The following is a 109,685-nucleotide window of genomic DNA, read 5'->3' on the forward strand; positions in this document are numbered from 1 at the left end:
AAAGATAGGCATAATATACTAAAAAAAGTTAATTAAGAGACCCCACTTGCTAAAAGATAAAAATAAAAATCGTGTGATGTTACATGCGATTTGCAGACAATAAATATATTCTCTAGTTGAAAATATAAGATTGAATTTGGTATTTTCTAAGCAATTTTCTTATTTATTAATTACAGGGTAAATTATATTATCACACCTTCATGTTTGCTAAAATACAAAAACACTCTTACTTATTATAAAATTACAGCTACATTCTTGAGACGTGTTAGTGTAATATTTTTGAAGGGATTGTTTGTGTAAGCTTTTATACGTAAAGTAGAGAGTGTGGCTATAACCTCAAAATGGGTGTGTGTTTTGGCATATTTTTGTTATGCAATAATTGGTATGTATTAGTTGAATTATGTTCATAGAGTAGCAAAGTGTGAATGTGAATATAATTTTAGCAAGCAGGAATTGAGTTGGTGTAAGAAGTTGAAGAGAAATTATTTAATAAATAAGAGGATTTTTTAAGAGTTTCTCCCTCTGCAGCAAGAAATCAATTTTCCATATATTCATGTCAATTTTTGTAAGAATGAATATTTCTTATTCATGTCAAATTAATTCACATTAATTTTGTCTATGAGCAACTTTTTTTTTAATAATATTTTATGTGATTTTAAAATAAAATATTTTGAATTTTATAAATTGGTTAAAAACTCCAATTGGCCATCACTCACTTAAAAGTTGATAAAATTAATTAAAAATACAAATAAAGACATTACCATGCATAATCCACTTTAATTAATAAAAAATAAAAAAAAATGGCAAGAAAGGCAGAAGAATATTGGGTGAATCACCCATTGGTTAGATTAGCATCTCTTTTGTCCTTTTCTTCTCCACCTTCACCAGCTTCATTTTTCGAGCGGAGCCGCAGCCCACAGATACAACCAGCCCCCCTCACCCCCACCCCACCAATCATCGTTTGTCCATTGCTGCCCCTCCGATCAACCCCACGAACTCATCTCCTTCGTCAGACCACCCAATTACCTTTCCAACTCGCCATCTCTCCGCTTTTTCCTCTGTAACGCGCGATTTGGGGAAGATTTTTTTTATCAGAAATGGATGAAATGGAGTCGAAGAAGGTCAACTGTAGTGTTGGTAACAGCAGCAGTAATGGTAGTGGAAGCACTGTGGCTAGCGCTAGCAGTAGTGGAATATACGACACCATATGGGAGTGCGTGATTCCCTATGTGCAGGATCCGCGTGACCGGGGCTCGGTGTCGCTGGTGTGTAAGCGGTGGTACGAGATCGACGCCCTCACGCGCAAGCACGTGACTATTGCGCTGTGCTACACCGCCACGCCGCAGCGGCTGTCGCGGCGTTTCCCCCAACTTGAGTCGCTGAAGCTTAAGGGTAAGCCACGCGCCGCCATGTTTAATCTAATTGACGAAGACTGGGGTGGCTATGTTACGCCGTGGGTGGAGGAAGTCATTGGGGCTTTCGGAAGAATGAAGGCGCTGCATTTCAGGAGGATGATTGTGTCGGATGCGGATCTCGAGTTGCTCGCCACGTCTAGGGCGGGGGATGTATTGGAAGTTTTGAAGTTGGATAAGTGTTCGGGTTTCACTACCCATGGGCTTTTGCATATTGGGCGATGCTGCAGGTAGTATAAGCGGAACTTATATGTATTTTTCATTTAGGACTGATTTTATGTGGTTATTTTCTGTTTGCTTTCTCTGCCCGTAATTTTTGGGGTCGTTTCTTGGTTCTGTTATTGGATTTATTGGTGGATGTGGTCGTCTTTACTTTAATTCTTGAAATGCTTTCTTCTATTTTCTTTCTTTATCTGATCACATGGATTTCAGATGAATGATTGTAGGTTCAAAACATTTATACATACCCTGGTTTTCTTTTTGCAAATTTGTGTATTATCTTGGAAGATTTTGAGAGTGCGTATATGTGTTTTTTCTTGGGTGGACGCCATGTCATTATTTTTCAGTTGCTCTGGATTTTTTGGCGGTCATCTACTATTCTTGTAGCCATGTTCTTTTGTGTTAATTGTTGTATTTCAAGATTTAAGCTTGTCTACATGTGACTTCATGCAACATATTTGATTTTTCATTTTTGTTTCCACTGGAAGTGAGTTTGGAATTCTTTAATTTTTTCTTCTTGTTTTAACAAATCTTGATTTCTTTTACTTAACAATACTTGATTATGTGATGTTGGACGCTCTTGGTTGAACTCGTAATGCTGCATGCATGTTGGTGTTTTGATAGGAGAAACTTGCCAAAGATTGCTGCTGGGTAGACGTAGGGTACAATTTTTTGTTGTACTTCTGTATCGTTGAGGGTTTAATAGAACAAGCAATTGAAGCTTCTTGTTGAGATTGGGTTTTTTGGGCACAATTGGTATTTATGAAGTATCAAACATTTTACTAAATACCCTAGATTTCACCTGAATACAACCCTCCTTTCCAAAATGTTGCAATGTTTATTCGGGCTTCAGCAATCCTATTTATAATTCTACAGTTTCATGGTTTTACTCAGACAAGACGCCATTTTACTCACATGTTGCAATTCTTCTGAAAGTGGCTGCTGACATTCTGCAGAACAGCTTTGTTCTTAGTATAAGAAAAAAGGTCCAGGTAGAGGTTGCTATTTGCTTGTGCTCCTGGGAGGTAAATTTATAAAATCATAAGTTCTTCTGATGGTGGGAACATGTTAATAGGTATCTGTAGCCAAACAACTCTTTATCTAGTGAACTTTTGTAGGATAGAATTGCATTGTGGATTTTGCAGATATGTTACTGCAATTTGAGCGTATAAAGTTAATATTATTTTAGAATAAAACTTTTGCGTTTTCTGAACTCAATAATCCGTATTCTCTATAGGAATTTGAGAACGTTGTTTATGGAAGAGAGCACTATAACTGAGAACGACGGGGAGTGGCTCCACCAGCTTGCTTTGAACAATACAGTTCTTGAACATTTGAACTTTTACATGACTGAACTTACGAGAGTCAGAGCTGGAGACATTGAGCTGATAGCAAGAAGATGCCCATCTTTGGCCTCAATAAAAATTAGTGAGTGTGATATTTCAGACCTCACTGGATTTTTCCGAGCAGCAGCATCATTGGAAGAATTTGTTGGTGGCTCTTTCAGTGTGCCCCCTGGACGGGCTGCTGAAATTGTTCCCAATGAGCAACTAGAACGGTATGCTTCTGTTACATTCCCACCAAGATTGTCTCGGTTGGGTCTTACTTATTTGGGAAATGCAGAAATGCCCATTGTATATCCTGTTGCTTCGAAGCTTAAAAAATTGGATCTCCTTCAAGCACTTCTTGACACTGAAGGCCACTGTCAGTTATTACAAAGATGCCCAAACTTGGAATTCCTTGAGGTAAATTTTTTAAGGCTTTTGTTTAACCTTTTTCTCGTAACAGATAGGCCTTTTGCCATACAAATGAATAATTTTATGTGCTTGACATCTTGTTGGAATTGTTTTCACAAATGGCTCCGGTGTAAAAACTTTATGTACATTTACAAAAGTTAATAATTTGGTCTGCTTAAAATTGGTGTATAAATATTTTTTTGGCATTTATGAAAATTCCATTGAGTTAGTTTCTTATTTGCAGTATGTTTTTACTAGTAATTAGATCAATTTGCCTAAGTAATTTTCTGAGTCAGAACTATCTCCTGATCTTACAGATGGGTTATTTACATGGTTGAGGATGTCACTCAAATTGACATTCACATTAAGCTTAAGAGCTACCTTAAGAGTCAAGTATTACCATCCATGTCTAAATGTTTACAACAGAATGCACTTTCAGATTATTCCTCCTGAATCCATGATGAACAATAAGATACTGCAAAATTGCTGAGTAATTCATCTTATAAGTGAAGCAGTGATGATGGGTTTTCTGTTTTTTCATCTGCAGCATATGGTTCCCACATCATCTTTTGCTTAATCCAATCGTTTGTACTATTTGCTTTTTGTTAGTTTGGGAGAATTGGGACATATGTGATTCTTTTGAATGGGACAACGTACTACCCATTGTCTCGAAGATTGGAATATTCGCAGATGCTCTAGCATGGAAGTTCTTATCTTAGTTACCTTTTCATATTTACCAAACCACAGTAGTTAACATTTGGATATCGTGCACCAAGTATTACTTATGATTACTGCCTAATCCCTAAGTGTAGCCCTTTTGGTTTTGGTATAGTTTTGTGGCTAAATAAAATGGATTGACTGTATTGAACAGCGGATTAGAGCTAATATTTCCTTACTTTATTCTTTTGGCCAACTCAGTATTAGTAGGCAGTATCAAACCTTTTAGAATGTAGGTACTATTAACTTTTTGTTCTCAATAAATACAGTAAAATTGTCATTCTGAGTTGTGTAATATGCTTCCATCTTGATGCTACAGACCAGAAATGTTATTGGAGATAGAGGATTGGAAGTTCTTGCGCAGCATTGCAAGAGAATGAAAAGACTCAGGATAGAGCGGGGAGCTGACGAGCAAGACATGGAAGACGTGGAAGGTGTGGTCTCACAGAGAGGACTAATTGCTTTGGCGAAAGGATGTCTGGAACTGGAATACTTGGCTGTATATGTGTCTGATATTACAAATGCATCCTTGGAATGTCTTGGCACATACTCAAAAAACCTATGCGACTTTAGGTTGGTCTTGCTTGACAGAGAGGAAAGAATTACAGATTTGCCTCTTGATAATGGAGTTCGGTCTCTTTTAACGGGTTGTCAGAAACTTAGGAGGTTTGCTTTGTATCTCCGCCCAGGGGGGCTGACCGATGTGGGTCTTGGTTACATAGGACAGTATAGCCCAAAAGTCAGATGGATGCTTCTGGGTTTTGTTGGGGAATCGGATAATGGACTTCTGGAATTCTCCAAAGGCTGCCCTAGCCTCCAAAAGTTGGAAATGAGGGGCTGTTGTTTCAGCGAACGTGCCCTGGCTGCAGCTGCTCTTCAGTTGGCTTCTCTAAGGTACTTGTGGGTGCAAGGATACCGTTCATCTGGAGATGCTCGAGATCTCTTATCTATGGTGAGGCCAAACTGGAACATTGAGTTGATACCAGCTAAACAACATCTTGTTGAGGATGCAGATAGACAACGAGTGGTAATTTTCGAGGACCCTGCACATATACTGGCATATTATTCCCTTGCTGGGGCAAGAACTGACTTTCCAGATAGTGTCAAGCCTCTGGATCCTCACACTCTTTTTAATCCATAGGCGATCCCTTTTGGTCCTTGTTGCATACTGTTCCTGTTCCATAGGTGCCTAGGTCAGAAATTGTTGTATTTCTTTGTTGTTTTCCTTTCATCCTTCCTTTCTTCTACTTGGTTCCCCGAACTCTACCGTGAGGTTTCCATGTAATAAAGTTTAGTTTCTTTGGTTGTCTGGAAGCTGATGCCTGTACAATACCCTACTGGGGCTAATAATCTTCATAACTGAGTAAGATTCAAAGTTTTAGCTTAGTTGTCTAAATGTAAATAATTAATTGAGTGTTATCTGTCTACTTCCAGAGTGCTGATGGAATTTCCTGTGTCTTATATTGTGGGTTTAGTTTTAAGTTGTAAAGTTTAGTTATGTTCTCCTTTTCTTTCTCATTCGGTTTCCTCAACCTTACAAAGGAAAACTACAGCCACTGCTTATCTCTAATCATTTATTAAACTGCTGTTGCACTCTTGATGCTCCTCACTAGATTCGTGAATGAGGTAGCCATATACTACATTATCCAAACAAGCTGTCGAGCTTAACAGATAAGCACCTTCATCAACTTTTTCCCATCTTTCTTTTCTTTGAAGGTAATGAAAAAGCAAGCAGGAAAAGGACCGTGGCCAGTTCAATTCAGCCCATGCATTTGGCCTTTATCTTTCTTGAGAATGGAGAAAAGGGAAATAAGTGAAAAGGAATGAAATGAAAATTCAACTTTAGGTCCATCTGATTTCACAAAAAGGCAGCAATCAGAATCGGAAAATAAAAGAACAAGAAAGAGGGAAAAGTGATTTCTTATACAAGTTGATGAAAAGTTATCTCCTATCAGAAACCCTTAAAGTTGAGAGTTTTGTCATCATCAATGGAATAAAAAGTTGATAGTATATGGTTCAAGTTGCATTGGACACTTGAATTCCAGAGTGGCATTGAGGATTTACACATGGAAGGTGACAGGGGAAGCCACTAGAACAAGCAGCAGCAACCGTTATAGTGAGAAGCATGATTTTTCTTTACTTGCTAGCTTTTTCACTTTTTGATCCAAGTCCAGGTCGATACTTGAGCTCCCCAATTGTTTAAGTAGTTTGTACTTCAATCCACACTATTTTGGGTATTTGAGAACACAATTAAGAAATTAATACCTCTCCATACTTCAATCAATTTGAGTATTTGAGAAAGAGTAAATCTCAATAAAATGTCTATAATAAATGCTTTTAGAGGGCTCATCGTTGGTATTTATCGAATGCCCTATGTATCAAGACTAAATCCAGCGTTTAGTTGGCTACACGATCAAGGGTTGATAATTTGGGTCGGTTAGAACGGGTCATAGCATGTCTTTTATCCACTTAAATGCATGTTTAATTCAAGTATTTAAAGTAAATTTATTATATTGATAATTGAATTATACATCTTTTAAGTGAATGATTGATATTAATTTTATTATTTGATATCAAGAAAAGAGAGTCAAAAATGCCAAAATGAAGCCAAAAACTGATTAAAGAAAAATAAGAGGAAAACTGACTTGAGCATTCAATAGGGCGTGATCAATTGACAAAGCTGTCTGCGAGAGAGATCAATTTGGAAAGATTTTGTACTACGATTTATTTCCTTTTCGAGACGGCAAGTTGAAAGGCAAGAGAGAGGATGATTTTTGTGCTATAAAAAAGGGGTGTGAAGGCTAAAAATCTAATATCGAGTTTCATTTATTATTACTCTCTTAGTTTAGATCGTCTTTTCTCTTTTCCTTTCTTTCTAGTTTATGTTTTTCTATAGGATTTTAGAAAGAATTTCTACACACATCTTGTGTAGCTAATTCTCTTTTTTGATTCAATGAAAATATTAAACCCAATTGTTATGTTTTGGGATCGTGGTTTTACTCTGATTTCATCAAGTATTTCTTGTCTTGATTTACATCTTATGGAATGATTAATATTGATAGATCTGACAATTAGATTCGATATTAATTATTCTATTGCTATCCATGTTCAGTGATATGCAATTATCATGAATAAGTGGTACAAGTACCAAACAAATTAATTGTATGCTCCGCATAATTTATTTGTAGGGACAAGAAAATTAGGTTAAATGATTGCAACTATCTCAATTATTTGATCTAGGTTCAACTATTTTAACTGATGCACATACTATTATTGAATCGATATGGAACGCTATTGTACCTAGTCGTGAGATAATAAGTTTTGACTTAGATGCTTGAGTCAAACTAATTGCAAGAGGAAAACATGAATTTATTATAGTTATCCTAATAGATTTCAAGGTTGAATGCTTGGTTGTGAAATTAATGTTGTGTGATGAATGATTAATATAACGAGTGGGTGATATACTCCGTTGGGTCGGAATTCTTCTCTACTGATTTCTTTCTCATAATTTATCTCTATTTTCTGTTTAGTTTCTATTAGTTAGTACTAAATTTTAATTCAAACCCCACCCATTTGATTTCCGTAACTTGACTGAGAGATCATTCGTAGTTTTCTAGGGATTCGACCTCGTTCCACTATTGCTATAATTGTAGAATTATTATTTAATTTTGATGAATTCGACAACCGATCAACGAGTCAATTGGGTCGAGGCCAAGACAAGTTCAAAAAACATGATTCTTATTGTGTTTGGTCATATCTTAAATTTTTCGAGGGCAACTTCATCCTTTAAGTGATTATCTCTGATTTTCCCCCATGGGAGGGTTGGGGAATGATTTTCAGCAAATATCTTGCCTTATTTGTGTTGACTCTTGTATATGTGAAGTGTAAACTTGTGAGAAACAGCAGATAAGTGAGACATAAAGACTAAAGAATTATGTGTTGTAAGAACTCAAAATCACAACAGGTAAAAACTCCTCTCAACACCTTCTTGGTATCTATGCTACATCTGCAATTAGAATTATGGTGAAAAAAAGGACAGCAAAATGCAAAGGTTCAAAGAAACAAGCATAAAGAAGCTATCGTGTAACGGTCCTAACCGACATATCGAGTTGCGTATATAAGCAGTTTTAGGTTTCATGATATACTCTGTATCAGTTAAAATATCTGTCTCCCTGGACATAGGTCATCAGATTGCTCGAACCACATAACTCTTGTACTTTTAAATTTCTTTGTTCAATTTGTTTTTTCCGCAACAAGAAACGTGCATATACTGTGGCATAAGCTAACAGATACGTGCAGAATGGTTAATGTCTGCATTGTACTTGTGAAATTTAATAATGAATGAAGAGGGATATCATTATTTGATTCTTGTTCAGACCATTTGATGATGAACTTGACTAGTACAAATAAATACAAGACTGATTCAGTCTCTTTTCATCATAGACATGATTTCAACAAGCATATATATCACATATTGGCTCATCAACAAAGTGCATGCACAGTCACTTTTGACTATAACAACATTTCAATCCGACATCCTCAACAGACATTATTCCCTTCCTCAACCTCGAAATCTTGGCACTTGGATGTGAAGACACGAGCTAGGATGACTTTGTGTCGAAACATTGAAGGGATACGCAGCATAAGAATCACCACAAGACGAGTCAAAAACCGTTAAGGCTTCATTGAGCTTCTGCTGAAAGGAAAGTTCATTAGTCTTCTCAAGAGGACGAGGTCTATTGTTGTCTGATGGAGAAACGAGGTCGACTGTTGTTATGTCATGGATGCTCGGTCTTTTCTTGTCTTTGCCTCCAGAAAGCTGCCTCAGATAGTATTTCTGAGCATGGCTTGCTACTTGAGTCGGCGTTTTGGATACAACAAAGTGCCGTGAGATACTTCTCCAATCCCCTTTGCCGTACTTTTGCAGTCCCAAAAGAAAACGCCTGCGGTTTGTAACCATTGGTAATGTTAATGAGATGAATAATTTCATTGAGAATTTGGATCATCAGAAACCTTATAGGTGTGCAAAAGATAAGAAGCAGTAAAGTTAAGAAGAGAAATTCACCTATGCTCATCTTCTGTCCAAGGCACGCCCTTTTTCCGTTCTTGATCACAAGTCCTGCCCTTCTTCCTACACACATCAAAACTGCGATAATCTGACAACTCCAATGTAAATGGAGAAGCCATGTATCCGGGAACAGGAACCAAACCTGCCTCGATATCACTAACATCTGCCACTAATTCCTTATACTGATTTATTACATCATAAACGGACTTTCCTGGGATCATGGCTGCTACCTTAAACCATCTGTTTGGAGTTTTCTCATCGAAAATCGCAAGAGCACTCTCAAACTTCTTGTTCTCTTCTTTTGTCCATTTTGTGCTCTTGCCCTGGCCTATGAACCAGCTTGAATCTTGTACAAGTGAAGTTGGACATAAAGCTTCCATTCCTAAAATCTTACAACTGACCTATACTTGGGATCGAGTTTGTTACTCTCTAGTCTGAGAATTCCGTTTCATGAGATGTTTAACACTATATATGCAATATGCAGAACAAAAGCTGGGATTTTCTACTGTGATTCAAAAAGAACTGAAATCAGAACCATTTACTGAGAATCAAGAATACTTCTTTTCTCCAAGTAGCATAAAATTTGAAGAATCTGGCAAAGAACTTACCTTTTCAGAACCTTTGAAAGTTATGATTGCATAATCAAGAAATACAAGCAAAATTACATCAAGATTTTCACTCTCACACAAGATATTATTCTACTTACTCAACCTCCCACACACACACGCACCAAAAGAAAGAAGAAATAATAATATTACTATGATTCTTGAAAATTTTTGAGTTACTAGTAAATAATGGGTGTGGATGGATCCAGCCCAGATGAGCGTAGAACTAGAAAGAGATGAAAGGATTGGTGTTCTTGCGGTATATATAAAGGGTCGGATTTTGGTTTTGTAAGAATAAAGATAATTACACTCTCCTCCTCTCTAAAATTTAGTGAGGTGATTGGAGTTTGGTGTGGCTGCTGTTCGAGTGTTGGGGTTGAGCAATGAGAGCCACTTTTTGTGTCAGCAAACTATCAGCACTCACAAGTGAAAAAAAAAATATTTGCTACTATTTTGTGCTGCTTTCCATTCCCTTCCAAAATTGAAACTAAAGTGATAGGAATATCTTTGTGTGGATTTTTTGGTTTCTTTATGAACAACATGTAGTGTACTTTGTCTACAGGAACTAGGAACTACGCTTCTCCTCCTAAAATTTAAAGTAATTATATATAAATTTTTTATAATATTATAAATTATATTTAGTATTCATCGCGTTTATTTTTATCTAATAATAAATCTCTCTGTTAGTTGAAATTTATTGACTTTGTTGATATTATTTATCCCTAATTGGCTTAAAATTGATTTATTGTAGGTCAAACAAATATTTTCTGACCAAACTATTTTTATAAGGGTGAAAATATACCTACTCACATGTATTAGTATTAGAAGATGTATAAAAGTAGTTTGGTCATAAACAAATTTGCTTGACCAACAATAAGCCAATCGGGAGTAAATATAAATTTTTGTTTAACTTTTTTTGTTGATATAAGTAAATTCGATAAATTTTAACTAGTGGAGGGATTTAAATATCAAGAGTATCAGAAATAATTTTTCAAATCACAAAAAATTTACGTATAACTACATCAAATCTTAGGGTAGTGTAATGTAATCATCCCATCTTTATATCATGTTAATCAAACTAAAAAGAATAATTTGGTCTTGTTGGGTTCTGATTTCTGAAAATGTTATCGATATAGGAAAATAATTAAGTCGAAGAGAATATTCTGAATTTTATTTATTTGTGATGTCAAATCGTAAAATTATTAGTTATTGAATTTTATATTGGTGCATCATTAAAATGATAAGATACTTTATATATGAAAGGAAAATAAATAAATAAAAATAAAGTGTGGTACGTATGTGATGGTTGCAATGTATGAAGTTATCAAATAATTGTTAGCCGCAATCTTCTTTTTGGTTGGGGCTTTATTTATTATTGTTAGTGAAAAAAAATATTATTGCTTAAAAGGAATTGATTTGAATGGCAATCCCAAAAGAAGCTTTCATTATTATTTTGATATTCTTTTGACATATTTGTAAGGGGAAAATAATGTATTTTATTTAAAAAATAATTAGCTTAAGCTTGGAAAAAGAGAGAAAAAGATGTTTTAATTATAATTTTTATTTTCTCAAAGAGAAAGTCGAAAAATTGACAGGAGAAAGTAGGTTTTAGGCTTAGGTATATCTTTGACATGAATATTTTGTGCATTTTGGACCTAATAACTTTAATAGAAAGGAGTGAAATCAGAAAGACAAACAAATGAAAGGCCAAAAGGGAAAAAGAAGCAAGAAAAAGCAAACCCAATTGATGTCTCCTCACCTCATTTCATGTAAAGCTATAAAGGTGCAATTTTGATCACTAATATTACATCATTCTTCACTTGCCTTTCTATTTTATTCCCATTCATCTCTTGAGATTATGACTCTTCAATTCTGTCTAAGAATTTGATGTGTTTCACATTTATCATACTTTAAATGTTTATTATTTGATGTCTAGTGTGGCTCTAAGTACTGCAATCAGAATAATTATGCCCCATAATTTATCATACTTTAAATGTTTATTGTTGGACTTACAAAATATGTCGATGCTCAAATCGCAAAAATGATCAACAAATAAAATAAATTGAGGTTTGGGATGAAGTTCAGATGCCCGTAAGATAGCAACCAAATAAGAAATTTGTAAGAGGCAATTCATCTTTGTCATATGATGGTTTGATTCTCTTTAATGTTCTAAGCTCAATATGCGTAATGGATCGGGTTGGGCTGGTTAGGTCCAGGACTTGTTTGAACCAATAAAAAAATGAGCTGGATTGGCCCTGACTAGTTTGGGATCGGGTCTGTTCTAGGCCGGTCCCAAGTGTTGAAACGTAGGACCAACTCAGCTCAGTAGCCCAGGATCACTTGGTCTTGAGCCAGGCCTGGTGTCACGGGCTGCCCATTCACTAGGCCCCGTGACGCGCACTTCGGCCACTCAACCGTTCTACATGGCCGACCACTCAGCCTTCATCGACAGACGCTGGACAACCAACTAGTCTTAGAGTCCTAGGTGTAGGCCTTTTATTGCTTTGTTACTGCTTTGTTATTTGCTTTATGTTGTTTAGATTCCTCAAGGGGACGTTACGCCTCTTGAGTTGCAAATTTCAGCTTTTCTAGTGTCTAGTATAGACAATAGGATTTATTTTTTTAAGCCTATTATAGGGGGGAATGAGTTCAAGAAGCTTGGTTTAGTGACGTGTTGGAGTCCCCCTCAAGGCGAACCCCTTGCTCTAGCATCGTTGATCATTGTATACGCATTTTCAGTTCAATGCAATTTGGTTTTCTGATTCCGCGTGCGCAATTTACGGTTTTGTGATTTGTTCCTCCCGACTCTGATATATTCGGCGCGCTGCATTAGTGCCGAGCGGAGGTATTGGCGGACGTAGTCAGCGGACTACTAGCCACACGACGCGCTGTGTGATAGGCGCCTCGTGAGAGGTGGTATCAGAGCCTCGTGCCACGATGGGGCCGAGGCGGACCGCTACTGCTGCGAGGGCATCGGGGCAAGATCCGGAAAGCCCGCGACATGCCGCAGCTTCATCCAGCGAGAGAGCTGAGAACCCGGAGGACGGACACTCCCGGTTGGTGGAATTGGAGACGAAGGTCTCTTCTCTAGAATCTGAGATCACGGTGCTGAATTCGGAGTTGGACGAATGTCGGCAGGTGATTCAGGAGATGGCTGGCGTATTCGGAAACGACAGCATTGCCAATATGCGGCGTGACATGGAGCAGATGTCCATTCAGATTGGACTGCTCCAGCGTGCAGTGGGTAGCACGCCTATGGTTGCTCACGACCCCGGTGCTAGGTTTCGAATACCAGAATCGAAGGCCTATAGCGGTGAGCGTGATGCGAAGGAGGTCGAGAACTTCCTCTTCGACATGGACCAGTACTTCCTTGCGGCAGACGTGCGTGACGAGGCAAGGAAGGTTGCGACTGCGACCATGTACCTGACTGGTGACGCAAAGCTATGGTGGCGGACCAAGTTTGCGGAGATCCAGGCACATCAAATACAGCTCGACACGTGGGCTCTTCTACGGGAGGCGATCAGAGAGCAGTTCTTCCCCGAGAATGTGGAGTACAATGCCAGGAGGGCATTGCGAAAGCTTGAACATACAGGTTCCGTGCGGGAATATGTCAAAGCTTTCTCAGCGCTGATGCTGAACATCCGAGACATGTCGGAGGCAGACAAGCTGTTCACTTTCATGGAAGGCTTGAAACAGTGGGCGAGAAACGAGTTGCAGAGGCAACGAGTGACAGATTTGAGTTCGGCTATTATAGCGGCCGAACGCCTGGCCGATTTCAACCTAGAGACTCAAAAGGATAGGCAGGCGACGCCTAGTCCTGAGCGGGAGAAGTCGAATGGGACGAGATGGTTTAGGAATAACTTCAACAGAGGTGGGGGAGACCAGAGGCCCCACTCTCAGAATAGCTCACAGGGCAGTTCGGACAGGAACAGGCCCCAGGAGAACAAGCAGGGAGCACCCGAGAGGAGGAGAGGGTGTTTGATCTGCGATGGTCCGCATATGTATCGGGATTGCCCGAAGAGACAGGTGTTGAATGCATTGGCAACGACCTTTACCGACAAGGTGTCGTCCTCAAAGAGTGTGGAGCCACAAGCAGAGACAGGTGGTGAGAATGACACGGAGGAGGATGAGGACAACTTGGGGGCCGTAAACCAATGGTGCAACACATTCTCTACGGTGGCGGCGAAGAGAGTTGTGCCACCCCTTGCGAAAAAGACCATCCCGGCTCTTACTGTGGAGCAGCCGGAAAAGAAAGAAGAAGAAGTTCAGCCCCGGATTCCTAGGAAGAAAGGGTTGATGTTCGTGGATGTGAAGATTCATGGCAAGCCGATTCGAGCCATGATCGACACTGGAGCCTCTCACAACTACCTTGCGAGCGCCGAAGTGGCGAGACTCGGGCTCGTGCTGGAGAAGGGAGTTGGGCGTGTGAAGGCGATCAACTCGGCTGCACAACCCATTGCCGGTGTAGCCAAGTCTGTGCTGATTAAGGTTGGTGCTTATGAGGGCAAGACCAATCTTTCTGTTGTGGCAATGGACGACTTCAAGCTTATCCTTGGGCTTGAATTTCTACGGGATACACGCACTGCTGTCTTACCTCATGCCGATTCGCTGATGATGTTGGGGGCGAAGCCGTGTGTCATTCCTACCTTGGCCGGACGTACAGGAGAGAAGAACTTGTCGGCCATGCAGTTTGAGAAGGGGCGCGAGCAGGATGAGATCTCCTACTTGGGTACCCTTTGTTTTGAAGAGATGGAAGAGGTGTCAGGGCCCACCCCGGGCGGTAGTAAGGAACTATTGGGGGAGTCTAAAGACGTGATGCCAGACGAGCTGCCTCGGAAGCTACCACCGAAGAGGGCAGTGGATCACGAGATCGAGTTGGTGCCTGGCACGAGACCGCCCGCTAGGGCACCGTACAAAATACCGCAACCTAAGCTTGTGGAGCTTAGGACGCAGTCAGCAGATGCCTTGAGCCGCAGGGCGGACTTGGCGAACTTGGAGTCGATAGCAGCGCTCTCTTCTAGCGCGGCTGCTATCTCTACGAAGGATCAGGTGCGGGAGTTACTACCGAGAGATCCCGCGGCGCGACGCCTGATTCGGCTTGTCGAGCAGGGCAAGGCTCGACACTTTTGGATCGAGGATGGATTGCTGATGACCAAGGGAAACCGCGTATACGTTCCGAGAGGCGGGGACCTACGGAAATCACTTCTTTCCGAATGCCACGACACACTTTGGGCGGGACACCAAGGACAGGACCGCACGTTTGCTTCGGTGCGGAGGGCCTATCATTGGCCACAGATGCGGGACGATGTCGAGACGCATGTCCGCACTTGTTTGATTTGTCAGCAGGACAAGGCAGACCATCAGAAGAAGGCCGGTCTGCTGCAACCACCTCCCATCCCAAAGCGTCCATGGGAGAGCGTCTCCATGGATTACATCTCTGGATTGCCTAAGGTCGGGAACTTAGGCTCTATCATCGTCGTGGTAGATCGTTTATCAAAATATGCTACATTTATCGCAGCACCCAAACACGTTACAGCAGAAGGGACAGCTCATCTCTTTTTCAAGCACATCGTCAAGCATTGGGGACTGCCAAAAGATATTGTCAGTGATCGTGACTCCCGATTCACTGGCGTCTTCCGGACCGAGTTGTTCAAACTTCTCGGGTCCACATCTTCCATGAGCTCGAGCTATCATCCACAGTCCGATGGTCAGACAGAACGTTTTAATTCTACGTTGCAGGACTACCTTCGGCACTTTGTGCGAGGTACGCAGAAGGATTGGGTGAAGCTCTTGGATGTCGCTCAGCTATATTTCAATGTTCAAAAGAGCTCTTCCACCACCAACAAGAGCGCTTTTGAAATCATTACTGGGCAGCAGCCGCTCCTTCCTCACACTCTTGATATTCCCCAAAGTGTGAGATCCCCTCTTACTCGAAGTTTCTCCCAGGAGTGGAAGAAGAATGTTGATATCGTTAGAAGTTGCTTGGAGACAGCTCAGAAGCGGATGAAGAAGTATGCAGATCAGAATCGCCGCTTCATTGAGTTCAATGCGGGAGACCTGGTGCTGGTGAAGGTCCCGAATCCGAAATTGTCAAAGACATCAAGGTGGAGAGATCCTCGGTTGATGCAGAAATATGTTGGTCCTTTGCCTGTCCTTAGGCGTATTGGGACGGTGGCGTACAAGGTGGAGTTGCCGCCGTGGTGGAAGATCCACAACGTTTTCCATGTCAGCCAATTGAAGAAGTATTCAGCAGACAAGGAAGACGATACCCGCAATCAACCCAGCCGCCCACAACTCAAATTGAAGAAGACGAAGGAGAAGGTGGCTGAAGTAATCCTAGATCACCGAGTGACGAGTACCGCGAAGAAAGACCACACAGAGTACTTGGTGAAATGGAGGGGATGCAGCAGCGAGGAGAACACTTGGGAGCGAGTGACAAACCTAAAGGCGTTTCTACCTCTTGTCGAAGCGTACCATGCTTCCGTAGCGCCGGGGACGTCGCTATCTCAGGTGGGGGAGAATGTCACGGGTTGCCCATTCACTAGGCCCCGTGACGCGCACTTCGGCCACTCAACCGTTCTACATGGCCGACCACTCAGCCTTCATCGACAGACGCTGGACAACCAACTAGTCTTAGAGTCCTAGGTGTAGGCCTTTTATTGCTTTGTTACTGCTTTGTTATTTGCTTTATGTTGTTTAGATTCCTCAAGGGGACGTTACGCCTCTTGAGTTGCAAATTTCAGCTTTTCTAGTGTCTAGTGTAGACAATAGGATTTAGTTTTTTAAGCCTATTATAGGGGGGAATGAGTTCAAGAAGCTTGGTTTAGTGACGTGTTGGAGTCCCCCTCAAGGCGAACCCCTTGCTCTAGCATCGTTGATCATTGTATACGCATTTTCAGTTCAATGCAATTTGGTTTTCTGATTCCGCGTGCGCAATTTACGGTTTTGTGATTTATTCCTCCCGACTCTGATATATTCGGCGCGCTGCATTAGTGCCGAGCGGAGGTATTGGCGGACGTAGTCAGCGGACTACTAGCCACACGACGCGCTGTGTGATAGGCGCCTCGTGAGACCTGGGCTGGACAATTTTTTTTATAATAATAATGCATGACATATAAATTTTATTTTATTCTCCTAAACTAACTATTTTAGTAGCTTTTTGACATTTATGGAAAACTAAAAATTATTAACATTATTGTTCTACTTCTAATTTTTTTACTTTTTTCAAAATTTAGTATTATCTAAGTTGATTATATAATATCAACTATTATTTTTCTAGTTATGATTTTTTATGTGATTTAATTTATTATTTATTGTATTTCATAATTCTATAAAAAATTTAAGTAATTGTTCAAAAGAAAACTTCTATTTATAAAAAAATAAAATAGACACTTTCGGGCCTGATAAGCACCTGCTCTGGTCCTGGTTCGGGCCTCCACCGGGCCGGTTCACGGGCTGGGTCTAAGTTCATAAATAAATCCAATTCGAACCTATTTAAAGGCCCAGAACCGCCCCAGGATCAGTCATGAACGTGGACTAGTCCTGGACTGGTCTTTTTTTAGCTGATCTGTGTCGATCCTAAACTGATCCAACCTAATGTGCACCTTGATTCTAAACAAAAAATTGCTTGTATCATAACTGGTTCGTGGATAGCAAAAGATCAAAAAGGGCAATTGTTATATTGCAACAGAAAGGTGTTCCATTCTCATATTGGACCCTCAAAATCACACGTGCAAAGTGCTCTGTTAGAAGAAAAAAAAACTACTCAATATTCAATGTGAGGCTGACTGATAGAAGTGTTTGAGCCCGATTTGTTAATTTAACAAATAAAATTTAAGCTTAATTTTTTATTTGATAATTTTCAAACTTGAATTCAGCTCAATTTGATTATAAAAGATAATAAGGAAATACATTTGAAAACATAAAATTAGTAAGATCTATGTAAATATCATTTGACAATTCACAACAAAGCGCCTGTAGCTCAGTGGATAGAGCGTCTGTTTCCTAAGCAGAAAGTCGTAGGTTCGACCCCTACCTGGCGCGTTGTTTTTGGCCTTTTATGTCTCCGAAATGAGGCATTTCTGTTCAACTTTTTACCAATTAAAATTATAGTTTAGGATAATTACACTCCTCTCACCTGAAATTTAGTGTTTAAACATAGATCTCTATGATTTAAAAAATTATATTTAATACCATTAAAGTTTATTTCTGTCAAACAAATAAATTTATTTGTTAGTCAAAATTCATCAAATTTGATAATAACAGAAAAATCAATAAAAATTAATATTTACCACCGATAGACTTATTATATCTTTACACGTTAATGCATGTGAAGAGATATATTTTACCTTACCCATATACATCTTTACATGTTAATGAAGAGGTATATTCTACCATTATAAGAGTAATTTGATTATAAAAAGATTTCTTTAACTAGCAATAAAACATTAATAAGTATTATAAATATTTATTTTTATCATTTTTTTAAATATCAGGAAATTTTGATTAATAGAGAACCTATTTATTAGACGAAAATAAACGTCATGTAATTTTTTGAACCACCAACCTCTGGGGAGGATAGTGCAATAATCCCATGTACTTTTTAAAACATTACATCATAATGAATAATAACACGAACTAATTAAGAAAAGTAACGTTTGTTTAAATGAAAAGCAGCAGTGAGGCTAATTTATTGATCCTGAGAGCTGTGTACAATGTTGCAAGAATCCAAGTCTCCCAAATACATAAATTATATCCAAAATCATAAGAGCAATGCAATAAACAGAGACACTCATTTCCTAAGAAAAAAGAATAATTATTACATTTCTTGGCATGCATGTGAGTGTGTGTGTGTGTGTTGTTGGAGTGCAGGTTGAGCAGCTTCATCTTCTCCTTCACTCCCAACTCCTCAGTTTTGGTGCAGAGTTCTGCAGTAGTGTGTGTTTTTTGTGTTGAACTTTGTGGTGTTGTTCAGCATTTTGGAAGATCATTCGGAGGAGGTAATATTGATTGATTTGGGCCTTTCCCATTTTCCACCAAAAATGCCATCTTAAGCCCCCATGTTGTGTGCACTTCCAAATGGCAATGCATAAACCATACCCCTGCATCATAAATTCAAATTTTATTGGAATTTATGCCCTAGAATTTTGTATCTTTTTCGGACAATATTTGTAATAAAGTCTGATCAAGAAAAGTTGGTCAAAGGGAAAAACTTCTCCTATTTGATTGCTCAGAACACCAAACTTCATCATAATGTGGATGACATTGCATGAAAACTACTTTTCACCCCTCCACCACCAAACAAGAAATTGAAGTAGGAAAGGGCAAAGCTAATGAACAAGTTGAATGTACCTGGATTGTCAGCTCTGAATCTTATTGCCGTCCATCCAGCAGTCGGCACGCTTATTGTGTTCCTCTCAACAGGATCAACAAGATTGAAGTTTTTTGGATCATTCTTGGGATCATAGTTTCCCAATCCTTTCCCCACCACGTAGAAATTGAAGCCATGCAAATGAGTCGGATGACTCTCCGGTGCTATAATTGATGTGCCCTGCAACACAAGCTGAACTGTGGAGTTATAAGCCAATCTGTATACCTTTGTGCCATTGTTTGTCTGTATACTTGTTGGTGGCGTGCCGGTGTAATTGTAAGGGTTTGGGGGGTTTGCAGGGAAATCGTCGGTGTAAACTCCGCTTATGTTGTAGTAATGTGCTTGAAGGATAGCTGTAGTAGGCATCACAAAGCTGACATTGTTGATATCAGCCATAACTCGGCTCCCATTCACACATGTTGCACACGGATTCACTGCGACGCCTATTGCAAACATAAGTGAATGATCGACAGTTTGTGGCACGTTGGCAGGGTACTCCTTTGAGTTAAGGCTTCTTAGAGAGTCCATGAATTTGGTTGTTATCGGGGTTGCATTTTGTGGGGGCATGGCTGTTAGGGTGGTGGAGGAGACGGCTAACATCCCATTGTAACGTAAGGTGCCCATTGCAGTTTGGTTGTCTATGGCTACTATTGTGTCCATAAAAGGGGAAATGGCAATTAGATAGTTGCCGATTTTCTGGTCTGCTGTTAAGAGGGCGTTTGTTGTTTGGCCTGGACCGATGAATATGGTGTCCGTTTTGAAAGGTTTCGTGTAGGAAGCATCGACTTCAACGATCGTCAGTTGGTGCCCTGCTATTTTGAAGAAGAGCTCCTCATTAACAGCTGCGTTGACTATTCGGAGGAGGTATGTCTTGCCGGTTTCCACTTGGAGAGTGTAGCCTACATGTAGTACAATCGAACAAGCTAATGAATTTTCAGCTGATACTTTGAACTTTTTTCAGGAAATTGTTGTCATCTATTTCATGAATCAACAGATGACAACAAAAAGGACACGGAAAAGAAGAGCAGACACAACTCAGTTATGTTCCATGCGTAAGTATACTCATGTTAGTACCCTGAGATGAGCAATTTGGAGCAGGTCCAGGTAGTCCATTTATTGTGTGTGCATCAGATACGTTAGGCGGCTGGCCTAATTTCATCGCCTGGTTGATCACTGCTTCCACATCTGATTTCCACCACTCTCCTGCATGTAGCGGAAGCAACAACGAGTCGTAAACCACATGCAAAGGAAAGATGTGAGCAAGAACTAGAATAAGCCTAACCGAAAATGATTATTTCTTCCTTATCCGGTTTGGGAAACGGATAAGGAACACCGCGCTTGGGTAAAATGACGATGGCGCCATGTACTGTTGCTCGTTGCCAGTTTATATGTGCATGCCAAAGAAGTGTGCCTCTCTGCCCCGTGAGGGTAAAGTTGTAAATATAGCTCTGCCCTGTCTGAATCGGGCATTGTGTGATATATGCTGGTCCATCAGACCAACCGGTCCTGAGTTGTCTGACTCCATGCCTGAAATGTATCCACATTGCAGTATTAGCATCATAGGTCTAGCGAACAAACAACTTGATTTCAGAGAAAAATGTGAAGGTTGTAGCGTATTTTCTAAACCAGACCAGTGGATTGTAACGTTGTCTTTGACATGGTTAACGACCCTCACAATCACGATATCGTCTTCCCTTGCATAGAGAGTAGGACCTGGAAACTTCCCATTTACCACGATTATTGGCTTACTTGCACATAGCGCGGTCGTGTTTTTCCTTACCACCTGAATAGAAACAGGGTAGCAAGATCGTCGAACAACATTTGGAAGCATTCCATGGAACTATGGCTTGGATTTAAGGAAACAAATTGAAGGGCTAATCCATTCTCTTACATACTTCAACAAAAAAAGAAGAAAATGCACTTACACTGAATTTGTAGTTACGAACCCTTGACTCAACGCATGTTGGATACAAGAAAGCCACTACTAGCATCAAAACAAGAACACGAAGTTCCATCATTTTAGACTGTTCCACTCTTCCTAGATTGCCTATATTTCAGACAATACCGGTGTCTCTTTGTTGAAACATTTATAAAAGGAACAAACTACTCTGATGCTATGTCATTGTACTAGGTTAGGTGAATGCACTAGCCAGCCATGCAATTTTCCCAAGTCTTCTTGCATATTACGCAAAGTAGTTATTTGTCCATGTGTAGTTACAGAAGGGTATTCTTATGCTTTCACTGCCATTTTCAAGTGAATGCAACTGATACGAGAAGAAGGGCACCCTGAAAGGTATGTCTCCTCTATATATCTATATCTCGGACAAGGATTCCATGTACTTATTTTCGTAGTTAAGTTCATTACAATAATTCTAGTTTTTGATAATGTTTGAAGTGTTTTCCAATCAACCTCAGCAAACTTGAACAGAGAAACAGTTCACCATTCATATGCCAAAGCAACAGATTCTTACTCACCTGTGTGTATGTGCGTGTCTTTTCATTTCAATGAGTTTTTACTGAATTGGCTGATTTCAGAACAATAAATTATGTTTTTGACTATTGTTTGATTTCCGGACTATATTTGTAATTAATCACTGAACTAAACTTCTCTTGGCATCAATTACTTATGTAAGTCATTCTTTCATAGTTGAATGTCCATTTATGTTTGTGAAAAATACTTATTTATAGTACTCAAATTATGAACTTCATTTTTGTATTTACTGAGGTTGCCTGATACTTGGATACGTATCGTCTTGATCTATACTATTATCTCTTACATATACTTCCAGAAGAGTAACTATACAGGAGTTGGTAATTGTTGGTGTATATCATTAGTTGAGAAATAGTTGTCATTAATGAGAAAATCATGCTAATTGTTATCATCCCACCTTCAAAATAAATTAATTCCGAGATTAGATGAAGTAATAAGCAACATCTCATCCTACAACTAAAGAGACTACATCTGGAACGCATTCTTGATTTCTAACAAAAACATTTGCATAGTTGCATATCAGTTAACAATGTTGTTGTCTGCATTGTCTGAACCAGAAGCAACTTCTTGCTTCAAGAATGCGACAGAGCATTTATTACATGAAGCCTCTACAGCACCCTCAATCCTGTTAATACACGACTTGTAAAGATATCCCAAGTAGTCCACTGTGTACTCTTCGGACACACCTTCGACAGGATCTATGTCGAATTTCCAGTGGACAAGAGTCGAGCCATCACCGTAATCTATGAGCTTTAACGAATTTAAGGATCCATCGAGCCCTACGTTGCTTGATTCCATTCGATAAATGTAACTGTGGGATAAAGGGTCCATGTGAACCAGCTTTTCCTTGATCCATGATCTGTCACCGTCTTCCTGTGGGAACATGAAACCTGAGACTAACCTGGTATAGCCTGGGACGCCTTCTTCTCCCGACAAATCAATGCATTTTTCGACCATCGGCATCCACTCGTGTAATCTGCTGCTTTTAGACACCATGGTCCACACTTTGTCTATTGGTGCATCGACAACGCCCCCAATTGATCCACACCATTTCCTGGTTCCAACCACGTCTATCTGTAATAAAATAGGAGGAAAATAAGACAATAGTTTCCTCAAAATTATCAGAAGGAGAAATTAACATAATGTTACAAGTAATACCATGGCCAGCTCTTCCTTCTTTTCCATGATGTTGATTCTGAAGAGAAGGGGTTAATTACTAATAAAGCAGACAAGAAATTTGAAGTAATAATAGCTCTGAAAGACTTAGCTCGTGAACTTCTTGCAAGAATGCGTCGCTGTTTCCTTGTGAAAGGTATCCTAAGAAACAATAGACAGGCTGGATTGTGATGTAAAAACAAGGGGTCTGAGATTACAAGGATTTTTCCTGTAGACAAACTTATATGGAAAACTGGCATCTGAACTTAGTAAAACTTCCTAAATTTCAAAAGTATAGACAAGGGAGCTCGTGTTTCTTACAATCTCAGCTGCAATGAACTGAATCTCCTAATCAAGATTTTTTACAGACACAGAACAAAGCTGGAGTTCCATTAATAATTGATCTCATCATCATAATTTACCAGCATCTTCAGTTTTCAACAAATTATCATTTATTGGTCCGTGTACAAAGCATGTACTCTAGATGAAGGAAAAAGAAATAGAAACATCAGTTTATCGTCCAGACGTTCTCAAGCAGCAGCTCCAACAGGTTCAGCAGCCTTGAGTCTTGAGGATCCATAGAGCATTTCTTCAAACCGGATTATCTCATTCTTGGACCCATAAGCCACCTGCGTCCGCTCGTCTAGATTATTTATCACCTTATCTAGCACAGATTGCTTGCCATCGCTGCTGTAACCGCCTGCTTTTTCGATCAAGAATCCCAAAGGAGCAACTTCAAACAGAAGCCTCAGCTTGGCTTTGGCAGATGGAGATGCCACATTTGTGAAGATCCCTTTCTCTTTCACAATGATCTACAATTCCACCAACAAATAGACAACATTAATCAGCCAACATGGATCTAATGACATGTTTCCTTCAAAGGATGTGATAATGAATGCTACAAAACCTGATTAACATCGGGCACCATTCCTCCTGTGTATCGCAGCGTGTATTTCTCCCGGACGTAGTAATCAATCAACTGTGAGTGAGAATGCTTTGTCATTATATTTTCATTGTATGGACATGTATTAGAGAAAGGGAAAGCAGAAGAAACCTTGGCATACTCAGTGTTGTCTGAAGTAGCCCTCAAGTTACCAGGGGAAAACATTTTTCCTTCTCCAATCGTTGTGGTATCCTTAACATGTTGCCATTTTCCTGCAAGAAAACAAAAATTAATCTAAAGGAACGAGAATTGAGACGAATGTTAGCTGCATGAAGTTATTCAAACCTTCATCGAGTAGGAGGAATTCGTGTGTTCCAGGGATGTCCTTGAGAGCAAGAACGTAAGTCGTTCGGGGCCCAAAAATCCCCATTGCAGCAGCAACTTGATCACCTCCGGTCACTCCAGTGAGCTTATCTCCGGGCCATACTCCAAAGATTGTCCCAACAGTGAAGTTTGTGTCAACTATGCTAGAACCATCTAGTGGATCAAATGCAACACTGAAACCTCCTGTTCCAACCAATGAAATTATGCATGTATGATGTTATTTTTCGTTTCTTGTCAATAATAAAAGACTAAAATTAATGATGTTAATAGCTGACCTTCAACTGGTCCTCCCATGTCTTGAAGCTCTGGAACTTCCTCAGAGCAAGCGTACTTGCAGAAGTGTGAATATTGCAATGCCTATGCATCAAGAAGTCAGGAATGTAAAATTTTTGGTGAATCTTAATGCTTCAGAAATTTTCTAGAGTGTCCAAATATGAACAATATAGTGATATATGGGACATTCCAATGATTGAACTCAGAAGCACAATTTTTATAATATTTTACATATGTTCTAGTCATATATAACTAATAGGTGACCACGTATATTTTACTTGCATAATATTCCGTTATAAACAAATAAAAAGGCTTGAGCAATCATGGTTATAGGAACATTCTTCTCAGAACCACATAAGAATCTGTGAGTTCTTGTACTTCTACATGTTTCAATACTATCGTGAAATTTCTCTTAATTCATGTTTAGCCTTCACAAGCGTTACTGATACATCTTACTTGATTGATGTCATATTACCAGATAACTCTGTAAATTCATAGACTCCCACCTCAAATAGAAGCTTGTTAGCAAGCAAATCAACTGCAAGCTGCTCGTCTCCGAAAGAGTTCACACAAGCTGTTCCTCCACAAGAAGCTGTCCTCACTTTGAATGCAATAGTTCTTAGCGCTTCGCCCATGCACATCATAAGCCTGATCAGCCCCTTATCCGATGTCGACTTTGTAAGAAATTCTTCCTGCAAAATCAATCAAGAAACCAAATCCAAAAAGAACTTCATCATGTCCGTTTCTTACAAGAGAATCCTTCAACTGATCAGCAAATTGCAACAGTTAAACACTCACCAAACTGTCTCCAATCTCACACTTAGTCACAAGGGCAGAACTCTTGGCCTTTGAGACCTTCAATGATGATCTTGGCACGATGCGCAAAGAGTCTCCATATATCGAGCTCCCTCGCAAACTCTGCAATGCAATTCAACCAATATCTTCATGCACAAGTCTTAAAGAGAATCATGCACAACAACTTACTAAATTAAGGTGTTGAAAGGCAGTACCTTGGAGCTAAATGATGGAGAAACAGAACGTGGCGAGGCGAGTGTGGAGTACTGTTGTGAAGAAGCAGTAGGCAAGATTGCTCCACGGGCACAGCATGTAAGACTAGTCTCCATGTTTGATTACAGCAAGAGCTAAAAAGGATTAAAAAATAAAATAAAATAAAATTCTATATGCTACTAAGACTAGGAGCGAGAGCTTGTTCTTGGTTTCAAGACACTTAACTGAGGGCTGGTGGGAGGGGGAGGAGATAAGCAGTTAATGAGGGGCTTCCACGTGGCATCTCGTCAGTAGATAGGCTGGATGATATGCAGGGAGGAATGGGTTTCTGGTAAAATTTCTATCTCCCATAAATTTGTGGCTCTAACGTTAATGGTAGAGATATGGTAATTGGTAGGCTATGGCCCTCATCATTTGTTTGTATTAGCAGATTGGCAGTCAACTTCCTATGCCATTCTAGCTGCGCTGTGTGTGAATTGTGGTGTGAGATAAGGTTTGTGAAACTTGTTTTCCTAATTTCCAGGGAATAATGGAAGCATTAATAGATTGAACATTTTGAGGCAGATCTCCGAACCAAGAATTCGATTTACATGTTGAACACTGTACAACCATTTTAGTATCATTGACAGAGCCCTTGCAATGCAGTTTGAACAACTGCTATAAAATGGGCTTTTTAACAGTCGAAATGCATATTAGTAAGGGTTGATGAGTTAAAATATGCGCTCTCATTGTTTACCTTCGGCTGGCTTGATAAATTCTTTAACTCTCAACTTAAAGAAAACCCATTTTCAAATCGGGGTCTGCAATAATAGAGTTTGACCTGTGACCATTGTCTCAGATTTCTCGGGTGCTTAAGGATCAATGACATAATTAATGCTGAAATTAGCTTTGTTAACAATCCACAGCAAAAATGTCACAGTCTATGTCATTTTGGACAACTAGGATACGAGTGTCTAGCTATTGTACCCCTCCTGGAGGCGAAACAACTATGCAACTAAGAAACCAGCATGAAGATTCTTAATGTAGTCAAAGACCAACTTTCTTGGAGCTTGTTATCGGTGCCTTTCCTGTTCTTTCCCAGCTGCAGGTAGACAAATCTGCAGAATGATTTAACCCATGAAAATGGATCTCTTACTTCACTATTTAGGATCCCGGGCCCTCGTCCAAACGAGCGTATAACTTCCGCCAGAAGTATATACATACCGGGAAAGATGGCAGGGATTTACTGAAGAACAGGGAAGACGAAATTTCATAGGGAGCTTTATCTACTCTTCCCATCTCCGGTTGTAGCTTGTTATATAATTGCTTTCAGCACTTCAATCTGCATTCGTGCTTGCTAAATCTTCATGCTCCCATTTGGACTGGAATCTCATGATTTTCTTGTCTTCTACATTGATTATCAGCATTCTGTCTGCCTGGAGATCAATCAACTTACCTTTATTTGAAATCCTACATATAAAGATGAGTAACCAACAAATATATTAGCAGTGACTGGCCACTGCCTATCCATTTAAAAGGTATTAGAAATTACCATTATCTTCTACTTCCGTGCGTGGTAAAGCTACTCAATCATCCTGAGTTTGACTGATAGGATTCCGTAAGGAAGTAGAAGGTTGATTTTCTTCAGTGTTTCCTCTCAATACATTACCTGAAGTAGAAGTCTGATGTATATCAACTTTCTCTTTTGATTGGCTGCCTAATGGTGCTGACTGATTTTCAGACATTTGATCCGCCTGAACAGAGTCATATACATTAGCTAGACCAGCATTTTGGTCTCTTTGGACAAGCTCTTTCATCTCACTTGATGAGGTAGAAACCACAGCAACTTCTGCAGTTTTAGTAACTCCAATGGATGGAGTAGATGATGCATTCAGGACTCGGGCACTACCCACTGGGTTGGACTGTACTGCCGGCTCTGCAGGTCTTATAGATATACCTTGTGCTTGCTGAGCTTCAGACGGTCGTGAGCTTGGAGTAGCACAATAAGTGGAAATTGGTGACTTTGTGAGGCCATTGCGAATAAAATGCACATTGCTTGGCAGTTGATTTGATGTGCTTGTAGTTGAGGATTTCATCACTGAACTGCCTCCAGTTATAATGTGGACAACATTCTGTGAACGAGCAGCTTCAATTATTGAGGAAGCATCAGTAGCGGTAGCTATGCGGGCCCCTGCAGCAACTGCAGCAGCTTTGATCATTGAATCCAGACCAGTAGTAGGGTTCATTGACGGTCTTTTGTTCGGCACCTGAGATTTTGAAGGCCCTGCCATTCCCAACTGCTGATCTGGTGGTGATGCAGAAGCTTTTTGAGATTGAGGCTGAGACTTTGTGCCAACTGATAATATTCCAAAGACACAAACACGAGAAGTGAGGAATAGTGAGGTACACTATTTTACATAATAATAGTATTTTACATAAGTGATCCACATTCTCCAGTAAACAAGAGGTCGACCATTGGACACCTGAAGTCTTTCCAAAGAACCTAACTAACTGAACAATGAAGAAAGAGGAAACAAAGGAAGGCTAAGAAAGAACAGAAAGAAAAAGAAAGACACACACACAATCACGGAAATATAAATGTGCTCTAGGAAACAGTTTTGCATCAAGTAAACAGTCATAAAACAAATCCCATTTGCTTTTCAATTGATTGCATCTGCTAAGTTCTGAACCATTGAACATGCACACGGACCAAAATGGGGTTTGAACATAGCGACTCTTTTAATGGGGCGACCAAATGCTTTTCAATTGATTGCATCTTCCAAGTTGCCTTTTAATAGGGAGACCAAATGGGACTATATTAACTTTAAGATATTGGTCATAGGAAGGTTTAAATAAAGGCAATTTTTTCCAACACCGCAAGACATAAATAGTAGCTGCAGAATGCTTATTCAGGAGAACTTCAGTAGTGTAATAAAAATCACCAAAGTGTTTCATGCCGCCAACTTTTCACCACATCTCGATGAAGACGGTTATGTATAACTGTATGGTCTTTCAGGATCAACATAGCCACAGAACAGTGGTGCAACATCAGCCATCATAACAATTCCAGAAAAAACGAGAGCTAACTTTCCTACACAGCAACCACCTGAATTCCATGTTGAAAAAGTGATGGACGAATTACCAGAATTCATCTGACGAGCTGCCTTCAAATTGTCGCCCATTGGCATATCTAGGGCTAGGGACATGGCCCGATGAGCAGCAGCGAGTTGAGCTTCAGAAAGTTGTGAACCAGTTACTACATTTAAATTGCCCTGTTTTTTCCTGAGATTCGCCCATCTCTGCACATGTTTGTTGCATATCACTAAATTCAGCATAAAAACACTGTGAATCATACAATGGAGTATGAATACAAAATCACAGAATTGAACCAAGGAAATATAACCCATTTTGATTAATACTGAACCTTATGCCTATCTACCATGTTATTCAGGGCATTAACAGAGCAGCAAACTATCACATATAGCAATGCACACCAAAATCTAGTAGAAACAATAGGAAATATTTCTGATTATAGTCATTTACCAGCTATTGACAGCACAAGAAAGAGAGATAATCACAAAGGTACAAGATACTGATATATGCATCTTCCACGATAGACCCTTTCATTATACATCATCATTCATCCCAAAACAGAAATATAAAATATGGTACATACCAAAACTTATCATGCCTAAAGGCCAACCCCTCCAACTTCTAAACCCAAAAAGTATCTAAGTAACAGTTATCCAATGACTAGTCCTCTGTTCATTAAGATAATAAAAGCCATGTTAACGTGACTAGAACGAAGGTGAGTGTAGTACCTGCGATAGCTCTGATGCTTTTCTATCATTCTCAAAATCTCCCCTTGCGATATCAGCCCAATTTCGTTCTCCATATTTTTGCACCGCAGCAGTGAGTTTCACATCATCTTCTGTAGACCAACCCCTTCTTTTTCTTCGAGGAGGCAAATTAACTCCTGATGTACCATTATTAGGCCTTTTTTCACCAGATGACCCAGAAGATAGTGGTTGCTTTTGTACAGAAACAGGAATGCTAATATTCGTCCCCTGAATAACATTAGCAAGTGTACAATCCGAAGCTGCAGTTAATGTCTTGAACCTTGGTACATTAATAGTCAATGGTGCTTCAATAGTCAAGTTGTTTGGAAGATGGGAATCTATTGGATAATCAGAAGCAATTAATACCTGCAAAAGAGTTCTCCTAATCAGAAATACTAGTGAATATTAGTATTGACAAGCCTATCAAAGAAAAGGAAACCATATTTTATTTCATAGACTCAGAATACCATCATAAGATTAAAGAGTAACAATACTTTAGAAGTGAAGGAAGAAGAACAAAATGAGGATCATATTAATTTTTGAATGCAGAAACATTCATTTCTCTTCTGAGTGGAAATTGGAATTGCACAAAGTTGAGACTCAGATGACATACAACTCATCTTGGAAGATATTCTACTAAATTACTTGCTTGTCTTTTGCCCTTCTTATGAAAATTTCAAAACAAGTTCAATCTCTTATTTTATTACTACATGCAGAGGCAGAAACATTCTCTTTTAACATGCTTTCAGCTTCCGTAAGTTAGTTTTTAAATGTATCATACACGGGGAAGATTTTAACTGAATAGTGATTTAACCATCACAAAAGGAATAAAGAATAATTTTATGTGCCGGATATCTCAAAATCAACATTCACCTGATAGGCAATATCCATTTATTCTGTATCTGTAAGAAAAAATTGGTGAGTTACATCCAAACAAAATGAAAGTTCAGGGATTTTCCAATAAGAGAAGAAAAAGGGAATCTAGAATTTTGAGGCCAAAGTAATTCTGCTACAACAGACTAGAAGGTTTGATAAACAATACAACCAACAAAGACAACTGCGTAAGACATCTTTTAATTTTCTAATTTACTAGATAAGACCTACAAACCAAAATAAACAAGTGAGATGTACCCCTATAATTGTTCATTGCCACACTCCTTGCATATTAGTCTGATTTTACAAAGTATAAAAATTTCCACTAGTTTATGTCTAAGACAAGTGTTCTGCCTAATGCACATGATGATGAACCTTCCAAACTCAATAAACACCCTGGTGGAGAGTAAAGTACCTTGTTTTCCCTAGTTGCTCTTAGAAAAGTATTCAACTACACATCTCTCTGCGCTGGCCACCAACTGACACTTTATTACATTTATTTACAAGTTCAACCATTATCACTTATCTAAAGACACAAAAGAAAGACATAGCCAAATGTCTCCAGTTCAACACCTTATTGAAACTTAGTAAGAATACAATCAGGTTACCTCCACCAGCAACTCATATATTTACAGGGCACAAAACCCAACAGGATCATATACATTTCATCCAACACAGGAAGGGTTCAATAAAAATATGCGAGGTTACCAGGTATTTTGATCTTGGCACCATAACAAACATGTCATGGCTTCAGCTGAGTAGCAGATTATAAAAATTCAGATGCATTTCTGGTCAAAGAAGACAAGATAGAGTACAAGTATTCTCAAGTGATAGCCCTTGGAAAATAATAGATAGAGAATCTATCTGGATGGTTTTTTACACATTCAGTGTGGGCTGAAGCAAAAGTGATCCATTAAATATTAGAGGTAAACATAGGCAGAGAACTTGACTTAAAATCACATGGAATGAAGTAAACAGAAACACTGGATAATTAACTTTGCTGATGTCCAGTAATGGGTGGAATAGGAGAAACGCGTATCTGGACCGAATGGCTCTGATATATACAAAGACATGATACACGTGTACATGTGTATGCATATGGATAAATTTTTTCTTATCTGGGGGTAGATATTCATAAAGGACAGTCCTTAGTACAGTTATACTGCTTTCCGTGAGTATAAAAGACATCAATTAAACACACTTTTCAGCTTCCAGCTTTTAGCATACAAAGAAATTGGAAAAGAAAAACCAAACCAGAATAAGCAACAGCGAGATAGCCACAAACTTCAGGACAATGTTTATGATATTATCAAATAAATCATACTTACTTTAACACATGCTGCAGCCTCCACTGAAGTTTCCCGGGTGATAGCAGGAAAAGCTTCAAGCTCATATTCTAAATCGCTATCATCATCCTACAAAGAAGTGGAGAATTTGACATCAAAAATTTTGATGAGGTCTTTGAGTAAGATATAATAGCAGCAAGACTGAATTCATAGAAAGTGTACTAATGGACAGCTTGTTTAGTATAAATTGCCAGATAAAGCTTCACTTGAATGCTGCCCTGGAGGACATAATCGAGTTAAACCAAATTCTTTTGGTATAAATCACCACCACATACAGTTTCACCAAATTCATTCCATAAGGAAGCAGAAGTGAACAATGCCATGACGTATATTAGAAACAATAGTGCCAATAACAGCTCCAAGCTCATAGCTAGTACCCCTGTACACGCAACCCAAACTTTATCCACTACTAAAGCAACAACAGTACTCCCAATAGCATATTAATCGCATTCAGACTATCAAATCGCCAGTAAGTCTTGTAAGCAAACAATTCGTAGCTAACATGTGTAAGATACACACTGACAGCCTGAACATAAAGCAACAAGAAAAACGCGTTTACCATAGGGTCTGGAGCATTGTCAAATTGATCGATTAGGGTCTGGCCATATGCAAGATGTCGCCACAGCATCTGACACTCCCTCGCACTGGAAATTTCAGTTGCGGTGTTCTTCACAACCGCACCCCAGTCAATTTTCTCTCCAGCGACGTTCGCCACCTCTTGCAGTAATGTCAGCACTGTCTTCACCGAGTACCTAACAGACAAAGGAGGGAAAAACAAGAAACAATCCAATAAAGAACTTGCTTTGAATTTTTATGACTAATGCTCCTCAACACTTAAGGAATAAAAATTTTACCTTTGCAAGAGAGCAGAGATGTCTTCTTCACCAATGGAACCCTTCTTCCGAATCTTGGATTTCTCGACCATTATTGTAAAATTATTCTTATTACTATTTCTTCAATTGGGCAAATTCTGATCCGAGAGTGGGGTGCAAAACCTTGGAGAATGAGCACATAGAGAGAGGGATGAGAGCGGAGTGATTAATTGACTCGTTTAGAATATGTTGGACAGAAAACTAAGAACGAATGGGAAAATTGCAATTTTTAGTCCCCGAAAGCATGGTATTTAACCCCAAACATGGTTTTTGTGTTTTAGCTTAAATGTAAGGACTTTTTTGTATGTGTTCGAGTTCGACTGGTGATTTGCATTTAATTCTCTAAATTAAGAGGGTGTTTGGCTAAATATATTAAAACATAAAATGTTAAATTTTATTTTAAAAAAGTAAATTTACAACAAAAAAAATAATATTGTAGAGCTCCTAAAATATTAGTTATGATAAATTTATAATTAATTTAAAGGAATTTATTAAGATATTCTAAATAAATTAACAGTTGCTTACTTTTTTAAAATAAAATTTATAAATTTCTAACATCTTTTTTTAAAAGTTCCCCAACATTTATAAGGTGATTTAAGAATTTTATAAGTTAAACCAAATAACTTTTTAAGTCAAAATTCGAAAAGGCGTGATTTTAGGTATTCGTAGATTTTTATCATTAACAAATAATGAAAAGTTTTTCTACGTAACATGCAACTTTCAACTAGTCACTTTGCAACACATTTTTATAAAGCATCCTCCAACTTCTCTAAAACTCATCGCCTTTCTTTGGTTTCATTTTCTCTTATGATTTAAAAGAAATTTAACTTCGTGTCTTGTATTAATATAAGATAAATGAAAAATAAATTGAAATACACTGAATTTTGTGTTTGTCAGAATAGCTGTATAAGCAAACATTTAACATACTTTTTACTATTTTCCAAATAATGAAAGGAAGCAAAGGCATCACTTTTTCAAGAGCACACAGTTTCCTACGGATATCGTGTTCAGTAAAATCATAGTGCCATTATTCCTGTGGTGCAACTTGCAGATTATAGTCACAGAATTTATGATTTGAATGCAGAAACGAAAAGAACTAAATATATCAAATGCAATGTGGAACTGTACTAGAACAAAGACATACTATATCCTCAATGCAGCACAATCAAGCATTTAATATATGCATACCGAGATTTTCCTTGGTGAATCATAAACAAACATCTTAACATGAATTCAAGCCCAACTCTTCCAAGAATGGTAGTTTAGCAGCATTGCAAGGTATGATGGCACCAGCAAATATGCACTTGCTTCTAAATTCTTTTCTTTTTTGGAAAGATGGGCCGATGTATCCCAGTTGATAGAGTGGAATATGTACAATTCAACTTCCCAGTTAATTATACCAATCAAGAAACAGAACTGAAAAGGTAAGAACAAACAGAAAAAGCAAAAGAAAAGTCCTGCTACTGCTATTCCGTTGAATCGCTTGTGATAACTCTTTGTTACCCAGCTCCACATTCTTGGTTGCTTCCACTGCCTGTTTAATCCAAAAGTAACGGAAAATTCAATTTCAACTCTATCTATAAGACTGCCTGAATAACAAGAGCCCTTTTATTTTCAACTTAAAATATGTCATTACTCCACAAGAATGAATATGGATGAGAGACATCATATTGAAGAAACAATGCAGCTCTACAAAGAGCTCCTTCACATATTCAACACGAAAAAATAGTAAAATGGAGACATGGAACAATAAGTGACTTGTGAATGTGAATCCCAGTGCATTTATCACAACCATTTGGAAAGATCAAGTCTAGTCAACTGATATATAGCTGACCTGCTCATACAAGTACTCTATCTGTTGGGCCTGTTGCAAAACATGAGTTGACATCAGGTGGTTAAGTGCAGACATTTCCACCATCTTTGTTTCCGTTTCTTGAACAGCATCCAACATGCTGGCCAACTCTACCTGCATCAACACGGGACAGATACAAGAAGTGAGCTTTACAGTGAACTATGACAATACTTGCTAATGTACGTATAAAGAAACTTTTTCTAAACACTGTTATCATTGATTACCTGGAGGGCACGTGTCTCATCATCTAACAGTTGTTGCTGGAATCTAACTGGTTCAGCTTGAATATCATCTGTCTGCCTGACTTCCAAATCCTTTACTTCTCTAGGCTCTACATTTCCAGAAGTCGAGCTGTCTACAACATCAGTAGTGACGTCCCGCTTCAGTTTTCTTCTTGGTGTCACCCGGTTGATAGCATCTTGGAAGCGTAGAGCTCTAAGCTGATCAAATTGTGATGTTACGGAATGAAGCTTTTCACTTAGAATCAATACCTGCATACAAGCAAAAAGTGATTTGCTTATTGAAAAGACGGATAAGGCAAACGATAATAACTTAAGCCTGATGAGGTTAAGAAATATATTTCACATGGATATACTCTTCCTAAGATTGCAGAAAATAATCACAGAATCAGCAGGTGTCACACCACTACCCAACAAGGGCATGGATACACCAAGCTCATTTGACATTAGAACATGCTCAAGGCTGCCACAAGCATATATAATTGAAGGTCCTTACTCTTTTCATTTCTAAGTACCAAATAGTCAACGACCATGTTTTCCAAAATTCTATCACTGCCAGTATAAAATTGGAACAACTGGAGTAAAGACTAAAGACCCAGAGCAAACAAATAGTAATAAGTCAACTACGACAAAACAAACAAAGCAACATGTTTATTGATGTCAAACAACTGAGATACACAAGGCATACCACTCCATGTTTGTGTGCTATAGTATCAGCATTCATTTTGTCACTCCTTATACCAAGCCATCCCTTTGAATTTGCTTCCTCGTCGTTTATGCTATTTTTCAGAACATCTATTTGTTCTTTGCATGATTTAATGAAGACTGTAACCTGCATAATAACAAGTTAATTAAGGTAATATGCAGGCGAATTGATGCCAGAATCCATGAACCTATTTGTCAATATTTGGCAGCATGCTACTCAGTTGAAATAAACCATTTCAAAACATTGTAAGTACCATAAACTACATTTCATTGTAAATCATTGAGTATTTTGAAACATAAACTTTTCCAGTTCCAAAAGAGTAAGTGGGCTTCATGAGCTCTCATTCTACTCATTGAATGTACAAAGATCTACTCCATTAATCCATGTTCATGGCAAATAGCTGCACAGAGCAAAGGGAAAGAGGCTGGATATTTTGAGAAAGTAAGAGTGGCAAATGGACAAGAATTGACCGTGGCATAGTAAATACATAAAAAATCAAAGTCAAGTAATATCCAAAACAGTTGACATGTTCTACCAATCAGCAGCAAGACTTTAACATTGATGCAATCACTCCTCAATAATGTACCTGACTTATCATACAAGAGTGCTAAGAGGTACAAGAGTACTTGACCTATCAGCTTGCAGCTAAAGTAAATAAGAACCACATTTAACTATATTTTGGTTTTATTATGATAATTAGTTAAATTTCTAATGAACAAAATTACTGTTATTAGTATTCAATTGTTCTCTTATTATCACTAATTAAACCTTCTAATTACTGACCAATTCTTTATTGAACTTTCAATTTACTAACGAAAAAGTTTTGATTTATTAACCTTGCAGAATGTTAACACAGGTACCATCTTGCAATGAGGTTACTTTTCTACCATGCTACCCAAGTAATATTTGCATCCAAAAGAAAATCTTTACATAAATTTCAAAAGAGTTACCTGGTAAGACATATTTGAAATCAAAATGTTATTTCACATGATGTCTAATATTAAATTGGTAAAAGTTTTAAGGCCTGGTCTTTTAGGTTCTTTTTGGATGTTAAATAGATAAACAACCCATGTGTTGAAGAAACTTAAAGAATCAGACTGGAAGACAAATTATTGATTTTATGACTGCCACCTCACTACAAGCTACATATACACATTGAAGGAAACCAAAATTATAGATGCATTCTGTAATAAGTACTAAGTAGAGATCAATTCAAGCATTTTTTAAAAGGGCTCGATGACGTTGTGAATGTAATCAGGCGGGTCTGCAGCAATACACTAAAAGCATTATGTTGCATGAAAAGAAGATGAAGCTATTAGCTCTCAAAAACAACATATATGCTCCTTAAAAGATTTTATTGACAAAAATAGAATGACAGAGAACACATATCATTAACCATCTTCATTAAAGGAAATTAAACGCGTCACTCATAGCATGGGCAGAAAAAAGAATCTATAGAGATCTATACTAAAAATTAGTTAACTTTATGTAAATCAGGACAGATGCCTTAGTTTTGATAAAGCAATGGAAATAGTGAAGATGAGATCTTACCTCATGCTCAATGCTATCTCTCTCTTGTTCAGTAGTACGGTGGTGATCTACATAATCCTTCTTATGCTTCTGGAGGAACTGCTCTAGAGCTCCAATGCTTTCAAGCTGGCAGATAAAGTGCAACATATATCAACTCAAAAGTTTAGCAAATTATGTGGTTACATGTCAGTAAAACCAATTAAACATCCTTGAGGGCTATAAAAAATATACCGTCGTGAATGCTGCCTTGGTAAAAGCTGATCTTTCCCAACTTTTATGCATGATAAAAGATGCCATTATGGCTGCGGTTTTGGACTGCCAACAATTGCAGGTCAGAGTATGAATAAGCCATTATGCCCAGAACTTAGTTCCATAAAAAATAAAAAAGACGACCCAGATAAAATATTCACAATCAATACATAAGGATTTCCATGATTTTGCCAAAAGCCTCGTGACTTAGATAATCAAGAACTACCTAGCATTCAAACATGGACTGAAAGTACGGCAAAAGTAAGACACAAAACGAACCTCGTTATATCCCAAATTCAATGCCGCTCGCCTCGCAGCATCTTTAAAATCCTCAGTTCTATCTCTGACTTTCGTCATTTCTTAAATCAGATTCAAGGGGTCAGATACTCTTCTGTAAAGAAAGAAATAAAAACCCGTGAGTGCCAAAAGGAAACACGAAAAAAAAAAAGAAAAAATAAATTGTGCAGACCTCGTAGACGATAACAAATGCAGTTAAACAGAATCAAGAAACTTGGTGTAACTAGATTCACTAAAATGTCCAACTAACAGAAAACCAAAACAGAACCATAAATTCTCGAACTTCATAATTAGTAATCAAAACCCAATGCTGGACGAATACCACGATGCTATCAAACCAATCGTGAAAAATCGGCCGGAGGATTTCATCTCCAACTTCTTTCAACCAATTAAATTACAAAAGAATCCAAAAAACCCCAAATAAATCAAAAGAAGAATAAACAGTACCTCAATCGAATCACAAGCAGCAGAGATTAGAGAGGAGAAGCAGAGGCTTTCTTTGGTTTCGATTTTCACTTCACCGAGAGATGGCCGAAGATTGTGCAAATATTTGGAACTTAGCTTTCGATTGATACAGTATACTGCGTGCGGAGGGAGCGACGTGTATGGTGGTAAGGTCTGGTCATCGGATGCCCTCCTCCGTGATCAGGCCATCCCCATTGGCGATCGAAAGAGGAATGAAGTGAGAATGAATTGGAAGGACGGAAAAGAAATGCTAGCTGCTTTGCGTGATTTGCAATTTGGTCCCCAATTTAATCAGTAATTGTTCTGAAGAGAATAAAAGGCACTTAAGGGAAGATATCGATATTCATATTTTCATTGATAGGAAATAAATGGTTTACTTTTCATTTTTCCCGATCGAAAACTATAACTTGAAAAACAAAAATGAATATAAAAAATAATATTAACAATTTATAATTTGGCATGACATCATAAAAAAAAAGATAATTACATTAATCTCCCATGAAATTTTGTATAATTATACGTAAATCTCATTTGATATGAAAAATTTATATTTAGCACTCTTATTTACTTAAGTCTAACAAATAAGTTTCTTCATTAGTCAAAATTCACCGAATTTACTTATATTAACACAAAAAAAATCTAATTTACCTCCAATTTACTTAATACTGACTTATTACAGGTCGAATAAATATTTATGGTCAAATTACACTCATACGTCTTTGTTAACATCAGTAAATTCAGTGAATTTTGACTAACGAAAGAATTTATTTGTTAGATAAAAATAAATCTCTGAGGTGCTAGATGTGATTTTTTAAATTATAAAGAATTTACGTGCAATCGCACCAAACCTTACAGGGAGGAGAGTGTAATTATCCCAAAGAATGATTATACGAGCTTCTCCTAAAATTTGATATAATTACACATATATTTTTTATAATCTAAAAAGTTACATTCAATACAATTTATACTTATTTTTGTCAATAAAATAGATCAACTCGTCAGTAAAATTCAAGTATTTTGCTATCATCAGCAAAAAAATTGAATGAAAATTCATATTTGCCTTCAATTCACTTATTACCTATTTAATATATGTCAAATAAATATTTTCAACCAAATTACCCTATTTGCATTTACACATTGGTATTTACCTTGTCACATATATTAGTGTGTGTAGATGTATAAGATAATTTTTTTATAAAATATTTGTTTGTCCTATAATAAATTTATCATAAGTCATTGAATGTAAATGTGGATTGTTGTTGGTAAATTTCGTAAAGTTTGTTAATAAGTGATCGATTTATTGGACAGTTGGAGTAATACATGTTATTTTTAAAATTATAGAAGATTAATATGTAATTGTACAAAATCTCATACGAAAACAATGGAATTATCCCTAATAAAAAATATTCATTGATAGTTAATTTATTTTTTAAAATACTAATTCATAAATTATTTTTTTTATATATTGAGAAACACCCACCTGGAGCCTTCAATAGTATGATTTTCTTGTCATCTTTTTTATTTTTATAATTAATTTTTCATTTTTTTTTTCTCTATCTTCTCTACTTTCCATTTCCCTCTCATTCAACTGTCACATTTTTTTTTTCTAATTTCTCACAATTTCTTCAAAAATTTTCATTCTTCTTAAACTCAATTAACATATATATATATATATATCATAATTAGTTTCTAAAATTTAAAATTAAATATTCACACCTGTGATACATTTGAATATACCTGATATAATAATTCATATATAATTAAAAATTTATATTTATATTTAGGATAAATTACAATAAACTTTTGAGGTTTAACTTGTTTACGAATACCTTTTTGTTGTTTAAAAAATTATAGATACGCTCCTGATATTTGATGAAATTATGTAATCATTTGATGGAGGTATGAAATTGTAAACTCTTCCCTTACTCTATTTTTAAAAAAAAAAATCAAACGAGATTGATGAAAAAATTTAAAAAATTATTAAAAGATTATCATCTAGTCGATAAAAAAACAAACAAAATTATAAAAATATAGTTCTTAATTCGTAAAGACATTTTAGTTAGTTCACCATCAAAAAATGGATGAAAATCTAATGTAAATTAATAGATTGAACTAATTGTTAGACGAATATTTATTTATAATTATACCAAATTTTAAAGAAAGTTATTGTAACTTACCCTTACATTTAAAAACACTTTTATACTTATAATAAAACGTGAGGAATAGTAGGAACTATAACCCATCAGCCCATTTAGAGAGTTAGTGTATGGTCAATCAAAGTCCAAAACCCATCAGGCCATTTAGAGATTTGGTGTATGGTCAATCCAAGTCCAAATCCCATCAGCCCATTGAGCCATAAAGTCGGAAACAGGTCTTCTCCACGCTAATCGTTGGAAGATTTTCCTCAAGAGTCGAGTGATTCCCGATCTTTCTTGATTTTGCATAAGCCTTCAAATTTCCTGCAACGAATCCGTCAATTTTCTTCCGTTATTCTTGGTAAGATGCTTTCTTTCCACTCCCGTAACTAGAAAAATTGTTCATTGAAACAACGACAAAGACTTTATTGTACGTTATAGAGTCTTTCTGTTGATGAAATGCAGCATCGATTCGCCTTAATCCGTTAATGTTTGAGTCCTTTTCTTTTCGTGCTCTTTTTATCTGCCTTTGGATGTCTTCTGATTTCAGAGCAGTTTTGATTTCAGCTTAAAACTCTGTGGATTTGAACATCTTTGTTTTCTGGGATTTACCTTTGGTGTTTCGAGTAATTTCAGCATTTATATGGAGAAAAAGGGAAGAGGTAAAAGTTGATATGTGAATTGTCTAAAAAAAGATTGCATTTGCCAAAAGAATTTTATTTTTGTTTCTGTTCAGGTCGTGGAATTCAGCTTGGTTCATATAATTTGGAGCCTAAAACCGGAAATCTTGAATTATGATTTAATCCGGTGAACTGTTTGCTTACGACTGCTTTTATTACAGTAAATGTTTGCTTATCATACCATTGCATGACACGTGAACATTGAATAGATTGGATCCTAACTGAGGGTCGAAGAGTACTAAATGAATTATTATTCTTCTGGTTATTATTAATGTAGTATTTAGATGCTCGTTATACATGTTAGTGTTCTGTAATGTATAGCTCTCTGGATAATCCATCCATCAAAACTTTATAATAAGTAGAAGAAAGTGTATTAATGGTAGAAAGAATCTGGAAAAAGAGAGAGTATTGAATAGGTTTATAATGCAGGAAATGGGGTTGTGGACACTGCTAGAGGGCTGCCTGCTTCTTGCAAATTCACTGGCCATACTGAATGAAGACCGGTTCCTTGCTCCCAGAGGATGGAGCTTCCAAGAGTTTTCTGGAGTTAAAAGAAACTCGTTCAAGGGGCAGATTCTTGGTCTCATATATGCAACCCAGTACTTAAGAGTTCCTCTTATACTTCTCAATTTGCTCTGCATTGTTGTGAAACTGGTATCTGGATGATGTTGCTTTGGTAACTCTTGCTTAAAGGGCTCATTCTTAGTAAGTAGGTTGTGTTTCAAACATTTATGTGCATTAAGCTAATTTCAACGTACAAGGTCTTCTGTGGGGTCCTAGATATTTGATTGATGCGACAGACATCAATGGAGGAATTGGGATCCATGTTTGATGAGTTTTAGTTGTGTAACTTTATCTTTCTCCTGGGTTGTTCAGGACATTCTTGCTACAAGTCTCAAAAGCTTATAAGTTCATATTATCATTGTCTTGCTCATGCGTCATCCCACTCTTCAATGTAAAGTTGATGACAATTCCCTTTATGTATGTTCATTTCTCTCCCATGACACTTGCCAATGACGGCTTAGGGGGTGGAAATTACATATTTGTCCTGCAGAAACTTTGGAAATCTGAGGCTGCTGGTTTAGTTTTACAAAAAAGTGAAGACTGAGAAATGACCATTTGAGCACAAAATAGAAAGAGTCTGTTTTATTTGTGGCGGAGGGAGTAATAATTGAACTATTTGTTAAGATTATGAAATACTTATTTGACATTGATCCCCAAATAGTATGGTTCCGTTTGCTCTTCCCAAATAAAGGGTAATTATGTTGCTTGATGGTGATAATAATTTAGTTTATGTTTGATATCGTGTTTGGGCTAACATGTTTATGCATATAACATTACATGTATATATGTAATGCCATTGATCGAGTCCTTATTCTCTATTTGTACGAGATACAATGAAGTGGGATGTAGGATTCTGAGAAGTTGTTTCAAGTAGATATTGCTCTGGAGATGGAAACAAGATGTTGATCCTATAATGTTTCCCTTGAGAATTCGTTCTAGATTGTTAAGTTTTATCTCATGTTCCTAGGAATTCCTCGAGTTGAATCTTCTGCAGTGGATTGACTACTTTAGTATTGTCCGAACCATGAGTATGTTTTCCTTGACCGATCGTTCACTTACTTGAATACAAATTGTTGCAACCTTTATTGAGAAATCATTTCAGTTTAGCACAATATGCATTTACCCATGAGATCATCTTACTTTAGTACAAGATGCAATTTGTTCTTGTACATAAGATTTTATTTTCGTAGTTTGACTGAAGAAGCATGTGCTCTAATGGGAACTTCCTCTTACGAAACCGGTTGACAGGTGGTTAAATTAGTGCCGAAAATGAGGAAAGAAATCAAACACAAGACAAAAAAATATGGTTCCCTACGTTCTTGCAATAAAAGTTACAGTTATCTCTGGTTTTTTTCTTTTTATGCTATGTAACTTGCACAATCGGGAAAGAATGAATCAATTTGTTTGATTTTCTCAATATAAATTAGTTCAATCGATAAGAATGAATCATTTCTAATTAAATGATTGTGATTAACCATAGATTGATAATAGTTATAAGCTTATCGGGCAAGAATGTATCAATTTGTTCGATTTTCTTAGTCAATTTGAGAGTTGTGTACAATTCGGAAGCATTATTTGATCTAAAATAGTAATCAGAATTGAAATTACTCAAATTTAATTTATGAAAAAAGAAATAAAATACAAAGTAAACTGAAGAATTCAACTCTTGGATTAGCAGACCTATAAATTGTTATTAAATGTTTATAGTAGAACTTAGAGTAGTCTATTTATGTGTTTATGGAACTATAATTCTCATGTGAGTTGGGAGGAGCAATGACAACTACTAGTCCAAGATCAGGGGGTGTTCTAGATCCACCATTCCATGTTACCCACGTGTGTATACCACCCTTCACTCAAAATACATGACAATTACATTAAGGGGAAAAAAAATAAAAGAAGAAGAAAAATTGTTTGGGAGTATATGAAAGTTTTATATTTGATATGTTTGTTGGTGGTTTTCATAAAATAATTAGGGGTATGTAATAATTCTTTTTTGCATAAAATATATCAATAATGTATGATGTTGCTATGATTAGGCATGCTAATTATAAAAGCAAAATGAAATTAATGGCAATGATTATGAAAAGAAAAGATTAGGAACAATAAATATAGGGATAATTACATCGTCTTTTTTTAAAATTTAATGTAATTATACGTGTAATTACACAAAATCATGAGAGGACCCTATAATCATTCCTTAAATATATAACTTCGATATCCAATTGTTATCTATCGAGTGTGCAAGGTCTCGTTTAGTTCGTGTGATTAGGCATGATAAAATTATTTACCATGTCTAATCATACGTATATATGATTAATTTACATATATTTATCTTAATATATTTTTAAAATACATAAAATTTGAACCGCTTATTTTTAAAATTGATTAGATCTTATGGTTCTGATAAGATATAGAAGATTCAATTGTCATTATAATAGCAATAATTTATAATATATAAGGATATAACGAAAAATCACAAAAAATTAATGTCGTTAAGTCGAATAATCGACGAGGAGAGAGTGTGCAAAATTTTAAAAAACACAGGGGATTTTTTGCTTATTTTTTTAATACAAGGAGTTTTTAATTTTATACAACTTTTCCTTTTTATTATTTGTGAAGCTTGTGCATGATTAAAAAAATATATTTTAAATTATAATAATTTAATAATAAAAAATAGTACTTCTTTCTTTTTTGGCATTTGAAAAATATTTGAGTTTTTATCATTAATTACTTAATTGAATACGTATTTCCAATTTCGATTTTATATAAATATAGACAAAAAAAATATATATATATTTCAAGCAATTGCATTTCAGTAAGTAATTTAGTGGGTTTTTTTTTTAAACAATTCACAAACTACTATATAAAAATATATATACCTTAAAAATGGAAACCCTTTATAGACTTTTTCCATTTAATTATACATTATAATCATTTCAATCAAAAATCACACTATATTATCATATAAAATATCCAATATGCAATACTTCAGAACAAACATTATATAATATAAGGTATTAATTATCATTTAGTTTTTCATGATATTTAATTCTATCAAGCCTAAACCTATCTTAATTGGAAACTTGGAGTGGGCAAAGTGGTCAAATTCACAAGTCTACTTCCACAAAATGCCTCTTCTGCGCTTCACTTTCCCCGGGCCGCTACCATCATGGAATCAAGAATCCAATCTGTAGAAGCAACAAATAAGAATGGAAAATTATCTATATCTATCTCAGTTATTAGGAATCTTCAAGAAGACGTCGTTCTCAAGTAGTATTACGTCTTCATCACCCTGCATCAGCATGAACTTTTCAATTTTTGTATCTAATTCATGATTGGTCTGATATTTATCTCATATGGCGTTAATTCAAAGCTTACTCTGTTTAACGCATTTTAGGATCTGTTGATAGTCGTGGCTGTCAATGTAACTGGGTCTTGCCCGTGCCGATTCAATCAAGGACGTCATCCACCTTTTGATATATCATTTTTCTGTCAATTATTTCTCTAAACAGGATTGCTATTATTCTTTCCGTTTTTCCATTTTTGTGAAATGTAAGAGAGAAACCCACTTGAATTCTGTGCTTCTACAACTGATTTCATCACGTGTTCTCTGTTTCTTGGTGGGATGAGCAGTTGTAACTCATAGTTTTGTTGGTTGGCAGCTTGGAGCTGGATGCTATCCTGAGACAAGGGATCAAGCATCAATCATAGGAGGGATTGATTTTGAGGTACTTGTGTTTTAAAGTATATGATATAGTATTATACTTCTGAACAATTTGCACAACTGGTTGGGTGTGGTAAACTTTTGAATCTTTGACATATTGCAGGAAAAGAAATTGAAATGTGTAATTTCTGCTGGTCGGGATGTGATGAAAATTCTGGTAAGTTTTTAATTTGTTTCAAGGGTTGCTAAATGGTAACTATGAGGAGGTTGTGGTATGAATCAGTTGATTTTACTGCTGATGCAGGGAAATTGATTAATATCAAGAGGGGTATTAAGGCTCTCCGGCAAATGATACTTTGATCTACATATAGTACTCAAACAGTATGTCTACCTATGGACATGAAATGGAGCGTGAATACTCTGCTCAAAGTCTTTTACGTGGAGGGAGTTCAGGCATGAATCATTAATTCTTAAGTCATCCTCTTTGGTAGTTTTTCTGCCTCAGAAAGAAGTACACTTTAATAAGCTATGAGAAGTACTAAACTTAATCATAATATCAGATTTTTTATGAGCATGGGGGTTATCTAGTTGGTTTAAATTTGTGTCACCTAGCATAAGGTGGCATATATTATGAAGGATCTAATTAATGGAAGGTTATTTATGAAACGAAATGGTTTGAAGTTTTTCGATCAAAAGCTTTTTTTCTGTAATTCTAAAATACAACTTGCTGTGCTTCTATTGTTGTCAGTTGTGCTGATCACATAATCCTTTATGCATTAACTTTTCATATCTCTGCATGAATGAGGTGTTAAATATTTTCCTTGGCCTGTTGCAGAAATGGGAAGCCGTCATATCACAGAGACTGGAATTTTCATGTCGTCTTTTGCTGCTATGGTCTTTGTTTCTGGACTCATTACAGTTGGAGTCTCGTTGTTGTCCCTGCTGGTTGCACTGGCTGTAATGTTACATTCATGTGAAAGTCGGAATTCTGGAATTCTTGAAATGCACAGATATAAAGATAACTATGACTATTGCAGATATTTTGCTCTGCATGCAGAGCTGAACAGTTTAGATGCAGATTCATTACCTGCAATATGCCGAGACGTTGAGAGATTATATGTAAAAGAAGGTCAATTCGGAAGAGATTTAAATATTACAGTTGGGATCGCTGAAGAATTCTTTGGCAGTGTAAGACCACAAGTTGACAGCAGAGACATTGTGCTCATCGATGCTGATGACTTGGCATCAGAAACTTTGTTTTCTTATTATTTGATGCATCGGTAATTTCCTCCTAATTTCAGCATGTTTCTGGAGCCTATGTTGCATGCATCGTGAGTCTATATCCCCTCCTGCTTTCTAGAAGAGTCTGAATGGTCACATGCTGGAGTTCAATTCTGAAATGCACGTGATTATCAAAATCAGTTGGCAATAAAAACTCTCGCATGAACTTAATCCATTCATACTATTTGCCATATTTTCTTGCATGCTAATATGCTTTTGTTATGCTATGTGATTTTTCCAATGTTGCTTTGAATTGCGTCCCTTTTGCTGATTGATATCCTGTTATGCATCAATAGATATGGAATGTTCGGTACCGGGTCGTATTTTATTGGTAGTATTACTCTGGCTTACATTGACATTCTGACAGATTATTGGGATTTAGAGGAACATAACAGATTGAGCTCTAACAAGTAAATATAGATAAAGTGAAAGAATGGCCTTTTGCATGTACTTGGGCCTATATCCCAAATACATAATATGGTGAGGCAAGAAAGTAATAAAGGGGCCTGTCTCTTTTGTTGTACAGGATCAACGAAGATCTGTTGCATGGGAGCAGTGGAGATCCAGATTACTTGAGGCACACTTTTGCCAGAAAGTTGTACCTGAAACTTCAATCTGATGGGTGGCCCTTGATATTGTTTTCAAGGAAACCTGAGAAACTACGGAGTGCTATGGCAGAATACCTTATATCGATGGGATGTCCTGGTTGGTCTTCCCTTATAATGAGGTAAGTGTTCCTTTCTGATCATTTGATAGGTTGCCACTAGAAAGTTATCAAGAAATAAATAGGAACATGTTTTGGATTAGGGATATGTAACATGATAATTATTTCTATAAATCTTTAGCAAATTAGTGTGAAGACAAATTTATGTAATATAATTGATGCTATCTTGTTTTCTTTGTCTACTTAGGTTGACATATTCTCCTTAATTACATAGTCTATATGTATTGCTGCTGCAGAAAAGAGAACGAAATGCAAATGAGTTTTCAAGAATATATATCGGGACAAAGGATTATATTGCAACGAGAGGGCTTGCGGATTATAGCTGTTATTAGCAGCCGAATGGATGCTCTAAGGGGCCCGTATTTAGGCAATCGCATGTTCAAGTTTCCAAGCCCTATGTTCAGACACAGCATGGAAAATCATGTTGAGAGTCACGTCCAGAAGAGTAAATAATTACAGTGAAAATACGATGTACTTGTTCTTTCTCTTCTGATGCATATTGCATGCATCTCGATGTATAAGCGGCCATTCCAGGTTAAAATTATGTACTTCGTCATTAGTATTGTTGTTATGAGGCAACTGCTTGTTGCTTGTCGAAAGTCTGCGGTAGAAAAACTCCCCTTGCAGACTAAATTCTGTGAAAAACAATCCACTTTCTGTACAAAATGTAATTCCCACTTGTGCAAATGTTGTCAGCCAATTCTTTATGGGAGATCAAAATGTCGCTGAGCTGACTTGGGCAAAACTTGTACTTCCAAAAGAGTGCGGATTATAGACAAATTTAGACTGGTAGTGAAAGTGTAGAAGGAAAGGCGTCGGGAGAATATGTTGAAGTGACAATAAGTTGATCACTAAATGGGCAGCTAGAACAAACAAACAAACATGACAAGACACGTCGTCTTGTCATGTGGATTTTTTTGCAACTAAATAATTTTAAAATATAAAAGTTAAATCATAAACACCTACACAATATTTATAAAATTACTAGTTGAAAAATTCAAAGTTAGACAAATTTTCAGTTTTCACACCTATAAATTTATGATTGAAAATATACAATCCAAATATATTTTTAAGTATCAGACAAAAATCTATAAAACATTCTCATCCCACTAGAAACGCTTGAAACTAGAAATAAAAATGAAAACAAACCGAACGTCCCCATGTTTGATATAAAATCCAAGAGCGCATCTAATTATGCTTCTTGCTCTTTTTCTGTATTTTGGTTTCGTTTAGGAGAATGAAAATAGAATCACTGCTACAGAACATATGAGAAAAAACTCAAATTTAGCTATAAGTTGAAAAGTCACTTTCTTTTTCTTTTTTCCCCAGTTTCTCAAACAGGTTATATTTGGCCTTAGAAGTCAGGTGAACAAGCTGTTCCATGCACCAAGAATGGCCTCTGATGCTTCAATCTCAGCATCATTTACCACCTTCCTTTGATATTATGGACGCAAGAACTCAGCAACTGGTATTTGGTAGAAAGGTAGAGAACATGGTGCTCAGCACATATCCCATGTCAATGTGGTGCAGAAAGGTTTCCAAGCATGAAAATTTTCCAAAAAAAGTTATCCTACAATGTACCGACGGGTCACAAACTATGAAGGAAACAATTTACTTTCATTATGAGAGAACTCCTACGCTATTCTCAGTGAGCAGAAAAGAAAAATTAGCTCCCTTGTCAGGAATCGCTACCATTCTGTACAAAGAAGAGTCATATCCTATTCCCAACTGGGGACTTACCTACAATGATGGACCAATGGACTGGAGTCTTTCCAACCATGCAATCCTTGTGCTGGGCTTCTTCAAGTTAAGGAAAATTTCCCTGTATTCCTTCTTCAGAAATATATCCAAAGCAAACAAGTATAGTTCACTTCCTTGTTCTAGTTCTTCAATTGAATCGAGACACTTGATGCATTCCTCAATACTATAGCAGAATTTCAGTGGGGGAGATTGAACCATAATAGCACTCATTGATTCAACAGCATCATAACAACGCTCAATATTACCATCAGGCCTTGCACCAATTGGCTCTGCTACGGGTAACAAAGTGTTGGTCTGTTTTCCAGTTCGTACGGGAGGTTCTTTTTCAGCTGCATAGTTGTGTTTCCTATGACGAGTAGCAGGCTCTGCACCAGTAAAACAATTGATCCTTTTCCCATGTGGAGGTCTTTCTCTGACAACAGAATCTGAGGTTCCACCAAAGACAATGTCCAACTTGTCAGCAAATAGGAGCTCCTTATGTCGAAATTGTGCAGCCTCTGGATTTGCCTGTAATTGAGACCATCACTTAATAGACAACATTAGACATCAAATTTTCAAAAGTAATGTAGCATGCACTTGCTCATCGTGAGCACATGTCCTTGCATGAGGTGTTGTCCGTTGTGAATGGAGTTCCATGTTTTTCTTTTAAAAGCATCTTGCTAGGGAGAGGAGAGGCTTAAGGCTTATATGCCGTTCAAGTCCCTCGTCTCCATCAATTGTGGGACGGTAGCAACACACTCAACATCATATGTTCTCCAAATGAAGGGTTTGGGAAAGGGACGTTGCTTTATTCCCAAAGATAGCAGTAGGTGATGTGGTGTGTTCTTAACCATCAAGATCAAACGCCCTTATGAGTCCACTTTGGACAAAACCCCACAGTTTTAACCTGAAAAGATACATCACTAGGAAGAGGTGAGCCTTGGGTCTTACTGCCGCTTAAATCCCTCTTCCATCCGATGTGAAATAGTAGTAACACATGGAGCATAAAACATTTTCTTATCCCACTACACATCATCAACAATATGCAAACTACTTCTAATTGATATATCAGTAAAAAACATTAACAGCAAAGTAAGGAGACATTCCCGTAGATATTCCCCCCATCCTTCTTCACTGGCACCAAGCTTTGGGTGGCTGGATCCCATCTCAAACTATCACTAGAAATAAGCTTATGCCAGATATTCCAATTTTTCTTGGTGATATCCCAGTGATTCTTCAGCTGAATCCTATCATATTTCAGGCCTGTTATGGGGTAAAATGCATCCATAAGATTTTTCCAACCTTTTGTAGTAAAATGTGTACGAGGTCTAGTTCCTAAGGACATCCGTTCAAGGCACAAGTCTGATGAACAATTCATGATTTTCAGGTGTCCAATGGGCTTTCACTTGACTAAGCTTCCCCTCGTTGCTTCCCATTTGTACACTGTTTTACACGGGATCAAGTTAGAATATTCAGTGCCTTCAAAAGATTAGCTTCATAATCCGAATAGAATTACACAAAACAAACGTAACATAATCTAAATTAAGTAGAACTATTTTACGTTTCACCATTTACTTCCAGTAACCTTCAGTACCAGCAATATGCTACAGAAAGAAAGAGCAGTAACCGATATATTGACATTCCAAATTTCACAGTATTCGAGAAGATACAATTGATGGAAATTCTTTACCGTAGTCGCCATCATGCCCCAAAAAAGAAGGAAAAAAAGAGAGAAGTCGAAGAAGAAACAACAACAATAATAACCATCAGTTTTTGCAATGTAAATCATCTTATGAAAAATCGAGAAAAAGAAAAAAGGTTCAAACGCAGCAGCAGAATCACCATCCAAGAGGAACTCCTCACTTGTCAGTGATTCAAAACTAAAAATTCTGGCGGAATGGATGACTACGGAGGCTATAATTCAACTGGGTGAGGATAGTGGGCTTTTGATAAAAAAACAAAAACAATGAAGAAAATGAGTTTAAATTTTATTACATTCTTAATCTAACACACAAATGTGGGAAGTTTTGGGTTCATATGAAACAACTTCAACTGTTAGGAATATAAAATAAGTAATCTCAATCCAATTCTGCATTAATTAATCATACCACCTGTCTTCCTTCCTTCTTCCTTCTTATTGCAATCCAACCAATGTTGAAAGTTTCAAACACAAGTACAAGTTCAAGCCTATAAATTTAAATATTTTTCTAACATTAATTAAAAAATTTATAATTAATTCTTACAAATATTAATATTATTTATGATTTGCGATCCTACATTGATGTAAGTGAATTATCATTGTTATATTTATATATTATATATTATAACTATTTAATTATAAATTTACATATTTTTGTAATTATAATCAATGTTAAAAATTATAATTAATTATTACAGATATTGTAATAAATATAAATATTGTAATGTAGTTAAATATTTATGGGTCGCTATATAAGTAATTGTAATTGAATTATTGTTGTTATATTGATGTAAATTGCTGAATAAGTATTATTTTATAAATCAAAATAAATTATTATATACATAATATAAAAAAAAAAACCCTCAAAGACTGACAGCCAGCCTTTAAACTTTTTGTTACTATTTGTTTTAAAGAAAAATGTGTGTTGGTGGTGAGTGGCGGACAACGCCGGTGACTCGACATTTTTTTATTTTTTATTTTTTTTCAAATCGTTGATATTTCTTTAAAAAAAATTAAGATAAAATAATTAAACCGTGATGAAATACGGCAGTTTCTGCATGATCCCTCACCAGAGATTCCCTGCACCGGGACACAGCTTATTGTCTCTCCCTTTCTTCTTCCAGCGAAAATAACTGAATTTGCGGCTCCACTCGAGCTAGAATACGCATGACTGCGCAATGCGCATCCACACGCACATCACACACTAAACCCCGCCATAAACCCCTTTTCTGAAAACCAAAAATACCCATTTGCAAAGATGTTTTTTCTGGCAAAATTGCTTCTCTGCATCACCACCCTCATCCTCCTTTCCGCCGCCGTCTCCACCCCTTCCGCCACCACCCTCGGAGTCACTTGCAACCTCTCCACCCCCAACCTTCCTCCACCGGAACACGTGGTATCCACCCTCCAATCCCGCCGCGTTTCCGCCGTCCGACTCCTCGACCCCACTCCCGCTGCTGTCCGCGCCTTCGCCTACACCAACATCAGCCTCATCCTTTCCGTTCCCAATCATCTCATTCAGTCCTTCGCCGCCAACCGCTCCGCCTCCACCCTCTGGCTGCACTCCCACGTCCTCCCCTTCCACCCCCGCACCCACATTTCCCTAATCTCCGCTGGCTCGGACGTCCTAACTACTGCCGCCACCTACGATCTTACCCTCGACCCATCCACCGCCCTCCTCCCCGCCATGCGCAACCTCCACCTCTCCCTACTTGACCTGGGCATTCGAACAATTTCTGTCTCCACCACATTCTCTTTCATCGACATCTTGACGACGTCGTTCCCCCCCTCCTCCGCCGAGTTCCAAGAACCCATCGGGTCTTTGATCATTCGTCCATTGCTTCAGTTCTTGGACGAAACAAACTCTTCTTTCTTGGTCAATCTCTACCCTTACAACGTCTACAGAATCAACTCCGAAATCCCAATTGGGTATGTGCTGTTCCAACAACATCCGTTTAATTTCCGGGACGACGTAATCACCGGAGTCAGGTACTGGAATTTGTTCGACATGATGGTTGACGCTGTTGTAGCCGCCATGGCGGTTTCTGGGCATGAGAATATCCCGGTGATTGTGGCAGAGACCGGGTGGCCAAGCGAAGCAGAGGCTCAGGCAGCTGGAAACTATGCGGAAATGTACTTAAAGGGGCTGGTGACACATTTGAGGTCTGGTTTGGGGACACCTTTGAGGAAAGAAGGGGTGGCTGAGGCCTACATTTATCAGTTGTTTGATGAGGTTGATTCGACTCACAAGAATGATAAGAATGGTACGACCGGTGCTGCAATGAGTGGAGTTACAGGGGCAGGGCAACATTGGGGGATCATGTATCCCAATATGACTATGAAGTACAATTTCGATCTCTCAGGTTCAACAAGGGTTACAGGAAATGATAAAAGATGGGTGAAGATGGTTCTTGAAGTAGCTGCTTCTTTGGTGAGTGTCCTGCTGTTTCTTTAGTGTAAAATTGTAGACTTTTGCCCAACTGGGAATAGACTCTTGCAGCCTTGGTGAAAATCTTAAGTGTTTTTCATCCTGAATTTGGTAGTAGTTACTCAAGATCTTCAATGATTGTTAGTTAATAGATTTAGTCCCTTAATCAAAGGTGAATTCAGTACTCTTGTTACTGATATTAACGTTCTTGAAGAGCACTGCAATTAGCAGAGTGACCAATTGGTTCATCATTTGTAAGTTTTGTTATAGAAATCCCAAACAAAAGTTGGATTCCAGTATCATTTGGTAGATTCTTGATGAATGTACGTGCTAGATCAGTTTCCTACTTCACCATGTTATAATGAAGTCGCTAATGCAGTCTGCTTCTTGAATTCTGATGGCGGGTGACGATAAACTTAGAATCCAAAAACAGTACGTGGTTCGGCTAATGCATGGCAGTAGCTAGCTTCGGACTCCAAATTCTGTTCCATCTTCTATTTCATTTTAAGTACATTTTGCAACTGTAATATGTCATATCTATAAGATGTTGGACTTTTCAGGATAATCGCAACAATTCACATGATAGAAATTTCAAGTTGAGTTAATTTCAAAATAAATAGGTGTAATTCTTCTATGAGAGTGAAATTATGGAAAATTCCAACTCCAACTAAATTTGACTGAATCAAATAAATCACAGAGCAAGTGCTATGTGATTGGTTACCTTTCTTACAAATATATCACACTTGCTATATAATTGATTCAAATTTGACGAATTAGATTCCTGCTAGAATTTACTATGAAATCATAATGCACATGCTCTCTTGTTTTAGTTTTTATATCTCCATACAACAAAGCAATCACCTATTTTGCAGATTCCTTCCGATATTCTTTCCACAAAAAATTCAGTTGAACGTCTTTGATTTTCGACTTGCTTACTATTGAATCATATTTGGAACAAATGTTTTTATGAGTTGAAGGTGGACTAAGTTCGAAATTTTTAATGTGATAATAAATCATACTTTCACTAAAAGTAGAAGATTGAGATTAGCTAAAGAGACTAAAAAGATTGTATTAAAGAATCCAGCGTAATGAATTCCTTGAACATCTTTATATTATATGGCAGTAAGTAACAACTGAACAAGGAATATGGCCAAAACGGGTTTTCATACATAAGTTGATCAGATAATTGACTTACTATTTAATTTATACCATAAAATTTGTTTTTTTTCTCTATTGTTGTATAAAATTGTTCATTGCAAAGGTATACGTTAGTTCACAAATATTAAGAATTAGAAAATATTAATCTCAGCTTTTCTTTATAAAGATGTAACTAAAGAAATTAATTCTTTTGATTTAAAAGTATAGAGTAATTATTATGATGTTTTAAAGATTATAGTTAGCATAATATGATTTTTTTGGCCTTTTTCTCTGAACTCGATACCTCAAAATAGGATACCTTGTCATATTGATTTTGTGTAATAAGAGTGTAATGAGAGTATCTGTTCCAATAATAATAATAAAGACGTTATTTAATTTGAAATAAATTAAACATTGAAAATTTGTGAAACTTTCATAATACCGTCTTCAAAAAAATTGAGAATAAATCTTATGAAAAGAAAAAATAGTATTTTAAATTAATAATATGAAATTGTTACTTTGACTGAGATTTTAATACGATAAAATTAGTCAAAAGTATTAAGGAGTTGGTCTTTGTGATTAGGTAAGGGAGTAATTTTAAATTATAAAATCACTCCAAGAGTTTTTAATAACTTTCTCAAGATTTGAAAATTAGATATATAAATAAAACATAAATTCGGGAAAAACAAGAAAAAAAATTGATATATGTGTTTGATAAATTATTTCTAAGAGAAAAAAACAAAAATTATAATTATAATTATTATTCTAATCTTTCTTCACTTTTATTAACACAGAAAAAAATATGAAAAATAAAAAAGAGTGCCAAATGTAGAGAAAGTTGATCCTTTTGCACGAGTCAACGGGGGTGCAACTGCAAATATTTTTCCAGGGAAGATATTTATGTCCTTTCTCCATCTATCACTGCATCCCGTCTCTCTCCACCTATACATACATACACACATACGATATATATGCCACACACACTCTACGTGGGAAGCGACAAACCACCAATTTCAGCCATTTTCTTGATCTGGGCTCGAACTTGACCTTGATCAAGAATTCTTGATCGGCTGCCTTTCTTCTTCCAAGGTATGTGCTTTTGACCAAGTGTTGTTAGACTCCATTCTTTGTCATTCCTGTTTGTTTATATGCATATAGATCGTTCTCTATATTCAAGATTCTCGGAACAAAGCGTAATCATGCATTATAATGGCTGTTGATTTTGTTGTTTCACAGTTGAACATAAGCTGTAAACAAAGCATTTAGGAACATAAACTTGGAAGCCCAGATCTGTTTGCCATTGTGTTGACTTGATAGAGCAATGTCTTTTATTGGCACACAACAGAAATGTAAGACCTGTGAGAAGACTGTTTATCCTTGTCTGCTGATAGAGTTAGTTATCACAAGTCTTGTTTCAAATGCTCTCATTGCAAAGGGACTCTGAAGGTATACACCAGTTACTTTTACTGGTTTCTGCTTTATCTTTTGAAGCATTGCTCTAACAAAAGTATTGTTTTTGTGTGTGAATGTAATAATCTTGGCACATTGTTGGTTTTTGTTTTAAGAATCCTTGTTTAAACTTTTGAATGTGATCAAGTCTTAATCTTTGAACCATACTAGTCTGTGTATTCTTGATTTGTGAAATTGTTACTAAGAGAAACTGCTAAAAAACATTTGAGGATGATCTCAGTACATGTTACTGGTTGAAAAACTGTTGCGGGCAGTATTTTCATCAGTAATAACAATTTCATAAGGTGTTTGTGGAAGTCAGCGATGCAGTATGGTTTTCCAGAACAAAGATGATAGTAGTTAACTTCTGTTCCTGTTGTGTCTGCTTATATTCATGATTGTCCAATTTTCCCCAGCTGAGCAATTACTCGTCAATGGAGGGCATGCCGTGGCTTCATTTTCATTGAAAAGCGATTTCTATTCAACTTTTTCAAAGAAAGCCGCAGTTTCAGCAAGAACTTTCAATCACGTATGCCTTGTTCTACCATGGCCAACTCTCTCTCACCTATAGTTGATTATAGATTTTCCTTTTGTGTTTAAATAGTATGAGTATAATCTTTTACAGCTGCAAAGGTTGCTGAGAAGAAGACCCCAGAGCTGGTAAGTTTCTCAGTTTTAACTAAGCACCCTCAAGATTTCACCATGCTGGTCCAGTGCCCTCTGCTCTTATTTCCTTGATGTATTTATCCAGACAAGATCACCTAGCAAAGCTGCCGGTATGTGTTCTGGGACGCAAGACAAATGTGCTACTTGTGGTAAAACGGCTTACCCACTCGAGAAGATAAAGTTAGATGACTTCAATAGCATCTTGTTTCGCAACATTTAATTCCGAGTTCTGAGCTGGCTATTTCCTACATTCATGATTTCTGCACTTACAGTAGTTAAAAGGAGAATAACCATTCTCATCTAACGTTTACTTTCCAAACTCTGTTGTAAAAGCCATGATATTAGAATTTGCTGCTGATGTTCTCGAAGATTGCCCCTATAGCCCAGCGTTGCATAGAATCCAGTTGAACAAGGAAAGTCAAGGTTAATAATCTGGGCTAATAGGTACATAAGACTCTCTAGAAACCTTTTTGCATTATCTATTACCATAACAAGAAAAAATAGAACCAGTTACGACACCACCTAACTCTAATCACCAATTCCTTGTACTTGTTTAAGCCATTGTTTGGCAAAGGCAATGGTATACCAGAATGCTAAAAGAGGATCTTTTTCCTAGAATGGTTATTTGGATGGCTAACTAAGGTCCACAGTACAGCAGTTTGCTTTTGGTACTGATGAATTGAGAATGGAACTTCTATTGAAAGGTTGCATGCTTCACGTACTTTGGCAGCGATGCATCATCAGTAATGGCTTTATTTACTTATCTTATTGCATTTAATATTTGCAGGTGACTGTCAAAAACCAAAGCTACCACAAGTCTTGTTTCAAGTGTTCTCACGGCGGATGCTCTCTATCTCCATCAAACTATGTGACATTAGACGGCATTCTCTACTGCAAACCTCATTTTTCACAGCTCTTCAAGGAAAAAGGGAGCTACAACCATTTGATCAAACGTGCAACAGCCATTCCAGATTCTTGAAATGTGTTTAATTCTTTGTCTGTGTAAATGTACTGGTTTGTCTGGTTATGATTTCTATTTTTTCTGTCTGATCTCCATGCCTTTAAGCTTATCTCTCTTTCTCTCTTGGAAAAGAAAACCATGTCCTCGTTTCCCAGCGGGGTGTACTACTGATATAGTTCATATGATTTATGGGATGTCAAAGTTTCACAAGATGCTAATAAATCAATATTTTTAAATGTCATTTGCATTGTTCAGCCTGGTGTTTATGTCTAGCCAAACTCCATCCGGTTAGAATTTAGTTCCTTGCGTCACAAGATTTTGTTGGAAGCAAATATTTATCGAGTATTCTTCTGATTTAAAGAAAGGGGCAATAGCATTTATTATTTCTATTTCACAGGGAAGTGTAAAGTTGGGGAATAAGCAGAGTGATGAAGCTGTTCAAGAGGTTAATTAAGTTCCGCCAACCTGTTCTGCTATGAAACTTGGAGGGTAGGAAGAAACGATCAAACCGACCAAACACATAAAACCTTGAGCCACTAACTGAAGATTGGGGCAGTGTTGTAGAATCCCCATCATTTTTCACTAATTAATTGATGTAAAAATAATGTAACAAAAATACAATAACATGAACTATATATCGGATTGTTCTTGCAGAAAGAATATAATGGTAAAAATGATTTTCTTTGGAAATCCAAGGCTAGAAAATTATTTAAACTTCTCAGCTAATCAGGTGTTTGTTTGCTGGTACAGGTTCCCACTGCTGTCTTCAGTTTCCTGGCCAGAAGTAGGTCTGATGGAAAAATCCTTACAACGAATGCTTGAAGATTCACCAAATTGGCGATTGTAGACAGCTCCACCTCCTCATATTACAAATTAGACAGGTACTGTGGTTGAAGCTTACCAGTACACTATCATTTAGTCCGCTTCTTGGCTTCGCTATAGAGGATGACACCAAAGACTGTGAGAGAATATCCGAGCATCCCTGTGACGGAGACAGGATTCCTAAAAATCAATATGGAAACTACGACTGCTACTGCTCCTTTTGCATTTCCAAGGACCTGAATTAACCGAGCATCATATTAGCAATCAAGATAGATATGAAACATTCACAGGCTTCCACAGCTTCCAATTCTCTCCTCCATACAGCAGGCTTCTGATAACTTTCGAAAGCACACTCCTATACATCCCAGCTATATACTAGCAGCTAGTCTTAAGAACATCACCTATGATAAATTGAAAATACAAATGCTCTGTCTCATCATATTAATATGAAACATTCACAGGCCACTAAAATTGAGTTAGACTTGTCAGTTTTCAAGTACTTGATATGTAGTATACAAGCATCAAACTCATGATGCTCTATAGCCTGAGTTTGAAGGTACAATGCATTCTGTTCCCTTTTGAATTTTTATAGAGGAAGAATGCACCATATATTTTATTTCCGGAAAAAGAGGCTACTTAAAGCACAAAGAACAGGTAAAAAAAATGCAATTTCAAATTTTAAATATTAAATGTGCATCAAAACAAGGCTGTTGGCTGGCATGTATCTGTGGATGAGATGCATGATTTCCAAACGAAATACTAAAAAAGTTTAGAAAAATAATATTCTTTTTGTTTCCTTCCTGTTCAAACAAACAGCATGCTCTTCACCTTACTCATTCAACGGTCTTTATTTTCTCTAGAAAGAGAAGAGAAGACAGTACTTTGTGTATAAGCTTGCACATTGTTTACCAATAGCTAAAAACAAATATCTTAGAACAAACTAGTATCATTCAGCTGCAAGAGAGGTATAACTACTCAACTTCTAGATGGTAAGCATGTGCAAATTACTATCACTCAGTTCAACATTTATTTTAGGCCAGATGGTTAAAAAGAAATAACAATATAAACTGAAGAGCACTTTTTGGGGTAAGAATACCTGAAGAGTCAGAGCACTCGTGTGCTTTGTGACCAAAAAATTGGTCAAATTTACAAAATAGGCAAGTGCAGAATTGAACAGCAATAACCAAATAATTCTGACATCCTCTCTTGCAAGGGCCAACGTGATGCCCACAACATTTTCTTCCATGAATAGTGTTGCAGGAAGTAGAAGTACTACAGCTATAGGAGCCATGTAAAGAAGCAGATTCATAGAATTCAATTTTTCCCTTCAAGACAAAAGAAAAAATTCAGAAACATTAAGTGATATTTTACAAAACAGGAATGGAACTCCTGCAATATCTTTGGCATAGCAAAAGGTATGCCAGAATATAGAATTATTACCCTTCGGAAGAAAGCAGAATACCCTGAACCACTGATTTGAGTGCCCTTGCAGCTGTTGCACCAACACACATGATAAAACCAAACAAATGGAAGCTAGGCTCACCCTGATACCATTGAGGCGGAGAAAATCAGAATAACATTCAATTTCATCTTTAGAAATGGATTAGAGCAGCAATGTTAACATTATAATGGGCTCTGAAAACTAAACAAAACCTTGTCCTGGCAAAAGCAACATCATTATAGAACAAAATTTACTTAAGCATACGACAAATTATAGCTTTCAGTTTTCATTAGTTTACAAACTCTGAGAAGTTGATCTCCAGACTAAGGCAGCTTCTGCTAACTGAAAGATACACTATATCATACAAGGAGCCACCAGGCGGCTGTTGTTTGAAGTATAAAGTCATTCAATCAATTCCAGCCCCAACAGATCTTAAGTTAGCAAGTAATTCTGATAAATTGCTGAACACGACGCTTGTAGCTCGGAACAAAAGATAATCTTTTGGTCATAACTTTTCCATTCACACATCAAACCCATTAGCCAATAAATAACACCACAATTAATTCATCCAATTCCAATTAAACCAAGCCGTTACCACCAAGCAAAATCAATGCATTTCTACCAATCAAAAACCCCAGATCAACAGAAAGACATAGCACTTGATTAAGAAAATTCAAGTAGCAACACCAAAATACACAAATCAAGCAGCAGACCAGTCAAGCCACCAATTCAAAACACACACACACGCACACACCAAAATAAACAAACACATACCCCACTAGCAATGACAACTCCAGTAACGACAGGTATCAAAGTCACGTAAGTCAGCCATGCCTCCCTCTTCAGGGTCATCAAATACGCAAATACCGCAGTAAAGAAAGGCGTGGTGGCGCCAATCGCCTGATTAAAGCTCACGGGCAAGTACTTAAGCGAAACATTACCACTGACAACCGAGGCACAGAAAATAAAGCTGAGTGCCGAAATCTTCATGAACTGAACCCTAGATCTTATCGTCTGCATCGGAACCATCTTCATCCACGCGATCGCGATGTAGCTCAGCAACGAGCAGGCCGTCATGTGGCACATCGTCAAGAAAATCGGGTATTTGAATCCATAGTTGCTTAACAAATACTTATTCAGTAGCAAAACCCCAATGTTGGATGAGTACCACGATGCCACCAACGCGATCGTGAAAAATCGGCCAGAGGATTTCATCACCGACATCTTCAAACCAAATGAATTATAAAATAAATCCAAAAGCCCAAGATAAACGAAAAAAATAAAATATACAGGGGAGAATTCTGAACTGTATACAAACTCTACAATACTTTGAAATGAATTGAGGTCATCAAGAATTCTCAACGGATCTAGAAGGGTTCAAAAAGGGGTAAAGAGATGGAAGGAAAAAGAGGGATCTGAGCAGCATTCGTGGTGGAATTGCCAAATTCAACGGTTCAGATTCAGCACAAACTCATGAAAACACCAACAAACTCGAAGCAAGATTTCAGATATTACATGAAGCGTAAACCTCCAAGAAGAATGTGGTTTTGCTGAATATGCAGTGTAAGAATGAAGGATGAGGGGAAATGGAGGGGGGGTTAGGGTGGGGTTGGGAGTGGGTGGATTGGAGTTTTGAGGACGACCGACGACGAGGAAGAATATTTTTGCAGAGAGAGAAAGGATCTGAATGTGTTTAATATAACAAGAGAGAATTAATTAACTTAATTGAAAATAATTAAGGAAAAATGAATACACATAAATAAATGGAAGATTCAGTGAAATCGGATGCACGTAAAGTTGTAAGAAGGTACAGTGGAAGTAAAGCGCTACCTTTGACTTCCTCTCTCTCTCTCTCACACACTCACACACTGGTAATTTGTGTCGTTTTTATTATTTAATACAAAAAAGAAAAATCATCATCTATAGTATATAATATTATTATTATTATTGAAGTGATTAAATAATCAATAATTATTAATTTAGGGTTTTTACTTTTTGAGGGGTTTTTTTTAGATTGTGGTGAGAACTTTGCTGCAACTGCAATTTGAGCATAATTTTGGGGAATGAGGATTGAATAATATTTGTCTATATTTTGTGCAGAAAATTGAAAAAAAAAAACAAAGGGATTTGTTGATAACTCTACCAACAATGGAAGAAAAGATTTGACGTGCCAACTAAGGTTGTCTTTTCAATTTTTTAATTTTATGGTAATAAGTTATTGTATTTAGTAAGTAATAACTAATTGGATCTATAATTTAGTAAGTTGGTAAATGAAACTAAAATCAATAAATTAGAATTCTCTTCCATTTCTTTAATCCCAACTATATTATAATTTATGAAAATCTCTCATGATTAAATTTACACAAAATAAATAACGAGGAATTATGTTGAGGATTGTTGTCTAACCTTTACCAAGCTTAATTTCCTTTTAAGTTGTAAATATTAGTCAGGTATAATTACACCCCACTCCCCTAATGTTTAATATAATCACACATACATTTTTGGGATAATTATATTTACCCCCTCATTTATTGTCGTTTTATTCAAACCACCCTTATCTTTTAATAAATTAAAAAAATCATCCCTGATCGCCTTTAAAACTCAAAAATGCCTTGATTAGGTCAACCTTTAAATAAATTTTCAAGAATAGAAATGCCCTTAGAATGTTTCTATAATTATCAAAAGGTAGAAGGAGTGTCAAATTAATATTTATGAAGATGAGTAATATGTTCTTATATATTTTTTTAATAATTATTATCAATTTTTAATTTAAATTAAATTATTTTATTAAATTAAAATTTTATCCTTAAAAAATTATTTTAAAGGTTGACATAGTTAACAGGGGCATTTATGGATTTTAAAGGCTGTTAGGGATAGTTTCTGTAATTTTTCAAAAGGCATGAGTGGTTTGTGTAAAAGACAATTGGTGAGGAGGTGTAAATGTAATTATCCCTAAATTTTTTATAATTTGAAAAATTACATCTAGTATTCATTATATTTGTTGTTGTCCAACAATTACATCCATACGTTAGTAAAAATTCACAATGGATTTACTACTAATTCATTACACGTCAAATAATTTTTTTGACCAAACTACCATATAAAAGCAAAGTTGTACACCTCTTCACATGCATTAATATGTATGAAGATGTATAAGGGTAATTTAATCAGAATAGATTTATTTGATTAACAAATAGGTCAGTAGTAACTATAGATTTTCATTCAATCTTTTTTGCTAATATTAACTTATTCAAGTAATTTTGACTACGGAAAGATCTTTTGTTAGACACAGATAAATATTAAGGGTACTAAATATAACTTTTCAAATCACAAAACATTACGTAAAATTTCATCAAACCTTGGAGTGTAAAAATATTATGGGCCGAAAAATATTATTTTCTCAAATTTTCTAAATTATAGAACGAAATATATTATTTCCCCAATACATGGGTTGGGAAGAAAGTACAACTTTAACTCATGATGTGGTTTAAAAGAGAAGAATATACCCCCGAACCAATTATTGGGGATGGCAACACAATGGTAGAACTCTGATCATTTTTCACTAATTAATTGATGTAAGAATAATGTAACAAAAATACAATAACATGAACTACAGATGTGATTCTGTTCTTGAAGAAAGAATAAAATGGTAAAAATGAATTTCTTTGGTAATCCAAGGCTACAAAGTTATTTAAACTTCTACTCAGCGTGTTCGTTTGCTCGTACAGGTATACACCGCAGTCCACACCTTCCTGGCCAAAAACAGGTCTGATGGAAAAATCCATACACGACTATCAAAGATTCACCAAATTTGCCACCAGTGGATAGTTGCAGCTCCTCATATTACAAATTAGACAGGTATTATGCTTGAAGCTTTCCTAAGGTTACACTTTCATTTAGTCCGCTTCTTGGCTTCACTATAGAGGATGACACCAAAGACCGTGAGACTATATCCGAGCATTCCCGTGACTGAGACAGGATTCCTGAAAATCAATATGGAAACAACAACTGCAACCGCACCTTTTGCATTTCCAAGAACCTGAAGGAACCAAGAACGGTATTAGCAACCGAGATAGAGACACACAAGAAGCTCAGCAAGGAAACTAGTAAGAAAAGAAGTTTTCAAATTCCAGATATACTGTATGATTTCAGCCTGTCACACCCTGTCAAATTGATCAGAATGTGATTCCTTCACTAATTTGTATGAGGATTCCAGGTGATTCAGAGAGTGAAAAGAGGCTAGAATCCAGTATAATTTGTTCAATTAGACTCGAGAGAGTTTTCCGATGCATTCCAGAGAAACATATGAATGAGCAAGTTTCTGATAACTTTCAAATGCACACAACCATGCTCCTCAGCTATATGCTAGCAGCACGTGTTTCGAAAACCAACTATGAAATTTGAAAACACAGATGATCCATCTCTTCCTATCAATATGAAGCATCAACTGCCTGCTAAAACTGCGGTAGACTTGTTAGTTTTAATGCACTTCATCTATAATATACTAGCATAAAAAATCACGAGCTTTATAAATACCTTTTGAACTTCTTTTATAGAAGAACAATGCATAAAAAGTTCATTCAAGAAAGAGAGGTTAATAAGAAACAAAAACTGGTAAAACATGCATTCTCAAATTTTAAATCTTTAAGTGTGCATTAAGCAAGCTGTTAGCAGGGCCGTTTTTGTGGATGAGATGCACAATTTCCAAACAAAATACAGAAAACATTAAGAGAGATAATCTTTCTTTTCGTTTCATTTGCTTCCCATTCCATCAAACATCATGCTCGCTCTTATTTGTTGTAGAAAGAGGAGAAGAAAGGGCAGCAGTTTTCTGCATAAGCTTGCAAATTGTTTCAATAGCTAAAAACAATATCTTTTAACCAAGTAGTACCACCCAGCTACACGAGAAAAATTTCTGGGCATAACTACTCATCTTCTAGAAGGTATGCATGTGCAATATTATTAAGACAACATCTACTTCAGGGCAGACGGTCAAAAGCATCTTTTGGATATAACTAATTATAAACTGAAGAGTACTTTTTTGGGGCAAGAATACCTGAAGAGTCAGAGCACTGGTGTGCTTTGTGACCAAAAAATTGGTCAAATTTACAAAATATGCAAGCGCAGAATTGAACAGCAATAACCAAATAATTCTGTTATCCTCTCTTGCAAGGGCCAACGTGATACCAACAACATTTTCTTCCATAAATAGCGTTGCAGGAAGTAGAAGTACTACAGCTATAGGAGCCATGTACAGAAGCAGATTCATAGAGTTCAGTTTTTCCCTTCAAGACAAAACAAAAGTTTCAGAATCCTACTCTGATTATTTTACATAAACAGGACCGGAACTCCTGCAATATATTTGCCATATTAAAGGTATTGCCAGAGTACAGAGTTTATTACCCTTCAGAAGAAAGCAGAATACCCTGAAGCACTGATTTGAGAGCCCTTGCGGCTGTTGCACCAATACACATGATAAATCCAAACAAGTGGAAGCTAGGCTCACCCTAACAACATTGAGAAGGGAGAAAATCAGAATAACATTCAATTCCACGGGGAACATCATAAAAACATTGAAGTCAGATGTGCATGCTACGCATATTCACAGAAAGGGCTGATCTCCATTGACCTACAAACTAAGGCGGCTTCCGCTAGCTAGAGCATGCACTATATCATACATGGAGACCCAGGAGAGTCTTGTTTGAAGCATAAATTCATTCAATCAATCCTAGTCAAAACAGATGTTAAATTAGCAGATTAAGTCCTGATCAGTTGCTAAACATGATACTGGTATCTCTGAACAATAGATATTCTTTTGATCATAATTTGTGAAAATCCATTAGCCAACCAATAACCGGAATTGCATCGTCCAATTAATCCGCGCAGTTGACAGCAAGCAAAAGCAACACATTTTTAACACAGATCAACAGGGAATCATAATACTTGATTAACAAACTCAAACAGCAAGACCATAATATACTAATCAAGCAGCAGATGAATCAAGCCATCGATTCAAACCCACACACTCCAAAGAGAACATACCCCACTAGCAATGATGACTCCAGTGACGACAGGTATCAAAGTCACGTAAGTCAACCATGCCTCCCTTTTCAGGGTCATCAAATACGCAAATACCGCAGTAAAGAAAGGCGTGGTGGCGCCAATCGCCTGATTAAAGCTCACGGGCAAGTACTTAAGCGAAATATTGCCGCTGACAACCGAAGCACAGAAGATAAAGCTGAGTGCCGAAATCTTCATGAACTGAACCCTAGATCTTATTGTCTGCATCGGAACCATCTTCATCCACGCGATCGCGATGTAGCTTAGCAACGAGCACGCCGTCATGTGGCACATCGTCAAGAAAATCGGGTACTTGAACCCATAATTGCTCAGCAAATACTTGTTCAATAGCAAAACCCCAATGTTGGATGAATACCACGATGCTACCAACGCGATCGTGAAAAATCGGCCAGAGGATTTCATCACCGACATCTTCAAACCAAATGAATTACAAAAAAAACTAAAAAAAAAAACCCAAAATAAACGAAAGAAATTTGAGGATCCTGAGCTGTATATAAACTCTATAATAATTTTAAATGAATTCTTAATCAGTGGGTTATCAAAAATTCCTATCGGATCTGGTAGGGTTGGAGATGGCGTGGAGAGATGGAAGAAAGGAGAGGGATCCGACTAGCATTCCTCTTGGTATTGTGAAATTCAACGGTTCAGATACAGCGCAAAGCCATCAATCAATCAAGAACATCAAAAACCCGAACAAGATTTCAGATATTCCTGAAGCGTAAAACCTCCAAAGAATGTGGGGTTGTTGATATGCACTGTAAGAAGGAGAGATGACGGGAAATGGTGGGGTGGGGTGGGGTAGGGGAGTTAAGGTTTTGAGGAGGACCGACGAAGAAGAATATTTTCGCAGAGAGGATCCGAATGTGTTTAATACAACAAGACGGAATTAATTAACTTAATTCATAATTAATAGTTAGTAATAATTATATTTAGTAAAATTGTATAATAGTATTAGACATTTATTAGCTCTATAAGAAAGATTCAATGAAATTGGAAGCGCGTAAAGTTGTAAGAACGTACCACTCCAAGCAAAGTGCCAACTTTGACTTTTTCTTTACAAATAAATAATAGATTATTATAATTATTATTGGGGTAACTAATTAATTAATTTATATAGTATTTAATGAGGGGAGGTCCCTAAAATAAGGGTTAGTGGTTGCTTTAACTTGTAAAAAAAAAACTGAATTTTTGATTAATTAGTTTTTATTAAGAATTATTTTTATCCATATGTATAAGTATTTTATTTTATTAGTTCTAATTAGTTAACTATTTTACTTTTTTATTTCATTAAATAAACATAATAAAAATTTAAATATATATATATATATATTGAATGTATTTCAAGTGCTAGTAATTAATTATCCAAAATTTTTAAAAGATATTTCGAAAAATCTGTAATCTCGTCTTTGAATTGAATTGTTGAGTAATGAATATTAATTAATGTTGGGATTTTGCATGCATCCATAAACAAGAAATATTGATTGTGAAAGGGATGGAATTAGAAATAACAGAAAGAATAACATTTATTAAAACATAGGATTGGGAAAAGCTAAAAGCTAGGTTAGAAAAACACATGCACTTTAATATCTGATTCAAGTACAAACCTATTCCAAGGTAACCATAATAGCTGCCTAATTTCAAGAATAAATAAGCATGTATTTTTCCACCCTAAAAAATTAATTGGGTAAATTACAATCGATTCTTTTGAAATTTGATATAATTATAAATATTTTTTTATTATTTAAAAAATTATCAACGTTCTATATTTTTAAAAAAAGTTTAACAACTAACTCAATTCGTTAGTTTCTGTTAGGTTTCTACCCATTTTTGTGGAGAATTAATCAAAATGCTCTTGTGGACTATAAATTATATTTTTTAATTTTTTGACTAAGTGAATAATATTTAAAAAAAAATGCAGTAAGAGCAAAATCCATAATTTCATACATCCATCCAACGATTACATAATTTTTTTTAAATACTAAGAAGTGTTTGTAATTTTTTAAACAATAAGAATATTAACAATTATGTCAAATTTTATAAAAACTTGTTATTTTCCTAAATTAATAAACACTTGCTTGGGCTTGTACAAAATAACTAAATATATTTCCTATTAAAAATAGTCAAAGCATCATTAGTTTAGTTTCAAATTACACATATTATCTGCTCAAAATTCGATGAAGTTTAGGTTAATTAACGAATTTGAAAACAAAAATGAACACGAACTCAAATAAACTACTATTAGTTAGGTTGGATTTAGTCTTTGGAATTGAGTTCGATGGAGTTAGGTTGGATATGATTACGATGTCAAAATTGATCTCCAAGAAGAACAATTAATTTTAAAAATTTTGAAAAATGATTAGTCTTATAAGTTTCTGCGACTTTTTACAATTTCAATAATAATTATTAAAAAAGAAATTAATAGTAACTGTCTCTTTAACTATTTCATTTTATCAATTTGTTTTCATATGTATATAAAAATATTTTATTTTATTAATTCTGATTAATTATTATTTTAATTTTATTTCGAGTTCCAGGGTTTTTTGGGAATCTGTCTCGTCATGTTATGGATTTTTACAGCAAAGAGCCCATCAGCCGATTTACAGAGGAAAAAGAAGAGAGCGGAAAGCAGGTTCTTCTACGCATCACCGTCCAATCCATCGAAGATTTTCTCCGATATTTCTCAGCCTCAGATCCTTCTTCTGCAAACTCAATTTTCTTCTGTTAATTCTCAGTAAGATGCTTTCTTTTCCACTACCGTAGGCAGGTTACTTCACAAATACCTAATTGAAATTACAGGAAAATATTCTGATTCTGTATTATGGAATTCTTCGCGGGTTGGTTTTAATTTGTAACTGATTTGGTGTTCTTTTTTTGTTTTTGGGTTTCTTTTAATTTGCCTTTGGATATCTTTTGGCTGGAGTTTAGTGTTCTGATTTTAGCGTAGATTGGTTTAATTTATTTATTTTCGACAATTTTGATCTCTTTTATTTGCTGGGGTTTGATATTCGCTTGTGTAGAAATCGATGAACAGAAGAAATTACCAAAAACCAAACTGAATCTAAATGTAATAATCCCAAGTGTTTGTTTTTGTTGCTCTTCATGCCGTGGCCTTCAGCTTAATACGTGGAATTTGGGGTAAAATCTGAATGCTGATCTATTGCCAGTTGATATATGATGCATTTTTATTACTTCTATCAAGAAATCGGAGAATAAAAGAATGAATTTTCATTGAATCAGATTTGCTTCTTTCCCATCGAATTGCCTTTCTACATGAACAGTGAAGAGTGTTGGATCCAAATCGAGTGTTAAAAGGGAAATGCATGAGTTATCGTACTTGTGGTTGTAATCAGGGCAGTACCAGTTTTATAGATGCTAGATGCAGTGTTTAATATGCCGAGTACTTAGATGACTGATAAATACTCATTTTAAAAAAGTTAGTAGTACGTGGTGATTGTTCATGCACTTTTGTAGTGCACAAAGTATTATATGTAGCACGGTTTTAACCAGGTAGTACCTTGGTAGATAGTTGAGACCATTCTTCTGGATGTTACTTTACTACATTTTTATCTTTATCGAAGGTAAAAGGAAGTATAATGATGTTAGAAAAGAATGTGAAAAGAAAGAGATATATGATTGGTGTATAATGCAGGAAATGGGGTTGTGGACACTGCTAGAGGGCTGCCTGCTTCTTGCAAATGCACTGGCCATACTGAACGAAGAACGATTCCTCGCACCCAGAGGGTGGAGCTTCCAAGAGTTTTCTGGGGTTAAAAGAAACTCATTCAAGGGACAGATTCTTGGTCTTATATATGCAACTCAGTACTTAAGAGTTCCTCTTATACTTCTCAATTTGCTCTGCATTGTTGTGAAGTTGGTATCTGGGTGATGTTCCTTTGGTGACTCTTCATTGGAGGGGTTTCCTTGGTAAGTTTTTATTTCAGCATTCATGTGCCTTGACGATTGAGTTAATTTTCAAGAATTAGCATTGTCTTAGAATGTGCTTTAGTTGCATAACGTCATCTTTCTCCTGGTTTGTTTAGGTATGGTTGCAGCACTTGTCAAATAATTTTGGATCAGTCGATGAATCTGAGTTTAGATATCTCTCGAGGTTGGGCTCTTCGTGAGGAGGTTCTGTGAAGAAAATGCGCAGAAGATAGCTTTAGATTGTCCGGAAGTAATCTCAATTTGAGCAGGAGAATCATTCACTCACAGCACTGTTGTAGATTTTTGTTCTCACTGAACATTATTGAGTTTTAATTTGAAGTGTATACAATTTTAGAACATTTCTGAAACAAATTTCATTACCATGCTTCAGTTAAAAATTGTATGCATTGTAAGTTGCTCTATTCTGATGGAAAAATTTCTTAACTTAGGGTAATTTGGAGCTTATAAGATGCTAGATTTTATTTTTAAAAAAGTTCATAAAGTGTTTGGATAAAACAAAATTATGAAATGTATAAGATGTTAGAAATATCAAATTTGATAATTAATTTGAAGGAATTTCTTTACTCTTGCAAGAGTTGTGGTGGCGGGAGCGTTCTTCCTTTTACTTGGACCTTTATTCTTTGTTTATATAGTTTTTCAGGTAGCTGGCCTGTATAAGTCTTCTTATCTCTTGCCTCAGCTGGCGGCACCAGTTGCTCTCGTGTCTTTACACTCTGTGATATCTGCAAAAATATTTAGATTTCACGAGCTAGGGCCCTTCTTTTGAGCTTTTAGGCCATTGTAAGGCAGTGCTGGTCAATTGTCAAGGGCATTCTAGTCGGGCTGGTAATGAGCGAGGCGTAGCGTTGTCTTTGGAACAAGGGAATTGAAGCATCCTCTGGCTCTCCCTGCTCCTACTGGAGGAAAACAACTCGTTCTCCCTTGCTTATCACGATTGCTCTTCTTCACTAGCCAGACACCCTCTATATTCATGTATTTCCTAGCCCGAGACAACATGGCTAGGAAGTCGGTTACTGGTTCTTTGACTAGATACTCAGAAAGAGGGCTTCTATGGAGCCTTTGGGTGAATGCACTGACCAGTACTTCTTGGTAAGTTGTTGGGACCTCAAAGATGGTTGTGTTGAACTGCTGAACATAGGCCCTTAGAATCTCGTTATCTTTTTGCTTCACCTCGAAAAGACTGATAGTGGATTTTTTATACTTCTTGCTGCTAGGGAATTGGTGCTGGAAAAGGTAGCTAATTTTTTCAAAAGATCTAACTCATCCAGTTGGAAGTTGGTCGAATCATTTTTGGGAAAAATTCAATAGCATAGTAAGTAAAGCACGACATTGAATGCCTTCAGTATACCTATGCTTTTCAAACTTACAGATATGTGCAACTAGATCAGTGGTACCATAATAAGAATGTAAGTGCGAAGGTGCTAGAAAATGAGCGATAGTTCCTCTACCGTGATGTGCTCATCGAAAGAAATGCCACGCTCAGCCAAACATGGTCTCTTTTGTCACTTGCTGATTAAGCTTGACCATTTCTTTCTTCAATGATTCCCATATTCCAGGGGGATGTAAGGTGGTTGCTTAGTTGCTGGCAAAAGTCAGGAGGTTTTGATTGATCCCGCCGGGAGCTCGATAGGAATCTGCTCGTCAACGCCTTGGCTTCCTGGTGTTCCACCTCTTGCCAGCTGGGATGGAGGTCTTGCTCCGCTAGCTTGAGAACTGTGGAAGGTTGAGTTGATGGTCTTCAGATGAATTAACGAAGTTGCTCACAGAAGAAAGGGTTCGTAGCAGCAGATCAGCTGTTCGATCGAGAGCTGCAGCTGGAGCATTGGTGGCTCTTAAGGTTGGATTTAGAATGGGAGCATTATCGTCTCCTGCAGTTGTATTTGCAGGTGGAATAGTAGGACCTGCTGCATCGGGTAGGGAAGAGTTTCCCTAATAGGATCCATTATCACCTTTATTTATTGAATTAGCCATTTCTCGCCTCTTAAGCTCAAGTTCCCACAGACGGTGTCAATGATCCGTACCAAACTTTTTGCCACACCACAAGGTGAAGAATCTTAAAGAAAAATCTTAAGATCAACAGTAACTAACCCTATAAAATAAAGGTTAGCACTCTGATTCTTCAGTCGTTAATGATTTGTGGACGAAATAAAAGGAAAACTTGAACTAAAGTGATAATAATGGTGAATAATATGTGTCCGACTGAAATGGGCTCATTTCTTGAGGCTACCAGTTCAGTAAAATAAAAAAAAAAATTGTGGGCCTGACCTCCTTGTTGATGGGCTAACTGGGCTGGTATGCTTTGTTTTAAGCTTAGTCCATGAAAAGTTTGAGGGCACCAACGGTAATGTATCATATTTAATATTGATGGTCTAAATTAACTGCAATTGCATATTAACAAATGCACTTATTAACATATTGTATTCAATTTGTAAAAAGTATAACTTTTCAAATTTAAAGCAACAATGGATATATTTATTAATAATTAATAAAGAAATCAAAATTCTAAAACATCTTAATAGAAGAAAAATAAGGGAGTCACCTAATTTTAATTTATTGTTTTAATTTAAATAATTAAGTGAACAATATTATTTATATTAGTTATGTATAGTTTGTCTCTAATTTGTAGATAAGCAGTTTAGGTATAATTTTTGTTTTGATTAATGTATAAAACAATACATAAAATTAAAGGACGATAAATTTTTCTTTAGAAGATTAAAGTAGGATAAATTCTTATTCATTTGATCTATTAATCTAACAAAAAAATTCAAAATTCTAGAAATTAGAATTGAGTCAAAATTGCTCAATTTTGGTAAAAAACATCCTTCAAATATATATATATATATATATATATAAATAGAATAGATTAATAGATGATAAAAATCAATCAATACTAAATGCATATATAAATAATAAAATCCCACGTTTAATGTTAATTAATTTGTTAAGCGCTATAATAACATTAATTTGCTAATACATAGGTGCAGAAATTGATTGTTCTTGTTCAGTAGTGTTGTTTCAATTATTATGTGCTTCACGACAAAAGGTCGGTACTTGTGAATTTTAACATTTGATTATCAGCTTTTGAGATACAACGAGTTGTATTGCGCAGGCTTGATTACGATTTATATGGAATTTTGCAACAATTTTTCTTTCTATTGGAAGAAAATTTTCATTTCTTTGGATAATTTACAACAAATTATACAAAGCTCCCTTGCACAAAGTATTCTACTTTACAACCAAGTATCTTTACATTAGATCGCTGCAAATGTCTCACATGATGAAAAATTCTTCTCTTGTGTTGAGGCATCTTCAACTTCAATTTAATGGCAGCCTGAAAACGACAAAAAGAAAAAGAATCAGAACATGAGCAGCAATCGATGTATACTCGTTTATTAAAGCTTGAGCGACCCTAAGTCTGCCATTGATTTGCCATGTGTGCTTGCCTAAATAACCTCGTACTCAACACACGGGCTAAGATAATGCACCTTACCATCATTTAGAACCAAATTGCAACCTATGTATTGATCCATTTCTCTCTCTCCCTCTTCTTCTATCTTAAAAGGTATTCTATGTTCCTATACAATTCCTCTCTGTCAATTTTTCTCATGTTTGAAAATCCAAAAAGTTGAAAAGCCATTGTATTCCTCTTTGTACACTTCAAAACCAAAAGTCTGTTATAATTTCTATCAAAGCTCCACGTTCTCACTACTCTAATTTGAAAAGAACAAGTACATAAATTTTTTAAGCCTCCAAGAATACGACGGATGCAGAATAGTTAAGAATGCCTAAATTGGAGAACAGTTCTCCAACCTTTTGGCAAATTTATTCTCAATTTATTCATTGCGTGAGTTTCGTTTCAAGGATTGCTTTTCAAAACTTTTCGATGTCATATATCTAAAATTTTGTATGAATTTTACAGACCACCATATTTTGTCATGCCATTCACATCCGATTTTTGCAGGTGTATCATAGTAAAGTTTGTCAGAAAAACATTATTATACAAAACACAACTAAGTTTATTTATGAACTTCATTAATAGAACATCTTATACTAAAATATTGACGATTGTCTACATGCCAATTAGATTCATTTATTTCTCGATTACAAATAGATACAATTATCATAATTTTAACACACACCTTTTCAAAAATGTTTTGGACAACTTCAAAAACATTTGAATCAATCACCAAAACGTATGAGATTCATCAATTCAATAGGGAAAAGGTCCGCTAAAGTGCTCTTTTGAAAATTATAAAAACTATTCCGTTGAAAATTATAAAAATCATTTTGTCATCAAAACAAAAATGAATTGGGCTTTTTTAGGAGTTCTGAACTATTTATCCAAAAAACAAGATACTAAGAATTATCTGGATAAAAAAATTTGTGCACCAAAAGCTGATTTGAGAAGGAAAAAGTTCATCAAAAGAATATTAATTCATAAGCAACTCAATGCATGTGCAAGTGAAAAACTTGTTGAATTAAGAAGAGAAAGAAAAAACTGAAAAACTTGTGGTAAGTAAAAGTTTTATAAAAAGAAAGCATTTAATAAGAAAAAAAAATTGTGAACAATTTTCTAAATACAAAAATCATAGTACTTCCCATATCTAAGATTATCAATTTGCCAAAACTGTATGTTCCTTGAAAATCATTCCTCAAACTTAAGAATTATATAATATTGAAGAAAAAGTTATCAAATCCCATTAAAAAAATAAAATAAAAGTGGCATGTGGACAATCCTATATTTTGGCATAGGGTTCCATTAGCGAAGTTCACAAATAAATAGTTTATGACTGTATAGTAAAGAATTTCTAGCAATTTTTTCTACGATAAACCTGCAAACATGAAGATGTCAAGAACATGACACCATGATTTTCTGCACATCCATACAAAATGATAAATAAACAGCACCAAAAAATTCTAAAGCAAGCCCATGAAGAGAATCCAACAAAATGAATAAACCAAGACTAAATCTGCAAAAAGAATGAAGTTATGTTCTTCATATTGGCATTCAACACTACACATGCATCCTTCAAATTCTTAGCAGCTTAAAAAATTCATATTCTTGTTTCTTTCAAATTACAATGGTGATAACGAGGGCAGTTCATAGAAATCACAACAGGGCTTTAGGTTTTGAAGTTTACAAATTGTAAAACACAATGGATTCAACATCTCTTGATTTTCAAATGTGGGAGAAAAATCAACAGAGTAGAACGGAAAGGAACATGGATTACTTTTCTGATAGAAAAACAAGTCGAGAGGAAACTATAGATACAATGGTTACCATCAGGCTCTAAATGTTGTTAAAATGCATCATAGTAACTGCCAGTGTGTGTTTTAGTCGAGCGTTCAAATTTCTACTTAACCCTTTTGAATTCCACACAATTCATAAGAATATGAGATTAATTTAGTTCGCACAAATTTTGACAAACCAAATTCAAGCCCCAGGCCCTCAATCTTCCAATAACGATTAATCACATAATTTGATATGATAAATGTTCGTTTATCAATATATCAAAATAAAATGCTTGTTATACATAGAACTAAAAAATGATTTCTCAAGTAAATTGATACCATTTTATAATTATATGCTATATGTGTTATGGGCAAACAAAATCAGATATTGCCTCCATATCCTGTAATATGCATTAGGACAGAATTGTGAAAGAAACTAGGATATGAGAAAAGTACAGGGAAAATCATTGGGTGCCACAGTGTAAACCTGTGACTCAAACCGTAGCTCATAGAATACTCCAGTGGAAGGGCATAACCAATATACCAATGATACATTATAAACAAGAAACTTTCTATACAGACATAAGAAACAGCGAAAATACTTCAAATTCAAGAAGCCTCTCCGAAATGCACTTAAGAAAAGAATATTGCTGATCAATTTGCAAGCTTCTAATGATTTAAGAAGATTATAAAACTCAAACTAAAATAGAAGTAAAAGAGAGTGGTTGAATGGCACTTACATTACGGTGAAACCATATATATTAAGATAGGAGACAGGCGAACCTGATTGGTAATATAGATAATAGTAGGAAAACAAAGGTTACTATGGCTCCAAAAGGAGGTGAATATACAATTCCAATGAAACAAGAGAGGTTCTCACATTTCGTTTCCATGTAAAGTTGACATAACCATATTCACTAAGGACAAAAGTTAAACCATGCTGATGGATTATTCAAGAACCTTTATTTCAGTTCAAACCAGCTCTCATTCTCATAATTGATCCAACTAATCCTGTTTTATTTCCTCATTTAATATTAAAGATTTTAGGACTAGCAAAGATGACAAAAGCTAGCTTCTGTCATATGAAATTTTCCCGTGCTGAAATCTTTGTAAATTGTAAAGTGAAAACCATAAATTCTTTAACTCTATGACTGCTGACAATTTTCTTCCCCAGATATTCAGACAAGTCACAGATGTAATACAGAGGAATATTTATTATGTGAAGTATATCTCTTCGCCACAGTCTGAATCGTCCAGAATACGAATCAATCCATTTATTAGTATGGCAACAAGCAGGAAACATTTCAAACTTCAAAACAGAGCAAGAAAATGTCCTAACACTCACCTTATCAGGATCTTGTAAATCCTTAAATGCTTTGTTCAACTTAACAAATGCTTGGTGAGCTTGAGGGTGAGAGCATTTGTCTGGGTGAACCATCAGCGACAACTTCCAACACCTTCCATATAGAAAATTTTATGCGCACGTGTCAAAACACAGGAACAGATACAAGACGCAGTCTAGGAAAAGATGAATGCCGATTATTTGAGTGGAGAAAACCTGAAAATGGATACCTCTTTTTCATGTTTTCAGGAGACATATTTTTGTTGACTCCGAGAATATCATATGGACTATCTTCCTCAGCTCTGAAGATATAGCAGAGAAGTTAGCCATGCGCAACAACCATTTATAAAACTGATAGTAATAGAACCTAGCAACTCAGATGCAAGAAGACAATAACTTCTTTCTTTTTGAAATGGCAGCATTTGAGAAATTGGGAAGTCTACATGATTTTGGGACAAGGACTGGAAAAAGAAAATTGCATATTTAGGGATATCACAGAGTTATCAAGAAAGAGAAAGGAGCGGAACCTCCTCGAAACGTTCTGCTTCATTGGCAGATTCAGCTTCCGTGACCACAGCAGGAGGAGGGGGTCCTATAAATAATTCAGTGTCTCCGTCCAGCTCAGCTTCTCTGTGAATTATTTTCAGTTAAATATTCACATGCATTCTTATAGAATTAATAAGGATAAGTTGTGCACTATACCGTAATTCAGCTTCTGCTTCTGTTAGTTTGGCTGCTGCGGCAAGTAACTCAGCAGACGGCATTTCAGGCCCAATGACCCTGCAAGAACCAACAGCAGGTCATGATACAAGAAAGATACAAAATAAAAGCTTGATATCAGGAAGGGAACAAACAAATATAAACCAACATCAACATGATCTTGTTTAGAGACGTCTACTTTTCTTCTGAAAAACCCACAACCACTAACAATGTCATATTTAATTCACAACAATTTGGTCACTGTACACATTTTTTCAACCAAAGATGAAAGTAACAGAGCAAGACACCTACATACAAACAGGAAAGTGAAATGGAGAAATTCAACACGAAAATGACAATCAACATTTTTTAAAAGGAAAAAGCCGGTGAGGTTAAATAAGCTTGACAATGAACAAAATCGTGTCCAAAATGATGTCTGACACCAAAATTTTCAAAAACATGTCGCTTTTCTCTCTGCATCTAGAAACACTCAACACACTTGAAACAAAAATAACAACAGGTAAATTACGAACACAAACCTCCAGAATGCTTGAAGATCCAACCAAAATGAGCACTACAACAATTTGGTAGGCAAAAGAACTGCATTAGTGGACTTTTCAAGATTCAACGTGTCCTCAAGAAACAAGACAGAAAAAAAAAGAACAAGAAAGGGAAAAAGAATCGGTTCATACAAGAAAAGAACAAAAAACAAAAAAAAGAACCGGGACATTCATCAGACCAAGATAAGAGTTCACATGTTCAGCAATCAATTCGTAGTGCTCCAAGATTCACTTATTTCCTATACTATATCAAGAATCAAACCAAATTCAAGAAAATTGGAAACAAGAAATTGGATAAAAATACAATACCTCTCTAAGCTCCAAGAAGTGAGGGTGGAATCTTCACGCACAACTTAAAGAAAAGAAGTGCTTAAAACCGCAAGGGTTGCGCATGCAACGGATCATTCTTTTGAAACTCGACCCAACCATCTCGAAGATTTCAAGAAACAAGACTAGAAAAACCAAAAAGAAGACAAGAAAGGGAAAAAGAATGGGTTAACTCCATAAGAAAACATGAGAAAAAGAACAATACAAGAAAGAAAAAAAAGAACCGGGTGGGGCATCCAATCAACGGATCTTTTCTGAGAAACTCCATCCAACCCCGTCCACTCACTCTCCAGGATTTCATTTTCTTCTGTTCCTTGAAAATCTTTGAATTCTTCTTCCATGGACATTGTAGAGAGTAAAGGAAAGAAGAAATAGAGACGACTAGAAGAAGAGACTCTGGAGTCTGGAGTGTGGAGTCTGGTATCTCTCTCATTTAAGAATTCATTATAAAAATAAAGAAGATTAAGCAACGTCACTTATCAATAAAAGCACCCAAATAATATAAATATTTTCCCCACAAAAAAAATAAAAATTAAATTAGTTAATGAATGAGAAAATTTTATTACATATAACAAAATATCATAAAATCTAGAAAAAGAATTAATATAAGTTATATCTCTATACATAATATGATCAACAAACTGATATATCTTATTATATATAATTTTCCCATGATCCAATGAACGACAAAGACATGATCCAATGAACGACCTATCAATATTAATGAAAAAAAGGTCAAGATTTTAGAGAGAAAAACAAAGAGAGAAATAAAAAGAAGTTCAAAATCATGGTGTCTTTCAACACAATTTAACTCCTATTTATAAGGTTCTAAAATTTGAAATCCCTATTTAAGGTTTTGAAAAATGGGAGATAAATTAAGAAATATTTAAATAAGGTTATCAATTTTGATGCAAAATTATAGAAATCTAAACCCCTAATTATATGTTCTTTACAACCTAGCGTATTTTTATGGAATATTTACAATATTAAAATATTAATTGCTAATTTAAGACATTCGCTTTCTTTAAAATCATATAATAATTAATAAGAATTAATCAATAATCAATTAAAGAAAATATTGAGTATAGGTTGACCAAACATGATCCTTCCCTCTTTGATTATATATGTATATATATATATATATAATAATAGAATCAATAATTAAATATGGTTGATGTGTATTAGATTTTTTTCCCATACTACAATGTCGAAGGATTGCTTTTCAAAACTTTTCGATGTCATATGTCTAAAATTTGTATGAATTTTACAGACCATCATATTTTGTCATGCCATTCACATCCGATTTTTGCAGGTGTATCATAATAAAATTTGTCGGAAAAATATTATTGTACAAAACACAACTAAGTTTATTTATGAACTTCATTAATAGAACATCTGATACTAAAATATTGACAATTGTCTACATGCCAATTTAATTCATTTATTTCTCGAATACAAATAGATACAATTATCATAATTAACACACACCTTTTCAAAAGTGTTCAGCAAATTTTTATTTTTTTTACAAGCTTATAAGTTTTTTTCCTAAAAAATTTACTTAACACTTTGTACCATTTTATAATTTCTCGAATGTTTTAAAAAATTTATAAATCTACTATGTAAAAAAGACCACGAGACGTGCACACTATATTGGATGTTCCTACGTTAAATATAAATGTCAGTATTATATACAAATGCTATCAGTTTTTAAAATTAATATAAAAGATTCACAAGTTTTAATAGGTGTTGGCATATAAATGCAGATTTTAAGGAAGTTGGCTAACATGATCTCTGTTTTTCTTCCATAATTTGAGGATATTTACACCACTTTATTTTTTATATAATCAACTTATAAATCATAAAATCGATTTAATTAAATCAGTTGAAACCATCTGGAACCTCACTTTTGATTTTATTTCGTAATTTTGATTTAAAAATAGAGTAAAATGATCAATGTTGCGCCATGATAACACTAGAAAAAACTACTCGTCACAATAATTGTACTAAATTTGCACATCTAAATTCGCCATGATTTAATTCTCATTAAGAGCAATCAAAACTGTTATTTGAACTCTCCATCTTCTTCAATATTGTTTTATTATCGTAGCACTTTCGTTGTTAAACCTACAGTTCTCTTGTTTTTAAGAAACATCGAGACCAACAGTTTATTCATTAGGTTCGTGCATATTTTTTCATTTAAGATATTTTATATATTCTTCTTATCTACTTTTAAGATTAGAAGTAATATCACTATCTAAATATTTTGAACTTTTAATGTAATAATGATGTATGATAAAATTAATGAAACCTAAATCCTTCTCAATTTATATAAGAAGGTAAATTGCACGTGGATTGCACATTTAATATAGTTTGTAATATCAAGAATCAATCTTCTATCCATCTATGCTTCATCATACATAAACATATGTATATGTTGTAAAAGTATGAATAATTTTGAAAATTTCTTATATGTTTATTAATTTACCTAAAATATACTTGTGATATTCTTAAACATATCAAAATTATGAATTTTATCATTATTATTATTGTGTATGTTCCGACTAAATTCTACAATTTTTGTTCTTAAGAAACACAGAAATTGTCATATCATCATTCATCAGATCGTTGGTTTCTTATTTTTAAGAAACACCGAAACCAACAAACCATTATTCATCAGGTTATTGGTAATTTGGGTAGATATAAAATTTTTATTTTTAAGAAACAGCGAAATCAACAAAATATTCATCAGAGCAACTTGCTTTTCGCCTATACTTAATTATTATTTTATCCCCATAATCGATCCAATTTCTAGATTTTTGTTAATCTCTATAAAATAGAGTAGTTTTTTTTTTTTTTTGCCCCAATCGATGATTAATAAAATAAAATTTGACTTGCAATATAATAATAATGTATGATAAAATGAACCAAATCCTTCTCAACTTGTATAAGAAAGTGCATTGCACGTGGATTAACTAATTTGAGAAATTAATCTACATCCAAACCACTTCAAAATTGAATCTGCAAAATTTTATTTCACAAATTTAGTTTGAAAAAAATAAAAAATTCAAATCTGCACTGTGATAATATTTGAAAAAAACTACTCACTATTCCTAACTATTACACTAAATATTTTATTGGTAAATTCTTAGTTTTAAAAATAGATCATCTATTTTATTATTGACAACATATAATTTGTTGATAAATTCTTATTTTTAAGAAACACCAAAATCAACAAAGTCATTCGTTTATTGTTGGTAGCGCATAAGTCTTTGATAAAATTTTTATTTTTAAGAAACATCGAGACCAACAAGTTATTGATTAAGTCATATACCTTCTACATGTCCTAACAATTGCACTAAATTTGCACCAAGAAGCCCACCAAAAGTGCACCTAAGTAGCACATTTGTGTAGTAGTAGCCAAGAAGTTGATATGATAATATGGAGCATTGAGTTGGCATAGGATTAATAGCTTCACAATCGAGAATTATAATATGAAATATTAAGGATGTCTTTTAAGTTCAATCATGGAAAAATTTTATTACAACAATTGTAGAATATTCATCTTTTGTTTTTAAGAAACACCGAAACCAATTGGGGTAGCATATCCTTTGCTTGTACTGCTGCTTTCTTTTATCCACATTACACATGTTGTTTCCTTTATTTAAGGTATCTTTTTTTAAAAAAATTAGTAGTTATTTCTTTCTTAATTCTATTATTATCAACCACATTTTAAACTTGTAATACAATAAGGATGTATCATACATTAATGAAAGCTAAATCCTTCTTAACTTGTACAAGAAGCACGTGGACTGCACATCGAAAATAGCGCAATATGGTAAGACTATATTTGGCATCATTAAAATTCAATATAATGGTTACTAGTGGAATGACTCTAATGAACAAAATTCAGAAAAAAAAAAAAAAATCAAGGTTCAAGAAGACAATGCAGCACAAATCAAACCTTTCATCAATGCAACAATAAATGACAAATCATTGTGTAACTTTAACATGAAATATGGTAGGGGAAGGAGAAAAAAGCAAAAGAAGAAGCTTGTATTAGGTTCCAGACAGTTTGTTTTATTGCAGGTAGTAAATATTTTATTGGTAAATTCTTGTGTTTAAGAAACATCGAACCCAACAGGTCATCTATTGTATTGTTGGCAACACATAGTTCTTTTAAAAAACACTGAGACCAGCATGTCATTCATCATGTCAGAATGCCTTCTGCACCTGCTTCTACTTTGTTATATACATATTATACTTGCATGTAGCGTAGTTTATTTCGATTACTCTCCTATACTTTTTTCGATCTTATTAAAATTATAAGTAATTTCTTTATTAAATCGGTCATTATCAAAACTTTTTATAAACGTGCAATATAATAACCACGTGTGATGATGAAAATCAAACCCCTTCTTAATTTATATGAGAAAATCGCACGTGGGTTGCACATCTAAGATAATTTGTGATTTTAAAAATTCATACGTCTCTATCCATATTGAAATTTCCTATTTATTCTTTTAATTATATGATATTACGTTTACACCATTATAAATTTTAAAATATTATTAAGGATAATTTAATAAATAATATATAAAGACCTTTGGTCGATAACATATAAAACTAAAAGGTCACTTGAATATTTTAGTAATACTAGCTTTTATCCGTTCAAAATTATAATTGAACGGATATGATTATTCTATTTTAGTAATACTAGCTTTTATCCGTTCAAAATTATAATTGAACGGATATGATTCTAGATGGAATAGCTCAATTAAAACTTAATTTGAGCTCAAATATTTGTTAGTCAACCCGAACTTCAACTCCTTAACGAGCCAAGCTTGAGCCTAAATATATTTTTATATTTTTTATTTTAAGTATTTTTTTATATTTTTTATAATTTATACAATCTAATATAATATCAAGTTCGTATACAAAAATTTACAATACATTGATCAATAACTCACTCTTTAATTTTATACAGTAATAAAAATATGATATTATCATTTATATGATTTAATTAATATCTATCCGGAAATAGATTTAATCTACTACTTAGTAATTATTTATAATTTCTTTTTAGAATTATTTTAAATAATACTTATGAATTTAATTTTTTATTTTTTTTTATCAAGCTTGAGCCTAAACCTAAAAATTTGGGCTTTGTAGAGTTCAAGCTAACGTTCGAAAATTTTGCTAAGCTCGACTCGAGTACACCCCTACTATCCCTTGATTTTAGTTTATTACAGAAAAGAGTAAAAAGGAATAATTTTGAGTATGGTGATACAAATTGAAACATATAAACAAAGAGAAGGTGCTTCTGAAACTTGTTGGTCCAAATAAATAACCATAAAACCAACATTTTGATTAATGAAAGGCTACGGATGGATGCTTCCGTGGAGATACAACAGGAGGATTCACAGATCCCTATCAATACACAAAGAAGAAAAACTCATAAATCAGCAAATACGTGGTAAGTTTTGGAGTCCACAATGATCAGTCTGATGGCAGCAACTAAGGCTGCAAGAGATAAGCAACTGAAAAAAAACACATTAAGCCAATGCCAACTCTTCTGCAGCGAAGAAAGCTTGTTTTTCTTAGCCACGAGATACATATGGTTGGCAAGAATGAACGTGAGAGGGAACGTGCTGACAGCTCCCGTTAGGCTCATGAAATCTCCTAAAAACGGGAGCAAGGCTGAGACGAACGTGGTGATCGCTAAGTAACCACCTCTAACTAATATTCTGAAAGATAAGTTGCGTATAGCTAGAGCACTTCCTTTGATTCTATACTTTGTGTCCAAATACTCGTACATTGGACTTGCAAAGATCTGAAACAGCACGTGGTAAGGAAAAGTATGGGGTGAGCAAATATCAGTGAATCAGCATATTACTTAGATCTTTGCAGGGAAAGAAAACAAGAGTAGGGACGATGTTTTACATGCAAAGCAATGATGGTCTGCAAGAAAGCTGAAAAGTTAGCCACAGCCTTCAACCAAATAGGGCCGTTAACATTGTTCAGCAAGTAGGTTGAAGTGTTGGATCCATAAGCCCAGTATCCGGCAAAGATAATCGCATACATTGGCACAACTCCAACAGAGAACTGGAAATACAGAGCTTTCATCATGTTCCCCACAACTGGTGGTCTCACTGTTGCCTGTCAAGAAGATGGAGGAGAAGTGACTGTTATTCTTGCGAAGCAATGATTTCCATATAGATTATGAGATTGATTAAAGTGCTCATAAGGTACTAATATAACTCCTAAATTTCATTTGCTCAATTGTAATGTGGATTATTTCTCATGCAGCTTCAACATCCTGATGGGAAGTTAGTTATTAAAAGGAATCTTGTCTCTGTATCCATCAGAGATGCATAGCAATTCAAAAAAGAAGGATACAAAAGTGGCTGATCCCTGTAATTAGCGACAATGAATTTTTACTTATAATGTTAAGAAAAGTAGAATCAGGTGGTAGAAGTGTGATCCTGTCCATGACTAATGCACATCAATTTAGTCAGAGTGTCTGAGTAGATTTCTATGTAAAATTGGATCATAAGGCATGCCGTTTATCTAATAAGTTTTACAATTTCTACTCACCTGTATTTCTGGAAGCATTCCAGTATTGAAGGAAAAAACAAGATTGGCTGCTGCACCAATAGTTGTAAAAATCCTGCTTACTTTTGTTCCTGGAATGCTGTAATCTCTAGGAGGAGCTTTCATGCCTAAGAAAATGTATGATTCAATCAGAAAAAATAACAGAGGGAAGAAGTTGTGGATCTGGAACATTGGGTATTATACATAAGCAAATTTGATCAATCCATCCGGAGAGTAAGATACAGAATCCTTTATGCTGAGACCAATGGGACAGTAAGCATTAAGCAGTAATCTTGTGCAGAAAGAACGGATAATGTTTTAATTGTTTACCCCCATCCTAACTCTTGGAGAAAATAGGAAAAAATCTGAAAGGTTTTTAGCATGACACTGGGAAGTTGTGTTTATCAATAGGAAAATGTGAAACTTGAAGGCCGTACCATCTTTAAGAGCCAGAGCAAATCCTACAACAATGTACACCAGACTAAAGATCGTTGAAAATGCCAGCCAAATACGCAGGGCTGACAAATGGGGTATGGCAATAGCAAAGAGACCGCATGCAATCCCAGCTATAATAATAAAGTATGGAAGCTTCATTTCATGGTCGTCTCTGAAAAGAACATAGACAGCCTGCATATAATGTCAACAGAATCAAAGGAATCAGCTAGATCCTTCCAATTTTTATCAGCTCCGAATATCTTCTACACCTTGTAGCACAAAGCCACGTATTTTAAGACTTCAAATTTACTTTAAGACGTTGGTATAAGAACTGATTCATACATTCTCCTGTATAGCTACTAAAAGCACCAAGGATCTTGCTCAGAGTTTTCGAAAGAAAAAAAAACAAGGATGAACAGGGGCATATTACCTTAAGAGCATTTCCAGCTAAAATAATATATCCAACGTTGATCATAAAGAGGTTCGCATACTGCAGGCTCCAAGTAAGTGAATAAGCTCTCCTACCTACATCACTAAAGCCTCACTGAGTAAACCAAGATTTTAGAATTCTCAAGCATAAAAAAGAAGGCGATTACGTTCATTTCACAACGGTTAGGATTCAACATTTTTTCACATTTTCTCTATTTGTTCTTACCGTAAATAAATCCTGCAAGGTCTCTGTATCTGATATGCCTTTTTCCTCCATATTCATGAAGCTTGGCAACTAGTGCATTTGCGTACAAAGATATCAGTGTTGCTAAAACTAGTCCAATTACACCACCTATCCAACCCAACGGAACCATGACAGCACCAGAATATCCCAGCACATAGGCACTGTTAATCCCAGTTGTGAGAACAAATCCAACTTGAAACCATGAATCTGCATAAAACGTACAATAAGCCCTGAAGTACTTCGACAATAGAAAAGTAACAGATTATAGAAGTTTCGAACTCCTCAAAACTCCCAGAATGGATTAGGAGATATAGTTACTAAATGTAGCATGAAAACTAATAAATTAAACTCCCCAAAGAATACATCATGTATGAAGTTGTTTATAGATATTCGATCAAGAATCCAAAAGGTTTTATCAAAATAATCCCTCCCTGAAGATATTCATTCGCATAGAAAACATAAGGCAATGTAGAAACATAAATAACAGAGCATTAAATCTTTTTAGAAAAACATGTGAGAATTCAACCTTTAAATGACAGCATTAGCATAAAAATCAAATCTTTGAACACACTAAGAAATCATCTCTACATAAATCCCATCAAGAAAAAGACAACAAACCAAATCCAACCAACCTCAAACAAACAAAACAAAAATGATCAGACAATTCCACAAACAGAACACAACCCAAATTACAAAACCAAAACAGGACACGAAACGGCAAGAAAAAGGAGATTAAAAGAAAAGAAACCATTGCTAATCTCATGTGCGGTCTCCGGCATTCGAACAGCCAAATCATCATCACAATGGACCTTCCGTTCAGAGGGCGACCGCCCCTCGACGTCGTTTCCTCCTTGGCCTACCATTTCCAGCTCCTCTTCTTCCGCCCTTCCTCCCAATAGCTCCTTCGCTTCCTCCTCTACCACTCCCACGTTCCCGACAACAGCCCTTCTGCTCTCCCTGTATTTTGCTACCTTTGTTATTCATCCACGAAGCACCCAACAAAAGAAAAATACGGGCAAAAAAAAAAAAAAACACCCAAAACACACACACATACATGTATAAACCTATATATACAAACTAGAACACACAGTTAGCGTATACCTCCGCGTATTATGAGCGAGAATGGAGAAGGCTGTTAGTGACTGTGGGTTGTCCCCGAATGGCTCGCGCTCCATAAATACCGGTGGTTAATCGTGATCGTTGGAGCGTTAATGATTCCGTGTGTCGGCGGATCTCGTTGGAACTTTTGCACCCAATAGCCCCGCGTTGACTTGAGACCATTCCTAACCGTTACATTTTCGGGATGTAACAGTAATGATTTTGTCACGTGTCCACTGTTGAGGTTTTTCTGCAGTTGACTGAACCTTTCACCATACTATTTCCGGAATCATGTTTGACTTCAGATCTTTATTTATCAGATCATCATCATTATCTTTTACAACACGGATTTTTTAATTATAAAAAAATAAAATGCAAAATATTGCAAGAATTTAATTACACTGACCATAATATAATTTATGCATGATTAAATTATATATCACTAGTCCCTCATCTCTCAAATATGCTGCACTGATCGGGCATAAGATACAAGGTGAATTACATTGATATTCGTTGAGGTTAATTAGGTTCAAATACACAAATAATTTCTATTTTTTGTAAAATTATAAATACATTTCCTGAGTAGTGTTCATATAATATTTTTAAGGGGGTATTTGTGCAAGTTTTTGCCTATTAATAGGGTACGCGTAGTTATAATTGCACCTACTACCTCAAGAACGTATTTATAGTTTTGCTAAGAATAGATGGTGTTTGTGTAATATAATATACCCTAAAATCTAAATTACAACGGATATTAAGGAGCCAAATTAACATAAAACCAAATCCCTTCATCAATATTTTGTCAAATATCTTACATCAATATTTTGTGATAAGTAATAATAAAGACTTTTTTTTTTTTTTGTTTATAATAAACTACAACTTATTCTATAACTTGATAAACATTTACTCTATTTATGAATTCCAAACTCAAAACTTAGAATTTTTACACTAACCTCAACTTACCACAAAACCAGTAGGCAGTAAATCTATTTCCTTTTTTTAAAAAAATAAATAAAAAGCTTTAATTATAGAAGACATGATTTGGGTCCGTATTTTTCTTTAATTTGATAAAAAAAATTGTTAATTATAGAATAATATCTATTAGAGATAAAAATTATTTATAATAATATCTTAATACTTGTTGTAAAACCTGTATGTTAAATATTTATTTCATAAATGGCTGGCATTAAGATTCGAATCAAAGACCTCTGTTTAGCCTAACTCTAATACCATATTAATTAAACAACCACAACATTGAAAAGTTTAAATTATTAGAGAAAATAATTATCTAATATTAAAATTTTAACAAACCCTTATATAGAAAGTAAACTAAAATTCATCTGTCTGCGATTTTTTTTTAATCGCAAATTAGGTCTGACCAAATCAAATCCATTATGTAGTAAATGTGATATACTTGTCATGTGATTGATTACTCTTCTTTAATTATATACTAATGATACAATAATTATATTAAATTTGATAAATTTAAATTTAACCAAATTCCATATGTGTAAGAATTTCCCCATCCATGGGTGGCAACTAGTACTAAAAAAACCTATATAAATAAAGGTTGGTTCAATTTATTTAGGTGCGGGACTTTAATGTGATTAAGGAATATCCGAATAAAGCTTGGGAAGTAATTGGCAAGAGAATATTACTATTTAAAACAAATAATTCCTCACTTTATTATATCACTAGAAAATATTGAAATCCTTTCCATGAAAAGGGTGGACTAAAATCAAACAAGGACACTGGTGTCCTCAGTGCATTATGATTCTTCTTTGCAAAAACAAATAAAATAAAAATAAAAAAGAGAGGCACACAGATAATTAATTAGAGTACTGCAATTTTTTTTTTTAAAAAAAAGGAGAAAAGTGCAAGCAACCCCCTTGTGATATCGCAAATGAGCAAATTACCCCCTTATGAAAAAATAAATAGCGATTTACCTCCCTATATTTTTTAAAATACAACAATTTACCCCCCTATGATTTTTAAAATGAAGCAATCTACCTCCCTATATAAGGAGGTAAATTGCTTCATTTTAAAAAGTATAGGGAGGTAAATTGCTATATTTTTTTCATAGGAGGGTAATGTGTTCATTTTTAATATCACAGGGGGATAAATTGCTATTCACCCATTAGAGTCGACTATAATTATATAATAAATTCTAATATTAACAGTCATACCCAATTAGCATATTAATTTCACAATTTAATAATTATTATTAAAATAAACTAATATTTATAAATAGGTGGAATTTGAACCCACATATGATCTCAAATAAAGTAGTGCAACTAAGAACATAGGCTACACATCATTAATTGCTACTTGACAAAGCAATAATTGCTAAATGTTGAAAACGCTTTATTCTTATATTATTTTAAAAGATAAATAAAGGGCCCTAATCCTAAATGGAAGGGAAGATCCATTGTTGAGAAATCAAAATCAAAAGCAAAAAGCTATTTCAATTGCTTCCCTTCCACTTTATAATTTTTCAACCCAAAGATGAATATGATTGCCATATAAATATCCTCCTCTTTTTGTGGTGCGCTTCTCCACATACCTTTTTAATATTAATATATTAAATTGTTGTGTGAAATCAATATATTTTTAATATAACTATATATAAATAAATATATTTCTCCCGCAATGATTATTTTAAAATTTTAATAAATTGAATTGGACATCAACTCGACCAATACATCAATATAACAATAGATCATAAATTACGATAAACTCAGTTATAGTGAGTAGAGACGAATTCACGATCGTTCATTTATTGATGGGACTTCTGCTTCAACTATTAAATTAAAACTTGATTGGAATGTGGTTGGGTCAAAGCATTTCATTGATTTGTCAAATGTGGAATTCTCACTTTTGTGTTACGATAATAAAAATAAATCAGTTGCAGAATCTGAACATCTCATAATTAACATCCACTACTATCGATTACCAATCCCTATCACTGAAACCGTGTTTTATTACACTTTTAGATCCTTTTTTTTTTTAATGTATTTTATTACTTTTGGATAATTTATTAAACATGTAAAAGAAATAGAAATAACAACAGTTCGATCAATAATGTCTTAATTTAGTGTTGTAGGTTGATGTTTCATGAATAAATTTGATAATATGAATTCAAATCCCATCAATATATGAATATTTGTCTTATTTTGTGTGAGTTATTATAATTTATTTATTATTTTTAATTTATATTGATGCAGTGCTCAATTTATCGAGATATTTATTTAATCATTATATAATTACCACAGTAGGGGAAAAAAAAAAAAAAACAGCCGCTCCGACGCTCAACTCAACTGGAATTTGAAAGAAATATGTGTGCTCAAAATTCTAGTTCCTAATTATTTCAATTTTACTGGTTAAAATTGAAATTTTATAAACAAATATAAGACTATAAGTTCGAATTTTATGAGATATATAGATATTTATTTTATTTTATATCAATTTACTGTGACTTACAATTTCATTATTCTTTATATTTTGATCATTATTAAAAATTATATTAAAGAATTGATTTTCTTGAAATATTGAAGTAAAAATTATTTATATACACAAATAGATAATTATCTATAGAAGGCACTTTAGTCAGTGATTTTGAATATCTAATGTAGTTTACTCGAAGGCATGGGGAACTGAAAGTGGCCCTTTTAGGTTAAGGGAAAGGGCCATACACCAAATATGAAGTAGAAGTTAATTATCATCGAATTATATTTATAAGGGTGAAAATATAATTTTTTTTATAAATATTAATGTACGAAGATATATAAGGATGGTTTGGTAAAAAAACTAAAAATTATTTGACATGTAATAAGTCAATTAGAAAAAAAAAATATGAATTTTCATTCAAACTTTTTTGCTAATATCTGCAAATTCAGTAAATTTTGACAAACGAAGGTATCTATTTATTAGATAAAAACAAACATCAAGAATACTAAAAATATAATTTTTTAAATTATAGAGATTGCATGTAATTGTACCATATTTCAGGAGATGACAATATAATTATCCAAAAAAAAAAACAACACACACAATGTTAAATCAGATAAGAGAAAAAGTCTAAATACACTGAGTTTGTTTGAAAATATTTTTTCAAATAAATTTCTAAATATAAAAAGTCATTTGAAAAATATTGAATGTTTAATGGCTAATAATAAAAGAATTATTGCATTTTACAAAGTGAAAATTAGTGTAAAATCAAATATGTAATATTAATGTCAAATTTTCTTTAGGTGGACTTTCATTTTAAAAGTGCTCTCAAACATGAGCGTATTACTTGGTAACATGATTAGTCAATTTGGGCCCAGCCCAAAAGGTTTTTCCCTTAACCTTTCGGCCGAAACGGGACTCCACCATAAAGGCCCATGTAAATGGACCAATCCAATTGGACCTTTTCTTGATGCAACTATTCACATGTGCTCATATACACTCTACCAAGAAAATATTTCTACCACAAATTGGTTGAAAAACGAAATTTTGAATTTAAAATAAAAAAATACTTTCAAGAGATAAAAACACTAAATCTGATAAATTAAAGTTTTCATCCATGAAAAATAACACTACTTTTTACTGTCCAAACTTTAGCTTAGAATAGATATTAATTTACAACAATATCTCGATTTATTTGAAAAGTGATATTAAAATAATTATTGTAACCGTACAATTAAATGATAGTAATATACGGCATAATATCATAATAAGATTAAGGAAATAAATAAATATTATATGTTGAAAATAATAAATACTTAGAAAGTTATTTCCAAGAAATTTATATATATTGTAATTTTTGAGAACCAACCAAAGTGGAGAAGCCAAAGTTTGTGATAGTTGAAGTAAAAAGAGCCGACCACAAGAATCAGGGTGATTGCACCGAAACATGTAATATGGGGCTTTAGCCATTTATACAATTATGGGCAGACATCAAAAGCTTAAATTGGTGATGGTGATTGGAATTTCATGGCATCTGATTTTCTCTTGATATGACTTTTGACTCACTACCTCTCCTCATTAACTTTTTAATTCAAATCGAGTTGTTTGGATTTAAATTAATTATATGTTAAATATTATATATCATTTTCTGCATGATTGATGGATTGAAAGTAATCAATCACATGATAAATGTATTATAATAATTTGAAATTGATATTATTTTTTGTGGTAGTCCCAAAATCAAATTGGATACAATATAGTTTAATGGGGGAATAAGGGGTGAAGAAGGGCAAAAGGGTGGGGCTCAAATGTCGTCAAATAGTACTAGCCGTTGGGACCTTTTTAATTGTATCCATGTGATTATTCAGGCTCCACTGCAGCATTGCCCCATCACCAAGCAATGGTTGACAATGAGGTGTTTGACTGAAATTAGGCTTACACAATATTAATATCAACTCTATTCTAATTAATTAAATAAAAGGAAATTAGTGTAAAATTGATTTGACTAACTTTTACTTTTGAGACAACCTACAAAATGTGTACTTGAGTTGATTGAGAATAGGGGGTAAGTAAATTGATTGATGATTGGTGGGATTTACAAGTTAAATATATTGTAAGAGAATCTTTCATTTTAAAAAAATAATAATTCACAAATTTTCTGTTTTATCTTCCACATTCTGCCCTCTGTTAGTGGTAAAAACTACCTTTTTTTAAAATAATTTTTCATTTTAGCTATTTTTTTCCCCTCTTTTTCTTGCTTCATATAATTATGCTTCAAAATTATTTATTTTTATCACAATTATTTCTTATATGATTAATTTTCTCCTACAAAAAAAATAAAAAATAATATTTAATTATTTATATTTTTTAAAATATATTATTTCACATACATGGAATGTGTTGTAAACAACTAGTTCTAACATCTACTCCATATATGGTGACCCGACCATCTATGTTGCAAAATAAAACTAAAGTCGGTCTATTTTAAATTGAAATCGTGCAAGACATTAATTAGGGTAGGTTCCCACATTTTGGTACTAGACATCTCAACCACTTTGTTAAAATTAATAATTGATAGACCAAAGTTTGATGAACAAAGCATCATGTGAATATTTAAGGTCTATTTATTACAGCATATATAATTATTATTATTCCCATGTGATGGGGTCTACCTATTATTGTCAAGAATGTGATTGTTGTTAAATTTGTTTCACACCAAATCAAAAAACGTGAGGAAAAAAACACTATATCTCAAGTAGCTAGGTTGTTCGAATATGTGGACCATATTATAGGATATTAATATTCTTTTTCACCTATATGTTATAATTTTTTATAAATATAAATGCCCTCATGGACCTAGGTTTATTTTTATATTATACTAGTTATCGAAATGTGCGGTTCCCGTAAGCATATAAAAAAGTCTTGGTATAAGATGATAAGAAGAAAATAAATTTGTAATTATAATTATAAATTATAATAAATATGAAGAAGTAATGTGACAGAGAAATGTGGGGTAGTGGATAGTTAAGAGAAAAAAAATAATTATAAAATTATTAAAAAATATTAAAATTACTAATCTGACCGAATATTTTTAGAGAAAAGAAATGAAATGAATGGTAAATTGGGACAATCTAAAGTTGGTACGATTAAAGGGTTTTCTTTTATAATATTATTTATATTCATACTTTTTATCTTTTCAAAATTTTATATGCTACTTATATATGAATTTCAATTAAGTTCAAAGATCATTTTTTTCTGTAAAAAACGATTAAATTCAAGTAAATAAAAAATTCTCAGAACAAGCTTGAAATTTCACATAATCTTTTGTCAAAATCGAAAGAAGATATATATAAAATATAATAGAACTCAAGAGACGTAAGTATAATTTTGAATCTAATTATAATGAGTTTGTGTAAATTATGAAAAGGATATATTTACAATTTATTTTACACTTTTCCTTTTTTTTTTTAATACTCTTTTTTGGGAACTATCAGTGATTAAATCATCAAAGGATTTTAATCAGAAATAGTGACGACAGCTACTGATAACCAAAAGATGAGAATGTGATCAAAACTCTTAATTATGTAAATAATTATATATATATATATAAAAGGTCCCCCACCCCTACCCCACCCCACCCCAACCATCATTATGTTGGCCTTTCTTTTTATGGTAGATTAGAAGGCCATAAAACTTACTTCTTTTCGATACTGGAACGTATAAATTAAATGAAAGGCCACCTCGTCATAAAGATTATATCATAATAAAATTAAAATTATTATTTAATTATAATAAAAAGAGAATAAAAACCCTAAAAGAAGAGGGCGTACAATCTATTGATATCTACTACTCTATGATTACAGGGTCAACATATTTTTCATGTGCCCACAAACTCATATATATATATATATATATATTAGCATTATTAAAAATAAAAAGAAAGGGGTATGAATTGTGGGGATGGGAGCAAGACCATCATCATTAACACAAATTATTATTTTAATTAAGTAAATTATTAGCTATATATAATATATATTGAAGTAATAATTAACAATAATATATAATAATAGGGAATTTTTAAGAATTAGGAAAAGGCGACCAAACACTAGTAAACCTTCTCTCCATATGTCTGCTTTCTTATGGAAAAAGCCACTTCACGTCCTATATTCCTTTTTTTTTTTTTCCTCATATTCAAATGATGCAATCATATATATGAAATACATAAATGATTATATGTAGCTATATTAATTAAAATATTTAAGTAAGAATGAAAGTTTTGTAAGTATATATGTTAATAATATGGAGTGTGGGCGGGTATACGTAGCTCCAAAATACTTTTAATTAATTATGTAATACATATAAAAGAAATGATGTGTATATATATCCACTAATACTAATATTGTTTTCATGATAATAAATGCAAAAAGTTGAATTAAGAGAGGATGATGAAAACGAATAAATATTTGATGAATATCACTGTAGATTAATGAAAGCATTATATATATATATATAGGGCCAAAAGTTTTGTTGATAAAGCCATTATCGTGGGTTCGTCTTGCACACACACACACACACTGAGAGGTGTGTTTACAGCAACTGAAGGAGGAGTCCAAAGGGATCGCATTGATCCCCAAACTCATCATCATCAATTCAATAATATGAATGGTTGTGGATCATGCTATCCCTTTGGATTCATCCTTTTTGGTAGCTTTTTAATTCTATCAACATCATCCATTCATCTGCAAAGTCTTCATCTTACAACAAGTAAGAACATCATGCCACTCCTAATTAACTCTCTCTCTGTGTTTGTGTGTGTGTCTCCATGATTCAGTACAAGTTCAAAGATATATGAGTACATTTAAGCACAAGTAGCCCACCAAGAATGCATGTTTGGATGGGGGGAAAACAATTTAAGGCAGATTTTAAATTCTCAAAATGATTTTCTGGGTTTCTTCTTTCTTTCTTCTTTAAAAAGAATGTGTGTGTGTGCGCGTTTGATTTTTGTTTTGCTAATTATTTATTAGAACTGGTAGCTGTTCAAACATATGCACACAATGACTGTGCACGTCGTATACTGGAGACAGTCTTGGATGTCGATCTCGTTCGATTTATAACCAGTGGGATTAATGGAACAGTACTGCTCTCCATCCCATCACTTTGCACTTTACTTTTAATCCATATATATATATATATATTCAGGCCTGCGTATTTTAATGATAAACAGCTTGATGTTTTTTACAATTTCTGCACAGATATGGGGATGTGTATATTTGCCATTTTTGACAGCACAAGGAGGAGCAAACTGCAACTATTTCTTGAACACCAAACTCATCTATACGTTCAATGCACCTATTGAAATCATCTTTTCAATTTCTTTCGTCAGCCCGCAGTTGCAATATCCACAAGTACTTACTGGGATTGTATCAAATGATTGCAACTCTCCCTAAGTTGCCTTCAATTTACCATAGTAGGCTGAAATTGTGTTTTGTTCTTGTCGCAATAATGAGATTGTTCTTCTTAATTTCGTAAATTCTGGCATCTATACCTTGAGCGAATCTCTCTTCCAAATCCAAGGAAACTTCTCTTGCCATTTTAGTGTGTGCAGCTGTTCTCTGCAAATCCTTGGTAAGTGCATTGGTTAGCCATGCCAGAACAATAGCTGCCAGGACTGATAATCTTATGAGCTCACCTGTGGTTGCTTGATAGACCTATCAATAAATCCTGCTTTATTTTGGGATCGGAGGGCATTCAAAAAGGTCTTCCTCCATATAAACTACTTTTCTCCATTCTCACTTAGAGGTCCCGGATGATCTGAGGGATGAAGATAATAGCTTGATTTTGGATCAAGAAAGGTGTTTGATTCTTTCTTATTTTTATCTCCCATAATAGGATGAGATGGCTAACAGTATACTTCAACTCGCTCTTGATACCATGACCAAGAAGAGTTATTATTTTATTTCTAACTCATCGAATTTTATATACACACAATGAGTATATATATACATATGGGCAGTAAAAAAAACAAGAAAAGGAATCAATTACATTCAGTAATAATATTTTTAATCTTAAAATAAAGAAAACAAATATATGATTTTAAAATATTTGATTCTCCAAATCCAAATCTCAATAGTTAAGGCAGATTTTTACCAATAAACTATGTTCAAAAACCTCAAAATCGCACTTGTTCGAAAACATTTAACTCTTCTACTCCTGCTGCTCTGATCATGAATGATAGCTTATCAACAGCATGAAGTGAGTGCGTTGGACCAGCCTAATTATAATTACATATGTATTTCAAATTTCTAGCTGGTTGTTTTCATTGTAATTTTACTATTAAAAAAAATCTTACAAAATATTTAACTTAAAGTAATCAAATTATTGTTCATGTCAATTGAATGTTGAACGAGATTAAGTTAGTTGGTAAAAGTCAACATGTTTAAATTTGAATTTGATTATTATATGTATTAGAGTTAATCACCCCAAAAAGATTGCAAGCGAGGAGTAATTTTTAAATCAGACTTGTTACATCAATAACTATTCTACATTAATGTGCATTACGGACATGGTATAATAAAATAAAATCTAATAATTTTATTTTATAAATTTCATATTACAATAATATAAACATACGGTCAATGAGGCCTAATTCAATTGGCAAAGCTGAGGCTCTATGATCTTAAAAATCATGGGTTCGAACCCCACCCTATGCGCGGGATGTTTTGTCTACTGAATAGTAGGTGTTGTATCTACTGTAATAGTAAGTGTTGATTAAATTTTGTTTATTTGATATTATTGACAGAGTATGATTGTATATCCAACAAGAATAATTGTAATTAATTTATTTCAATTAATAATAATTTATCGCTCTTATTTAAAAAAAAAATAATATAAACATACAAATGTAAGTGAATAACAATTGATTGTAGATATATAGATATCTGTATTGTAGAAAAAACTTCATATAAGTTATAATGTTGGATGTAAGTTAATGTAATTCTTAAACTATGATACTACTAAGGAAAAAGTAAAAGGAAAAATGAGCATAAGCTTAAAAAGCAATAAATTTGAAGATAGTAAGAGAAAACATTGAGGTTATATATTTTATTTTTATTTATAATATATTTTAAAATATAAAACTTAATTATTATATGCATGTAAGAATAATTAGTTATAAATTATAAAAAAGAGATATTATAGACACCAAGTGATGATTTTAGCATTGCTGCGAAAATGGTGTGTCACGACAGTTAGTATATACAAATAGAATGGAGATTCCAAAATGCGCTGGACATGCGACCAGCCATGTTTTGCTATGTTTTTTACTTTATGGGTACCATGTCCATACGTGTCGATAATTTCTGTTCTTTTTGTTCAATTCTAAATATGTTGGTAAATGTTATATCCAACACACATGGGATATTACATGGGATTATTTGCCCGATGAATCACAGGGTTCAACTGTCGTACCAGTCTCCCTTCAGTTGGGAAAGAGTAAAGCGCTGGTCAGCAATTCAGCTTTTGAGGTTTTGAAAACAAACCAAAAACAAATGCCTTTATTTCCCTACCTGAAGATTGATTGCTTCAAATGGGAGAATTCCAGTTATAGATTTTACGAATGTAATACTAATAAAACCAAAAGGAGAGATTTAGCAGAGTTCATCTTCATCTTCATCCTCGTTGCTACGACTAATGGTGTCATCGTCATCAAGGTTATCATTTGTGCTGGCCTGTAGGCTTCGAAGCTGATGGATAGCATCTTGTGCATCCAAAACCAGAGCATCTTTGGCAACTTTCACAGAATTCACTTTCAAATCAGTGGACTTTTTGTCCTGAATGCATTTAGCATTCCTTAATGATTCTGCCTTTCTCTTGGCATCCCTGCAATGTAGCTGATCTATGTATTTCTCATGCAAAGCCTTGTTTTTTATCTGCTTCAAAACTGGGGGACTTGCAAAATCTTCCGTTTGTGAGCTATTTAATCTCGACGTCTCTCTGCATCTTGTAAGAACGCCAGATCCTTTGTTAGGCACTGGTGAGGTAAGTAATGTAGCCCCTTGAAAATTGAGTGAAGACGAATCCATTGTTGGCTCAAGAACGGCAAACAAATCTGTTTCATAGTCTTGATTTTCATTTTGTTGCTTTTGCAATAGTTGTCTTACGGTCTTCTGTGCTAGAAGCGTCTTCCTCCTGGTAGACCTAAGCCTTTTAGTTTTCACCTCAGCAGGACTAAGCAACTTACTAGCAGAGAAGGAGAGGGGTGATAAGTTCTTTTTTGCCCTTGAACGTGTTCGAGGCTGAGATGGGGTTAAGAGATCGGATTGAATTCTGTCAAAACATTCCTCAGCAGATTTTCCAGGCACCTGCAGCTCTGAATAACAATGTCAAATGAAGGTTGAACTTTGAAGACTCAGCAAGGAAAATGTTCTAACATCCCAAAAACGTGACAAATGGCTGCCTCAGTGGCTGAAACAATTTTATTCTGGAGCTTCACCATCCAGAAAATATGTAGAGAATGCAAGTACTGTTAGTCTAAATGGCAAAATAGCTAGCTTATATGCCATGACCCCCTAAGAGCTGATGAAGGTTACAAGTATAAGCCAAATACACCGCCCAGAATTGATTATCAAATTTCACTTGCTGAGTGAGTAGAGTGTGCAACTTACAAACGGTGGACCTTGCATGATGGAAGGGCACCAAGCAGCATATTACAACTAATTCAAGCCCTCACGAAGACACCTATTATCCATAATTAGCAGTGTCCAGCCTACAAATTTGAATAAGGAAAAGCAAAAAATTTGCTTCTCCTATTATAGAATTCTGATTTGTTAGGCTTTGTTGCATATATATTAACTTCTGGCCTTCCTCTCAACATTGAAATCATTTCTAGAGCAGCATAAAAAGGGGGGTTACAAGTTTCACATTTTCCAAAGGGAGGAGACTGCATAAGCATATCCAGAAAGAATACTTTGATAATGAAATTCATGTTCGACTCTTCTTAATAAAAACTAAATCAACACAAAAAGTATAGCTTAGGTGTAACACTGGCTGGGATTCAGTAAAACCTTTGAGCATTTGCAATGAAGGCACATTGCTCTTAATGCTAAAAGGAACTTGTGATTCACTACCAGAAATAAAACTTGTGCAAACCAGGAAGTCGAACTTACAGTAATATATGCACCATGATATAATGCATGATAGTGCTCCATGCAAAGGTGGAGTCAGCAGAAAGTTGGAGCAGCTAAACATCATTCATATCATTATCCTTTGAACAGATTTGAAATTCTAGTCCAGCATAAAGTTTTACATCATTTCTAATTTAAGATGCTAACCTACGTCCTTCTTTTAACATTCTCAATATCACTAAGACAGCCTAATCTCTTCTCGCATATATGAGTATGATGGAAAAGCAAAGGACAAAGAAATAGAAACATGTGTAACAAGAATTATAACAACTTTTTAAAGGCACATTACCATCTTAGCAACTTTCTTCCAAAAATGAGGTGTGGGCTTTGCCGTGAAATAGGCTCTTTGCAGGGCCAGTTCTTGCTCTTTGGTCCATCCCTGAACAATTTCACACTCTTCCTCGACTTGATATCTTTTCCTCTTCTCACAAATGTGCCTCTTTCTTTCACAATTTTTGTTAATATGCCGACATTCAGGCGACACATTGCCAGCTTCCTCAACCTGCTGGAAGATTTTTATTCGACTAGAGCAACGAGTAAACCTCTTCTCAATGTTCTCCGGGCTCTGCTTACAAGAACCAATACCAACTTTAGCCTTCCCTTCTTTGGGTAAAACCCTTACTCCCTCTTCAGAATCCTTCCCAGAACCCGACTCATTGCCCCGATTATATACAAATTTATTTCCGCGAATGAAACTTCTGGTCACCCTTCTCTCTATCACATATTCCTTCTGCAAATGCAGGACTTCTTCAGCTTTACTAACATTGGCTCTGCCATCCAATCTTCCAGACCTTTTGGCGCCAGGTTTCGCTGAACTTTCTAACCCAGTAACTTTTCTATCTCCATTCTTTGAAACTCCATCGCACTTATGAAGCTGACTATTTGCAGATTTAAGACCACAAACCAAACTCCTTCTCATCGCCTTCTCCATTACACATTGTTTCTGCAAATCCGGGCTGCTCAAGTTGGCTCGGCTGTCCAATCTTGCAGACCTCCTAGACCCTTCGATAGGTTTCCTCAAACTTTTCGACTCGCTCCCATTTCGCTTTCCCTTCCGCGAAATTCCATCCCCCTCTTTCTGGTTTTTGGCAAATGAGGAGACGATAGGTGTAGAGAAGAAATCAGGAGCCCGGAATCTTCTCGGGGCAGGCACTGGAGTCCCTGGATTTTCGAAGCCCGCTTGATTTTTGTGAAGAAATCTGGGGGATCTTCTAAGAGCATTGATGGGTTTATGTTCTTCATTGTTTCCGCATTTTCTGTCACGCATTTCCTCAAACAGATGTTCTGCTTGACGAAAAAAGAACGCAGCAAGGCGACGGGGGGAAGATGTGTTTATTCGAACTTCATTTTGTTGGAGGGACTTCCTCTACACTAAAGGCCCGAGGCTCAATAAAGTTGCCCGCTTATGTTTAGCCCACTATTGCAAGTCCAAATGGCCGAATGCAGCAAATATATCGGCCCATATCAACCACCAACCCACAATTTCACCAAGAACATTAAAAAACAATTACCTTATGAAATATAATTATTTATTTTTAAAAATAAACTGAGATGGAGCTTATAAGACGTACGAAATGATATTTTTATAATTAAGTTGAAAGAAATTATTAAAATTTTTAAAATACATTAAAAGCTCACTTTTTTTAAAAGAAAAAAAGCAAGTCCTAACATTTGAAATTTGGAGCTTATGTGCTGTTTTTTCTTTTTTAATGAAATCAAATCAAATACTTTTTGTAATATTTTATAAGCTTTCAAATATTTTGTAAGATGTTGTAAATCGAACACCCTCATAATTTGTTGAGGGTTGTTTTGCAATCATGTTTGTATTATAGTATTTATGTCATATATTGTTCTTTTACACGAACGCAATTGTCTTCGAACTGGCAACCTGGGCTTATCACTCAAATTGTCAATGATTTTGTTATATTGGGTTGTATTTTACAAGAGACAAATCTTCATCTTCAACTCAGATTTATGTTTTGTTCCTTAATTTTTGCTAATGAAATATGTTTATTACCAACACACACACACACACATTGTCCTTTCACAATGTGGTTTTCTGTCTTGGCTGCAATATTTCTTGATGGACATCTAACCACTCTTTCTTGCTTCCATTAATTGGAAGCCACTGTAAGATCTTACATACAATCCAACAAGCAAATAATAATATAAACATAGAATAGTAAGATCCAGTTGAGTTGTCAGTTCTTTTTTAACCATACATTTGGAAAACAATTGTATTTACAACTCCTAATCTACAATTCATTTATATTAATCATTCATATCTTTTGTATAATTATAGAAATTACCTTTAACAGTCAAAAATAGAGGAAATTTGTGTAATAATATTAACATTTTTGGATGATATATGCTTAACTTTTTAAAAAACAGAAAATAATTTGTGCAAATAATATCAACAATTCTGATGTTAGGGAGTATGAACGTATTGTATTCTTTAAAATTTAATATTATGCATATAATAAAAGCACAAGTCTTACTAAGACTAAATCCAGTGTTTTTTTTTTAATAATAATTAAAACTTATGAATTAATTATAGGTCGACGGCCTAAAAAGAATATATATTTGAAACAAAGTACAAGGTTTGGGTTGGCTGTTTGAATAGTATTACAAATGAATTAATAGGTTACTCTTATGATGTTTGTTTTTTTGCTAATTCATAGTATTTCACTAATTAATTTCTAAAAAGAATTAGTCCCCTTCAATAATTAACGAAAAGAAACAAGATTAAGGCTCCATTTGGCTTCATTTATTGAAGCCATTTCTCATGTTAATTGAGATTATTTCTCGTTTTATCGTGTTCGAGAAATATCAATGCGTACTATATATATGTAGTTAAAGTTATTTATCCAAATAATCACAGATTATTGTATATAATTTAACAATTTATATCTGAGTTAGAGAATTATGCACATGATTAGTATTCGAGTTCAACTCAATTATACATTTTTGTATGTCTTTGAAAGTTCCCTCTTTCACTAACACTTATTGGCTATAAGAATTGATTGTTCCGATCAAATGATTGTGGGTTTATGTTTATGTTTTTGTTTATAATTTTCAGTTTTTAAAACAGTAATTAAAATTAAAATATATTTATTTATATTTTTTATAATTAAAAATATATTAATTTGACACTACAATTTATTATAAAATGCAGTCGTATTAATTAATGTTTACTTGTTTATAAAACTGAAAATCAAAATCAGACCTCACCAATCATAAATGTTTACTTGTTTATAGAAAAAAGGAAGGGTTGGTTACTGTTACAGTGGCCGCAGCGCATCTCAACATGTAATAAAAGTACGACTTTTTGTCCCTTCTCAAAAGACAAATATTATTGTTATCCTTTTACTTTCGGCTCCGTTTCCTACTTTTCTTTTTTCTTTTTCTAATTATAAAGGGAGGACAAAAAATGATTAGCATACTAATTACATACGCTGTTATTATACAAGTTTTATATTATTGTGAAATATTTAATTTGATTCATACTTAAATAAATTCCATAAAATATAATAGTTTATTTTACTCCAATTGTGTTATTACTTTCATTTTACTCCAAAATCAATTACGTATCGAAATAAAATTTGATATAGATACAGCCGAAAAATATGACGAGTGAGATAATGAAAAATACATACCTGACATACTACCTAATCATGGGATTAATCAATAAACATTTGTATTTTTCTTCATACATATTACCTAATCATGGTATTCTATGAAGACGTGATCATAGATCTACTTTATAACTTACTAAGCTTCATTGTAGTACAAAATTCTCTTCGGACAGTTGCTTTCCGCCGTGACGTGTACATCATTCTATGACCCATTGCGACAAATAATTCAATATAAATATAATTAATATTTCCCAAAAAAAAAAAGGAAAAAAAGTGTTTATGAACAAATAAACAATTATTAATATGATCTGTCTCGACTTAGAAATATATTTTTTTTATAATTTACGAGCCCCCCTCCCCCCTGAATCACAATTCAGTTATTAAAAGTACAAATGAAATTTTGAAATATTAAAATGTTAATATAAAATAGTTTTTTCTTAATAATTCAAATTTTTGGATTATTTGGTTGTTTAACATAATTTTAGAGATAAATCAAACATGGGTTCAAATCTCATTATCCTAAAAAATTTTACGTGTAGGATTTGAATGTGAGGAAATGCGTTAATTTTATAAAAGTGAGATAAGTATTTCTCAATATACTAAAATAGAAATTAGAAATTTATTTTTTATGATATGGAGAAAGTATATTATCAAATTTCAACTGATGTGTATGTTTTGACAGAAAAAAAAAAAAGTTAATATTTTATGCAATATAAAATAAGTATCTATCAATAAATTAAAATAAAGATTAATTGTAAAGAAATAATTAACACTTGATATACCAAAGTATAAATAAATCATAGGTAATTAATTAGGTATTATTTGTATCCTAATGAGTCCTGACCCTTTGCGCTCTCATTTGACCTATCCAGTATCCATCCTTTGGTTTATCAGCCGACATATGCATTCACATGTTTAATTACGTGTACATACAAAATATGTGATGAATCTCACATGCCTGCTGAAAGCTGTTGGATACTTTTTGGTTTCTGATAAACTCTGTCAGAAAGGCAAAATTGGCTAAAAGATTTGCAAAATCTCCCAGCAAAAGAACCCCAATGGCCATTTGTTTCCCCCTTCACCGACGCTTCTGTTTCTCTACGTGAACTGTGTGTTCACCTCTTTATGCAACAAATCTCTGATTTCTTGCTCTTATCGTTTTTGGGACTTTGTATTTCGCCCCTGGGTACTGTCAGTCCCATCAAACGACAGATTAGAGGGGAGTAGGTGAAGAAACCTATTCCAGAGAGAGATACAGATATATATATATAGAGAGAGAGGGTTCTGTTTTTCGACCTCTGTTGGGAGTGTTATTGATGGTCCCAGCCTCATTTTTCCTGTACATGAAGATTCTTGATCTGGGCTTATGTAAAAATGTCGACTTTACAGCAGTCCCTTGATGTTGATTTAGAATCAGCTAATTGTGGTAAGGATGGTCGTGGCGGCGGCGGCGACGGCGGCAGCGGTAACTCCCAAGTCCCCGCCGTCAGGGAAGGTGGTGGACCACGCTCCTCTGAGGCAAATGAGATTGTTAGAGTCTTGGAAAATAATGGTAATAATAAGGATAAGGATGAGAGGAGGGAATCCAATGTTTCAGAGCGTTCAGTGGAGATAGTGGATCTGGAATCTGGACTTGATGAGACGAAGCTGCATTTGGACAGAACTGAGAGGGATTGTAGGATTTGCCAGCTGAGCATGGACGCAACCAATCAAGATTATGGGCTCCCCATTGAACTAGGTTGTTCCTGCAAAGATGATTTGGCTGCTGCCCACAAACAATGTGCAGAGGCTTGGTTCAAGATTAAAGGAAACAAGTAAGTTTATCTCACAAACTTCAAACTGTAATTTCATCTCTGATTTTCAATCTCTTTCAGCTTAGGAACCCCCAAATGGAGTGGGATGAATTCTGGTTTACTTTTATTTGTTCCATGTTTTGCTCTTGTCTGAATTTTCATCAAGAATTGGGTGCAATGTTTCATTGGTTTTGTTCTGGTGGTGGTATAGTCCATCAATATGAGTCAAGAATCAGTGAGGCGTTTGCTTTAGATGTGTTGTGATTTTTCATGTTTCTTGGCAAGTTTGTGAGTTGGAACTTCATCATTAAGTCTTACAGCCAGAAGGGGTGGGCGGTTGCAGTGTGAGGTGGATAATGTGAAGCTTTTCTTGGGAACAATGGCTGTCACTTTAAAGTGGGAAGTAAAGACTATTCTGATGTGGCAATAGTAGAAATGAAAGGATTGAACAAAAAGATGCACAAACAGCAGCTGTATGAAATGAAAAGAATCTATACAACATGGAAAAGATGAAAGCACTAGGAAAATTCCACTTTTATGGCCGAATATACTTTATTTTTTTTAGTTTGTGAGCATCTGACTTTCTTTAGTATTTGTGGGATTGGTAATTATTACTTGCTTGTCATTTTTGTGCAATTCTTGTTGCACTTGTGTTTTTTGACTTTGATTAATTATATGTTGTTTTGTGGAATTCCTAAAACCGGGTACTCCGTAATACTGTAATACTGCTTTCTGGTTTCTAGTTTTCTAACTTCAGTATTGACAATTGTTATTGTATTGCAGCCATTTGAGGAGTCAAAATCTTACACATTAGTGTCTTATACCCAAATTTGTATATTTTACAACTTGAGCAGGTGTTGTTAGTCGGTCATCTTGTTTATTCTCGTTTACATTTCCCTTTTGAGGTATCCCCCAAGGATAATTTATTCGGGCAGATGCTTGACTATCCATTGATCCACTCTTTCTATCATGTCTACAATCACCTGCAAGTGGATACTTTGTCTAAGCTGACCTGGCTATTTATGAGATGCCATTGATGGAATTTGAAATAGCACTTGTTAAATGTGTTAGTATCATCTTTTCTTGGTTTACTTAAAATACTTCTCCGAGTGACAAGATAGGAATTTGGATTCTTCAGATGTCATCTTGTTTAATTACATGCAAAACATTTCTGCCCTTTAGTAGTCTCTTTTGCGGTTTGTGGCCATTTCATGTTGGAGACAAGCTTGTTTTGGTTCCTTCCGCAAAATGCTTCGATATGTGTGGTCGGTCAATTGGCACAACTCTTGTTGGTGTAGGAATTGATCTTTAGATGTCCTAATGCTGTAGCCTATTTTCTTACACTTTTTTCATCAGTAACCATAGATGCTTCCCATGGATTGACAGTCAAGCCTTAACCACGTACACAAATCAAGCCTTACTAGTTCTCAAGCTAATATATTTTTGACCTCCAGTTTTACATCTTCCAGTCCTGTTAATTGTCGTACATCCAATTACTTCCTAGTGGCGAAAATTCTTTTCATTTCAGCTCCTGTAAAGCTTGCCGAGGAACAGTAGGAACACATTAGGCCTTAGGAAAATATCAAGAGTCTATAGGACCTTGTCTGTCAGAAATACCACCTTAAACTTGATCCCAGAAGAAACAAAATAAAACAAAAATATATTAACCAGACACTCCAGTAACTAACTATTTGAGGTAATGGCGATCTAAAATCAATGTGTTCAATTGATTATGTAGCAGAACTTTGAAATGACTCAACGATGGGAGACTTTTGGGACTATCGTCACTATCCTATATAATTGTAGGTAATAGAAGCATCAAGGAAAAACATTGAGAAAGAATTAATCTATTGATTAATTTTAGGCAGTAAAAAAATCATAAATTGATCATGAAGGAATACTATTGGGGAAGTTCTGTTGGAGCTTTATTTAGTCAATTACTCCTTGATTAATTCCTTGAAGTTTAGCTACTGAATTTTCCTTATGTTGGCCATTTTTGAGAGACTGGAATTTGGAAAAGCTTTGGTCAAACTAGTTCTTACATCCCAGATGTGTAGTATGTGTAGTAATACACAAGATTTATACTTTCATAGTTTTATGAGAAAGGAACAACCCAGATATGGTGTTTATACTACGTCCTAACTCTTGTCCAGTGCCATACTCTCAATTTGCACCTAACACGAGTTTGTAGTAGATTAGAGATAAGCCGTAATAGGATCAGAAAAATCATAGTCAATAATTTTTAGAACAGTCTAGCCTCGTTATAGAATCTCTCGCTACTTTATAGTTTCCATATGCAATTCCCAGATTCTGTAGTGTTGTTTTTGTTGCATATGTAACCATGACATGACTTTGCCACTTTTAAGGATTTTACCACTACGGTTTTGGACTCTTGATAGTGGTATGTGTTAATTCCATTAAAGTAGAAAGAAAAAGGGTCATCTAAATTAGTGGAGTGTGCACTACTTGTCAAGAGGGATGATATCTAATAACTTGTTTCTTGACACAATAGAGTAAACCATATAAAGTTTCACAGGTAGATGTTGACTTATCTACAAAGCTTAATTAAGATGTTTTCTCTCATTCTACACCAATAAATTTACTTTGTTTCAAATTTGCAGAATCTGCGAGATCTGTGGATCAATAGCCCAGAATGTCGTCGGTATAAATGAAGCTGAGCTTATAGAACACTGGAACGAAACAAACGATGCGCCCCCTGTAGTCATGGCTTCTGCACCTGTTTCACAGCCTCGAAACTTCTGGCAAGGTCACCGTTTTCTAAACTTCTTGTTAGCTTGTATGGTGTTTGCGTTTGTCATCTCGTGGCTTTTTCACTTCAACGTGCCCTCATGAGATCAATTGTCAAAGGACCTTAAAAGGTAAAAGTGGAGATACCCGTCGGTCAAGACATCTTTTTCAATTTATAAAGGCTTGTTCGGTACTAAGTTGTGTATATTAGTGATAGTGTTGCAGAAGGTTTGGATTTGCTATTGTTTTTTTTGTACTATTGTTTGTCTAATTAAAGTGGAAATATGTTGTTTTATGCTTTATTTCTCTAACTTTATGTTGTCTTAGTGTTCAAGTGTGAGTAAACGTTGTGAGCTTTCGTTTATTCAAAATGCCTTGAGCTCATTATGTTCCCTCTACTTATCCATGAATCTCCTATCAATATTTATAGGTTTGGCTTTTTCAAGTGGACAGTTAAGATTAATCTTAATGATCTGACGAGTAACTCTCAAAAACTTTTTTAATAGTATTTTTAAATATTACAGAAGTTTCTACATTTACATATACTACTTTCTTAAAATTTCTCACAATTTCTATATTTTTCTAAAACCTTCGTTCACAAACTTGAAACAAGTTTTTTGGTTTCTCTACCACAAATCAACAAAATAACGATGATGATAAAAGTAGTAATGAAGTTATTAGTATAACTTTTAACTTATTTTTAAGTTAAACTATACAATTAAATTTAGGTTCGTATAATAATTAACTTAATTCTATCAAACTTAATTTAAATAAAAAAATTTCTCCAAGTAAAAATCATATTTTTGATCTATGTGTTAGGATTTTTTTCTACTTAGTCCCATTTGCAAAAGATGAATTTTTTTTCAATTCTAATCCTCACGTGCATTTTTCATCCAATAATTAATTGTTGGACGAAAAATATAGGTGAAGATTAAAATTGACAAAATTTTTAATTTATGAGATGAAATATACAAAAATCATAACAAATAAAATTAAATTAAAAATAAAAATCTGAACACATGAGATCAACAATACAATTAATTTCCCTTTCCTTGAAAATCATATGGAAGTTTGTAGAACTGTTAGCATGTATGACAGATGTAGTTCAGACACTAGTCCAGTAAAGTCAGGAAAGCGCCAGAATCCTCCTCGTACCTATATATACCACATTCCTCAAGAGATTTCGGACAATCGAATCCAGCATCACATAAACACGCGACTCAAACTAGATTTCCATTTTCTCAACATTTCTAGTAAGTACAAGAATGTCTCTGATTTCAAGCGTTCTTGGCAACCGCCGAATCAACGTCCTCGACCCATTTTCCCTGGATATCTGGGATCCCTTTGAGGGTTTCCCGCTCTCAACCACACTTTCCAACGCTCCGGGCTCCGCCGGCTCCGAGGCCTCGGCGTTAGCCGCCGCCGCTAGGATTGATTGGAAAGAGACGCCGGAGGCCCATGTGTTCAAGGCTGATGTTCCCGGCCTGAAGAAGGAGGAGGTGAGGGTGGAGGTTGAAGACGGTAGGATTCTGCAAATCAGCGGGGAGAGAAGCAAGGAGCAGGAGGAGAAGAACGACAAGTGGCACCGCGTGGAGAGGAGCAGCGGCAAGTTTCTCCGCCGCTTCAGGCTGCCGGAGAATGCCAAGTTAGATCAGATTAAGGCGGCGATGGAGAACGGGGTGTTGACTGTCACTGTGCCGAAGGAGGAAGTGAAGAAGCCTGAGGTCAAGGCCATTGACATTTCTGGTTGATTGGTGCAATCTCAGTTTGATGAAATTGATCAACTTTCGCTATATTATATATTGATCCGCAACAATTGTGTGTGTATTAATTGAAGATGTGTGCAATTTCCTTTGAAATGTATAATAAAAATACACCAATCTTCTTACATAACCAAATATATATATATATATATATATATATTCTATATTGTGAATGATGTGCATTAATAAAAAATATTAAATTGTAAGGGTAAAAGAGTAATTTGATATGTATGAGGCACACCTTAAACATATATAACTCACCACACCATATAATTTCCAAGACCCCTATAAATACCAAAATATTAATTTTTTATGCAAATTACTGTTCATTGACTAGAGACCATTCTCTTGAAAATTGCACTTTGCGGAAATTACATTTAACCTGGTATGCAATCGCATCGTGGTAAAATTTCAATTTTATCCTTTAGCAAAAAAACCTCGACTACATCATTGGCGCCGTCTGTGGGAACAATTTACCTCGACGCTAAGCATGCAGGCCAGATCTCGAGCCCGTGGCGTACACAATCCGGACGCAATCCGCAAAGCCCAAGTAAACGGAGTGGAACAGAACCCGCCTGGCGAACAGTCAACTCCTCAGGAGGTAACCTCCCTAACGCATGAGCAAGCACACCTCGAGTAGTAACTCAACATATCTTTCTCCTCCTTTGATTTTTTCAAAAATATTGTACTTCGAATTTTAAGTAATGAAGTTAGTTTACTTGTCGTAGCCCCCACAAACGAAATAAATTTAGACATAGAGATCCTTAAAGTTTCACGAGGACCCTAGAGGCAAAAATCGTCATTGTCATATAGACAAAAGTCGTTATTGCCCCGGGACCCTCTAAATGGAACTTTCATTAAGATCCTCGTCAATAATGTCGCCCCGAAGACTTTACATCCCTTTGAAGTTGGTGAAAGACCAACTCCGGGACATAAAGTATCCTTTGAGGCAACGTCCCCTTATCTAATTCTTGAGGCAAGGTCCCCTCTTAAAAATATTGGAATTGAAAAATTTTGCCCCCCCTTTCGAAGTTGGTAAAAACCTAACTATGAGGCTTGAGCAAAAACATCCCTAGAGGCAACATCTCATGAATACAAATTATAAGAGAACAAAACAACATAAGTGTAGTGACTACATTTATATGGAGTATTATCGAGTTACCTACCAAAAGTTT

The 109,685-nt window shown here is 35.1% G+C and overlaps 21 protein-coding genes and 1 non-coding gene across 35 annotated transcripts; 10 read left to right on the forward strand and 12 right to left on the reverse strand.

Moving 5' to 3' along the window:
• Positions 1-877: 877 nt before the first annotated feature.
• Positions 878-5,531, forward strand: LOC105167078 (coronatine-insensitive protein 1). The gene is made up of 3 exons (XM_011086642.3): positions 878-1,642; positions 2,869-3,376; positions 4,404-5,531. Exons 1-3 carry the CDS (start codon positions 1,098-1,100, stop codon positions 5,223-5,225), a joined length of 1,875 nt encoding a protein of 624 aa, XP_011084944.1. The 5' UTR covers positions 878-1,097; the 3' UTR covers positions 5,226-5,531.
• A 2,891-nt stretch (positions 5,532-8,422) lies between these two features.
• Positions 8,423-10,221, reverse strand: LOC105167079 (transcription factor DIVARICATA). The gene is made up of 2 exons (XM_011086643.3): positions 9,150-10,221; positions 8,423-9,027 (listed from the first exon to the last, which is right to left on the reverse strand). Exons 1-2 carry the CDS (start codon positions 9,530-9,532, stop codon positions 8,646-8,648), a joined length of 765 nt encoding a protein of 254 aa, XP_011084945.1. The 5' UTR covers positions 9,533-10,221; the 3' UTR covers positions 8,423-8,645.
• A 2,473-nt stretch (positions 10,222-12,694) lies between these two features.
• On the forward strand, positions 12,695-17,007 carry LOC148787612 (uncharacterized). The gene is made up of 2 exons (XM_088882407.1): positions 12,695-16,144; positions 16,993-17,007. Exons 1-2 carry the CDS (start codon positions 12,695-12,697, stop codon positions 17,005-17,007), a joined length of 3,465 nt encoding a protein of 1,154 aa, XP_088738533.1.
• A 720-nt stretch (positions 17,008-17,727) lies between these two features.
• TRNAR-CCU (transfer RNA arginine (anticodon CCU)) lies at positions 17,728-17,800 on the forward strand. The gene has a single exon. It is a non-coding gene; the product is annotated as a tRNA-Arg (tRNA).
• A 613-nt stretch (positions 17,801-18,413) lies between these two features.
• On the reverse strand, positions 18,414-21,211 carry LOC105167080 (laccase-4). The gene is made up of 6 exons (XM_011086644.3): positions 21,053-21,211; positions 20,759-20,910; positions 20,410-20,654; positions 20,202-20,330; positions 19,109-20,026; positions 18,414-18,858 (listed from the first exon to the last, which is right to left on the reverse strand). Exons 1-6 carry the CDS (start codon positions 21,143-21,145, stop codon positions 18,728-18,730), a joined length of 1,668 nt encoding a protein of 555 aa, XP_011084946.1. The 5' UTR covers positions 21,146-21,211; the 3' UTR covers positions 18,414-18,727.
• A 724-nt stretch (positions 21,212-21,935) lies between these two features.
• On the reverse strand, positions 21,936-22,918 carry LOC105167081 (lachrymatory-factor synthase-like). Its single transcript, XM_011086645.3, has 2 exons — positions 22,777-22,918; positions 21,936-22,692 (listed from the first exon to the last, which is right to left on the reverse strand). Exons 1-2 carry the CDS (start codon positions 22,801-22,803, stop codon positions 22,138-22,140), a joined length of 582 nt encoding a protein of 193 aa, XP_011084947.1. The 5' UTR covers positions 22,804-22,918; the 3' UTR covers positions 21,936-22,137.
• A 242-nt stretch (positions 22,919-23,160) lies between these two features.
• Positions 23,161-25,552, reverse strand: SBPASE (sedoheptulose-bisphosphatase). Its single transcript, XM_011086646.3, has 8 exons — positions 25,324-25,552; positions 25,112-25,231; positions 24,820-25,005; positions 24,316-24,397; positions 24,002-24,223; positions 23,828-23,928; positions 23,681-23,752; positions 23,161-23,585 (listed from the first exon to the last, which is right to left on the reverse strand). Exons 1-8 carry the CDS (start codon positions 25,435-25,437, stop codon positions 23,304-23,306), a joined length of 1,179 nt encoding a protein of 392 aa, XP_011084948.2. The 5' UTR covers positions 25,438-25,552; the 3' UTR covers positions 23,161-23,303.
• A 540-nt stretch (positions 25,553-26,092) lies between these two features.
• LOC105167083 (uncharacterized) lies at positions 26,093-32,445 on the reverse strand. Of its 3 annotated transcripts, XR_848226.3 has the most exons (8): positions 32,213-32,445; positions 31,918-32,110; positions 31,341-31,427; positions 29,122-29,505; positions 28,443-28,599; positions 26,853-27,656; positions 26,525-26,736; positions 26,093-26,418 (listed from the first exon to the last, which is right to left on the reverse strand). XR_848226.3 is itself a non-coding variant. In XM_011086648.3 (7 exons), exons 1-6 carry the CDS (start codon positions 32,281-32,283, stop codon positions 26,887-26,889), a joined length of 1,662 nt encoding a protein of 553 aa, XP_011084950.1. In that variant the 5' UTR covers positions 32,284-32,445; the 3' UTR covers positions 26,093-26,736; positions 26,853-26,886. The 3 variants fall into 3 exon arrangements, 2 of the variants coding, with proteins under 2 accessions (XP_011084950.1, XP_011084951.1); XM_011086648.3 differs by having other exon boundaries at positions 26,093-26,736; XM_011086649.3 differs by having other exon boundaries at positions 26,093-26,770.
• Positions 32,446-33,527: 1,082 nt separating this feature from the next.
• On the reverse strand, positions 33,528-37,822 carry SYP81 (syntaxin of plants 81). 2 transcript variants are annotated; one of them, XM_088882353.1, is made up of 8 exons: positions 37,551-37,822; positions 37,086-37,194; positions 36,789-36,872; positions 36,579-36,683; positions 35,010-35,153; positions 34,307-34,573; positions 34,065-34,196; positions 33,528-33,764 (listed from the first exon to the last, which is right to left on the reverse strand). In XM_088882353.1, the coding sequence occupies exons 2-8, from the start codon at positions 37,161-37,163 to the stop codon at positions 33,621-33,623; spliced, it is 954 nt and encodes a 317-aa protein (XP_088738479.1). In that variant the 5' UTR covers positions 37,164-37,194; positions 37,551-37,822; the 3' UTR covers positions 33,528-33,620. The 2 variants fall into 2 exon arrangements, with proteins under 2 accessions (XP_088738479.1, XP_011084953.1); XM_011086651.3 differs by having other exon boundaries at positions 37,086-37,197; positions 37,551-37,821.
• Positions 37,823-39,905: 2,083 nt separating this feature from the next.
• LOC105167085 (uncharacterized) lies at positions 39,906-41,302 on the forward strand. Of its 3 annotated transcripts, none has more exons than XM_011086654.3 (3): positions 39,919-40,064; positions 40,271-40,365; positions 40,813-41,302. In XM_011086654.3, the coding sequence occupies exon 3, from the start codon at positions 40,816-40,818 to the stop codon at positions 41,047-41,049; it is 234 nt and encodes a 77-aa protein (XP_011084956.1). In that variant the 5' UTR covers positions 39,919-40,064; positions 40,271-40,365; positions 40,813-40,815; the 3' UTR covers positions 41,050-41,302. The 3 variants fall into 3 exon arrangements, with proteins under 3 accessions (XP_011084955.1, XP_011084956.1, XP_020550943.1); XM_020695284.2 differs by having other exon boundaries at positions 39,928-40,064; positions 40,259-40,365; XM_011086653.3 differs by lacking the exon at positions 40,271-40,365 and having other exon boundaries at positions 39,906-40,064.
• Positions 41,303-44,035: 2,733 nt separating this feature from the next.
• Positions 44,036-47,303, forward strand: LOC105167086 (uncharacterized protein At2g39920). Of its 5 annotated transcripts, none has more exons than XM_011086656.3 (7): positions 44,039-44,499; positions 44,610-44,675; positions 44,775-44,828; positions 44,916-45,064; positions 45,447-45,891; positions 46,419-46,619; positions 46,853-47,303. In XM_011086656.3, exons 4-7 carry the CDS (start codon positions 44,995-44,997, stop codon positions 47,067-47,069), a joined length of 933 nt encoding a protein of 310 aa, XP_011084958.1. In that variant the 5' UTR covers positions 44,039-44,499; positions 44,610-44,675; positions 44,775-44,828; positions 44,916-44,994; the 3' UTR covers positions 47,070-47,303. The 5 variants fall into 5 exon arrangements, with proteins under 5 accessions (XP_088739066.1, XP_088739065.1, XP_011084958.1 ...); XM_088882938.1 differs by having other exon boundaries at positions 44,039-44,217; positions 44,345-44,675; XM_011086658.3 differs by having other exon boundaries at positions 44,039-44,217.
• Positions 47,304-47,899: 596 nt separating this feature from the next.
• On the reverse strand, positions 47,900-50,379 carry LOC105167087 (L10-interacting MYB domain-containing protein-like). The gene is given in 3 exon segments (XM_020695334.2): positions 47,900-48,882; positions 49,461-49,500; positions 49,503-50,379. Coding segments are annotated over 3 exon segments (798 nt in total). The 5' UTR covers positions 49,735-50,379; the 3' UTR covers positions 47,900-48,356.
• Positions 50,380-51,160: 781 nt separating this feature from the next.
• LOC105167088 (Glycosyl hydrolase superfamily protein) lies at positions 51,161-52,801 on the forward strand. The gene has a single exon (XM_011086661.3). The coding sequence runs from the start codon at positions 51,314-51,316 to the stop codon at positions 52,508-52,510; it is 1,197 nt and encodes a 398-aa protein (XP_011084963.2). The 5' UTR covers positions 51,161-51,313; the 3' UTR covers positions 52,511-52,801.
• A 1,721-nt stretch (positions 52,802-54,522) lies between these two features.
• LOC105167089 (LIM domain-containing protein WLIM2a) lies at positions 54,523-56,785 on the forward strand. Its single transcript, XM_088882890.1, is given in 8 exon segments — positions 54,523-54,709; positions 54,857-54,996; positions 54,999-55,066; positions 55,486-55,545; positions 55,547-55,598; positions 55,695-55,729; positions 55,821-55,908; positions 56,521-56,785. Coding segments are annotated over 7 exon segments (552 nt in total). The 5' UTR covers positions 54,523-54,709; positions 54,857-54,941; the 3' UTR covers positions 56,715-56,785.
• A 452-nt stretch (positions 56,786-57,237) lies between these two features.
• On the reverse strand, positions 57,238-60,649 carry LOC105167090 (putative sugar phosphate/phosphate translocator At3g11320). Of its 2 annotated transcripts, none has more exons than XM_011086663.3 (5): positions 60,288-60,649; positions 59,734-60,183; positions 58,959-59,062; positions 58,615-58,843; positions 57,238-57,754 (listed from the first exon to the last, which is right to left on the reverse strand). In XM_011086663.3, the coding sequence occupies exons 1-5, from the start codon at positions 60,306-60,308 to the stop codon at positions 57,608-57,610; spliced, it is 951 nt and encodes a 316-aa protein (XP_011084965.1). In that variant the 5' UTR covers positions 60,309-60,649; the 3' UTR covers positions 57,238-57,607. The 2 variants fall into 2 exon arrangements, with proteins under 2 accessions (XP_011084965.1, XP_011084966.1); XM_011086664.3 differs by having other exon boundaries at positions 60,267-60,649.
• Positions 60,650-62,497: 1,848 nt separating this feature from the next.
• LOC105167091 (putative sugar phosphate/phosphate translocator At3g11320) lies at positions 62,498-65,896 on the reverse strand. The gene is made up of 4 exons (XM_011086665.3): positions 65,002-65,896; positions 64,363-64,466; positions 64,016-64,244; positions 62,498-62,998 (listed from the first exon to the last, which is right to left on the reverse strand). The coding sequence occupies exons 1-4, from the start codon at positions 65,449-65,451 to the stop codon at positions 62,852-62,854; spliced, it is 930 nt and encodes a 309-aa protein (XP_011084967.1). The 5' UTR covers positions 65,452-65,896; the 3' UTR covers positions 62,498-62,851.
• Positions 65,897-67,591: 1,695 nt separating this feature from the next.
• On the forward strand, positions 67,592-69,418 carry LOC105167092 (uncharacterized). Its single transcript, XM_011086666.3, has 3 exons — positions 67,592-67,771; positions 68,690-68,964; positions 69,081-69,418. Exon 2 carries the CDS (start codon positions 68,693-68,695, stop codon positions 68,924-68,926), a length of 234 nt encoding a protein of 77 aa, XP_011084968.1. The 5' UTR covers positions 67,592-67,771; positions 68,690-68,692; the 3' UTR covers positions 68,927-68,964; positions 69,081-69,418.
• Positions 69,419-72,106: 2,688 nt separating this feature from the next.
• Positions 72,107-77,587, reverse strand: LOC105167210 (dnaJ protein ERDJ7-like). Of its 4 annotated transcripts, none has more exons than XM_088882351.1 (7): positions 77,128-77,587; positions 76,262-76,339; positions 76,087-76,189; positions 75,790-75,861; positions 75,563-75,674; positions 74,958-75,000; positions 72,107-72,316 (listed from the first exon to the last, which is right to left on the reverse strand). In XM_088882351.1, the coding sequence occupies exons 3-6, from the start codon at positions 76,107-76,109 to the stop codon at positions 74,959-74,961; spliced, it is 249 nt and encodes an 82-aa protein (XP_088738477.1). In that variant the 5' UTR covers positions 76,110-76,189; positions 76,262-76,339; positions 77,128-77,587; the 3' UTR covers positions 72,107-72,316; position 74,958. The 4 variants fall into 4 exon arrangements, with proteins under 4 accessions (XP_088738477.1, XP_088738475.1, XP_011085135.1 ...); XM_088882349.1 differs by lacking the exon at positions 74,958-75,000 and having other exon boundaries at positions 77,128-77,270; positions 77,370-77,586; XM_011086833.3 differs by lacking the exon at positions 74,958-75,000 and adding an exon at positions 76,798-76,832 and having other exon boundaries at positions 77,128-77,586.
• Positions 77,588-82,463: 4,876 nt separating this feature from the next.
• Positions 82,464-86,103, reverse strand: LOC105167093 (proline transporter 3). The gene is made up of 8 exons (XM_011086667.3): positions 85,946-86,103; positions 85,593-85,801; positions 84,827-85,051; positions 84,602-84,696; positions 84,174-84,363; positions 83,740-83,864; positions 83,086-83,301; positions 82,464-82,975 (listed from the first exon to the last, which is right to left on the reverse strand). The coding sequence occupies exons 1-8, from the start codon at positions 86,017-86,019 to the stop codon at positions 82,598-82,600; spliced, it is 1,512 nt and encodes a 503-aa protein (XP_011084969.1). The 5' UTR covers positions 86,020-86,103; the 3' UTR covers positions 82,464-82,597.
• A 10,802-nt stretch (positions 86,104-96,905) lies between these two features.
• LOC105167094 (Homeodomain-like superfamily protein) lies at positions 96,906-99,982 on the reverse strand. Its single transcript, XM_011086668.3, has 2 exons — positions 98,861-99,982; positions 96,906-97,749 (listed from the first exon to the last, which is right to left on the reverse strand). Exons 1-2 carry the CDS (start codon positions 99,836-99,838, stop codon positions 97,036-97,038), a joined length of 1,692 nt encoding a protein of 563 aa, XP_011084970.1. The 5' UTR covers positions 99,839-99,982; the 3' UTR covers positions 96,906-97,035.
• A 3,081-nt stretch (positions 99,983-103,063) lies between these two features.
• Positions 103,064-107,049, forward strand: LOC105167095 (uncharacterized). Its single transcript, XM_011086669.3, has 2 exons — positions 103,064-104,020; positions 106,621-107,049. The coding sequence occupies exons 1-2, from the start codon at positions 103,581-103,583 to the stop codon at positions 106,850-106,852; spliced, it is 672 nt and encodes a 223-aa protein (XP_011084971.1). The 5' UTR covers positions 103,064-103,580; the 3' UTR covers positions 106,853-107,049.
• Positions 107,050-107,858: 809 nt separating this feature from the next.
• LOC105167096 (17.3 kDa class I heat shock protein) lies at positions 107,859-108,645 on the forward strand. Its single transcript, XM_011086670.3, has one exon. The coding sequence runs from the start codon at positions 108,013-108,015 to the stop codon at positions 108,496-108,498; it is 486 nt and encodes a 161-aa protein (XP_011084972.1). The 5' UTR covers positions 107,859-108,012; the 3' UTR covers positions 108,499-108,645.
• The last annotated feature ends 1,040 nt before the right edge of the window (positions 108,646-109,685 follow it).

This window comes from Sesamum indicum, linkage group LG7 (genome assembly GCF_026168435.1).
Source record: "Sesamum indicum cultivar Baizhima isolate 11 linkage group LG7, ASM2616843v1, whole genome shotgun sequence".
NCBI lineage: Eukaryota > Viridiplantae > Streptophyta > Magnoliopsida > Lamiales > Pedaliaceae > Sesamum > Sesamum indicum.

Excerpts from the sequence above, each read along its gene's own strand:
- LOC105167083 (XM_011086648.3), bottom strand. The coding sequence starts at position 32,283 with ATGGTCGAGAAATCCAAGATTCGGAAGAAGGGTTCCATTGGTGAAGAA. Across the intron at positions 31,428-31,917 it reads ACAATGCTCCAGACCCTATG|GATGATGATAGCGATTTAGA; the intron begins GTAAACGCGTTT and ends ACTTCTTTGTAG. Across the intron at positions 28,600-29,121 it reads AAGCATCAGAGCTATCGCAG|AGATGGGCGAATCTCAGGAA; the intron begins GTACTACACTCA and ends AAACATGTGCAG.
- LOC105167079 (XM_011086643.3), bottom strand. The coding sequence starts at position 9,532 with ATGGAAGCTTTATGTCCAACTTCACTTGTACAAGATTCAAGCTGGTTC. Across the intron at positions 9,028-9,149 it reads TGGACAGAAGATGAGCATAG|GCGTTTTCTTTTGGGACTGC; the intron begins GTGAATTTCTCT and ends TACAAACCGCAG.
- LOC105167094 (XM_011086668.3), bottom strand. The coding sequence starts at position 99,838 with ATGCGTGACAGAAAATGCGGAAACAATGAAGAACATAAACCCATCAAT. Across the intron at positions 97,750-98,860 it reads GGAAGAAAGTTGCTAAGATG|GTGCCTGGAAAATCTGCTGA; the intron begins GTAATGTGCCTT and ends TCAGAGCTGCAG.
- LOC105167078 (XM_011086642.3), top strand. The coding sequence starts at position 1,098 with ATGGATGAAATGGAGTCGAAGAAGGTCAACTGTAGTGTTGGTAACAGC. Across the intron at positions 1,643-2,868 it reads CATATTGGGCGATGCTGCAG|GAATTTGAGAACGTTGTTTA; the intron begins GTAGTATAAGCG and ends TATTCTCTATAG. Across the intron at positions 3,377-4,403 it reads CAAACTTGGAATTCCTTGAG|ACCAGAAATGTTATTGGAGA; the intron begins GTAAATTTTTTA and ends TTGATGCTACAG.
- LOC148787612 (XM_088882407.1), top strand. The coding sequence starts at position 12,695 with ATGGGGCCGAGGCGGACCGCTACTGCTGCGAGGGCATCGGGGCAAGAT.
- SYP81 (XM_088882353.1), bottom strand. The coding sequence starts at position 37,163 with ATGACGAAAGTCAGAGATAGAACTGAGGATTTTAAAGATGCTGCGAGG. Across the intron at positions 36,684-36,788 it reads CCAAGGCAGCATTCACGACG|CTTGAAAGCATTGGAGCTCT; the intron begins GTATATTTTTTA and ends TTTATCTGCCAG. Across the intron at positions 34,197-34,306 it reads ATGAGACACGTGCCCTCCAG|GTAGAGTTGGCCAGCATGTT; the intron begins GTAATCAATGAT and ends GTGTTGATGCAG.
- SBPASE (XM_011086646.3), bottom strand. The coding sequence starts at position 25,437 with ATGGAGACTAGTCTTACATGCTGTGCCCGTGGAGCAATCTTGCCTACT. Across the intron at positions 25,232-25,323 it reads CTCCATCATTTAGCTCCAAG|AGTTTGCGAGGGAGCTCGAT; the intron begins GTACTGCCTTTC and ends ATTGCATTGCAG. Across the intron at positions 23,753-23,827 it reads ACAACACTGAGTATGCCAAG|TTGATTGATTACTACGTCCG; the intron begins GTTTCTTCTGCT and ends TCTCACTCACAG.
- LOC105167081 (XM_011086645.3), bottom strand. The coding sequence starts at position 22,803 with ATGGAAAAGAAGGAAGAGCTGGCCATG. Across the intron at positions 22,693-22,776 it reads AGAAGGAAGAGCTGGCCATG|ATAGACGTGGTTGGAACCAG; the intron begins GTATTACTTGTA and ends ATTTTATTACAG.
- LOC105167095 (XM_011086669.3), top strand. The coding sequence starts at position 103,581 with ATGTCGACTTTACAGCAGTCCCTTGATGTTGATTTAGAATCAGCTAAT. Across the intron at positions 104,021-106,620 it reads TTCAAGATTAAAGGAAACAA|AATCTGCGAGATCTGTGGAT; the intron begins GTAAGTTTATCT and ends TCAAATTTGCAG.
- LOC105167093 (XM_011086667.3), bottom strand. The coding sequence starts at position 86,019 with ATGGAGCGCGAGCCATTCGGGGACAACCCACAGTCACTAACAGCCTTC. Across the intron at positions 83,302-83,739 it reads GAATGCTTCCAGAAATACAG|GCAACAGTGAGACCACCAGT; the intron begins GTGAGTAGAAAT and ends TCTTCTTGACAG. Across the intron at positions 82,976-83,085 it reads AGACCATCATTGCTTTGCAT|ATCTTTGCAAGTCCAATGTA; the intron begins GTAAAACATCGT and ends GTGCTGTTTCAG.
- LOC105167085 (XM_011086653.3), top strand. The coding sequence starts at position 40,816 with ATGGGGTTGTGGACACTGCTAGAGGGCTGCCTGCTTCTTGCAAATTCA.
- LOC105167210 (XM_088882349.1), bottom strand. The coding sequence starts at position 76,109 with ATGAAGCAGAACGTTTCGAGGAG. Across the intron at positions 75,862-76,086 it reads AAGCAGAACGTTTCGAGGAG|AGCTGAGGAAGATAGTCCAT; the intron begins GTTCCGCTCCTT and ends CTATATCTTCAG. Across the intron at positions 72,317-75,562 it reads ATTTACAAGATCCTGATAAG|GCTGCCATTAAATTGAAGTT; the intron begins GTGAGTGTTAGG and ends TGTCGTTTTCAG.
- LOC105167092 (XM_011086666.3), top strand. The coding sequence starts at position 68,693 with ATGGGGTTGTGGACACTGCTAGAGGGCTGCCTGCTTCTTGCAAATGCA.
- LOC105167088 (XM_011086661.3), top strand. The coding sequence starts at position 51,314 with ATGTTTTTTCTGGCAAAATTGCTTCTCTGCATCACCACCCTCATCCTC.
- LOC105167091 (XM_011086665.3), bottom strand. The coding sequence starts at position 65,451 with ATGTCGGTGATGAAATCCTCTGGCCGATTTTTCACGATCGCGTTGGTA. Across the intron at positions 64,245-64,362 it reads ATTCTGCTTTCTTCTGAAGG|GGAAAAACTGAACTCTATGA; the intron begins GTAATAAACTCT and ends TTTGTCTTGAAG. Across the intron at positions 62,999-64,015 it reads CCAGTGCTCTGACTCTTCAG|GTTCTTGGAAATGCAAAAGG; the intron begins GTATTCTTGCCC and ends TGGTTCCTTCAG.
- LOC105167086 (XM_011086656.3), top strand. The coding sequence starts at position 44,995 with ATGTCTACCTATGGACATGAAATGGAGCGTGAATACTCTGCTCAAAGT. Across the intron at positions 45,065-45,446 it reads TTTACGTGGAGGGAGTTCAG|AAATGGGAAGCCGTCATATC; the intron begins GCATGAATCATT and ends GGCCTGTTGCAG. Across the intron at positions 46,620-46,852 it reads TGGTCTTCCCTTATAATGAG|AAAAGAGAACGAAATGCAAA; the intron begins GTAAGTGTTCCT and ends TTGCTGCTGCAG.
- LOC105167096 (XM_011086670.3), top strand. The coding sequence starts at position 108,013 with ATGTCTCTGATTTCAAGCGTTCTTGGCAACCGCCGAATCAACGTCCTC.
- LOC105167090 (XM_011086663.3), bottom strand. The coding sequence starts at position 60,308 with ATGACCTCAATTCATTTCAAA. Across the intron at positions 60,184-60,287 it reads TGACCTCAATTCATTTCAAA|ATGTCGGTGATGAAATCCTC; the intron begins GTATTGTAGAGT and ends TTTGGTTTGAAG. Across the intron at positions 57,755-58,614 it reads CGAGTGCTCTGACTCTTCAG|GTCCTTGGAAATGCAAAAGG; the intron begins GTATTCTTACCC and ends CGGTTAATTCAG.
- LOC105167080 (XM_011086644.3), bottom strand. The coding sequence starts at position 21,145 with ATGATGGAACTTCGTGTTCTTGTTTTGATGCTAGTAGTGGCTTTCTTG. Across the intron at positions 20,911-21,052 it reads TTCGTAACTACAAATTCAGT|GTGGTAAGGAAAAACACGAC; the intron begins GTAAGTGCATTT and ends GTTTCTATTCAG. Across the intron at positions 20,027-20,201 it reads TCCAAATTGCTCATCTCAGG|GCTACACTCTCCAAGTGGAA; the intron begins GTACTAACATGA and ends TACTACATGTAG.